This window comes from Heloderma suspectum, chromosome 16 (assembly GCF_057233095.1).
Source record: "Heloderma suspectum isolate Gila_16-S chromosome 16, 16-S_ref, whole genome shotgun sequence".
NCBI classification, from domain to species: Eukaryota; Metazoa; Chordata; class Lepidosauria; order Squamata; family Helodermatidae; genus Heloderma; species Heloderma suspectum.
The window spans coordinates 23,615,917-23,756,674 of record NC_139473.1 but is presented as its reverse complement, the minus strand read 5'-3'; the positions used below and the strand labels follow the sequence as shown (position 1 = coordinate 23,756,674).

The following is a 140,758-nucleotide window of genomic DNA, read 5'->3' as shown; positions in this document are numbered from 1 at the left end:
CAGCCACCCTCTGACGGTGGCAGCACCCAGAGATGCAGCCCCGGGAGCGGGACCAGGACCTGCGGGAGCAGGAATGAGGCTTTGTGCAGGCTTCCTAACCTCCAGGCGTCTTGGACCACAACTACCAGCATGCCTGAACACTGGGCATCCTGGCTGGGGCAAATGGAAGTTGAAGTCCAAAACATCTGGAGGGTGCCAGGTTGGGGGTGTATATCCTGGGCCTTGCCCAATCTGCCCCCGCTCTCTGAGGCTGCTTGAAAAGTCCCTTTGGGTGCTCCGCGAAGTCCCATGGAGGCCGATGAGCCCCGCAGGATGCCAGTGGATTTCAGGTTTCTACCAAAAACAGGTCAGACAAATGCAGCGTAGTAACACGTCAACACACAAATAATAAAACCGTAACAGATCTCGTTCTATAAACCTATATTAGAAAATCAGCCAAATATGTTTTGCCACAAAACTCTTCATCAGTGGAATTTCATCACCTAACATCTGTACAGACTAAAAACAGCACTTCCAAAATAAACACACATTCAAAGAAGCAACAAATGCCAATAGGCTTTTATAGAACTATACCGATTTTACAGAATAGGCCGATTTCGTAATAAAGGGTCCTGTATGCTTTTTGACTGGATAGGGCTTTGTTACGGGGTACTTTGTGCCATTTGTCCTTTCCGGGCTTCTCGCAGTGCCCTCTCCTGCACGGCTGCTTCCCTGGCCTGGGGCAGACGGGGAGCGAGCTCCAGCCTCCGCCATCAGCCAGCGGGCCACAGGGAGGCTGCTGCAGCCCTGCTACCCAGGGTGGGCCCCAAGCCAAGGGGAGGCCCCCCTGCCCCTCACGGGCAGGAGAAGGAGCCGTGGCAGGGAACCTGCTTGCCCTGCCCCCTGGCCAGACAAGACCCTCGGAGTCTCCAGGGGACGGCTGCCCTGCTGGGAGCGCGGAAGGAAGAGGGAAGGGCGCTCAGCCAAAGGAACAAGCGCTGCCGAGGACTCTTCCAGCAAGAACGCCAGCAAGGGAAGGCCAGCCTGGCCCAGAGGGCCTTTTGCAGCCACTTGGAGCTCGCCACCTTGTTCTCTCCGGTTCCTTTCCCCTCCACTCCCCTTCCTTTGCATGCCTTGTCATTTTATTTCTAAGCCTGATGGCTGGGCCTCTCTCTCTCTATTGATGTGAGCTGCTTTGGGAGGCAATAATTGTCTGAAAACTTGGAAAATTGTAGGAAGCAAATAATACAGGATTGCAGCACAAACGTTTTTAAACCGGGGGCAGTTTGAGTCTCCTGCAAAAGATTGCCATGCCTCTTGCTCTCTGCCCTGCCAGGCCACTGCAGGTTGATGAATACTCATTTCCACGCTTGAGGCAGCCGAACCAGTCGGGCAGAAAGACAAGAGCGAGGCGGGTCAGGGCCTCAGCAGTAGCACAGGGACAAGCCGCCCACCCACCCAGTCACTCTCCTCCAGACACTGCCAGTTCTCCGGGGTGAGTCGTGGGGCTTTTCAGGTCATGCACGTTCCCTGGGTGGGGTGGTGCTGGGAGCGCGCCACCTCCCACAAAGGGAATCTGAGCCCACCGCCTCTCTTTGGATCCTGACCTCCCTGCTGAGGCAGGTTCCATTTCCATCTGGCACAGCTTCCGGCTTCCCACCGTGGCCAACTCGATGCCTGCAGGAAGCCCGCCAAGCAGCGCAGGAAGGTAGCGGCAGCCCATGTAGGCTACCCCTGCCTGAACAGGGAGATCCTAGTGTTGGTCTCGTGGCTGATGTATGTTCATGGGCCTATTCCTCCACGAATCTGCATGACAGACATGGAATCCACAATTTACCACACTGGCTCAGTGGCTCACAGCAGGCTGGAAAGTGGTGCTCAAGGAGCGCCTGCCAACGGCTCCTCCTCAAACTGGTGGCCATTTCGAGTGGGCTGCTGCCTGCAGGGCTCTGGCCTGGGCTGGTATTTATTTCTATCTTATTCATTAAGGGTGCAGTTCTATGCATATTTAGATGCGTGGCTGGCTGGGGAATGCTGGGAATTGTAGGCCTTTTCTCTGGCTAAACACGCATAGGATTGTGCCCTTACAGTATATATTTCGTTGTTTATTCATTAGTCACTTCCGACTCTTCGTGACTGCATGGACCAGCCTGCACCAGAGCTTCCTGTCGGCCATCGCCACCCCCAGCTCCCCCAAGGTCGAGCCCGTCACCTCCAGAACATAATCCATCCACCTTGCCCTTGGTCGGCCCCTCTTCCTTTTGCCTTCCACTTTCCCTAGCATCAGCATCTTCTCCAGGGTATCCTGTCTTCTCATTATGTGGCCAAAGTACTTCAGTTTTGCCTTTCAAATTCCCTCAAGTGAGCAGTCTGGCTTTGTTTCCTGGAGTATGGACTGGTTTGATCTTCTTGCGGTCCAAGGCACTCTCAGAATTTTCCTCCAGCACCACAGTTCAAAAGCATCTATCTTCCTTCACTCAGCCTTCCTTATGGTCCAGCTCTCGCAGCCATAGGTTACTATGGGGAATACCATTGCTTGAACTATGCGGACCTTTGTTGTCAGTGTGATGTCTCTGCTCTTAACTATTTTATCAACATTTGTCACTGCTCTCCTCCCAAGAAGTAAGCGTCTTCTGATTTCCTGGCTGCAGTCAGTGTTTGCAGTAATCTTTGAGCCTAGAAAGACAAAGTCTGTCACTGCCTCCACGTTTTCACCCTCTATTTGCCACTTATCAGTCAAGCTGGTTGCCATAATCTTGGTTTTTTTGAGGTTGAACTGCAACCCAGCTTTTGCACTTTCTTCTTTCACCTTCGTCGTAAGGTTCCTCAGCTCGTCCTCGCTTTCAGCCATCAAAGTGGTATCATCTGCATATCGGAGATTGTTAATGTTCCTTCCAGCAATTTTAACTCCAGCCTTGGATTCATCAAGCCCAGCACGTCGCATGATGTGTTCTGTGTACAGGTTGAATAGGTAGGGTGAGAGTGTACAACCCTGCCATACTCCTTTCCCAATCTTAAACCAGTCCGTTGTTCCGTGGTCTGTTCTTACCGTTGCTACTTGGTCATTATACAGATTCCTCAGGAGGCAGACAAGATGACTTGGTATCCCCATCCCACCAAGAACTTGCCACAATTTGTTATGATCCACACAGCCAAACCCCTTCATGGATCACTGCCTTGTTGTGGCGAAGGGGCTTGCGTAACTCAGTGAAGCCATAAGCTATGCCGTGCAGGGCCACCCAAGACGGACAGGTCATGGCAGAGAGTTCTGACAAAATGTGGTCCACTGGAGAAGGAAATGGCAACCCACTCCAGTATTCTTGCCAAGAAAACCCCATGGAACGTATCACAAGGCTAAAAGAGATGACGCCGGAAGATGAGCCCCTCAGGTCGGAAGGTGTCCAATATGCTACTGGGGAAGAGCAGAGGGTATTTCCAAGTAGCGCCAGAAAGAGTGAAGCGGCTGGGCCAAAGCCGAAAGGACACTCAGCTGTGGATGTGTCTGGCGGTGAAAAGAAAATCCGATGCTGTAAAGAACAATATTGTTTAGGAACCTGGAATGTCAGATCAATGAATCAAGGTAAGCTGGAGGTGGTCAAACATGAGATGGCAAGATTGAACATCGACATCTTGGGAATCAGCGAACTAAAATGGACAGGCATGGGCGAATTTAATTCAGGTGACCATCATATCTACTATTGTGGGCAAGAATCCCTTAGAAGAAATGGAGTAGCACTCATAGTCAACAAAAGGGTGGGAAAAGCAGTACTGGGGTACAATCTTAAAAATGATAGAATGATCTCAGTACGAATCCAAGGCAAACCATTCAACATCACAGTAATTCAAGTCTATGCCCCAACCACTGAGGCCGAAGAAGCTGAGGTTGATCGGTTCTATGAAGACCTACAACACCTTCTAGAACTAACACCAAAAAAAGATGTCCTCTTCATCATAGGGGATTGGAATGCTAAAGTAGGAAGTCAAGAAATCACCGGGATAACAGGCAGGCATGGCCTTGGTGTACAAAATGAAGCAGGACAAAAGCTAATAGAGTTTTGCCAAGAGAACCTGCTGATCATAGCAAACACTCTTTTCCAACAGCACAAGAGGTGACTCTACACATGGACGTCACAAGATGGTCAATATCGAAATCAGATTGATTATGTCCTTTGCAGCCAAAGATGGAGAAGCTCCATACAGTCAGTAAAAGCAAGACCTGGAGCTGACTGTGGCTCAGATCATGAGCTGCTTCTTGCAAAATTTCGGCTTAAATTGAAGAACGTCGGGAAAACCACTAAACCGTTCAGGTATGACCTAAATCATATCCCTGATGAATATACAGTGGAGGTGAGGAATAGATTTAAGGGATTAGACCTGATAGACAGAGTGCCTGAGGAACTATGGACAGAGGTCCGTAACATTGTTGAGGAGGCAGCAACTCAATCCATCCCAAAGAAAAAGAAATGCAAGAAAGCCAAGTGGCTGTCTGATGAGGCTTTACAAGTAGCTGAGGAAAGAAGGGAAGCGAAAAGCAAGGGAGAAAGGGGAAGATATACCCAACTGAATGCAGAGTTCCAGAGAATAGCAAGGAGAGACAAGAAGGCCTTCTTAAATGAACAATGCAAAGAAATCGAGGAAAACAACAGAATGGGAAAGACTAGAGATGTCTTCAAGAAAATTGGAGATCTCAAGGGAACGTTTTGTGCAAAGACGGGCATGATAAAGGACAAAGAAGGCAGGGACCTAACAGAAGCAGATGAGATTAAGAAGAGGTGGCAAAAATACACAGAAGAACTATACAGGAAAGATCTGAATGTCCCTGATAGCCATGATAGTGCGGTCACTGAACTTGAGCCAGACATCCTAGAGAGTGAAGTCAAGTGGGCCTTAGGAAGCGTGAGTAACAACAAAGCTAGCGGAGATGACAGTATTCCAGCCAAGCTATTTAAAATCCTAAAAGATGATGCTGTTAAAGTGCTGCATTCAATATGCCAACAAATCTGGAACACTCAACAGTGGCCACAAGACTGGAAAAGGTCAGTTTACATTCCAATTCCAAAGAAGGGCAACGCCAAAGAGTGTTCAAACTACCGCACAATTGCACTCATTTCACATGCCAGCAAGGTGATGCTCAAAATCCTACAAGCTAGGCTTCAGCAGTATGCGAACCGAGAACTACCGGAAGTACAAGCTGGATTTAGAAGAGGCAGAGGAACTAGAGATCAAATCGCCAACATTCGCTGCATCATGGAGAAAGCAAGAGAATTCCAGAAAAACATCTATTTCTGCTTCATTGACTACGCTAAAGCCTTTGATTGTGTGGATCACAACAAACTGTGGCAAATTCTTAAAGTGATGGGAGTACCAGACCACCTTACCTGTCTCCTGAGAAACCTGTACGAGGGTCAAGAAGCAACAGTAAGAACCAGACATGGAACAACCGATTGGTTCCAAATTGGGAAAGGAGTACGACAAGGCTGCATATTGTCACCCTGCTTATTTAACTTATATGCAGAGTACATCATGAGAAATGCCGGGTTGGATGAATCAGAGGTTGGAATTAAGATTGCCGGGAGAATTATCAACAACCTCCGATATGCAGACGATACCACCCTAATGGCAGAAAGCGAAGAGGATCTCAAGAGCCTCTTGTTGAGGGTGAAAGAGGAGAGTGCAAAAGCTGGTTTGAAACTCAACATTAAAAAAACGAAGATCATGTCATCTGGCCCTATCACTTCCTGGCATATAGAAGGGGAAGAAATGGAAGCAGTGACAGATTTTACTTTCTTGGGCTCCAAGATCACCGCAGACGGTGACTGTAGCCATGAAATTAAAAGACGCTTGCTCCTTGGGAGGAAAGCTATGGCCAACCTAGACAGCATCGTAAGAAGCAGAGACATCACCTTGCCAACAAAGGTCCGTCTAATCAAAGCTATGGTTTTCCCAGTAGTAATGTATGGCTGTGAGAGCTGGACTATAAGGAAGGCTGAGCGCCGAAGAATTGATGCTTTCGAACTGTGGTGCTGGAGAAGACTCTTACGAGTCCCCTGGACTGCAAGGAGGTCAAATCAGTCCATCCTAAAGGAAATCAACCCTGACTGCTCATTGGAAGGGCAGATAATGAAGCTGAAGCTCCAATGTTTTGGCCACCTAATGCGAAGAGAAAACTCTCTGGAAAAGACCCTGATGCTGGGAAAGACTGAGGGCAAAAGGAGAAGGGGACGGCAGAGGATGAGATGGCTAGATAGCATCACGGATGCAATGAATATGAACTTGAGCACGCTCCGGGAGAGAGCGCAGGACAGGAAGGCCTGGCGTGCTATGGTCCATGGGGTCACGAAGAGTCGGACACGACTGAACGACTGAACAACAACACAGCCAAAGGCTTTAGAATAGTCAATAAAACAGAAATAGATTTTTTCTGAAACTCCCTGGCTTTCTCCATTATCCAGCAGATATTGGCAATTTGGTCTCTAGTTCCTCTGCCTTTTCTAAGCCCAGCTTGTACATCTGGCAATTCTCATTCCATGAATTGCTGGAGTCTACTTTGCAGGATCTTGAGCATTACCTTACTGGCATGTGAAAGAAGTGCCACTGTTCGATAGTTTGAACATTCTTTAGTGTTTCCCTTTTTTGATATGGGGATATAAGTTGATTTTTTCCAGTCTGGTGGCCATTCTTGTGTTTTCCAAATTTGCTGGCATATGGCATGCATCACCTTGACAGCATCATCTTGCAAGATTTTAAACAGTTCAGCTGGGATACCATCATCTCCTGCTGCCTTGTTATTAGCAATGCTTCTTAAGGCCCATTCAACCTCACTCTTCAGGATGTCTTCCTATACAGATCTTCCGTATATTCTTGCCACCTTTTCTTGGTCTCTTCTGCTTCTGTTAGGTCCTTGCCATCTTTGTTTTTGATCATACCCATTTTTGCCAGGAATTTACCTCCGATGTTTCTAATTTTCTGGAAGAGGTCTCTTGTCCTTCCTATTCTATTATCTTCTTCCGCTTCTGTGCATTGCTTGTTGAAAAATAATTCCTTATCTCTTCTGGCTAACCTCTGGAATTTTGCATTGAATTGGGCATATCTCCCCCTATCACTGTTGCCTTTTGCTTTCCTTCTTTCTTGGGCTGCTTCCAGTGTCTCAGCAGACAGCCATCTTGCCTTCTTGGTTTTCTTTTTCTTTGGGACGTTTTTTGTTGCCGCCTCCTGAACAATGTTGTGAACTTCTGTCCATAGTTCTTCCGGGACCCTATCTACTAAATCTAGTCCCTTAAATCTATTCTTCACCTCCACTGCATATTCATGAGGAATATTAGTGAGCTCATATCTAATTGATCTGTGGGTCTTCCCTGTTCTCTTTAGTCTGATTCTAAATTGTGCAATAAGAAGTTTGTGATCTGAACTACAGTCAGCTCCAGGTCTTGTTTTTACCGACTGTATAGATGTCCGCCACCTTTGGCTACAAAGGATGTAGTCAATCTGATTTCGGTGTCGACCGTCTGGTGAAGTCCATGTATAAAGTCATCTCTTAGGTTGTTGGAAGAGAGTGTTTGTTATGCACAGTGAATTGTCTTGGCAAAATTCTATCAGCCTATGTCCCGCTTCATTTTGTTCTCCCAGACCATGCTTGCCTGTAATTCCAGGTGTAGTTTGACTACCCACCTTAGCATTCCAATCTCCTGTAATGAAAATAACATCTCTTTTTGGCATATTATCCAGTAGGTGCTGCAGATCCTCATAGAACTGATCTACTTCTGCTTCTTCAGCATCTGTGGTTGGGGCGTATATTTGGATCACTGTGATTTTTAATGGCTCGCCCTGAATTCTAATTGAGATCATTCTATTGTTTTTTGGATTGCATCCAAGCACTGCTTTAGCCACTTTATTATTAATTATGAAGGCTACTCCATTTCTTCTGTGGTCCTCTTGTCCACAGTAGTAGATCTGATTGAAGTGGCCCATTCCAGTCCATTTCAGTTCACTGACACCCAAAATGTCTATATTTAATCTTGACATCTCCCGAGTAACCACATCCAATTTGCCTTGGCTCATAGATCTTACATTCCAGGTTCCTATGGTGTGTTGATCTTTAGAACATCGGATTCGTCATTCATCACCAGCATCATCGGCTGCTAGCCGTCCTTTCGGCTTTGAGCTAGCTGCGTCATCACATCTGGGGCTAGTTGAACTTATCCTCTGTTCCTCCCCAGTAGCGTTTTGACCATCTTCCGACCTGGGAGTCCCATCTTCTGATGGTATACCAACATATCTCTGGTTGTACTGATCTATTAAGTTTTCATGGTAAGATACTGGGGTGGTTTGCTGTTACCTTCCCCAGGGATCGTATTTAGTTTGACCTCCCTGCCATGACCTTCCCGTCTTGGGTGTCCCTTCATGGTCATGGTGTCATTGAGGTGCTCAAGCTCCAGCACCACAACAAGGTAACGATCTCCTTTACTGGAGACAGTATTTATAGGCTGCCCTATAACAAAGCTCTCAGAGCAGCTCAAAACCAGAAATAAAACCATTTAAAATGCAGTAACAACAAAAGGATAAATACATAGTCACAGAGAGTAAAAACAACTTAAAGCCAAGGACCCCAGCACCCACTTGGATATACTGCCTCAAATCACAGGCTAGTGTACAAAATGCATTTTATTTTAAAATATAATTCACCAGGCCGGATACTGAAACCAGGGGGAGGGGAGGAGCTCTTAGGGGCCACCGCAGAAAAGGCCCTGCCCTTCGGTGGTGACCAGAACTTGTTCCCTAAACAGTAGTACTCATAAAGTGGTGCCTCTGGCCAGGTGCAGAGTGCCTTCTCTCTTTTTCAGACATCAACCTCCGGATTCGGCAAGAAATGAAGAAGTCACCCTGTAAAGCCAGATCTGCACCAGGCCTCAACAGTCAGAAAGGTGCCTCTGACCATGTGCAGGGGACTGCACGGGAGGGGGCACAGAGAGGGAAGGCAATACATACCGCATGCTGGCATGTACACGTGTGTGTGCGCGCGTGTGAAAGGGCAAGGGGGGAGCAGGGAGGGGTGTCCGGGGCTTGTCCTTACCCATCCACCAAGACCTGGGCTGAGTGGGCATGCTCGGTTCAGCAGAGCATGCTCAAGGAGTGCCTGTGAAGCCACTTCTGCCCTTATTCTGGGCACAAATGCGGAGGCCCTGCCCAAGTTCTGCGCCTTTAAGAGCAGTGAGGCAGGCAGGAGTCTTCCTGGTGCATCGCTGCACCTCCATGGGGGGAAAGCTTGGGTTTTTCACATGCTGTACAGTTGCCAACCCCTTCATGGATCACTGCCTTTTTGTGGCGAAGGGGCTTGCGTAACTCAGTGAAGCCATAAGCTATGCCGTGCAGGGCCACCCAAGACGGACAGGCCATGGCGGAGAGTTCTGACAAAATGTGGCCCACTGGAGAAGGAAATGGCAACCCACTCCAGTATTCTTGCCCAGAAAACCCCATGGAACGTATCACAAGGCTAAAAGAGATGACGCCGGAAGATGAGCCCCTCAGGTCGGAAGGTGTCCAATATACTACTAGGAAAGAGCAGAGGGTATTTCCAAGTAGCGCCAGAAAGAGTGAAGCGGCTGGGCCAAACCCGAAAGGACACTCAGCTGTGGATGTGTCTGGTGGTGAAAAGAAAGTCCGATGCTGTAAAGAACAATATTGTTTAGGAACCTGGAATGTCAGATCAATGAATCTAGGTAAGCTGGAGGTGGTCAAACATGAGATGGCAAGAGTGAACATCGACATCTTGGGAATCAGCAAACTAAAATGGACAGGCATGGGTGAATTTAATTCAGGTGACCATCATATCTACTATTGTGGGCAAGAATCCCTTAGAAGAAATGGAGTAGCACTCATAGTCAACAAAAGGGTGGGAAAAGCAGTACTGGGGTACAATCTTAAAAATGATAGAATGATCTCTGTACGAATCCAAGGCAAACCATTCAACATCACAGTAATTCAAGTCTATGCCCCAACCACTGATGCCGAAGAAGCTGAGGTTGATCGGTTCTATGAAGACCTACAACACCTTCTAGAACTAACACCAAAAAAAGATGTCCTCTTCATCATAGGGGATTGGAATGCTAAAGTAGGAAGTCAAGAAATCACCGGGATAACAGGCAGGCATGACCTTGGTGTACAAAATGAAGCAGGACAAAAGCTAATAGAGTTTTGCCAAGAGAACACACTGATCATAGCAAACACTCTTTTCCAACAGCACAAGAGGCGACTATACACATGGACATCACCAGATGGTCAATATCGAAATCAGATTGATTATGTCCTTTGCAGCCAAAGATGGAGAAGCTCTATACAGTCAGTCAAAACAAGACTGTGGCTCAGATCATGAGCTTCTTGTTGCAAAATTTTGGCTTAAATTGAAGAACGTCGGGAAAACCACTAAACCATTCAGGTATGACCTAAATCATATCCCTTATGAATACACAGTGGAGGTGAGGAATAGATTTAAGGGATTAGACCTGATAGACAGAGTGCCTGAGGAACTATGGACAGAGGTCCGTAACATTGTTCAGGAGGCAGCAACTCAATCCATCCCAAAGAAAAAGAAATGCAAGAAAGCCAAGTGGCTGTCTGATGAGGCTTTACAAGTAGCTGAGGAAAGAAGGGAAGCGAAAAGCAAGGGAGAAAGGGGAAGATATATCCAACTGAACGCAGAGTTCCAGAGAATAGCAAGGAGAGACAAGAAGGCCTTCTTAAATGAACAATGCAAAGAAATCGAGGAAAACAACAGATTGGGAAAGACTAGAGATCTCTTCAAGAAAATTGGAGATCTCAAGGGAACGTTTTGTGCAAAGACGGGCATGATAAAGGACAAAGAAGGCAGGGACCTAACAGAAGCAGATGAGATTAAGAAGAGGTGGCAAGAATACACAGAAGAACTATACAGGAAAGATCTGAATGTTCCTGATAGCCATGATAGTGCGGTCACTGAACTTGAGCCGGACATCCTAGAGAGTGAAGTGGGCCTTAAGAAGCATTAGTAACAACAAAGCTAGCGGAGATGACAGTATTTCAGCTGAGCTATTTAAAATCCTAAAAGATGATGCTGTTAAAGTGCTGCATTCAATAAGCCAACAAATTTGGAACACTCAACAATGGCCGCAAGACTGGAAAAGGTCAGTTTACATTCCAATTCCAAAGAAGGGCAACGCCAAAGAGTGTTCAAACTACCGCACAATTGCGCTCATTTCACATGCCAGCAAGGTGATGCTCAAAATCCTACAAGCTAGGCTTCAGCAGTATGCGAACCGAGAACTACCGGAAGTACAAGCTGGGTTTCGAAGAGGCAGAGGAACTAGAGATCAAATCGCCAACATTCGCTGCATCATGGAGAAAGCAAGAGAATTCCAGAAAAACGTCTGTTTCTGCTACATTGACTACGCTAAAGCCTTTGATTGTGTGGATCACAACAAACTGTGGCAAATTCTTAAAGTGATGGGAGTACCAGACCACCTTACCTGTCTCCTGAGAAACCTGTACGAGGGTCAAGAAGCAACAGTAAGAACCAGACATGGAACAAACGAGTGGTTCAAAATTGGGAAAGGAGTACGACAAGGCTGCGTATTGTCACCCTGCTTATTTAACTTATATGCAGAGTACATCATGAGAAATGCCAGGTTGGATGAATCAGAGGTCGGAATTAAGATTGCTGGGAAAATTATCAACAACCTCCGATATGCAGATGATACCACCCTAATGGCAGAAAGCGAAGAGGATCTCAAGAGCCTCTTGTTGAGGGTGAAAGAGGAGAGTGCAAAAGCTGGTTTGAAACTCAACATTAAAAAAACGAAGATCATGGCATCTGGCCCCATCACTTCCTGGCATATAGAAGGGGAAGAAATGGAAGCAGTGACAGATTTTACTTTCTTGGGCTCCAAGATCACCGCAGACGGTGACTGTAGCCATGAAATTAAAAGACGCTTGCTCCTTGGGAGGAAAGCTGTGGCCAACCTAGACAGCATCGTAAGAAGCAGAGACATCACCTTGCCGACAAAGGTCCGTCTAATCAAAGCTATGGTTTTCCCAGTAGTAATGTATGGCTGTGAGAGCTGGACTATAAGGAAGGCTGAGCGCCGAAGAATTGATGCTTTCGAACTGTGGTGCTGGAGAAGGCTCTTACAAGTCCCCTGAACTGCAAGGAGGTCAAATCAGTCCATCCTAAAGGAAATCAACCCTGCCTGCTCATTGGAAGGACAGATACTGAAGCTGAAGCTCCAATATTTTGGCCACCTAATGCGAAGAGAAAACTCTCTGGAAAAGACCCTGATGCTGGGAAAGACTGAAGGCAAAAGGAGAAGGGGACGGCAGAGGATGAGATGGCTCGATAGCATCACGGATGCAATGAATATGAACTTGAGCACGCTCCGGGAGAGAGCGCAGGACAGGAAGGCCTGGCGTGCTATGGTCCATGGGGTCACGAAGAGTCGGACATGACTGAAAGACTGAACAACAACAACAACAGTTGCCAAAAAGATGTTTTACTTATTTAAAAGATGTATTTACTCCCACCCTCCAGTTTAAATGTTCAGGGCGGTTCGCGAAGTAACGTTGCACTACAATCACTGCTTGATGCCAGGCCCAAGCAATTCAAGAACTGGGCTTTCCTGAGGATGTGCAGAGTGCACTTCCCTCACCTGCTGCATAAAGGGTCCTCCCCCCACTCCCGAACAGCCAGGATTCCTGTGCCTTTAAGGGCTGCATGTCAGCCAGAAATACAACTGGCAAAGCTTCCCTCTGCCTCAAGGAAGCTCCCCAGATGGGAGATTATGTCTGTGACATCTCTGCCTGTTGGGCAGCTATTAGGTCCTGGCTGGCAGTTGGCTCCAGGATGGATTCTGCTGTGCTTTCAAAAATGTAACCATCTCCCTCGTGCCAATCCCTTTTCAGATCTTCTACTTCCCTCGTGATGCAGTAGAGCACCCAGCTCGGGGGCGGGGGGGAGAACGTGGTCGAAATCCTCCCTGAACCACTGAGTCCAGGGGAGACCACCCTTTCCAACTCTTCTTGTCCACGGCGGAACCCTCCCAAAGGATTCCGGGCACTCTTCTAATGGGCGCAGGCTCTTGGCCTACAACACACTCAACTCTTCCTGCATCGAAGGGGGTAGTTTATCCATTTACCATTATTTGTACCCCACTTTTAACACCGCTTACCAAAGCAGCTCCCAAGGGATAAAACCATAAAGGGAAAGCAAGCTCATGCCAAGAGGCCTGCCTGCCCTGGCCAGCTTTCTCTTTTCCATCACAGCCAGGCAGCCGCTCTCCAACCCACCCACAGCACCTCCATTGCCCATCCTCACGCTACTGACACCCCCCACCAAGAAGTCCCCATTCCCCCTGTAGTAAAAACATATTTGAACATAAATGTATCTTATATAATTTCTTGCATTTCTTTCCAGAAAACATTAGACCTTTATTTCTTCTCCAATGCGTCATTTAAAATTGATATCCAGAAGGATGGGGTCTGCCTTCTTCAAAGAGCAGAGGTTTAACAATTCTCATTTCCTCAGCAAAAAGAAGGCAGCAGTTTAAAGAAAGGTCGACAAGGGCTCGAGGAAAAACCATGACTACGCAAGAAGCAAAGTCTAGGCTCCAGGAGGCGTAAATATGGTGATCTTCCAACTTCACATGTCAAAATAGAAAGGGTTGCCACCCTTCCTATAGCAGACTGTGGCTGTGCTGTTCTGAGCAGCTCGATGTAAAGAAAAGTGGCAATAGAGACAACCCTTATGTCATGAAATGTTTCATAGCACAGTAGTAGACCAGACCAGGTTTTTTTTTACCAGACAGTTGGCAATCCAAGGTATATTGCAAGGAGTCTAACAGGGCCGACCTGAGTCTTTCACAGTGAGAGAAACCAACTAGCAGACACTTTGCCATTTTTGTTTTTAAACTGGTCTTGCTTTAGTGGCATTTAAAGGCAAGCAGACAAAGTCCAGAAAAGGGCAACTAGAATGATCAAGGGACTGGAGCCTCTCCCCTATGAGGGAAGGTTGCAACACCTGGGATTGTTTTAGCTTGGAAAAAAGGAGGGTGAGGAGAGACACGATGTTGTTGTTCAGTCGTTCAGTCGTGTCCGACTCTTCGTGACCCCGTGGACCATAGCATGCCAGGACTTCCTGTCCTCCGCTCTTTCCTGGAGTGTGCTCAAGTCCATATTCATTGCATCGGTGATGCTATCTAGCCATCTCATCCTCTGCCGTCCCCTTCTCCTTTTGCCTTCAGTCTTTCCCAGCATCACGGTCTTTTCCAGAGAGTTCTCTCTTTGCATTAGGTGGCCAAAATATTTGAGCTTCAGCTTCAGTATCTGTCCGTCCAATGAGCACTCAGGGTTGATTTCCTTTAGGATTGACTGATTTCACCTCCTTGCAGTTCAGGGGACTCGTAAGAGTCTTCTCCAGCACCACAGTTCGAAAGCATCGATTCTTCGGTGCTCAGCCTTCCTTATAGTCCAGCTCTCACAGCCATACGTTGCTACTGGGAAAACCATAGCTTTGATTATACGGACCTTCGTCGGCAAGGTGATGTCTCTGCTCCTTACTATGCTGTCTAGGTTTGCCATACCTTTCCTCCCAAGGAGCAAGCGTCTTTTAATTTCATGGCTACAGTCACTGTCTGCGGTGATCTTGGAGCCCAAGAAAATAAAGTCTGTCACTGCTTCCATTTCTTCCCCTCCCATATGCCAGGAAGTGATGGGGCCAGATGCCATGATCTTCATTTTTTTAATGTTGAGTTTCAAACCAGCTTTTGCACTCTCCTCTTCCACCCTCAACAAGAGGCTCTTTAGATCCTCTTCGCTTTCTGCCATTAGGGTGGTACCATCTGCATATCGGAGGTTGTTGATAATTCTCCCAGCAATCTTAATTCCGACCTGTGATTCATCCAACCCGGCGTTTCTCATGATGTACTCTGCATATAGGTTAAATCAGCAGGGTGACAATATGCAGCCTTGTCGTATTCCTTTCCCAATTTTGAACCAATCGGTTGTTCCATGTCCAGTTCTTACTGTTGCTTCTTGACCCTCGTACAGGTTTCTCAGGATACGGGTAAGGTGGTCTGGTACTCGCATCTCTTTAAGAATTTGCCACAGTTTGTTGTGATCCACACAATCAAAGGCTTTAGCGTAGTCAATGAAGCAGAAATAGACGTTTTTCTGGAATTCTCTTGCTTTCTCCATGATGCAGCGAATGTTGGCGATTTGATCTCTAGTTCCTCTGCCTCTTCGAAACCCAGTTTGTACTTCTGGTAGTTCTCGGTTCACATACTGCTGAAGCCTAGCCTGTAGGATTTTGAGCATCACTTTGCTGGCATGTGAAATGAGCGCAATTGTACGGTAGTTTGAATGGAGACATGATAGAGGTGGACAAAATCAGACATGGTATGGAGAGAGGGAGACTTTTTTCTCCCTCTCTCATAATATGAGAACCCAAAGGAGTCATCCCATGAAGGTGACTGGTGGGAGATTCTGGTCAGAGAAAAAGAAGTCCTTCACACAACGCACAAACTACGGAATTCGCTGCCACAAGACGTAGTGATGGCCACCAATTTGGATGGCTTTAAAAGGGGTTTAAGACAAATTCCTGGAGGAAAAGGCTATCAATGGCTACTAGTCCTGATGGCTATGTGCTACCTCCAGTAGCAGAGGCAGTGAGCCTATGAACACCAGTTGCTGGGGAACATGGGCAAGAGGGTGCTGTTGTGCTTGTGTCCTGCGTGCGTGTTCCCAGTTGACAGCTGGTTGGCCACTGTGGGAACAGAATGCTGGACTAGATGGACCCTCAGTCTGACTCAGCATGGCTCTTGAGTTACAAGAGTTACAGCTTCCATGAGCAAGTGGGGACTAGAACCCAGATCTTCTGGCTCTCAGCCCAACGCTCTCACCACTACACCACAATGGGAGCCCCCCCCCATCCCACTCCACCTGTACTCCTGCCTTACTCACCCGCTCGCCTGAACCCAGCCATGGCCTCCATCACTACAGCCTTCAGGTCAAAGGCCCCGGCCTGTGCTCCATGCTACAACATGGCAGACTCCCCCGAGATGTGGCAGACGGCCAGTGGGTGGTTAGGATGCTGGAAAACACACACCCCCATGTGCACCTCGGCCAGGCCACCTTCCGCAGTGCTGCTGCTGCTGCGAGGCTGCAGAGGCCAGACGGTGTCCCCGCCCACCCCAGCGCGTGGCACAGCCACGGGGGCCGACCAGCTCCATCCCCGCTCTGGTGGCTCACTTTGCCCTTCACCTGACACAAGGTCAAGGTAGGGCATCCCTGGCTTCACCATCAGCACGTCTGCTCCCTCCCGCACGTCCCGCTCCTGGGGAGGGCGGGAGAGAAAACATACAACAAAAAGAGGGGCAGGCTATTGCAAGAGGAACAGAAGCAAGCGCCCTGCTCACCCGGCCCAGCACTGGTCTCCTCCGCGTGGTTCCTTGGGGTCTCCGCAGAGTGGGGTGGGGGTCTTTCCCATCCCGCTCTGCCATTAACGGCTCCCTGGTCCTTTGAACGGAGACGCTGCCGGGGGCCGAGCCGGGGGCCCTCCGCATGCCAAGCAGGGGCTGCACCTCCCCACCACGGGCCCTGCCCCGGAAGTCCAGCAACAGCACCGGGGCAGGAGGGGGACTTTGCTGGGGCAGCAAGGGGAGCGCCCACCCCGAACGCCCGTGTCCGGCCCCAGGCAGGCGCGTCCCTGGCGGTGCTCCCACAGCAGCTGCTTGGCCCTGCAGACCTGGCTCCCTGCAGCCGCCTGCTGGCTGCTCGAACTCAGGGGAGACTCCGAATTCTTCACCCGCCCTGCTTGGGGCATCAAGGCCTGCCCACAGACAGCGTCTTGGGGGCGCCGAGTTGCACCCAGCAACATTTCCTTGTTACTGGGTAACAGAAAGGGGACCCAGTGAAAGGCTTCCCCATGCCTGGAAAACGCCACAGCACCTCAGAGCCTCACCCAGCCACGGCTGAAGCCCCTGCTCAGTCAGGCACAGCCTCTTTTAAGCATCTCCCTCTCTCGGTGTGATGTGGCAGCCATTCACCTGGTCACCAAGAATCACCTGCGGGTGACCAGGCAGGATCCCTCCCTCCCAGAGGCTTGCAGAGCAGACCAAAGGCAGGCGGTCTGCTGCCCAGCTGCCCTCTGCGGTGGCCAGCCAAGTGCCTCCGGGGAGCCCATCTGCAAGCCATCTCCCCCTGTTGCTGCGCACACCCCCTTGGAGTATCTGGTATTCAGTGGTATCCTGCTCCTGGACCTAGAGGCTCCAAATTGCCATTGTTGATCCAAATGTTTTTATGCCGCCCGGGGCCCAGGCCTATTCCTTTACCATTTAATCCTCATGGACAACTTCCTGTATTGTGTGGACTAAAAATACAACAAAATAAAGGCAGTTCTCAGAGTTGTGAAATTGTGCCACGGGGTGGGGGATTCCCCCCTGGCACCCCAGGCCTTCCCCGCTGGCGGCTTCCACAGCGGCAAGCAGAATGGAAGCGGGAGGGGCACAGCTCTCCCCTCTCGGGCAAATGGGGAGCCGCCTTACAAGTGAACCGGTGCCGGGCAGGACGCGCCACTGCGCGCAGAGCCCGCCCACCGAGGCAAGCGGAAACAGGCGCCACAGCAGCCTCCGCCCCGAGGGTTTCCTGGCTCACCACAGAACGGCTGGCAGGAGAGGGAGCCGCCAGCTGGCCTGGGAATGACGCCACGGCCGGCTGCGGAAGGGCGGCGAGGCCGTTCTCACAGACTCCCCTGCACAGCCGGAGATGTCAGGTGATGAGGGTCTGGCGTGAAGCTCAGGAGCTTGTTCGGTGCCTCAGAAGGCCTCTCCACCCACCTTACTGCACATGTCGCTGGAGACGAGGGCCTCCTTGATCGCACGGACGCGCCCATCCATCATATCTGAGGGGGCCACGATGTGGCAGCCTGGAGGAAGGCAACACCGGAGGAGGGTCGCGTCATGTGGCAGAGGACAGCAGAGGGTGGGCGACCATTTGCTGCCTCAAGGCCGGCAGGCCTTGCTCAAAACCCCACGGAAGCTGCCCAGTCCAACGCACGGGGCCAAGCAACGCGATCCGCCCACTGCTGAGTCCCTGCAGCCCAGCATCCTGCCTCCACTGGTGGCTGGCCACAGGCAGAGCCCCCACACATGGCACGCCACAGGTCTTCAGAGGCGGGCTGCCTCTGCACCTGGCTGAAGGGCCGAAAGGGAAGGAAAGGGAAGGCAAAACACAAGGGCCGTTGACACATTGCCAGCCTCACCCTGCTTGCCCCTCCCGCCGAAGTCCCAAGCCCAGGGCTTCAGTCAGGCCTCTCTGAACCAAATGCAAGGACCCAGCAACCCCTACTGCCCGTGCAGTAACCGGGGCTGCTACTGTGCCACTTCCACGTACTAGAAAAAATAAACACAAGCTTCTAGTCCTTAAGAATGAAAGAACAGCCATACCAAAGCAGAACAAAGGCCTATCCAAGCCCAGGATCCTGTTCACACAGCGGCCAACCAGCTGCCTGAGGGAAGCCCACAAGCAGGACAGGAGCACAGGGGCATCTTCCCGGCCGTGGTTCCCAGGCAGCACTATACAAAAGCTGCCTGCCTCCGATACTGGAGGGGACGCACAGCCATCTGGACCAGCCGGCACTGGCAGCCTCATCAAAAGATGTGCAGGCCACACCCCAGAAGCCAGCTGTGATGCCAGACCAGGACTGCCGGGGGCAGGAGACTGGACAAGCCTTGGGCCCTCCCCAGGCCCAGCAGAAGCTGGTTTCCAAGGAGCCATGGTTGTATCTGCATCGCCCAGCAGACCTGCGGAACCTGGGGGGGGGGCATGCAGAGTCTTTGTGTTCTACGTGCTTCTGCCTGGTCCCGCTCACCAGTGTCTGTGGGAGGTGTACGGGCACAGGGAGACGTCACAGGCGAGCAGCAGATTGGGAAACATGGCGCTGATTCTGCGGATGGCGTGGATCAATGGCGAGTCCTCGGCGGGAGAATCACACTCATCCTGAGGAGTGGGCGGAGGGAGACGCTAGCCGCCGGCCCGCCGCTCAAGTTGATTACCCCATTTCCCATAGAAGCCAAACAGAGGCCCCGGGGAGCCCACGAGAGGACAGGTGGGCAGCACGCCTCCCCTGTTCTTCCCCTCCAGCGCCCGGCACGCGGAGGAGCGCTGCCTCCGAGGTTTCTATTTTGCCATGATTGGCCATGATAGCTCTTCAGAAGTCCACCGAGTCAGCAGATCTGGCCTGCCACGTGCGCCACTGCTGGCTTCCGGGGAGACCCAATCCCGTTTGTTAGGAAGAGAGCCGTAGGAGCATTTCCAGGCCCAGGCAAGCCCGGTGTCCACCGCCAAGGCCCGGCCTCCAAGCAGCCTCCTTTGTGCTCGCTGCACAGCCAGGCGCAGGGAGGGGCTGCCCTAACCACCACCCCACTGGAAGGGCTGAGAAAGGGCCCTGTCACACACCTTATCTCCCAGCTCCACGATGCAGCCCGCAACAGGGCCTTCATCACGGGGACGTCTTGCAGGGAGGACAGCGCCAGCTCCACCCTTGAGGAATCCATTACCTTGCAGGCCCCAGGGGAAAAGCCCTGGGCAGAGCCCAGACAAATGGCACCTGGCAACCTTTGGACATCCCCCCGCCCCCCGGTTCAAGCATTTCATGATGTTCAACACATCTTTGCACCCCACGTGGCTGGGATACTCATGCTCTTAAAAAACAACAGAGCACTAAGAGCGCCCATGGAGGGTGGGATCCAGATCAGGACCGCGGTATGGGGGGAAAGGGGGCTTAATCATTTCCCAGTGAAAAACCCACCTGCTCCCTAGGAGATCAGTTCCATTGTTGTACTGCTGTAACGGCCAGGACGTTTCTCCTGATGTTCAGCCGGAATCTGGCTCCCTGTCCCTTGAGCCCATGATTCTGTGTCCTGCACTCTGGCATGATCGAGAAGAGATCCTGGCCTTCGTCTCTGGGACCACCTTGCAAGGACTTGAAGAGCGTTATCCTAGCTCCCCTCAGTCTTCTCTTCTCAAGGCTAAACCCTCTGTTCTTTCCGTTTGTAGTCTAGAAGGGATTGGGGATTGGGGCGGGGGCGGGGGGGGAGATCCCAGCAGGGGACTGCTCTGTTTTGGCACCAGACTGACATTGCGGAAGGATTAGTGGCTTCTGTCCCGGAGCCTCAGTTCCTCAGCTGCAAAATGGGGCTCATAATAATTCATCAGGTTGCTATAAGGATGAGAGTCGGAGGAGACCATGTCCATGCCGGGGCCCTTTGCTGGGCTCCTCCCCTTCTTTCTCCCCTCTCTCCACCTGGGAAGTCCACCGGCCCACTCACAGTGTCCAGACTGAGTGCTGGCTCTCCCCCGCCCCAGCTCAGAGGAGGAATTGATCAGGAGCCGCTGTCCCTGGCAGTGAAATGGGTATGGCAGCAGCAATCTGTCCCATGGCAGCTCCCCCGTCAAGAGTCTGAATGGCTTAGGCTCCCGCTCTGCGTGTCCAGCAGCCCCTGCCCAGCCCCCTCCCACAATGCACGCAGGGAACCACCCACCCAAACGTAGACACCCCCCTCCTCCTCCAGCAGCAGCTATTTCAGCCCATTCTACCCCACAAGTTAGGAGGGAGGGCGGTGTGAGACAGCACCCTCAGCGTGGGTCAGCATTTCCCTGTGGCGCTGTGAACAGGACACTGCTTGCATCGGAGCTGACTCAGAACCCAGGGAGAAGCATGTCCCTTTTGTAAGGCGTAGGCAGGTGCCCAGGATGCAGAGGGATGATGGGAGCCACGTCGCCTCTGACCCATGCCTGGTCCACAGCCGACTTCTCTCCTGCCAAGGCTTCCTCCCGTCTGTCTGGAAGGACTCTGTTTCCATTGAGTGGACCGAGGGACTCTGCCTCCGCGTTCAGTGACAATGGGCTGGCTCCTTTGCTCCCAGGCCTTGGGAGCTGCATTGGGGCTCCACTTCTGGAGCCCTGAAAAACACCCCTTGGGGACTTCTGGGCAGTGCTTGGCGTACATGGCCATTAAGAAGGCCGCGTGTCTCTTAGCAAGAGTCAAAACACCATCCAGAGGTTCAGCTCTCCTCTCGTCTGACCTTGTGCCTGCAGATGTATCCCCATCCCTGAGAATCCCATGCATCTCTTCTCTCCCTGTCTTCCTCCCCCAGGTTCATTGAAGCCCTGGGCTGGGGCACTGTTAGTCATTGACAGACTGGACTTGATAGACTGGAGCGCTGGGCAGAAAACAACAGAATGACATTGAATAGGGATCAATGCCAAGTTCTGCACCTAGGAAAAAGAAACCAAAGGCACAGCAACAAGATGGGGGATACATGGCTCAGCAACACTACAAGCGAGAAGGATCTTGGAACTGTTGTCGATCACAACCTGAATCTGAGCCAACAATGTGATGTGGCTGCAAATAAGGCAAATGCTCTTTTGGGCTGCATTAATGGAAGCATCGCTTCCAAATCCCGGGAAGTAGTAGATCCCCTCTACTCAGCACTGGTTAGGCCTCATCTGCAGCACTGGGTCCAGTTCTGGGCACCACACTTCATGAAGGATGCAGACAAACTGGAAAGGTTCAGAGGAGGGCAACAAGGATGATCAGGGGACTGGAAACAAAGCCCTATGAAGAGAGACAGAAAGAACTGGGCATGTTTAGCCTTGAGAAGAGAAGACTGAGGGGAGAGGAGATAGCGCTCTTCAAGTACTTGAAAGGTGGTCACAGAGAGGAAGGCCAGCATCCCTTCTCGATCATGCCAGAGTGCAGGACACGGAAGAATGGGCTCAGGTTACAGGAAGCCAGATTCCGGCTGAACATCAGGAGAAATGTCCCGACTGTGAGAGCAATACGACAATGGAACCCATTCCCTTGGGAGGTGGTGGGCTCTCCCACACTGGAAGCGTTCAAGACGAGGCTGGACCGCCCTCCCCGTCTGGGATGCTCTGACGTGGATGCCTGCATTGAGCAGGGGGTTGGGCTCGATGGCCTTGTAGGCCCCTTCCAACCCTCCTATTCTATGCGTCTATGATTCTATGATTGTGAGTGTTAATGTCCCTGCGCAACAGAGAGTTACTGATTTGTTCCCATGTAGCACACTGCTGGCCTTGCCGCCCACCCCCGTGACTTCCTGTGCAGAGAGAATCGCTGGCCCTGGGAGCTCAGCCATGCGCGTGGGGAATGCCGCTAGCTTGCTACCCTTTGGACATCTCTTCTGTCCAGGGCTAGCAAAGCAAAGCCAACTGGCCAGGAATTCCCAGTTTTTGATACATCCAAAGGAGCCACAATTGGGGTCCCAGTGCAGGGGAGTATGGGGCAGCCAAGCAGGGTCAGGCCTTGGGAACAGCCACAGAGTTGCCCTGCCGGGAGGGTCAACAACACTGAAAGCAGGCGGAGTCCTGGCCCCGGCCAGGCAAGGTGCCTCCTCTTCCTTATTCTCTCCCCTGCAGGAGCCGTGCCTACAACCAGCTGCGGTTCCTATCCTGGAGGGTTTTCCACCAACTCCCTCTGCAGGGGCTGTAAGTCACCGCACCAGCCAGGCTCTGGGCGGGGGCACTTTCTGCCTCAGGCGAGGAGTGGGGAGGCAGCCCTTGTGGGGCTCAAGTCTTGTCATAAAGCTTTCGGTTCCTTCGCAGGGCGAAAGCAAATCTCCGCTGATTTGTTCCAAAGGAGCAATTATGGGGGGGGGGGATGCTTAGTCTATGCTGTGTCCCCATTTCCACACCCCCACAACAAAAGGTGTTTATCAAAGTGGAACTTGTCCTCTGAGGCCGCAGACTGCCGTTTCCCTGCATGGGGCAAGAGCAGGGGACATGCATGAGAAGTGACCTGAAAGTGCCAGCAAAGCAGTGTGGCCTGCCACTGCCGTTCCTGGCACAGCTTTGAGGGAACCCTGCAAGCCTCTGCCCAAGAAAGGATAGAAGCAGCTGGACAGGGGTGACCCTTTTCCTTGGCAGGGCTCCCATGATTTGAAATGCCTCATGACAAGTGGGACCAGCAGATGGAGAGAGGCTTTGCCTGTTGCATTTCCACCTGCTGCCTTCATTTTAAAGCCTTCGTTTTAAGGCACCCTGTCCTAGCAGAAAAGAAGCTACACAGAGCTCCAAGGAAGCGCTGGGAGTGTCTCGTGCCGCCAAAGCCAGCCTCCTGCTTCGGCAGAGACAGAGTAAGGGCTGCACCTGTTGGATTCCTGTCATGCAGTCTTTGCAGGACATAGGCTGTTTCCGCCAGGTGATTCCTAGCACCATCTCTGCTATGTGGAACCATTTCTCAGGAACCTTCTGGTGGGTCCTCCGCTCCAGCAGGCCATGGGAAACACACATCCCGTGGGCTGTGCTCCTGGGCGTAAGCCTTGTTGAACTCGGTGGGGCTGTGCTTCCACTTGAAATAGGCATGCTAGGACCGAGCCCCCTTCTTCCTTTCTGGCCAGGCTAGCCCATTTCTTTGTGCCATTCGTTTCCCTCCTCTCTCTTATGGTAAATTCTATCATTTCATTTGGGAGAGCGCAGTTGCCTGACATTCTGCCACTTGGATCATGTGGCAGGAGAGAAACTGAGGCACGCTTCCCATAAGACACAAGAAGAGGCCTGCTGGGTCAGAGCAGAGGCCGATCTTTCCCAGCATCCTGTTCACCCAGTGGCCGACCGGCCGCCTGTGGGAAACCCATGAGTAGCACAGCAGTGCAACGGCACCCTCACACTCGTGTTCCCCAGCAACTGACAGGAAGGGCTTCCAGACAGAAGGCTTCTGGAGTGGCAAAATCATCGCTGTTCCTCCATGAAGTGCAACCGGGACTGCAGAGCAGAGGCTCTGACAGTTTGGGCGCGTGTTCATCTTGCTACGTTCTGCCTGCACAAATGACCAGGGCATCACCTGGTGGGTGGGGAAATGGCCGTTCCTCCACCCCCACCCCCACCCGTTTACTTCCCCAGTTCACAGCATGAGCAGCATGCGATGTGGTTTGGTCCTGCGTACAGAACGTCTTGAACGGCAATGACCGGGGCGGCCCAGCTCCACACTCCCACTGTAGTACAAGTGGGAACCACCCCACCCCCCTCCAAGCACCAAAAGTGAGCTGGGAGGTTGTGCTGCTTTTCCGAACAAGTGAGATTTTCTCCTCTCAGCAACACGTTTTCTGACTGGCTGTAAAGCTCTGCAGAACCTCAAGACCCAGGAGAGGGGAATTCGCCTTGTTTGCACTGAGCTGCTTCTTGCTGCTCTTCTGTCCGGAATGGAACGTCTTGGAACTGCCCACCCCGCTCAGAGCAGTAAGCAAGCAGCCCCAATAAGAAAAAGGACACCGCCCCTAACTCATGCAGCTGTGGTAGAGCAAAATGGCGTTCATCTTCATCAATTGTTTAAGAAGAACAAGCAAAGGGTAGTTGTGTCCTGTCATTGGGTGATTTCAGTGTGGGTACTGAGGTCAGCTTGTTCTGGGGGCTCCAGCAGTTTCACCAGAGCAATGAGTTAAGGTGGCCAGGAGAGCCAAAAGCAAGAGGAGGACCTGAAAGGCCTGTCACGGAACAAGCGAGGACAGCCACAGAGAAGCAAGGGGCGGAGCGGCGGGCCATCCCCCTTCCCCAGGGGCGACAACTCATAGAATCATAGAATAGTGGGGTTGGAAGGGGCCTACAAGGCCATCGAGTCCAACCCCCTGCTCAATGCAGGAATCCAAGTCAGAGCATCCCTGGCAGAGGGCTGTCCAGCCTCGTCTTGAACGCCTCCAGTGTGGGAGAGCTCTCCACCTCCCTAGGGAATGGGTTCCATTGTCGTATCGCTCTCACAGTCAGGACGTTTTTCCTGATGTTCAGGCGGAATCTGGCTTCCTGTAACCTGAGCCCATTATTCCGTGTCCTGCACTCTGGGATGATCGAGAATTGATCCTGGCCTTCCTCCCTCTGACAACCTTTCAAGGACTTGAAAAGCGCTATCCTATCTCCCCTCAGTCTTCTCTTCTCAAGGCTAAACATGGCCAGTTCTTTCCGTCTCTCCTCATAGGGCTTTATTTCCAGTCCTCTGATCATCTTTGTTGCCCTCCTCTGAACCCTCTCCAGCTTGTCTGCATCCTTCTTAAAGTGTGGTGCCCAGAATTGGATACAGTACTCCAGATGAGGCCTAACCAGTGCTGAGTAGAGGGGAACTAGTACTTCCTGGGATTTGGAAGCTATGCTTCTATTAATGCAGCCCAAAAGAGCATTTGCCTTTTTTGCAGCCACATCACATTGTTGGCTCAGATTCAGCTTGTGATCGACAACAATTCCAAGATCCTTCTCGCTTGTCGTGTTGTTGAGCCACGTATCCCCCATCTTGTCACTGTGCATTTGGTCTCTTTTTCCTAGGTGCAGAACTTGGCATTGATCCCTATTAAATGTCATTCTGTTGTTTTCTGCCCAGCGCTCCAGTCTATCCAGATCACTTTGAATTTTGTTTCTGTCTTCCAAAGTATTAGCTATCCCGCCCAATTTTGTGTCATCTGCAAATCTGATCAGCATTCCCTGCACCTCTTCCTCCAAGCCATTAATACAAATGTTGAAGAGCACTGGGCCCAGGACTGAGCCCTGTGGTACCCCTCCCCAGTTTGAGAAGGTCCCATTGATAAGCACTCTTTGAGTCCGATTCTGTAGCCAACTGTGGATCCACCGGATCGTTGTTTCATCTAGCCTACTTTGAGCTAGTTTGCTCATCAGGAGATCATGGGGCACTTTGTCGAAAGCTTTGCTGAAGTAGAGGTATATGATGTCTACAGCATTCCCACGGTCTACAAGGGAGGTTACTTGATCAAAAAATGAGATCAGATTTGTCTGGCAGGACTTGTTTTTGACAAATCCATGTTGGCTTCGAGTCATCACGGCATTGTTTTCAAGGTGCTCACAGATGGATTGCTTTATCGTCTGCTCCAGAATTGTCCCAGAGATTGATGTCAGACTGACTGCTCTGTAGTTCCCAGATTCCTCCTTTTTGCCCTTTTTGAAGAGAGGGACAACATTAGCTCTCCTCCAGTCATCTGGCACTTCCCCCGTCCTCCATGATTTCTCAAAGAGAATAGACAGCGGTTCTGAGAGTTCTTCTGCCAGTTCCTTTATTCCTCTAGGATGCAGTTCATCTGGCCCTGGAGATTTGAACTCATTCAAAGTAATTCGGTGTTCCTTGACCATGCCTATCGATCTCAAGCTGCAATCCTGCCCCTTCAGCCTGCACTTGGCCTTGGCCAGGGAGGTCATAGACCCTCTTTTGGGAGAAGACTGAGCCAAAGTAGGAATTGAGCACCTCTGCCTTTTCTTTGTCATCCGTTATCGTTTTGCCATCCTCATTTAATAGCTGAACCACCATTTCTTTCCTCTGCCTTTTACTCTGCACGTAGCTGAAGAAAGCCTTTTTGTTTTTAGCCTCCCTTGCTAACCTCAGCTCGTTCTCAGCTTTAGCCTTCCTGACGCCATCCCTGCAATTCTGTGCTATCTGCCTGTACTCTTCCTTTGTTACTTGGCCTTCTTTCCACTTTCTATATGTGTCCTTTTTTTGTTTTCAGGTCATCCTTAAGCCACATTGGCTTCTTCTGTTGTCTTCCACCTTTTCTTCTTGTTGGAATTGTTTGTGATTGCGCCTTGAGAATTTCCTTTTTTAAAAAGCTCCCACCCATCTTGGGCTCCTTTTCTCGTTAGCGTCGCTTGCCATGGGACCTTCCTGATCATTGTTCTGAGTTTATGAAAATCAGCTTTCCTCAAATCCAGGGTACGCGTTTTGACTACCCTCGGCTTTTGCTTCCCTTAGAACCAAGAACTCAAGTGCAACATGGTCACTTTCCCCCAGAGTTCCTGTAACTGCTACTTGATCCACTAAGTCATCTCTGTTGGTTAGGATCAAGTCAAGGATAGCTGATCCTCTAGTTCCTTCCTCTACTTTCTGTAGGAGGAAGTTATCCGCCACACAACTCCTCGCACATTTCCAGGCCACACCTGCAGAGACACTGCGCTGCTCTTCCACTCTTTCCCCCGAAGTCGGATTTTCTGGGGGAGACAAACAGTGCGGCCTAGGCAAACACAGGAGGGTGCCGATGTCATATGGACAGCCCACTAGATGTGAGTGAACGAGGCGTGGCTGTTGCACAGAAAAAGCCTCACCTGGAAGCACCCTCAGTGGGACTCGCTTGTGTGCATGGACTGGGGCTGCGGGTCTCTTCTGGCCAGCGCAGGAAGCTCTCCCGCTTGCAAGATTCCCCTCCTCCATTGCCAGTCCTTTCACCAGCAATGGCCAACCCCCTTTTTCTTTTTACTCCAGCCTCCTCCAGGGAGGAAAAAAGACAGTGGGCAGTGGGCACGATCTTTCCAAATCTTGCCCATTTGTATCTGCGTGTCTGCAATGATTTCTATGCCCTCCCACCACTCCCGGCCTGCAAAGAGAAGATTCTGAACAGGACCTGAATTTTTCCCTTGGCTGTTTATTGCTTCATTTTCCTGGGAGATTTTCCTGCGTAGCAACTGCAGCATTCTCTCGCGCTCTCTGTATGTATGCATGCAGGTATGCATAGCAGGCCTGGCTATGGCCAGACATTAGTGTGTCTGGAGGCTTGAGGCTCAGCTTGATCTTAAGGTCATGTTAATTGGCCAGACCCACCTGGGCCATTTAAGCATAATACATGCTAAGATCACCACCACTTGAGTGATGGGGGGGGGGGCAAATCATCCTGAGCAAGAGGAGCTTGGGTGGGTCAGGTGAGTGGCGCTTGGAGTGGTGATGGATCTTAGAGCACCCCACTGTATCCTTTTTGTGGGCACCAGCTACACACACACACACACACACTACACAGAATTTCTCTGTTCCCCAACACATAATATTATTAAAAGATAGACTGACTTTGCTGAAGCTGGAAAAGATGCCTTCGAGTACACAGTACTCTCACACTACTTCATTTACCCCGAGTTAGGCCTGAATGAACACTGTAAATTCCTCATAATTCCTGATTAAATGCAACCTGAGAGTTACTGGGGCACCAGCTAAGCAGGGCCAAATGTGTGACGCCCCTCCCTCCCTATGTCTGCTGGGGCCCTCAGCAATCCAGCTGCCGCTTCTCTCCTGCCCACAGGGTTCTTGTGGGGAACCCGCTCCAGTGCTCTTGTGGGCTCCGGTGGCTGCAGCTGGGCAGGAGAGCAGGCAAGCCGAGTTGTCTGGCAACCAGTCCGTGCGCTGTGTCTGTGTGGCAAAAGGCGATACCTGTGGCGGACATGAGTGCTGAGGGCTGTGGTAAGTGGCCATTGTACGCTCAGGGGCTGCCCCACTTCAAGTCCCCAGGCCCGTGGCCAGTGTTTGATGCAGGTCCTCACTGAATGCTCACTGTCCAAGTGCTTTGTCCCACCCCAAATGCTCTGAGGCTCCCTCGGGTCCCCCACATGGCTCCTTTGAGGAGGACGAGTGACCCTTCCTGGCCCGATGCCCAGCCGTCTCTGTCCCTTCCCATCTCTTTGGCAGACTTCCCAACGGTCTTGATTGAGTACAACCCTGCCCAGGTGGGTGAGGGCGAGAACATCAGCCTTGACGTGCCACGTCACAGGAGAGCTGCGACCAGATGTGCGGTGGCATGTGCCTGACGTGTGGTGTGAAGGATCACACCATCACTCCAGCAAACACGGGCGGGGTCAGTCACCTCTGACCCCGCCCAGGAAGCATCTGCAAGGGGGAAAGGAGTGGGCACTATCTCTTATCCCCACCCTGAGCCTTTAACGCTTTATCCCCACCCTGAGCGAGAGAGAAATACAAAGAGATGTGATTCGGGAGAAGTGCTCCTACTCTGCAGGGGATGGGCAGAGTAGTCGTTCGCCTTCCCACTTCCGCCATCGTAGTCCCATGTGTATGAAGCGGCTGATGGGCTTCGGAGCGGGCCGCAAAGCCCGGGGCGGGTGGTGGGCGACGGGGTTGGCCCAGCCACGGGCGTGCTGGAGCCGCTGGTGCTCTCTGCCTGAGCAGAAGCCGGAGCCAGAAATCACGCTGCAGATCCTGCACCTGGCTTCAGCCTCCGAAGCCTCACACGCCAAGCAGAGGATGAGGCGGGGCTCCGCGAGGCGTGGCCCAGCCGAACGGGGCTTGTCAGAGCGAAGGAGAGCGCCGTGGAAGGTCTCTGGCCCTGGCTGGGCTGGCTGCCCTTCCTGGCGGCCATCTGCGGCTGGGCGCGGGGAAAGGGGGTGCTTCTGCTCCCCTTTCCCGCGCTGTTCGGTGGGAAAGGCAGCCCTGGAGCGGGGCTCGGGCAGGGCCTCTCTCGCGCCCTTGTCGAGGAGCACACCAGCGAGACCCCGCGCTCGCCACCACACGCGGGGGGCCGCTTGCTTCCCTCCTCGCAAGACTGCCGAGGCTCGGGCCCGGGCGACTCCCCGGCACAGCTTTTGATCAGAGCTCTCAAGCTGACCTCACCATTAGGGGATGCTGCCTCAACTAAGACGTCCAGCCACTGCCGCCAAAGCAAGCCCTCGACGCCCGGCAGCAGCCCAGCGGGCCGGCCGCCGCGGCCGAGGCGCAGGGTCGCCGCCGCCGCTCCATTCGGCCCGCGGCCTGCCGTCCCCCCCGGCGAGGCGCCCACGGCGGCTCGCCGGGCCCCTCCTCGGGCGCCCGGCAGGCCGACGCTCCCCGGGCGGCCGCCCCGCTGCCGCTTCCTCCGGGGCCGCGCGCCTCCCTCCGCGCGGCCGCTCCCGCCACGGGCGCCGCTCCCCGCCGGAAGCGGCCTCCTCCGCCGCGCCCGCCCCGCCCCGCCCCGCCCCGCCGGGCGATCCCCAGGCGGGCCCGGGCGCAGTTGCGGGGCCCCGGGGAGGCTCGCCGCGCGGGGGGCCTCGGCTGCGCTGGAGGCGGCGGCGGCGGACGCTCGCGCCGAGGCGGCGCTCCCGGGCAAGAGGGGCCCCTCCGCCGCCCGCGGGCCCGCGCCGCGTGCTCCCTCCCCGAGGCGCGCCGCCGCGAGCTTGACCGCGCGGTGGCTGGCGTGGAAAGACGCGGCGGGGGTGCCGCGGGGGAGCGGGCCCCCCACCGCTCGGCGTGTTTCGATGAGGCTGGCGCTATCCATTGCTCCCAGAGCAGCACTTGCAACAGCTGGGCCCATTTTTCTGTGGGAAGTCCGAAGCTTCTTGCCCGTCTGAAATAATGCTCAACACAGCAGTAAAACAAACAATAAGCAGTAAATAACACTCAAGGCAGCAGTGAAAGCAAACATTAAAACTAGCATCTGGCGGGAGGGGGAGATCCGGGATCCCCCCCCCGTACTAAAAAAGGATCCATTATTGAAGATAAAATTAGCAAGCGTATAGAACAAGTCCTGCTGAGAAAGAATCACTGTGACTTCCACAAAGGTAAATCCTGTCTCGCTAACCTTTTAGAGTTCTTTGTGGGTGTCAATAAACATGTAGACGGGGGTGATCTGGTAGACATCGTTTACTTGGGACTTTCAAAGGGCATTTGACAAAGACCCTTGACAAAGACTCCTGAGCAAACTTAGCAGTCATGGAATAAGATGACAGGTCCTCTTATGAATCAGTAAGTGGTTAAAGAACAGAAAGCAAAGGGGAGGAATGGCAAATTCTCCCAATGGAGGGAAGTAAATAGTGGGGTCTCGGGCATCTGTATTGGAACCAATGCTTTTCACCCTGTTCATAGATGATCTGGAATTAGGAGTGAGCAGTGAAGTGGCCAGGTTTGCCAATGACACCAAATTATTTCAGGTGGTTAAAAAGGGATTATGAAGAGCTCCAAAAGGATCTCTCCAAACTGGGAGGATGGGCATCTAAATGGAAAATGCAGTTCAATTTACACAAGTGTAAAGTGATGCACGTTGGGGCAAAAAATCCCAACTTCGCGTATAGCCTGATGGGATCTGAGCTAGCAGTGACCAACCAGGAAAGAGATCTTGGAGTTGTGGTGGACAGCTCAATAAAGATGTCAACCCAGTGTGCGGCGGCTGTAAAAAAGGCAAACTCCATGATAGGTATAGTTAGAAAAGGAATCGAGAATAAAACTGCCAATATCATGCTGCCTTTAAAGTCTATGGTGTGACCATACTTAAGAGTACTGTGTACAGTTCTGGTCAACATACCTAAAAATATTGGAGAACTGGAAAAAGGGCAACTAAAATGATCTGGGGGCTGGAGCATCTCCCCTATGAGAGGTTACAACAGCTGAGGCTGTTTAACTTGGGAAAAAAGGAGGGTAAGGGGAGACATGAGGGTACAAAATTATGCATGGTGTAGAGAATGTGGATAGGGAGACATTTTTCTTCTTCTTTCAAAATATTAGAACATGGGGTCATCCCATGAAGCTGATTGGAGAGAGATTCAGGACAGATAAAAAGAAGTTCTTCACACAGCCACCAATTTGGATGGCTTTAAAAGGAGGTTGGACACATTCCTGGAGGAAAAGGCTTATCAATGGCTACTAGTCCTGATGGCTATGTGCTGCCTCCAGTACCAGAGGCCGTGAGCCTATGTGCAGCAGTTGCTGGGGAACATGGGTGGGAGGTGCTGTTGAGCTCATGCCCTGCTTGTGGGTTCCTGGTCAACAGCTGGTTGGCCACTGTGTGAACAGAATGCTGGGCTAGATGGACCCTTGGTCTGATCCAGCAGGGCTCTTCTTATGTTCTTAGTACAATGCAGTGGGCTAAAATCCTGCTGAAATAAAGCTTAACAGATGTTTAAAAACAAGAAGGGGGGAGTCTTCAAAATGATGGCATTCCAAAGTCTTGTTACCACTGCAGACATTTTCCTGCTTTATATATTTGTTATATTACCTTTTCTACAAAAAAAACAAGGCCGCATACTTACCTCCTCCTCATTTTATCCTCACAACAACCCTGTGGGGTAAGTTAGGCTCAGGGTCAGTGACTGGCCAAAGTCACTCATGGAGCTTCATGGCCCAGGTGGAACAAGAACCTGGATCTGAGTCCCAGTACACCACACTGACTTTCAGTGTCATTCCACCCCCCAATCTGATTTCATGCAGACCAGGCTGGGAATCAAAGCCTCTGAGGCAAATCTTAAGTTTGTGCAGCCTGCAAGGTGAAATACAGCAATCTTTTTCATCTGGGAAGTATCACTTTTGTTTACTCTCATATGAAAAAATAGCAAGCGCAGAGGGGACCATACTGGAGACCCTCAGACATGTCTGTTGATTGGGAAGACCCTCTTTCTTGCAGCTGAAGACCAACTGTACTGGCTTATTATTCATAAAAAACATCTTGAGAGCAAGCAGCTAGAGAAGCAACCCCTTCGTTATCCTTTGGTGGTGGTGGTGGCACCAGCAGCAGAGTTGTGAACAAGAGGGTGGTGGAGTTTCAGGAGCCTGGTTGCATCTCAAGAGGGTGGTAAGTGTCTGTCCCCCTTTTGTGCCTCTGAGACCTGATTTGTTAGCTGGGGAAATGTGATAGCAGGCTTCAAAGGAGCACACATGAATTGAACAACATGGGGGGGCTCTTGAGACACATCCATCTCCTGCAATTGTATCAGAAAGGTCTGCTTATCAGTGTCACTGAATAGAAGGTGGTGTTTGGGGCAATTAGAATCATAGGTAGGGTTGGAAGGGGTCTACAAGGCCATCGAGTCCAACCCCCTGCTCATTGCAGGAATCCAGGTCAGAGCATCCCTGGCAGATGGCTGTCCAGCCTCGTCTTGAAGGCCTCCAGTGTGGGAGAGCCCACCACCTCCTTAGGGAATTGGTTTCATTGTCGTATTGCTCTAACAGTCAGGACGTTTTTCCTGGTGTTCAGCCGGAATCTGGCTTCCTGTCACTTGAGCCTATGATTCCGTGTCCTGCATTCTGGGATGATCGAGGAGAGATCCTGGCCTTTCTCTCTGTGGCCACCTTTCAAGGACTTGAAGAGCGCTATCCTATCTCCCCTCAGTCTTCTCTTCTCAAGGGTAAACATGCCCAGTTCTTTCAGTCTCTCTGCATAGGGCTTTGTTTCCAATCCCCTGATCATCTTCGTTGCCCTCCTCTGAACCCTCTCCAGCTTGTCTGCATCCTTCTTAAAGTGTGGTGCCCAGAACTGGACACAGTACTCCAGATGAGGCCTAACCAGTGCTGAGTAGAGGGGAACTAGTACTTCCCGGGATTTGAAAGCTATGCTGCTATTTGTTGTTGTTCAGTCGTTCAGTCGTGTCCGACTCTTCGTGACCCCATGGACCAGAGCACGCCAGGCCTTCCTGTCCTGCGCTCTCTCCCGGAGCGTGCTCAAGTTCATATTCATTGCATCGGTGATGCTATCTAGCCATCTCATCCTCTGCCGTCCCCTTCTCCTTTTGCCTTCAGTCTTTCCCAGCATCAGGGTCTTTTCCAGGGAGTTTTCTCTTCGCATGCTGCTATTAATGCAGCCCAAAATAGCATTGGCCCTTTTTGTAGCCACATCCCATTGTTGGCTCATATTCAACTTGTGATTGACAACAATTCCAAGATCCTTCTCGCTTGTAGTGTGGTTGAGCCACGTATCCCCCATCTTGTCACTGTGCATTTGGTCTCTTTTTCCTAGGTGCAGAACTTGGCATTGATCCCTATTAAATGTCATTCTGTTGTTTTCTGCCCAGCGCTCCATTCTATCCAGATCACTTTGAATGTTGCTTCTGTCTTCCAAAGCATTAGCTATCCCGCCCAATTTTGTGTCATCTGCAAATTACCCAAACGATGCTGGGTAATTTAGCAACAGATGAACTAGTGGTGAGGGGAGAGTGGGATCTTGTGCTCCTCAAAATAGATGATTGAAACAAAGCTAGTTAACATGCTCTTACATGTGAATTTATCTCTTATTTCAGGTTTGTGCCAGGTGACAGCAGTAATACAATGCAACCTACACCCTGCTAGAAGCCCTCCCAAGTGGCACATCTCTCATGCAAAACAAATATCCAGCAACCCTTGTCTGCCTTTTTTTGGAAGTGGACCAAGTGTTGTGGTTGACCCCTGTTTTTCCCTTATGTGCACCATCACAAGGGAAGGAGGATACTCACTCCGTGTATGCACACACACACACAGCTGGCAGTGAAAACATGACTGTGTTCTAGGAACAGCAAGTGGACGGTTCTGACTACTGCCCAGTTTCCATAACTGAAAGGTAAAGAATGGTCACCTGTTCTGAAATTCATGCCAGTTTATATAGGCAATAGTGGATGTTCCACGGTTGGCACGTAGCCAAATGTCTGTACTAACTGTGAGAGGTTAAGGGCACAACCCTACTTGTTTAGACAGAAAAAAGTCCTACGACTCCCACTGTTAAACTTTTTCCTGTCTAAACATGCATAGGATTGTTGCACCCTTAAGTAAATTAAAACTTAGTTCCTTGTAACTGTGTGACTCATTAGCCCACAAAAGCTCATGCCTTAGTAATAAAACGCTGTTAGTCTTCAAGATGCCACAGACACTTCATTGTAGGGAAATTGTGGAATTTCAGCTGCTGTCACCAAAGGCCTCCTCCGTACGTTTGCTAAAATCACATATCGTATAATACTCTTGATGCAGTGGTCATTTGGATACCAGGATATGTTCAGTGATGAAATGTAGTTAGAGGGCAAGACAGGCAGCTGAGGGCGTGGAGAACTCCTAGGCTTTTACTCTCCAATGAGCTCTGCCGCTAGTCCGCCACCTCTTCCTGTGGCTGAAGTCCCATTAAGCACTCATCTTTCCACAGTGGCTTCTCTGCACCTGCTTTTCCAGTGCTGAGATCATTGTTCCCTGCGTATTCTATGCTGGCGTCTTTCCCCTTCCATGCAAATAGGCATAGGCCTGTCATCTGCTCTGTGCAACCCCCTGGTCCTGTTAAATGTTGAGCGAGGTGTGAGGTGTTGCCTTAGTAATGTTCCAAATGTAAAACACAAGGTAGAAGAAATGGAGCCACATTACCTGTGCCCCCCAACTGTGCAAAGAACTGGGATTGCATCCCTTGAGTTCGTAAATTGCTGATGAGTTTATTGGTTCATGCTCCAATTCTTCTGTAACGTATTCAGATTCAAAGAAGAACCACTAGTGGCAATTCACTGCTGTGTTCATTCTCTCATGAAAGCACTGTGTAGGTACTGGAAGGGAAGAATGCTAGAAAGACACACACACCCCTTTCATTTAGTAGTCACCTTCCTGTTGGTAGCTAGAAAAGCAGTGAGAGTAGATCATGAGGCACACGGAAGACATTTAATTGCTGGAGTGAAGACGCTCCCGTGGTGCTGCCCAGTATATTGGGGTCCTTCTGCACATCATACCTGGCATCACCTTTCTTGTCTGGGGGGAAGGAGGCCCTTTGAAAAGATGGGGAATTCCTGGAAATAACATGTCCAGTTCTTTGCAGAAAATAAATCTGGGGGGGACGACGTCTGCAATGCTTCTCAACTCTGAAAAACCTATTTTACTGCTTTAACATAAAATGCATCATTGTTTTCAGTTACTATTTCGCATATTTATAGTCAGGGCCAGAAATGATGATGATGGCCTCCTTCACGCACATGGACACCTCTTTGGACCTCGTGTTGGGGGTTCCAGTAAACAGCTACCAAATGCAAATGTAACACTCAGAACCACCTCCAGGCCTTTCATCTGCTTGCTTGGTCAGGGGGTACCCAGGAAACAGGCCACACCTGGCCATGCAACTGCTTGTCAGCCATTCGTTCCATTACTTATGAGCCACGAACGATGGGGGTGTGAGTATGCCACTGGCTGTCCTTCCTGAATGGTTAGTGCCCCACTTTTGTCACAACCCTTGAATTACAGCTGAAAGTCCTGACTTCGCCCCCACCTGGGTGTGTTTCCTTTCAACTTCAATGTGGTGGTGTACAGAGGCCAACTGCCCAGTTATCCTTGTTCCAATATTTCTGGCCCTGACTGTATAATGTATAGAGCATTCTTATGCCTGTTTCAGTGTTGCCTTGGCAGGTGGCAGGGAGAGCTCTCTTCCTAAATGTCTACATCCCCCAGTTTAAAAGTATGTTTGGGGTGGGTCCTGCATTCCATTCTAAGTTCTTTCCTAATTTAAACACTGATCCACACAACAGTCTCCCCGCATTACACCAAAGCAGCCCTCACAAACTTCCCACGCCATTGGGCCTTTTCAAGGAAGAGAGGGCTGCTGGGCAAGCGAACGCACAGGAAGACATTTCCTTTAAGAAACATTTTGAAGCCACCTCCTAGAACTTCAGATACAGAATCAGGCCTGTTGTGAAGCTTGTACCACTGTAGCTGCAGCCACCCCGCTGATTTCGTGGGGCGAGACTTTAGTTCCATCTACAGGTTTGTAGAAGCATTGGCAAAGTGAGAATCCTTCCACATAACGACTTGCCAGAGATCTGCCCGCAGTGGCACCCTGTCGCATGGATACATTTCTACCTCCCTTGACTGCACTGGGTGTTAAGCAGTGCTCCGCGAGCCAGGCATGCGCCCCTCCTGCTTCTACATGAGCCAGGCTTCCTGACGAAAAAGGCATTTTTCTTGCTCTGCGCAGGCATGCCCCAAAATGTCACAGCTGCTGGCAGAACCAGGCTTGGCCCGCTTTCCGTGATCAGAAGAGCCACTGCCCTCCCACTGCCGATGCGCTTCTGTGGTCACCACTGCACCCCACCCCACCCCGCATGATGAGGCTCAGCAAAGCTCCTCAATGTGCTGCAGCTGGTTCAGAGGTGGGGGGGAGCGGGCGAGGCCACTGTGAGCCTTCTCACAGTGCAGCCCTCTTCCAAAGGGTCAGGCACTGCAGCGCCATTCTCCTTGGGCGCAGCAGCTTGAGGGGGCAACCAGTGTTTTTGCTGGCAGGCAGCAGCAGCATGGCAACGCCAGGTCCTGCCTCTACTGCCCTTCAAGGGGGCCGGTTGTCAGGCTTCGTCGGTGGGCCTGCCTGGTGCTTTGCAGGTCCATTTCCGAGCAAGTCCCTGTTGCTGGCAAATGGAGGTTGGAGCAGCATCTCAGGCACGCTTCGTCCCCTGCCCCCAAGCAGCTCATCCTCGCCCTCCTCAAGTATAAACTGGTCCTCTTGGGCAATTTTGAAAAGGAACTTGCGAGACTCTTGTACTCTGTGTTATTGCTGCTCCAGAGTGTGTTCTCGTGCGGCTGCCTGACAGTCTGCGAATCTGGTATCTGGACAAGAACAGAGCAGGCCGAGAAGCTGTGCTTTTGAGAGGTGCTGCTGTGCAGTGTCGATGCTTTCAGAGAGAAGGCCAGAGAGAGAGATTGCGGAGAGAAGGTGAGCCACACAAGGGTGAGATCTCAGAAGCTAGAATGAATTGGAGCAGAACCGCCGTCTGAGCACACAAAGCTGCTCTGCCCCAAGTCGCAGTCCTGGTCTGTCCAGCTGGCAGCAGCTCCCTTCAGGCAGAGGGACAGACAGAGGCCTTCCCCAGCCCTCCTGCTGCCACCACCTCCATGGCTCCTTTTGACTGGGCCCTTCTGGAACGGAGCAGTGGGCCCACCAGCAGGATTCAGACTGCAGCCTCCCACACAGCCCCTCGTCTCTCTCCAAGCCCCACGTTCATTTGTTCTTGTTACATCCTTGATGCAGGCATGGCCTCTAAACTCTTAGCACAGCCTGCTTGGCTGTCATTCTCCCAGCACAACTCAAAAGCAGAATATTCGCCCATATCTCTTGCAGTACCACAGGCAATTATTCTGCTCCATGAGACAAGGTTTAGCCTCCCTCCCCTAGCACCACTGCTAAATCCGACTGCAGAGAAGTAAGATATTTTATTGTTAGGCTTGCAAATCCAGCTACATGCAAACTATGACAAAATTTTGATTCCTACAAGGGCAAACTGGCGCCTCCTGAAAGGATGCACAGGTACTGAAGATGGCCACAGCAGCTGATGGAAAATGTGTGTTGCATTTATGCCATGGGAGGAAGCTCATCTGAGATTCCAGGCTGAGGGGGTGGAGCTCTTTAGCCTGGAGTGGAGGATGCTGGTGTAGAAAGCTGAAGGAACCTGGAAGCAGATTTGTTCTTTCTATGAAGAGACTGCGCTCTCTACAGCAGACTCATGCCCAACACTTGAAGGGCAGAAGAATCCACCTGTTTCAAAATGGTTGTCACTTCCATCGGCTGCTCTAAGGTTTTTTTTTTGGGGGGGAGCATTATCAGTAAGCAAAACTACAGCCCTGAATGCACATGGAGAATTGATAGAGGCTGCTGACTTAATCCTTGCAGGAGGCTCTCTACTTCCATAGGGGGACAAGCCAATATTTGTCCCATGAGGATCAAAGCACAGCAAGGCCCAGTCGGCAGTGGCTCCCTTCTGTTTCTAGGAAGCAAGTACACGAGGTCAGGGAGACCTGAGACTACAGAGCTGAGTTTCACACACAAACTCCTCTCCAGCCTCTCCTCTGTCACAGTGATGGAAAATTCAAAGTAACTGAATGCAGCAGCTATATAGATTCATCACAGAAAGGCTGTGTGATAAAGTACAGCTATTTCACACAATTAATTGCAACAGGAATACACGAAACTGCCACCATCAGCTTCATTCCCACAACCTTGAGCAAGAGTCCTTTAAATGGACCGAGCACGCTGTTCAGCCCCCACTGGCTCACTCTGCCACTGAAGCAAAAGGGCGCTTGAAGGGCTTCACTTTGCCTGGACGCGTTCAATGCAAACCAACCCAGAATTGGAAACTACTGCAGCATCCCCCAAGTTCAGCACCCTGCTCATGCATGTCCTGTGTTATAATGAAGGTCTCAACATGTTAAATTGTGAGATGGGGTCCACTTACGTTACACATATCTGCGGCCAGCTCAGTGTGTGTGTTCCCCTGCATTTCATTCTGGTGGCTGTGGAGTTCAGAGGGGGATCATTTCACAGTCCTCCCTGGTCACACTGGTTTTGCCCAATTATATCTGAAAACCAGTATTTCACTCAATTCTGTGGGATAGTTCTGCTCTCTGCAACCCTCCCTCTTTTACCCAAAAATGGAAATCCTTTCCTGAAACTTCTACTCAAAACAATTATTTACCTGGGAAGTTAATTTTTTTGGTTTGTTTGATCTGTAACCACTCTATAATGAGAAAGGAGGATGAGCTCTATAGCCCCAAATGGAAATCCTGATGCCTTTTCCTTTTGCCTCTATTTTCTGGAACCAAAGAGGCAACCTCTGTACTAGCTACAACTTCTTGGGAGTTAAAAGTCAATTCGGTCTACAACCTGCTCCCCCTTTTTGGTCCTCCATGAAATGAAACTGGCTGGTATTCATCATCACAAGAGGAATTCCATCAGCATCCACGGAGCCTGGCCAAGATCCTTCGCCACTGCTGGGGAATCTTGTCGGAGCCCACAAGAGGCAGCCACACTTCATGTCTGAAGCAGTCCAGGGGCCGCCTCCTCTTGAACTGCGGATTCACTTGACAACAGCCTAACCTCAATCATTTCACCTGTCCGTACCTGTCTGTACCCGGCATCATCCACACCACTGTCACCCCTGTTCTCATCCCCTGAAGGAAAGCCCTCCTGGCTCTCCAAGTCGCTCACCTGGCCCTCACCGAACTCAAGGATGGTTGGGAGGTTCCCTTGTGTGGGGCACCGCTTCTTAAGGCTGAGTAGAAACGGCTGTGGCAGAGAGAAGATGTCCACATTGTTGCCCAGGTCAATCCAGGTCATGCTGGGGAAGTTCCGGGAGTCCTTCAGGGCTTCCGTCAGGTCCCGCAGGATGGCCCTCGTGAGCCTGTTGCCATTGAGGGAGAGCGTGCTGAGGCGAGGCAGGGCACTGAGGACGGGCAGAAGCTGGAGGAACATCTCATCCGTCAGCTCTGTAAAGCAGAGCTCCACATTCTCAATGTACTCCGAGCTGTGCTGGAGGTAGGAAATGACTCGGTTCAATTCCTTCAGCGTCAGAGAGATGCCAGACAGGTCCACCATGTTGTCTTGAGGACTCCCCACCAGGATCGCTTTCAGACTGCAAGAGAACAAGGGAGGGCAGGGTGAGCCATCTCCAGACATCCTTCCTTCACAGGCCAGCAGCCCTCAGAACAGTCTACCCAGACTGTAAGGAAGAGGCTCCAAGAACAGAGCGCTTTAGTGAACAATATGAAGGGGAGAAAGTGAAACAAAAAACATGTAAACATTTCAGTGATATTTGTCAAAGATGCTCAGTCAATTTCGATCATGTGTAAGATTAATTAATGGCAATATTCAGCATTTAGCTAGTGCTTTCCCAAATGTCCAGAACAATTCACATATGTTAGCTCAGCAAGCTCACTAATCTGTCCTGCAGGTTGGCATACACTGCTGAGGATGAAGATGGAGGCATAAGCAGGAGTGGGAGGGATGAAACTAAGAGAGAGAAAGAACAGGTAGTACTGCAGAGTAAAGACTTCATCAGGGGCTCTTAACCGTATATACACAGGGTAGCAATATGAAAATATATCTGAATAAAAGGCATACGGAAGGACATTTTTCAGATAGAGAATGCAATCCTGCCAGCTGGCCACAATGAAAGACAGGGATCCTGTTAGCAAGTCTTCTCTGCCGAGAACAGGGAAACATCCAGGAGAGCCTCTCAAGGCGCAACAGGCAACATGATGCACAACCAGGTGTGGGGGAGGATGGTCAGAATCCCAGGCACAGATCTGTCCTCTCAGAAAGGGCATCCAGTCGACGGGGGTGCGATGTCTGCAGAGATCGCGTGTGCAGGACACTTCTGATGTAGGTTTGCCTCTGACAAGCTCCCTCCTTCCCTTCCGCCATGTTAGCATCATCTTACACTGTTGCGCCATGAAAGCTGAAGCCGCAGCCCCTCCAAGCAGTCCCAGCCCACCAGCGCTGGGATCGGCTGCCAGGACTGCTCTCCTCGCCCGCCCCCACCCCACCCGGACTTGGAGACTCACACGAACGGGAGCCAAGCCACCGCCTTGCAGCAAGGCCAGGACTGCAGAGCTATTCTGCGTGCAACAGCAGCAGGTACAGGCGGCAGAGGGCCAAAGCCAGCCTATTGACTGCTTGTAGCTGAAGCAGAAGGCAGCCCGCAGAGGCATTCAGAGAACATGGCATGGAACGCTTGCCGGAGGCTTCGATGGGGCATCTTCAATCCAGGAAATGAGGATTGCGGGGGACCAGGAAATGTTCAGTGGTCTGAATCAAAGTGTATTTCCACATAGTTTTGCTGACCACTTCCATGGGTACCATCTGGATGATCTCTAGTGGATACGCTTAGGGCTTGGCTTAGAAAATGTGAAGAAAGACTCAGTTTACCTGTCACTGCACTGCCCTCCAACTCTCATTCATCCATCCCCATTATTTATTTATTGAGCTTTATACCCCATTCCTCAGAAACATGACCAGGTGGCCTAAAATAAACATTTAAAATTGTAAAATAACAAATATATTAAACTAAGATAAAAACAGCAAATCAATAAAAACAGCATAAACATAGTCCATGTTAAAACAACAGAGAAAATAAAAAAGTCTTCACCTGGTGCCAGAAAGATGTCAAATGTAGGGCTACTTTAGGTTCAATTTCCTTCTATATATATGTTTATCTTTTCCAACTAGTTTAATTTTTTGTAATTTTGCATGGTTACTATTAGAGAGAGAAATTATTTATTTGCAACATTAAATTATGGCTGTGACCCATTAAGCACTTTGGGAAACATTCCTGGTGCATTTGCGACTTGGATTATAATTACAGAGTGGGGGGAGGCATAAAGGCCGATGAAAAAGAACCATTGAATTCTTTTTAGAAATCAATGTTTCCTTGTTGAAAACTAGAAAATAAATGCCGAAAGCAACCAATCTTGCTCATGTCCCTCCAAGACTGGTTGGTTCCCCCTACCCCCGGCCCCATGGAAACTTCAAAGTTAAGCCAAACAGAAATTAATCTCCAATTAATCTGAGCAAAGATGAGGAGGGTGATAGGTTGTGGAAATCATTCGGGGGGGGGGGATGCAAACCCTCATCATCCCTGGAGGACATAGCCCCAGCATCTTATCTTTCACCCGGCAACACAGCATCATCATTGCTTAAGAGGAACAGTGACAGGGAGGCAGGGAGGCAGATACATACACACTCCAGCCTGCAAACTCATTCTCCACAGCTCCTAGACAGCATGTACTTCATTTCACATTTCTAATCTTCCTTTGCAAGCAGCAAGAGCTGTCAGAAGGGAGCCTTAGCTTATAAGGGATGGACAGTCATAGAATGATAGACCATCAAGTCCAACCCCCTGCTCAATGCAAGAATCTAAGTCAAAGCATCCCTGACAGATGACTGTCCAGCGTCATCTTGAACGTTTCCAGTGTCGGAGAGCCATCCACCTCCCTAGGGAATGGGTTCCATTGTCGTATTGCTCTAACAGTCAGGAGGTTTCTCCTGATGTTCAGCCGGAATCTGGCTTCCTGTCACTTGAGCCCATTATTCTGTGACCTGCACTCTGGGATGATCAAGGAGAGATCCTGGCCTTCCTCCCTCTGACAACCTTTCAAGGACTTGAAAAGCGCTATCCTATCTCCCCTCAGTCTTCTCTTCTCAAGGCTAAACATGCCCAGTTCTTTCCGTCTCTCCTCATAGGGCTTTGTTTCCAGTCCCCTGATCCTCTTCGTTGCCCTCCTCTGAACCCTCTCCAGTTGGTCTGCATCCTTCTTCAAGTGTGGTGCCCAGAACCAGACACAGTACTCCAGATGAGGCCTAACCAGTGCTGAGTAGAGGGGAAATAGTACTTCACGTGATTTGGAAGCTATTTCTATTAAGGCAGCCCAAAATAGCATTGGCTTTTTTGCAGCCACATCACATTGTTGGCTCATCTTCAGCTTGTGATCGACAACAATTCCAAGATCCTTCTCGCTTGTAGTGTTGTTGAGCCACATAACTGTGCATTTGGTTTCTTATTCCTAGGTCCGGAACTTGGCATTTATCCCTATTACATTTCATTCTGTTGTTTTCTGCCCAGCACTCCAGCCTATCAAGATCACTTTGAATTTTGTTTCTGTCTTCCAGGGTATTAGCTATCCCGCCCAATTTTGTGTCATCTGCAAATTTGATCAGCATTCCCTGCACCTCTTCCTCCAAGTCATTAATAAAAATGTTGGAGAGCACCGGGCCCAGGACTGAGCTCTACGGTACCCCACTCGTTACCTCTCCCCAGTTGGAGAAGATACCATTAATAACTTGAGATCTTTCAGTCTGATTCTGTAGCCAACGGTGGATCCACCTGATAGTTGCTTCATATAGCCCACTTTGAACTAGTTTGCTAATCAGCATATCATGCGGCACTTTGTCGAAAGCTTTGTTGAAGTCGAGGTATATTATGTCCACAGCATTCCCACAGTCCACAAGGGAGGTGACCTGGCCAAAAAATGAGTAATAACTGCATTGTTTACAAGGTGCTTTCAGATGGATTGCTTTATCATCTGCTCCAGAATTTTCCCAGGGATTGATGTCAGAATGACTGGTCTGTAGTTCCCAGGTTCCTCCTTTTTGCCCTTTTTGAAGATAGGCACAATGTTAGCCTATCCAGTCATCTGGCACTTCACCCGTCCTCCATGATTGCTCAAAGATAATAGACAGTGGTTCTGAGAGTTCTTCTGCCAGTTCCTTTATTACTCTAGGATGCAGTTCATCTGGCCCTGGTGATTTGAACTCATTCAAAGTAAGTTTCCCTGCTTCCCGCCTCCCAGCTGAGCAGAGCAGAGCAAGCTGCTCCAGCTGGTCTAGGGACTATAGAAGCAAGCAAGCTCCCAGACAGCGAGCGATCAGAACACTTCTGCCTTTTCTTTGTCATCTGTTATCATTTTGCCATCCTTATTTAGTAGTTGAACCACCATTTTTTTCCTCTGCCTTTTATTATGCACGTATCTGAAGAAAGTCTTTTTGTTGCTTTTAGGATCCCCCACTAACCTCAGCTCGTTCTCAGCTTTAGCCTTCCTGATGCCATCCCTGCAATTCTGTGCTACCTGCCTGTACTCTTCCTCTGTAGCCTGGCCTTCCTTCCACTTCCTCTATGTGGCCTTTCAAGGATAGCCAATCCTCTAGTTCCTTCCTCTACTTTCTGTAGGAGGAAGTTATCAGCAATATAAGTCAGGAATTTCTTGTAGGGGCCATGTTCTGGCAGAATTTGGATGTTTTCCCAACAAATTTTGGGGAAACTGAAGTCCCCCGTTACTACCACATCATGCTTCCTTGAAACAATTTGGCAATTTGCTTTTCAAAAGTTTCATCCTTGTCTTCTTGATTGGGTGGCCGGTAGTAGACTCTGACCACCATGTTCCCTTTATTCTTTGCTCCATTTATTTTAAGCCAGATGCTCTCAATGGGCTACCAAGCTCATCCTCCATCCTTTCTATGCAGAGATGAGTATTTTTCACATATAGTGCAACTCCATCTCCCTTTCTGTTCCTCCTGTTCTTTTTGAACAAGTTATATCCTTCAGTTGCTCTATTCCAGTCATGGGAGTCATCCCACCAAGTCTCAGTTACACCTATCAAGTCATAATTTCCCTCCCATATTAAGAGCTCAAGTTTGTTCTGTGCATGTGTAGGCCATGTTGATCTCAGGCAAGAAAACAAACATGGCACAGACCTTGCAGGTCACCACCACTGGAGAGTCTTGTCCTTCCATAGCCTCTTTTCCCTTTATATTTCTAGCTTTCTGACTGTAGTGGAATAGCCTGTGCTTTGTCCTCTATTCACTGGAGGTTAACAACAGAGTCCCACTGGTATAGAAGTGTGTGTTACAAAAAAAAAGGACTTAAAAAAAAATTGTTAGGGACCTCCCCTGCCAAACTCCCTGTTTGCTCTCCCTGTTTGCTCGCTCTCTAGGAGCCTGCTTGCTTGTACAGCCCCTAGACCAGCTGGAGCAGCTTCCTCTGCTCTGCTCTGCTCAGCTAGGAAGCTTGAATGCCTCCAGTGTGGGAGAGCTCACCACTTCCCTAGGGAATTGCTTCCATTGTCACATTGCTCTAACGGTCAGGAAGTTTTTCCTAGCGTCCAGCCGGAATCTGGCTTCCTGTGACTTGAGCCCATTCTTCCGTGTCCTGCACTCTGGGATCATAGAATCATAGAATGTTAGGGTTGGAAGGAGCCTACAAGGCCATCGAGTCCAACCCCCTGCTCAATGCAGGAATCCAAGTCACAGCATCCCTGGCAGATGGCTGTCCAGCCTCGTCTTGAATGCCTCCAGTGTGGGAGAGCCCACTACTTCCCTAGGATGATCGAGAAGAGATCCTGGCCTTCCTCTCTGTGGCATGACACCCAAGGTTAAAAGCATGTGCTGCAACACACACACAACCAGAGTTTGGACACAGGAAGTGAGCCATTTCAACACACAAAAGCAACAGACCAGCCACATTTGCCTCTACAGACTGGCATGGAAGCCTTAATTTTGCAGCGCAACATTGGAGAGTAACAAGAACTGAGGTGCTTACAAAACTGAATGAAAAGTCAACCTTGCCTGGGTAAAAGGAGTCCTTGGTGCCTCTGTTTCCTTATCTGTCCAGGGACCACTGACTCCCTCCATTCAAGAGGCACCATAGGCAACAACAGCATTCCTGTGACATCCATCCATCCATCCTCCTCTCACACACAGGCATAGCCCAGCTGATCTGCATAAGCCCAGCAGGCCCAGAGAGACTTCTCTGACTGCAATTTGGCTGGAGCATGGAAGAAGAACAGAAGCTGTGAGGAAGGGCAAGGGCTGCCTTTATAAATCTCTTTTTAAAAATCAGTGACTAAACTAAATATCCCCATTGGGTCAAAGTCCTTTATTTTGCTTGGCAAATGGAGGCTCAGCATGACAAAATTTCAGACTGCCTGGTCTAGCCTTTGTTGCCTGCTTGACCAAAGTTCACCGTCTTTGGTGCGCAATACAGTCAAACTAGATGTGACCCGAAGCGCATTTTTAAATAGTGTGCTTTAAACAGTGTGTTCTTTTCAAAAACAGCTATGGGGACCCCAGTCTGGACAATGGTGAAGCAGAAAAGAGGATTAATCCCACTCCATTTCTCTGTTGAAAATTGCATACACACACCCATCTTAGCTCCCATTTGCCTTGATTTTTAAAAAGTACATACTTTAAAAGTAGAGCAAACAGTGGGGGAGGTATGAACCCCTTCCCAATCCAGATTGAGGCCCCCACAGCTGGTTTTTGAAACAAAAGAGACTATTTTAAAAGGCTGTTAATGTCACATCCAGTGTGACCCAGAGCTATGGACTCAAAACCAGTCACTCATCCAGCTGCAATGGGGGGCCCTGAGCTGCTTCTACCTCCAAATCTGGACAGAACCATGCCCCACAAAAAAGGTGTGGGGAGCATGTTCCCCACTCACCTGCCCAAGAGTGCAGCAAGGAGGCGGTGATTTGGGGGGAACAAGTGAGGTTCTGCTGGGTGTTGTCCTGGGCCTAGTGTAGTTCACCATCTTAATAATTGACTTGGATGAAAGAATAAGGGGGTGCTCATCAAATTTGCAGCAGACACCAAACTGGGAGGATAGCTAATGCCTCAGAAGACAGAAACAGGATTCAAAATTATCTTGACAGGATGGAGAACTGGCCCAAACTAAAAAAAATGAGAGATCAACGTTATAGATGTAGGCAGAAAAAATCAGATGTACAATTACAAAATAGGTGACTCCTGGCTTGAGAGCAGCACATGTCAAAGGGGTCTGGAACAGCCTTCCTAAACGTGATGCCCTCCAGATGTTTTGGACTACAACTCCCAACAACCCTGACCCATGCCATGCTAGCTGGGGCTGATGGGAGTTGTAGAGCATGTGGCTGGGAAAGGCTGGTCTCAGGGTCTTAGTAGACCAGAAGCTAACATGAGTCCGCACTGTGATGCAGCAGCTAAAAAGGCTGATGCAATTCTAGGTCACATCAACAGAAGTACGGAGCCCCAGTGGCAAGAAGGAATGGTTCTGTTCTGATCAGACTCCCTCATCCGGAGTCCTGTGTTCAGTTCTGGGCACTGCAGCTTAAGAAGTGTATTGATGAACTGGAAGATTTCCATGGGGGAGTGATGAAGATGGCAAGAGGGTCCTGGAGACCAAGTCCTAGGAGGAAAGGTGGGAGGAGTTGTGCCTGTTGAGCCTGGTGGTAGAGTGAGGAAAGGCTGCCACACACTGCATGGAGCAGGTTGCTTCTGCTTCTTCATAGGGTAGAACCAAAACCGATGGGAAGAATGTGAAAACGCAACCCCAAAAAGTGAAGGAAGGGCACTAATGATTTATTACATACATATTTCAGCCTATTCTACATTATTACATTACATATTTCAGCCTATTCTATCCATTTTTACTCATAAGTAAATCCAACTGATGTCAGTAGGACTCACTCGTAGGTAAGCATGCCTAGGATTGCTGCTTGTGTGGGGTAGGGACAAGTTGTCACCGAACACGAGGCAGCCAGAAGCCACTCCACGCTCCAGCTAAGATGGAGGGAGCCAGGCAGGTGGAGACGGCTAGGAGGCCCGTCCAAGGCCGCCTTGTCTGGCAAGGGCTGTTCCAGTGATGCCTCAGCAGCACTGGGGAGGGAGGGGAGCCTCCCGGTTGTACAGCTGATCATCCACATCAGGGGAAAGAAGAGGGCCTGCAGGAAGAGTTGTTAGCCAGCTGGGGCATGGGGGCATATCCAAGCCGCCTCACCTTGAGCAGCGAGAGCTCCTCATGGCCACGCACCGCAGCAGAGGACACCTTCCTGGCAGAAGGGAAGCATGAAAGGGACCCAAGCAGGGGAGCACAGCCCGGCTGTTTGCTCCACCTCCACTTGGCATCCGTGGCCCAGCCCTTTGAAGGATCCCTCTGTCTGCCAACAGAGTAGCTGCTCCGTTTCCCAACGGCAGCCCTGTCGAGGCCTAAGCATTCACCAGAACACACACGCTCTGCCTAACAGGAAGGGATGTGAAACTAAACACCCCGCAGCGCTCCCCTTGTACGTTCACTAATCCACCTCTGCACAGAGTCTGGATACTGCACAGCCAGCGCTCCCCTGCCTCACGTTTGCAAGGGCTCCAACACACCGCTGAGGCCCCGGCCGAGAAGGCTGCCAGCCCCCCGGCCCCCGCTCTCACTTACCACGCCTGTGGCTCCCTCTTCACGATGCCCCGGCGCCGCCACTGCGAGTGGGGGCTCAGGTGGTAGGTCAGCTGCCTGCAGAGCTTCTCCATGGCCCCCAGTGAGTCCCCCTCCTGCAAGGGAAGGAAGGCAGGCAGGTGCGTGGGTCATTCACACAGACAGAAGCCGGGACACGGCAGCCTGGAGGAGCATGCCGCTGCTGCCCTCGAGAAGCCACCTTGGCACGCGGAGGCAGGAGAGAGGGCGAGACCGCGCAGCCTCTGCAGCGGGCCCCGGCGGCGGCCTCCCAAGCAGGCCTCGCCCGGTGCAAGCCAGCACCCAGTTCTCAGCTGACTGACAGCAGAGGGGGGATGAAGCTGGAAAGGCCCCCCCCCCCCCCCGCCAAGCATCACAAGAAGCCTCGCTCTCTCGTAGGCTGGTCAGAAATGCGACACACCAGCGCCCCATTTCTGCCTGAAATACTCACAAACCCATTGCAAGGGTCACCTCAGCCGATGTGGCAGGTCCATCCTCCCCCCACCAATGCCAGTGCCGCCCCACCCGCAATCTACCCAGAGTGTGGAACATGGTCTTTGATCTTCTCAGCCCCAGCAGGATGTGCCCAGCGTAGAACTGGCAGGCAGCACTGGGGATCAGGCAGCACGTTGCGGTCTTAAAACATGAAACCACTATGTTCAGAGGGACCGGCAGACAAATCCTCCTGTGGCAACAGCCCCTCAGAACTGGTCTGCCCACCTAGCTCTTCGCCACCCCTGCGCAGAGCGTCACATGGGAGAAGGGGGCGGCCTTGTGCTCCTCCGGCTCCATTCCACCTCCCGCAATGCAAACAGAGGAATGGGGGTGAGGAGGAGGGATACGCTCAGCCCAGCTCTGCTCTGCGGGAGGCCTCGTGGAAGATTCCCAGCTGAGCCCTGCGGTCCGCTCCGGAGCCTTCTCAGGCCACCCCTGGCCTGTCCCACTCCACTCCGGCGTCAACTCACAGCCCCCTGCAGCCAAATTAGCTTGCATGATGTGCTGCGGCTGGGGACGTTCTCTGGCCCACAGCCTTAGCAGTGAACCAGGAGGCACAAAGTTTGGCCTGGCTGTTTCTCACACCTGACGTCTTTTCACAAGTCACAGCTCAAGCTAGCCACTCCCAAGAAATTAAGTCTGGGTGGAGGGAACAGGCACAAAGCGCCAGCCTGCAGAACAAAACAATTTGGGAAAGACTTGTGTTGCAGGGCAGAGCAGGCCTGCTGAAGGAGGTGGCAGCCCATGCTGCTTCTTGGCACTGGGCTGGTTTCTGCCCAAGGGAATTAAATGCCTGCCCACCCCAGGCTGCCATCAGCCCTCACCATCCTCTGCTGCTCAGACTCTGATGCCGCTGTTGCCGTGTCTCATCGGTCCCCTCAGACCCCCTTCTGCTTAATGCCCAGAGTCTGCGGTGCGTGCCTGGGCATCCCCTGCCCCATTTCAGACGCCGGCACAAGAGTCCACTGCCTGTCAAAAGCAAACGGTGAACACCACACACCGTGGCCTGCCAAATGCTAATCCTGCTTCTCCAGCCATCTCAACTAGGGCCATCACTTGGCTTTCAGCATCGGCAAGCACACACACACTGTGCCAATCCGCCAGAATCCCGTTCCTTTCACATCATACCCTGCCTCCGTCTTGCTCAGTGAAACTTAATTCAAGACAGGACCTGCTGTGCAAGATATGCAACTCACACAGCCAAGATAGAGGGGCACTCTGGATAAGACCCAGCGCCAGTGCCCCCCACCCCACTCATTTCATTTATTGTATTTCTATACAGCACCATAGACAAAGCTCTCTGGGCGGCTCACAAAAATTAAAAATCATTAAAATACATTATATAAAGTATAAAAAACCATTCACTTAAGGACATAAATCAGATAGCACACAGCATGACAACATATATCTAAAGCAATTTAAAGCTAGACACAATCCAGGGCCTGATTTTTAAAATAACTTGTTATACCCTGCCAAATGCCTTTTAACCTGGTGCTGAAAAGATGATAATGTTGGTGCCAGGTGGGTCTCGTCAGAGAGATCATTCCACAAATGGGGGGCCGCCGCTGAGAAGGCCCTCTCCCTTGTTGCCACCTCCGAACCTCTCAGAGGAAGCACCCGGAGGAGGGCCTTGGATGCAGAGCATAGTGTATGGGTTGATTCATGCTGGAAGAGGTGTTCGATCAGGTACAGTGGTCCCAACCCGTGGGCTCGGAAACATACAGGCAGCCAGTGCAAGCAGGTCAGAACTGTTATATGGTTGGACCATCTTGTCCCCGTTATCAGTCTTGCCGCCACATTTTGCACAAGCTGCAGCTTCTGAACCATCTTCAAAGGCAGCCCTACGTAGTGTGCGTTGCAGTAATCTTAACTTGGAGGTTACCAGAGCATAGACAACTGAAGCCAGGTTATCCTCTCCAGATAGAGGCGTAGCTGGGCAACCAGCTAAAGTTGGGAGAAGGCACTCCGTGCCAGTGAGGCTACTTGACCCTCAAGTGACGGAGGGCTCCAGGACCCCCAAGCTATGGACCTGCTCCTTCAGGGGGAGTGTAACCCCATCCAGAACAGGTTGAGTGCCCTCCATCCAGTCAGGAGAACCACCCACTAACAGCATCTCAGTCTTCTCTGGACTGAGTTTCAGTTTATTAGCCCTCATCCAGTCCATCGTCGCAGTAGGGCACCAATTTAGTACATCCACAGCCTCACCTAAAGAAGATGAAAAGAGGAAATGGAGCTGAGTGTCATCAGCATACTGACGACAGTACGCTCCAGAACTCCAGATGACCGCACTCAACAGTTTCATGCAGATGTTGAATAACATGGAGGACAAAACCGACCCCGCCCCCGGAACTCCATACTGAAGAATCCACAGTGCCGAGCAATATCCCCCAAGCACCACCTTCTGCAGCCGACCCTCCAAGGAGGAGCAAAACCACCGCTATGCAGCGCCTCCCGCTCCCAGCTCAGACATCCGTCCCAGAAGGATGCCACGGTCGATGGCATCGAAACCCGCCAAGGGATCAAGGAGAGTCAACAAGGTCACACGCCCCGTCTCCCTCCTGACACAGGTCATCATGCAGGGTGACTGTTTCCATGCCAAACCCCGGCTTGAACCCCAACTGAAACAGATCTAGATAATTAGTCTCATCCAGGAGTGTCTGGAGCTGGTTGGCAACAACCCGCTCAAGGACCTTGACCAGGGAAGGAACACTGGCACAGGCATAAAATTATTAAGGTTTTCCAAGCCCAGGTAAAATCATAGAATCGTAGGAGGGTTGGAAGGGGCCTACAAGGCCATGGAATCCAACCCCCTGCTCAATGCAGGAATCCAAGTCAGAGCATCCCTGGCAGATGGCTGTCCAGCCTCATCTTGAACGCCTCCAGTGTGGGAGAGCCCACCACCACCCTAGGTCATTGGTTCCATTGTCGTATTGCTCTAACAGGAAGTTTTTCCTGATGTTCAGCCGGAATCTGGCTTCCTGTCACTTGAGCCCATGATTCCATGCCCTGCACTCTGGGATGATCGAGAAGAGATGCTGGCCTTCCTCTCTGGGACAACCTTTCAAGTACTTGAAGAGTGCTATCATATCTCCCCTCAGTCTTCTCTTCTCAAGGCTAAACATGCCCAGTTCTTTCCATCTCTCCTCACAGGGCTTTGTTTCCAGTCCCCTGATCATCTTTGTTGCCCTCCTCTGAACCCTCTCCAGCTTGTCTGCATACTTCTTAAAGTGTGGTGCCCAGAACTGGACACAGTGCTCCAGATGAGGCCTACCAGTGCTGAGTAGAGGGGAACTAGTACTTCCCGGGATTTGGAAGCTATGCTTCTATGAATGCAGCCCAAAAGAGCATTTGCCTTTTTTGCAGCCACATCACATGGTTGGCTCATCTTCAGCTTGTGATCGACAACAATTCCAACATCCTTCTCACTTGTAGTGTGGTTGAGCCACGTATCCCCCATCTTGTAACTGCATTTGGTTTCTTTTTCCGAGGTGCAGAACTTGGCATTTATCCCTATTAAATGTCATTCTGTTGTTTTCTGCCCAGCGCTCCAGTCTATCCAGATCACTCTGAATTTTGTTTCTGTCTTCAAAGTATTAGCTATCCCGCCCAACTTTGTGTCATCTGCAAATCTGATCAGCATTCCCTGCACCTCCTCCTCCAAGTCATTCATAAATATGTTGAAGAGCACTGGGCCCAGGACTGAGCCCTGCAGTACCCCACTCATTACCTCTCCCCAGTTTCAGAAGGTCCAATTGATAAGCAGTTCATCTGGCCCTGCAGATTTGAACTCATTCAAAGTCATTAGGTGTTCCTTAACCATGTGCCTATCGATCTCAAGCTGCAATCCTGCCCCTTCAGCCTGCACTTCGCCTTTGCCAGGGGGGTCATAGACCCTCTTTTGGGAGAAGACTGAGCCAAAGGATGAATTGAGCACCTCTGCCTTTTCAAGGGGACCACTTCAGGAGTGGTGCCACCGCTACCTCTTCAGGGCAGCCCTGAACCACCACCTCTCGCAAGGAGGCATTAATCGCCTCCCTGGCCCAGCCAGCTGTTCTTTCCCTGCCAGTGTTTATAAGCCAAGAGTGTCAAGGGCCCAATATGGAAGTGGTTGCACGAAGCTGTCCAAGCACCTTGTCAACATCCCAACCAACTGAAACTCATCCAAGGAAACTGGACAGGGCTGTGCTCTGGATACCTCACCAAATTCATCTGCTGTAACACTGGAGTCTAAGTCCTGGTGGATGTAAGAAATTTTATTCTGGACGCGCCTAGCAAATGAGTTACAGTGGGCCATGGATGGGTCCACAGTGTCCTTAGAGCCAGCATGTAATAGGCCACCTTGAAAGCTCCACTGGGCGGCATATGGAAGATTGAGCAGAGGCAGCAAAATGTTGCTTCTTTGCTGCCCTCACTGCCCCTGAATATACCTTGCCAAAGGCACACACCAGTGTTCAATTGCACCAGCTAGTTCTTCTCCATCTGCACTCAAGCTGTCTCCTGTTTTGTTTCATCGCTCTCAGCTCTGGGGTATACCATGGAGCAGTACGAGCTCTACTCAGGAGAGGGCGCTCAGGAGCAATCACGTCAACCGCGTGGGCCATTTCTGCATTCCACAGATCAACCAGGGTTTTGACATGAGAGCCAGCCCAATCAGCTGGAAACCTCCCCAGAGCCCTCTTAGAACCATTTGGATCCATTAGCCTCTGGGGGCAGAGCATTTTGATAGATCCCCCACCCTTGCAGAGGGGGAAAGCTGCCGTAAGTCTAAACCTCAGCAGGCAATGATTGACAGTGACAAAAGGACCGAAACAAAGTCCCCCACCTTCAGATCACTATCTCCATGACCTGTTGAGAAAACCAGCTCAGGAGAGTGTCCCGCTACCTGCATTGGGCAGATTAAAGTTGGAACAATCCCATGGCTGTCATGGAGACCATGAAATCCTGGGCCGCCCCAGACAAGGTGCCCTCCACATGAATGCTGACATCCCCCAGAACCAACAGTCTGGAGGATCTCAACAGCACAACCGAGACCACCTCCATCAACTCAGATAGGGAGTTTGTTGAGCAGTAGGGTGGGCGGTACACCAAGAGAATCCCCAATCTGTCCCGCTGACCCAACACAAAGCGTAAACACTCCAGACCAGAAGTCAGATGGACATGGAGCCTGCACAGGGAGATCAAATTCCTATAGAGCACAGCAACCCCCTCCCCAACCCTCAAGCCTTCCCTAATGCTGAACCAAGTACCCCGGTGGGCAGAGCTGAGAGAGACCAACTCCTCCCTGCTCACTCACCCAGGTCTCGGTTATGCAAGCCAGATCTATTAAATCATGGATAAGGGAGGTCTCATTTTGGACCCATCTGGCACTGAGGCCCGAGGGCAAGCTGACAGGGCAACCACCATGCCTGAGGGTGGGCTCATATACCCACCTTGCCTCACATCTTTGTCTCAGTGTTTCCCTCTGGAAGTACAACTGCAGACGGCAGCTGGCATGGCAGGACCTCCGTGTTGAAGAGCCACAGCCCATCACACCCCAGGCATCCATCCAGTCTGGCTGCCTGGCCTATTCAGGGCTGGGAAGGACGGTCGCCCACCCAGACTCTGCCCTTTGCCACTGGCCTGGCGGTTTGTCTCTTCCTGCAGCGCGCTCACTCTGCCCGCGGGCCGCTGATGGCTGGGTGGAGTGCAGAAGCTGTGCTGGGTGGGCGGAGATGCTCACGTTTGGTCTCTGCTGGGTGACCTTCCCCTGTGCCCAACAGCAGGCAGAAAACGGCGTGGGGCACCGAGCTGCCCGAGGGCCTCAAGAGCCACAGCGCTTCTCTTGGCCCACTCGGGGCTGGGAAGTAGTCTCTGGAGCGCCTCTGCCAGTCGGCCTCCCATGGGCATGCGTCCCCTGGGCCCAGGAACATCACTTCCATAAGCCAGCCCTCTAGAATCCCCAGGACAGCCAGCCCTTCTGAGCTGCCCCTCAGAGTGTATGGCTGTGGCTTCCCAGGAATCAGAAAAGCACTCTGCTCATGCCCAGAAGCACACTCTTTATTATGTCCTATATCCCAGAAACACATGCTCTGTGGCCAGAATGAATTTCCAGGTTCGCAGGGCCGATGGCTGCCTTGGACTGGGGAATCCGTTGCTTGCCAGTGCGTACTGAGCTTCCTGGACTCCACTCAGAAGCAGTGCCTGACATCGGCGGCAGCGTCTCAGCCCAACAGAGGAGCTGCAGAGATGCACCAGGGGCGGGGGCTCTGCTAGGCTCCCTGTGCCCACCTCCCATCCCCAGGAAAACAGCTAATTACTCTATTCAGGTCGGCCCCCCACTGAATTCCGGCATGAATTCTTTATGAGGTTGTATGAAATATTTATGATGACCTATTTTACACAAAAATATATGGACCAGATGCAGGTAGCACTGTGGATCATGTCTGTGAGGCCAGATCCTGATCAGGAAGAGTTAAGGCTTTGGAGAAAAGGACTGGAGCTTTTGAAGGCCTCAGGGCAGAACCAAAGAATTCCTCAGGGGGCCTTTGGCCACGGCCACTCTTGCTACAGGAGGCTCAGCAGTGACAGCACCGCCCACACAGGCACACACGCGAGCACAGAGGCCTGCGTGGGCCACCGTTTCCCACCTGGTCCACGAACTGCCTGAGGGCACCTGCATGCAGCCCTTTGACCCATGTCCAGAGAGAGGCTGGTTCATTAAAATTTGTCTTATACCCATTTTATGAGGGGGACGTTTGCAGCAATCAAGACAGAACTCGGGGGGGGACGGGGACTGGCACAGCTGCCCACCTTAACCCTGCCCAGTCAGATTCTGCCTCTTTCCTGCCCTTTCCCACACTGCATGCCGGGGTGGGGTGAGGAGAGACAAGCATAATGCCAGGGGATGTTTGTGCACCCAAATTTATTCCCTGCTCAGCTTTGAGGCAGCTAAGCCACTTCTCCCTCAGCCTAAATCTACCTTGCACAGCTGCTGGGAGACTGAACTGCCACTCAAAGCTCCTTGGATGAAGCATGCGGAAAAATTCAGTAAGTAATGCATTGCAGGCAGTGCTGTGGAGAGCTAGAAAGGCCACTTTTACCTGCAGTGCAACCCCACCTCTCAGCCAAGAGAAGCTGCCACGCTGGTCGGGCGGAAGGGAGCTCATGAGCTGCTCGTTACGGGCGGAGAGATCCCTCCAAAACACATTCCCAGATGTTGCTTTATTTACCAAAACATTTCTATCCCGCCCGTCTAGTGCAAAAGTACCACTCAGGGTGGCTTACAACATTTACAAATGACAGTTTCATAGAACGCCAATATAAAATCAACCAACCAAGGAGGCAGGGTTAACAGCTGAAACAGGAACATAGTCCGTCACGTGAAGCAAAAGCCAGCTGGAATAAAATGGCCTTCAGCAACCGGAGCAAAGCAGGGAAGGGAGGGAGGGTCCCCCGCACCTCATGGGGCGAGACTATGTTCCACACTTTGGATGCAGCCGGGGGCCCCCGCCCCGCCCCGGGCTCTCGCGCGCGCCCCTCGCAGGCTCCAGGAAGTGTCACTCAGGAGCTCTCCGAGCCTAGCTCTGAATAATCCCGCTATCCAAGTTCCGCCCTTTGCACTGTCCTCACGCTGTGAACCTGTTCTTGAGAGCTTCTAAAGTCTCACTCGGCCTGCCAGCAAGTGACCGTGTTCAGGGCAGTTGCATTAACACAGAAATCCAACAGTTGAAATAAAAATGTCTGTGGTTTGTGTCGTGTGCATTTAGCCTCCAGTCGCCATCTGAACGAGCAAACGGCGAGTTCTGTATGACGTAAACAACGTACAACGTGCCATTTTCCGAACAACTAAAAACAGGGTTAAAATTAAGAAATTCTATTTGTTTTGTATCCAGCTGTAAACATGTGCATTTTAAATTATCAAGCAAGCAATTAGGAAGCATTTCTGCTTTGGAAATAGCTGGGATTCATCAGCAACGTAGCTGCATCGCTTGCTGTGGCTCGGCGTGCCCCCCACTTCCTGGAGGACATGCACTCGCTGCCGTGCGCCCCAGCCCCACACCCGGGCCGCCTCTCCTCCTCCGCGGCAGAGATCCCAAGTGCATCTCCTTTATTAAGGAATTAATCTCGCCCACATTCAATTTGCTCTTGAGTGGTTTATGTGCTTGCCCACCAGGTTCGCAGGCTCTGGAAGGCTCCAGCCCTCCCTGTCGTCTGCATACACTGCAGTCAGGAAAAGGGAAGGGTCCTTTTGCCATTACTCAAGTGTAGAAAAACAAAATTTGCCCAAAAGGGGAAAAAATCAATACACTTCCTATCTATGCAGTTAATCTCATCCCTCCGTTACATTATTAAATGAAGTGAACTCAAATGGCAATTACTCTCGCAATACATCAATAAAACATTGCAGTGCTGCATGTCACAAGGGGAGCCGATTGCTTGGTCCATGAAACAGCAGCTGCCTCATTTTCACCTCTTTGTGTTGACACCACAGATAGAAACCACATAACAGCATCTCCTGTGAAGCAGGAAGCATCCATAGGATCTAGACCCCCAAAACATATTTTTTTTGGGGGGGAGGTCCTGTTGGCCATATTGGCTGGACTGGGAGGCAACTGTCCCTCGACAGCATGTGCCTGCTTAAAGATGAGGGGCAGGAGAAACCGCACAGCCCCCGCTCCCCCGACTGCAATCCCATGCTGGGCACACAGCCTGCCCCGGAATGCACAACCAACATGGAAGCTTGTGTGACTGCAGACGCGTCCAAGGGAGGCAGCAGCTACTTGAGGAAGGATCTGCCCCAATCTGCCCCATCCCTCGCTCCTCTCAGCTGGAGGCAGAGGCTGTCAATCAACCAGCCACCTGCGCTTGGAAACCCAGGCGCCCCAAGAGCAGGTAACTCTGGAAAATACCCTGGAAACTGTATGCAAGAGATACGTGAAACTGTTTTGAAAACAAAACAGGTATGTAATAGGGGGACTTTTTATGGTCCTTGCATCCCAGTTCAACATTGCCTACCTGCAAGCTGGCCTTTTCAGTCTGTGTTCTCTCACTGTTCCAGACGTTCTGCTAATGCACAGGGCTCAAATCAACCCAGGCTCAGCTCTAGACATTATTTGTGATCACAGCCTTCATTTCAACCACATGATTCACTGCTTGAGAAATATTTGGAATGCTGCTTTATACTGGCCAAAAAAACACCCCTGAGCACATGCAGAGTGTTTTCCCCACAGCACTGAGTGACCACAGCAATGGGGGTGGGCAATACATCCAAGCAGAGGCTGTGACTTGTAGGAAAAGCATCTGGAAGGGGCAATCCAAGAATGAGCAAGCCCCAAAGGGGGCACTGAGCAGCTGCAGCACCACAAAGGGGACCACAGCCTTCCTAAGCGTCCCTCTCCCACATTAGAAAAGCAAAACAGCTACTACAAAAGATGACACACACACCCTCCATCACAGAGCAACCCAGAAACCTGACAGGGCTATCCGAATTTCCTTTGGAGGCAGCATCAACTGAATCCTGTGAAAATCTGTATTTAAGTCCGCTACAGGACGCAAACAGGGGCTGTCCAGAGAGAGGAATCCCATACGAAGCACAGGGCATGAGCACATCACAGGGTCACAGTGGCAGGTAATACTTGGCTCCTGACAAAAAATTTAAAACCTCTGCTCTGCTCAAGAATGGGGTGGCCGGGGGCTGAAGGTCACATCACACTCCAGCTCCTCGATCTGATTCCCACATGGACAGTCTCTCCTGGATGTTTTGGCTGTTTAACGATTCTGTAAAAGCATACAGGAATTACTACAAAGTTGGCGCAAATGGAAGGAGGGTGAGCCTAGGCTTCTTTGTCTGTGGCACGAGCCAGAAAAATGCCCGAGAGAGGCAAATGGTTGCCAGGCATTCCCCACATCTGCCTTTGAGAGCAGGGAGGCATCATTCCGAGCCATCGTGGCTAGTAGCCTTTCCTCCCTTGTGCTAATCACTCTGTCCTATAGGAACGTGGGCTTTGCCTTTTTCACCACCACTGACCTTTCCCAGCAAGGTTGCTCTGCCCCAGCCAGTCACAGCCACTGCAGACCTCAGCAGCACAGACATGACATACTCAGCCCTTCTGCCCCGCCTCCCTCACCGCGGGTACCTGAGCCTGGCCAGATGTCCTGTAACTCAGAGCCCAGAGCCAGTCCCTGGGTTTCCGGCAGCAGGCAGTGCACAGGGCAGGGCCAGCTGCGGGCAGCTCTCTGGGGAGGCACCCACAAAAGGCATCTGAGAAGGGGCCAGCAGCTACCCCCCCGCCCCCACAGTCACACTTTCCCTTCAAGCAGCCCACCGTGAATCCAATCATGCCGCAAGGGAGCGCTTACCGGTTTGGGGCAGTGGATGTATCTGGCAAGGCTGATGATCAGGTCATGGGTGATGGGATCGACGAGGTTCCTGAAGCTGGCGTAGCGATACAGGACATCGTCCAGCGAGGTGGACTCCATCCCCAGATCCTGCAGAGGAGAGGGCAAAGGAGACAAGCTGAACAGGCAGGCACCTCAGAGGCGTCTACCTCAGTCATGGCTGGCTGGCGCTGGCTGGCACAGCCCTGCAAACACACCCACAGCCCCCACCCCAGCCTTGGGGCTCTTCAGGGTTTGAGACTCCCCCAACACGGAAAGTCACACAAGGAAGAGCCGCTGGCTAGGGGCTCACTCAACCCACCCATCCGTTGGGGCTGGCAGTATTGCAAAGGTGGAACTGAAACCAGATGGGCCAGGGGACTACTTGACTCAAGGAGGGTCTCAGCTGGAAGGCCCCCTTTCTAGCAGCCATACCACTCGACCAGACGGGAGGACATGTAAACGAATGGACAACCAGAGGCTCGTGGCCCAAACAGGCAGTCCCAGGACTGCCTCTTCTCCTCCCCTTGCCAGTCCAGACACCCCAGGACAGACTTTGGCCCCTCTGCTGCAGGTCCCCATGTGACAGACGGGTGAACAGGCATTAAGGGAGCGCTGAGCAGCAGGCAGCGTCAGCCACACACAGCTCAGGGCCAAACCCATCAACCTTTGCAAATGGGGGTGGGGCGAGAGGCGTGATTTATTATGCATGACTTTGTTTAGAGATTTCTGTCCCGCCTATTTGTTTAGAGATTTCAGGGCAGCTTGCAACGATTTAAAATCACAGTATCATAAAATACAAATAAAAATACAACAAAGGTTGATAACACAAATAAAATGTAACCTTTACATAAAACAACAGATACTTAGCAGGCAAAAGCCTGCCAGAACAAAGAATATGACTTTGCCCACCAACAAAAGACATTCAGAGATGAAGCCACCTGAACTTCATGGGACAAGGTGTACCACAACATTGCAGCAGCCACTGGTAAGGCCCTGTGTCTTGCTGCCATCAACTGAGGCTCCACCTGGGTGGGACACACAGAAGGACTCTCTCCTCCTGACCTTAGGGAGCACCTGAATGGCACGGGAGGAGGCGATCCCTCAGCTATCCTGGACCCAAGCCATTTGTGGTTTTAAAGGCAATAACACACTGAATTGTGCCCAGAAGCAATTTTTTAACCAACACAGACATTATAGCACAGATGGAGCATGACGGCCCCATGGACGTACGCCCATCAGTATCCTTGCCGCTGCATTCTGGAGCAACTGCAGCTTCTGAAGACTCTTCAAAGGTAACTCCGTGGAGATCGCATTACAGCAATCTGATCTTGTCGTGACTAAGGCACGTGCTACCATAGCCCGGTCTGACTGCTTCAGGAATGGGCACGACTGGGACACCAGCCTAAGCTGGACAAAGGCACTCCTGGCGACTGGTCATCCAGGTGGGAAGCTGAATCCGGGACCCCCATCCCCACCCAGCCTGCAACCCTGCTTCTTCAAGGGGGTACAACTCCATCCCTACTCCAGAATCTGTCTCCCTCCTGACCAGGAGTGCATTTGTCTTGTCTGGAATGCAATCCAGATCGAGACTGTGTAATGGGGGCTGGGGGTTCGCCCTTTCCCCCTCACAGACATTTCCCAATGAAAATCACTCCTGCTGCAAGGCTGCTATTTGCCCCAGCAGGAGAACACAGATGCCCACCTCGTCATGCCTAGTTTGGCCCCCAATTTCGAAGACGGCCACACGTCGCTCACCCCAGCCCTGAAGCATTCCCTAAGCTTGGGCTGGTGTCACTTCTTTGAACCCTAACCGTGAAGGTCGCGAGAACAGTCCAAAGTGAAAGAACTGCAGTGCCGTTCGGCATCCCCCTTTAGGAACGAGGAGGTTCAGGAACAAGAGGACGTGCCTGCGCTTGGTTCCTGTCAGCAGAAGGAAAGAAGCCAGCCTCCCTTGATCTGTCCGTGATGCAAGGGGCAGAGGCCAGGCCAGGCTCTGGGGACACGAAGGGAGACTGCAGTCCTTTCCTAGGCCACAGCTCCCCAGGTGTTTTTCTCCAAAAGGAGGAAAGAGCACAACTGTCCCGCAGGTGAGGCTTCAATGGCCCCGGAGACACATTCTGAGCGTGGCACATCTCAGCCAAAGGGTCCACTACCTACTTTGATAAAACCCTACGAAGAGAAGCTGGGGGGGCACAAGAGCAGTGACCTGAACTGTGGAGGGCACTGGACACTGCCAAAGGGAGAGCCTACTCCCTGAGGGAATCCCATCCACAGGCAACAGAGCTGGCTTCAGTGGTCATAAGAGCCACTGCGATGGCTAACAAAAGGTTAGGCTTAGGGAGGACTACTCCCCCTTAGAATCCCCGAGAATGGAAATTCATGGTAAGTTCACATTTTCCTTTCCCAGTGGTTCAAGGGTGGGGCAGTCTATATCTTTGGGATGTAGAAAAGCCATTCATCCCCAGCCTGAGCTAGACACTGCCTTTCAGAGGCTACATCAACCAAAAGCTGCCATGCTTTTCTGTGGGAAATGACCATGGGACTGATGCCAGAGTAATGCAATCTCCTATCCAATTGGCCACAATGGAAGTTGAAACCCCACGACCCAATGAAGGTTGTCCAGCAGCTATGAACAAAATCCCAAATGTGCCCACTGACCCAAAAAGGTTGGGGACCCTTGCACTGTGATGATCTGCTGGTGTTAGAGGACAGAAACCCAATTTTAGGAAGTGCAACAAAACTGCCTTTGGTGCTTGGAAACAGCAAGGGTTCTGCACCCACCGATCAACTACTGACTGACCACTGATCATTTTGAGGTCCTGCACAGAATGCTGAAGAGTCCTCATTTTGAGGTCAAGAATCATTGCACCAAGTATCTGAGTGATTTCAAAACCTCCTCCTATTTCTTTTCTTCTCAGAAGATGAGGAAAAATATACTAATATGTGGGTAGGACACCACATCAGCTTCCTTGAATTGGGAAATGTCTTCTCTCCTTAAGTTTTTAGAAGGACCTTTAGCAAAAAGACCTGGCAAAAAGAGAATTGAATCAGAGAGATCCAAGAAAACATCATATGGCTAAAGCCTTTAAAGGAAATATCCAGCGTTACGGTATTTTTGAAAGACTTTACCCCATGAGGACACCATGTCATTATCAAATATATCCTCTGAAACATCAATTTTAAGAACAAAAATATAATTATTTTGAAGATGATGTTATTTAACTTATCTGTGTCCTTGCGATTCAGAGGTTAATTAGATTGGGGAAAAAATAATTTCCCCCAAACCAACCAGAACACCCCAGGGGCAAGCAGGCATCACTACCCAGATCTCTCCAGTAAAAATGCAGCGCATTGCCAAACTACACTTGCGCTCTGCAGGGCGGCAGCAGCGAGTTGGAGCTGCCACCAGGGAGGAGGGTGGGGGTCTGCCACCTTATTTGGGGGGTGGCTGGGGGGGGAGCTGGAAATGACACTGGCTTCTGTAATTCAAGTGCGAAGGTCTCATTCACTTTACCTCCAACCCGATCAAATATTGTTTCCTCTGGAACATCTTCCTCAGGTTTGAGAGCATGCCATTCCCTAGTTCTCTGAGGAGAAATGTGCAGAAAGCTTCTCTGCTTTGCTCTGCAGAGGACAGTTGTCCTTTTTGAGTAGGAGGCAGGGGTGGGTGGGTCAGTCGTATATTCGGTCTAAAGTTCAGGAATTCTCTAAGCTCCTGAATTGCTCCAGCAGCTGCCATGATGGGCTGCTGCTGCTTCCCACTCTCCACTGGGAGGAGGTAGACGGAGACCCCGCCCCAAATACCAGCCCCCGGCTCACCGGCAGAACCGTTTCACCACACTTACTGCTAGGCCTCAGCTCCTCTGCGAAGCCCTTTCCACACGGGGCACAGACAAGTGGCATCTGGCGTAGGATGAGGTGTTGTGAACAAGCGGCTGCGTTGTCTCGCTCCCAAGCACACCAGGATGTGGGGGAGGGGCAGTCACTGTGCTGCTTCCCCACTCCGCATGGGGGGCAATCCATGCCGGGGGGCGCCTCTCCTCAGGTCCACTCCCCCCACCTCCTCAGTGGCCCTCTTTTCCTCAGGCTTCGGGGTGAGGAGGCAGCCAGGCATGGCCCAAGTCCCTGGCTAGGAGGGAGGCTCTTGCCTGCCCACTGAAAGGCTTGTTGTTCAGTCGTGTCCGACTCTTCGTGACCCCGTGGACCAGAGCACGCCAGGCCTTCCTGTCCTGCGCTTTCTCCCGGAGCGTGCTCAAGTCCATATTCGTTGCATCAGTGATGCTATCCAGCCATCTCATCCTCTGCCGTCCCCTTCTCCTTTTGCCTTCAGTCTTTCCCAGCATCAGGGTCTTTTCCAGGGAGTTTTCTCTTCGCATTAGGTGGCCAAAATATTGGAGCTTCAGCTTCATTATCTGTCCTTCCAATGAGCACTCAGGGTTGATTTCCTTTAGGATGGACTGATTTGACCTCCTTGCAGTTCAGGGGACTCGTAAGAGTCTTCTCCAGCACCACAGTTCGAAAGCATCGATTCTCCGGCGCTCAGCCTTCCTTATAGTCCAGCTCTCACAGCCATACATTACTACTGGGAAAACCACAGCTTTGATTAGACGGACCTTTGTCGGCAAGGTGATGTCTCTGCTCCTTACTATGCTGTCTAGGTTTGCCATAGCTTTCCTCCCAAGGAGCAAGCGTCTTTTAATTTCATGGCTACAGTCACTGTCTGCGGTGATCTTGGAGCCCAAGAAAATAAAATCTGTCACTGCTTCCATTTCTTCCCCTTCCATATGCCAGGAAGTGATGGGGCCAGATGCCATGATCTTAGTTTTTTTAATGTTGAGTTTCAAACCAGCTTTTGCACTCTCCACTTTCACCCTCAACAAGAGGCTCTTTAGATCCTCTTCGCTTTCTGCCTTTAGGGTGGTATCATCTGCGTATCTGAGGTTGTTGATAATTCTCCCGGCACTCTTAATTCCGACCTCTGATTCATCCAACCCGGCATTTCTCATGATGTACTCTGCATATAAGTTAAATAAGCAGGGCGACAATATGCAGCCTTGTCGTACTCCTTTCCCAATTTTGAACCAATCAGTTGTTCCATGTCCGGTTCTTACTGTTGCTTCTTGACCCTCGTACAGGTTTCTCAGGAGACAGGTAAGGTGGTCTGGTACTCCCATCACTTTAAGAATTTGCCAGAGTTCGTTGTGATCCACACAAGCAAAGGCTTTAGCGTAGTCAATGAAGCAGAAATAGACGTTTTTCTGGAATTCTCTTGCTTTCTCCATGACCCAGCGAATGTTGGCGACTGGATCTCTAGTTCCTCTGCCTCTTCGAAACCCAGCTTGTACTTCCGGTAGTTCTCGGTTCACATATTGCTGAAGCCTGGCTTGTAGGATTTTGAGCATCACCTTGCTGGCATGTGAAATGAGCGCAATTGTACGGTAGTTTGAACACTCTTTGGCATTGCCCTTCTTTGGCATTGGAATGTAAACTGACCTTTTCCAGTCTTGTGGCCATTGTTGAGTGTTCCAAATTTGTTGGCATATTGAATGCAGCGCTTTAACAGCATCATCTTTTAGGATTTTAAATAGCTCAGCTGGAATACTGTCATCTCCGCTAGCTTTGTTGTTACTAATGCTTCCTAAGGCCCACTTAACTTCACTCTCTAGGATGTCCGGCTCAAGTTCAGTGAGCGCACTATCATGGCTATCAGGGACATTCAGATCTTTCCTGTATAGTTCTTCTGCGTATTCTTTCCACCTCTTCTTAATCTCATCTGCTTCTGTTAGGTCCCTGCCTTCTTTGTCCTTTATCATGCCCATCTTTGCACAAAACGTTCCCTTGAGATCTCCGATTTTCTTGAAGAGATCTCTCGTCTTCCCCATTCTGTTGTTTTCCTCGATTTCTTTGCATTGTTCATTTAAGGCCTTCTTGTCTCTCCTTGCTATTCTCTGGAAATCTGCATTCAGTTGGGTATATCTTCCCCTTTCTTCCTTGCTTTTCGCTTCCCTTCTTTCCTCAGCAACTTGCAAAGCCTCATCAGACAGCCACTTGGCTTTCTTGCATTTCTTTTTCTTTGGGATGGATTGAGTTGCTGCCTCCTCAACAATGTTACGGACCTCCGTCCATAGTTCCTCAGGCACTCTGTCTATCAGGTCTAATGCCTTAAATCTATTTGTCACCTCCACTGTATATTCATAAGGGATATGATTTAGGTCATACCTGAATGGTTTAGTGGTTTTCCCTATGTTCTTCAATTTAAGCCAAACTTTTGCGACAAGCAGCTCATGATCTGAGCCACAGTCAGCTCCAGGTCTTGTTTTTACTGACTGTATGGAGCTTCTCCATCTTTGGCTGCAAAGGACATAATCAATCTGATTTCGATATTGACCATCTGGTGACGTCCATGTGTAAAGTCGCCTCTTGTGCTGTTGCAAAAGAGTGTTTGCTATGATCAGCGTGTTCTCTTGGCAAAACCCTATTAGCCTTTGTCCTGCTTCATTTTGAACACCAAGGCCATGCTTGCCTGTTATCCCGGTGATTTCTTCACTTCCTGCTTTAGCATTCCAATCCCCTATGATGAAGAGGACATCTTTTTTTGGTGTTAGTTCTAGAAGGTGTTGTAGGTCTTCATAGAACCGATCAACCTCAGCTTCTTCGGCCTCCGTGGTTGGGGCATAGACTTGAATTACTGTGATGTTGAATGGTTTGCCTTGGATTTGTACTGAGATCATTCTATCGTTTTTGAGATTGTACCCCAGTACTGCTTTTCCCACCCTTTCGTTGACTATGAGTGCTACTCCATTTCTTCTAAGAGATTCTTGCCCACAGTAGTAGATATAATGGTCACCTGAATTAAATTCGCCCATGCTTGTCCATTTTAGTGCGCTGATTCCCAAGATGTCGATGTTCAATCTTGCCATCTCATGTTTGATCACCTCCAGCTTACCTTGATTCATTGATCTGACATTCCAGGTTCCTAAACAATATTGTTCTTTACAGCATCAGACTTTCCTTTCACCACCAGACACATCCACAGCTGAGTGTCCTTTCGGCTTTGGCCCAGCCGCTTCAATCTTTCTGGCGCTACTTGGAAATTCCCTCTGCTCTTCCCCAGTAGTATACTGGACACCTTCCGACCTGAGGGGCTCATCTTCCAGCGTCATCTCTTTTAGCCTTGTGATACGTTCCATGGGGTTTTCTTGGCAAGAATACTGGAGTGGGTTGCCATTTCCTTCTCCAGTGGACCACATTTTGTCAGAACTCTCTGCCATGACCTGTCCATCTTGGGTGGCCCTGCACAGCATAGCTTATGGCTTCACTGAGTTACGCAAGCCCCTTCGCCACAACAAGGCAGTGATCCATGAAGGGGATCACTCTTCAAGTCCTTGAAAGGTTGTCACAGAGAGGAAGGCCAGCATCTCTTCTCCATCATCCCAGAATGCAGGACACAGAATAATGGGCTCAAGTGACAGGAAGCCAGATTCCGGCTGAACATCAGGAAAAACTTCCTGACTGTTAGAGCAATACGACAGTGGAACCCATGACCTAGGGAGGTGGGGGGTCTCCCACACTGGAGGCGTTCAAGACGAGGCTGGATGGCCATCTGTCAGGGATGCTCTGACCTGGATTCCTGCACTGAGCAGGGGGGTTGGACTCGATGGCTGCTGAAGTACCGTTGCAAGGGTGCCACAAAGGCAGAGCCACAAGTGATGCCAGATGCCTACCAGCAAGGCAGAGCTGGTCTAGGGTAGCTTCCCTCCAAACGTCTGTCCATCTGAGGCCCTCCTTTGGGTGCCCCTGTGGGGAGATCACTGAGGAAGGAGCGCTTCCTCACAGATGGCACTCCTGCCCTTGACGCCTTTCAGTGCTAGGCAAAGGCCTTTTTATTTCTCCAGGCCTTTTAATGAGCTCAAAGTCTTTGCCATAGAATCACAGAATCTTAGAATAGTAGGGCTGGAAGGGGCCTACAAGGCCATCGAGTCCAACCCCCTGCTCAAAGAATCCCTTTGTCTGCGTCTGGACTTGGCTACTGGATTAGACTGAGAGAGCCCTCCAAGGAGCCCTTGACAGTAGAGGGGAAATAATACTTCAGGTAATTTGCAAGCATTGGCCTTTTTTGAAGCCACATCCCATTGTTGGCTCATCTTCAGCTTGTGATCGACAATAATTCCAAGATCCTCCTCGACTGTAGAGCCAAGTATGCCCCATCTTGTAACTGTGCATTTGGTTTCTTTTTCCTAGGTGCAGAAATTGGCATTTATCCCTATTAAATATCATTCTGTTGTTTTCTGCCCAGCGCTCCAGCCTCTCAAGATCACTTTGAATTTTGTTTCTGTCTTCCAGGGTGTTAGCTATCCCGCCCAATTTTGTGTCATCTGCAAATCTGACCAGCATTCCGTGCACCTCCTCCTCCAAGTCCTTAATAAAAATGTTGAAGAGCACTGGGCCCAGGACTGAGCCCTGCGGTACCCCGCTCGTTACCTCTCCCCAGTTTGAGAAGATCCCATTGATAATTTGAGATCTTTGAGTCTGATTCTGTAGCCACCGGTAGATCCACCTGATAGTTGTTTCATATACGTAGCCCATTTTGAGCTAGTTTGCTCATCAGGATATCATGGGGCACTTTGTCGAAAGCTTTGCTGAAGTCGAGGTATATGATATCCACAGCATTCCCACAGTCCACAAGGGAGGTGACCTGATCAGAAAATGAGATCAAATTCGTCTGGCAGGATTTGTTCTTGACAAATCCATGTTGGCTTCAAGTCATCACTGCATTGTTTTCAAGGTGCTCACAGATGGATTGCTTTATCATCTGCTCCAGAATTTTCCCAGGGACTGATGTCAGACTGACTGGTCTATAGTTCCCAGGTTCCTCCTTTTTGCCCTTTTTGGAGATAGGGACAACGTTAGCCCTCCTCCAGTCATCTGGCACTTCCCCCGTCCTCCATGATTTCTCAAAGAGAATAGACAGCGGTTCTGAGAGTTCTTCTGCCAGTTCCTTTATTCCTCTAGGATGCAGTTCATCTGGCCCTGCAGATTTGAACTCATTCAAAGTCATTAGGTTTGACCATATGCCTATCGATCTCAAGCTGCAATCCTGCCCCTTCAACCTGTACTTCGCCTTTGCCAGGGGGGTCATAGACCCTCTTTTGGGAGAAGACTGAGCCAAAGTAGGAATTGAGCACTTCTGCCTTTTCCTTGTCATCTGTTGTCATTTTGCCATCCTTGTTTAGAAGCTGAACACCATTTCTTTCCTCTGTCTTTTACTATGCATGTACCTGAAGAAAGCCTTTTTGTTGCTTTTAGCATCCCTCGCTAACCTCAGCTGGTTCTCAGCTTTAGCCTTCCTGATGCCATCCCTGCAATTCTGTGCTGCCTGCCTGTAGTCTTCCTTTGTAGCTTGGCCTTCCTTCCACTTCCTGTATGTGTCCTTTTTTGTTTTCAGGTCATCTCTAAGCTTGTCGTGAAGCCACATTGGCTTCTTCTGTTGTCTTCCGCCTTTTTTTCTTGTTGGAATTGTTTGTAATTGTGCCTTGAGAATTTCCTTTTTTTTTTTTTTTTTTAACTCCCACCAATCTTGGACTCCTTTTCTCATTAGAGCCGCTTGCCATGGGACCTTACTGATCATTGTTCTGAGTTTATTAAAATTGGCTTTCCTAAGATCCAGGGTACGGGTTTGGTTATACTCGACTTTTGCTTCCTTTAGAACCATGAACTCAAGTATAACATGGTCACTTTCCCCCAGAGTTCCCATAACTGCTACTTGATCCACTAAGTCATCTCTGTTGGTTAGGATCAAGTCAAGGATAGCTGATCCTCTAGCTCCTTCCTCCACTTTCTGTGGGAGGAAGTTATCAGCTACACAAGTCAGGAATTTCTTGGAGGGCCAGGTTTTACAGAATTTGTCTCCCAACAAATATTGGGGAAACTGAAGTCCCCCATTACTACTATATCATGCTTCCTTGAAACATTGCCTATTTGCTTTTCAAAAGTTTCATCCTCATCTTCTCCTTGATTGGGTAGCCGGTAGTAGACTCCGACCACCAGGCTCCTTTTATTCTTTGCTGCATTTATTTTAACCCAGATGCTCTTGATGGGGCTACCAAGCGCATCCTCCTGTATTTCTGTGCTGAGATATGTACTTTTCACATATAGTGCAACCCCACCTCCCTTTCTGTTCCTCCTGTTCTTTTGGAACAAGTTATATCCTTCAATTGCTGTATTCCAGTCATGGGAGTCATCCCACCAAGTCTCAGTTACATCTATCCAGTCATAATTTCCCTCTTGTATTAAGAGTTCAAGTTCGTTCTGTTTGTTTCCCATACTCTGGGCATTAGTATATAGACATCGAAGACCATGTGCTTCATAGTCTGGCTTTCTTCCTATGTTTCTGAAGACTATTATTGGGCACTATTAGAGCTGTTCTCTCCGTTGTGGTGCATGAGCCTTTGTCAGTTGTTACCCCCAACTTTACGTCTCCCTTCCCCGTAGGATTCAATTTAAAGCCCTCCTGATAAAGGAGTATCCTCTACTTCATTTTTCCTTGCCTCAGCATTTTCTTCTTCTGCCTCAGCTTCCTGCTGCTCTTCTGGCTTCTGTACTTCGCTTTGCTGCTATAGTTCCACCGTTCTGTCCAATAACTCTTCGCGTTCTCTTATTCCCTGGAAGGTCGCCACTCGCCACTCCAGTCCTCTTACTTTTTCTTCCAGCAGCATGATCAACTTGCACTTGTTGCAGGTGTAGGCCGTGTTGATCTCAGGCAAGAAAACAAACACGGCAGAGACCTTGCAGGTCACCACCACTGGAGAGTCTTGTCCTTCCATAGTCTCTATTCCCTTTATGTTTCTAACTTTCTGATTGTACTGGAATAGCCTGTGCTTTGTCCTCTATTCACTGGAGGTTAACAACAGAGTCCCACTGTACGGAAGTGTGTATTACCAGAAAAAGAATTTTTTTTAAAAAGGTTAAAAAAATGTCAGGGGCCTCCCCCTTGACCTCCCCTCCCCATCCACAGGCTCTTGGCAATCACTTAGGGTCAAGCAGAGGCTGGGGGGCGGGGGGAGGGAATGCACTGTTGCATTAAGTCTTTGCAAACACTTCTGGATCTTGTCATGCTTCTGCAAAAATCCAAAGCCCCTATTTCTATCTGGGTATTGATATGAGCATTGAGCATCACTCCCCCAACCCAAATTGCTCTAGTACACTGATGCCCCCCACCCCTCACTCCTCAGTGGGAACAGTATAAAGCTAGGCAAGGCTGAACTGAAAACCAGCTACCAGCCAAGCAATGGGCTCAGCAGCACACCCATTTTAGCCATCACTGGCAAATTCTCTCTCTCCAGCACTGGAGAGAAATACAAAGTGTGTCTGACCTGAGTGGGCAATTTACCTTTCAGCTGCGAACCCCAAGTAGAGCTGCTAAGTTCTCAAATAAATGTTAGGGGAGGTCATTGCGGCAGATTTGGACTATTTTCCCTCCTTGCTTTACGTGTGCAAATGTGTTATTGTTTCTGTTTGGAAGATTTTAAAATGAAAAGTTCCTTTCTTAAAAGGAAGTAAGATCCATCCTTTTTGTGCAGAATCTGCTAGGATCCTCAGGGGCACCATTTCACACTGGGGGGGAGGACATGGAGAGATTCTTGCTAGGGTTCAAAAATCATCCTTCTTGCATTAAAAAAGTAACACTTGTAGTTTTTTACCTCGTTAACAATAGCACGGTTATTAACGGAGCTCACCTCCACCACCTTTCTCTTTTGAAGCAAAGGGATTTTGCTTCAAGCCCCTCTAGTTATTTGTAGAAACACTCGTCATGTGAACAAGAGAAATTTGGAGTGCTCCTGGGGAACAACATGTGGCGTGAAGCACAGGGCCTCTCTCTTCACCCCCCCCCCACCATAAATGGCCCCTCCGAAGAATGTCAGCCAGTGAACGTGCTGCTGTGGGGCAGCAATGGAGTGTTTGCTGCTGCTGCTTTTGCTCTTAAGGAAATGTCTTGCTTTTAAGTGATTAGTCAATTAACTATTTCATATAGCAGAAGACAGAGGTGATAATTTCACCTAATTAGGGCAAGTTGTTTTTTGGTTAGCCTTAACTCAAGAGATGCATGAAAGTAGTTTACATCCTCCTCCTTCCTGAACCCCCTTCATGGTTCAGGAAGGAGCTACTGAATTTTTTGCTAAAATAGGCCTAGGTGCCTAGGAAGGCAGAATCTCTGCCTTCAATTTTACACCATGTGTCTGAGCTGGTGCAAGGAGGCCACAAAGCTATTTGAAGTCACGTTTATCATTTACAGCATGGGTGGGCAAGTTGTGGGCCTCCAGATGTTTTGGGCTACAACTCCCATCAGTCCTACCCAGCATAGCTATTGGTGAGGGGTGAGGGGAGTTGTAGACAAAAACATCTGGAGGGCTACAAGCTGCTCAACCCTGATTTAAAGTCACAATATGAATGAAGAAGAATGAAGGCTCTATGTTACAAAATGCTCAAAGCGCAGAGCCATTTCACCATAAAAATGGAAGAAGCAGAAGGCATCTGCCAGCGAGTTTAAAGTAATACACTTAAATCAGGTGATAACTAGCACACAAGGAATGGCAATTGTCAATTTAAGTCAAATCTGGTATGCTGCCACAGCAGATACATAATCTCTGCCAATGACAAAGTTTATGCTGCCCTGATAACAGGAAGCAAATCTTTAAATAATGTGAAAACTCAAAACAGATTCAGGGTTCCAACAACTTTGAAAGAAATCGAAGCCAAGAGTTGTAATAAAGTACAAGGACATGTACCCTCCTCCGGCCAGTTACGAACATGCTGCACAAAGGAAGATCGTCTGACAGTCTGCCATTAAGAAGGGCAGACAGCACGGTCTGAATGCACAGCCTTGCCAAAGTCACCCTCAAAGACGGAAGAAGCGATCCGCCTTAGGGTCTGGGTCACAGCTGTGTCTTTTCTGCCGTCTTTGGCTAGAAAGACACAGGATTCAGGACCAGTTTTCTGCCACTTCTAGAAGAACTGAGAACACAAAAGGGGCCTGCCTCGGTCTGTTTGCAGGCAGCCACAAATAATCAAAAGACTAGATCACAGGCACGCTCAATCCACTACAGTCACAACAACACTGACCCAACAAGAGTTCCAGATAATTTCCCCAAATCACCCTTAAACAGCTTCTTCTGTGCTGTCACATCAAGTGTCCCAAAAGCTCCCAGAGAGAGATCATTATGAGGGAAAACAGTTCCACATTTATTACCCCAGCTACGTAGTGCTGGTTGCTCAAACAAAGTAGTTTAGGCAAGCTGGATGTAGGCATATGACCCAGGGTGCTTCCAGACAAAACTTTTATGGTGCAGTTGCCCTGCCTTGTTCACAGAATTTACCGGGGGTCCAGACAACATCTTCCATTTGTAGCCCTGCTGTGTTTTCCCACTGCTTCTTTGGTGTCTTTTCTTACCAGAAGAAAATCTCTTAAGGAGGGAAAAACATAATAGTTACACGATATCATTTGATTGGTAGCACTAGGAGATCTCCATCAGGAAGCCCCCCAGCCTCAAATAGTGCATTAGGAGCACTTTTCATCTATGAGCCTTAATAGATGGGAGGACATTGTGAATTGCAGCAGGGGTCCCTGAGGCATTATTACACAAAGGCATTATTAAGAAATGATTCTGATTCTAAATGACATCCTAAGAGGTCAACTCAGCTACACCCAGATTCTGGCACATACAAGGCACAGGCAACTACTTTCCTCACAAAAGTCTTAATGGCTGGGATAACCAAACGGCCACCCTCCTTCATGAAAAAAATATGTCAGGGCTGTAGATGACATTTCCACCAGGCTCCCTAAAATGTGAAGTTCAGCATGACTGTACAAAGACTGCTTGTGTCAGGTAGGCTGTCCACCAAATACAGCCTTTTTCATCTGATGGGGAGGTGGAACCAAGAAGAATGGCCAAGCCACACACCGTGTGGCATCAGCCATGTGGAAGCAGGCCAGGGCCAGCTGTTTCCGGCTGAACATCAACCTCCCAGAAGCAGGTCACATGCTGCTGAGCAGCAGGGAGGTGGGATGGCTTTGGGAAAGAGCATCCCGGCCTGCTTGCTGTGCAGCGGCAAAGGGCCCAAAAGGAGCCAGCGAGTTGTATTTGCCACAAGAGCAGCTTTCAGTTTGGCACAGGTGAGGCCATCAGCCAGCAGGCTAGAGCCAGGCTCAGAGCCAAGGCAGAGCTTGAGCTGGGTCTGCCAGAGGCAGCAGATTTATAGGCTGCACTGGTGGGTAGGAGGGGAGAAGCCACTGGCAAAAGGCGCATCACCCACCCCAGCATCAGGGGAGTGGGAAGGGCATAGGGAAGGCTCTGCCCTATATCACATTCAGCATATGTGCTGATTGAAGGAAGTGAGCCAGGTCTTTGCCTGCATCTACCCCTACACGCACACGCACACACTCCTAAAACTAGGAGCAACTGGACAAGAGGAATGGCTGCACGTTAACACCAAAGACCCTGCAGCAAAACACATACACACCTCAAATAGAGATCGCCCATTCTCAAGAGATGTGGAAGTGGGGGGGGGAATACTCCTTGCACAATTGGAAGCTTTAGCAAAATCTAAAAAGGGTCCAAAAGTCCCTGTGAAGGAGAAGATGGAAAAACATAAGGAAGCAGCTAGGGTGCCGGGGGGGGCGGGGGGAGATAAACCAGGCATGCAAACGTGAAGGAAATGCAAACCCACATGGCTGCTCTGAGCAGAAGCCTCCCACAGCCACCCTCCCAGTCTGACATTGCAAACATTCTTTTCCCAGCAGCATGAGTGAAGGCAACGCGGCCCATTCGCTGAGCTTCCTTGAAGCGCTATGGCCTCCCGTTCCGCAGGTGCTGCAGCCTCCGAACCATCTTTCACACAGGCTAAGATTATTCCCTGGAAGCCCAGTTATTGCGTACAGGTTCCCAGGCCCTCTGTCTTGACCTGAAGCAGAACATCTGGAGCTCCTTAATGGCTGACGCGATCCAGCTGCTGCCCTCCGCTGCATGTCCCACAGCAGCCACCCTGCCCTCCTCTGGCTTGGCGTGCGCTCAGTGCAGGGCTGGGAGGGCTCCCCCCTTGCCCAACACCGGAAAAGCCCCTCAAGCCCCAGGCGGTACCAGTTTTGCTATGACACACTATCAGTGAGCAGAAGACCCCACGGACCGCAATTTTACCACAACATTTGTGGTAAACAAAAGTAAGTCTCCTTTAGATAGAAACAGTCGCCTGTCTGTTGTCAGGTCGCAGTTACCACAGCTGGTCTGTCACAATGGTCCCTCCTCTGTGGCTTTCTTTGCCCTTGACCAAGATAGCAGGTTATGTTAATGTCAACTTAAAATGAGGCACTACTCAAAGCTCCACACCTTAGTTGATCCCAGCCATTGAAAGACATCCCAAGGCAGCCTCACCAGACTCTGGAAAACCTTCCAGAGCAGTGAACTACAGGATTCTATAAGACTGCTGGGGGGCTGCACGTTTAATCAGTCTCCTTGTGAGACCTCTTCCATGCCCCAGAGCCAAAACAGCTCTCCAAGGAGCGGTTGCTCCCAAAACAGCTCTCTCAGGTTCACCTGCACCCACAAAGGCCCCTGGAGCTGCGTCCTATTCCTTCAGCACCCGGCCCAGCACCCTCAAGTCTGAATTTGAAGCATGCTCCAGAGAGCTGGAACACATGTGACAAAGAGAGCATCTGAGTATGAGCAGAGTGCCATTTCCTGACCACCAAATACACACAGCCCACCCTACACATCTGCTGTTTTTCAGATGCTTGCTGCAGGCTGCTTTGAGTGCAGCAGAGCATGCAGCTTATAAATGCCTGACATGAATAACTAATCTGGGATTAAAAGAAAGAGCTTCTTAGACAAAGCCTGTACCATGTTGGAGGGATGCAGCCCCAGCTGACATCTGTCATTTACAACTAAGCAGGAGCACCTTGTGTGAAGAAACCAGATGTTCCATTTTTTTCTGCAAGGATAAGTGCCACGTTCCCACAGATACCTTGCCAAGAGAAGGTCCTTACATACAAAACCATGCAGGGGCTCATCTTTCATTGGGTGGTTTCAGGAACATGGGGGAGGGAACAGCTGAAAAAGCAGCCTCGGACACATCAGACTGCCTGCCCCACCCACCCAGGGCATTTCTGCTCAGCCAGACAAGGCTGCTTTGTAACTGGAAGGTGTCTGTACAGGTAGAAATCAGCAGACTCTTTGTCAACATGGAGCTAACACTCGCCATTTGGAATACGCACAATGCTGGTTGCGTTGTGTGCCAATGAGCTCTGGAAACTGCAGTGCCAATGCACAGTTTCTACCAGGAGCCCCCCCCCCCCCCCCGCCCTGGACTCAACAAGGGAAGTCACTCTACACGTGGTCCAAGGCCCCCTTAGAATCTTGCAGTCCAAACCACAGTTTAGCTGTAGCCTTTTGATGTCGTTATATTTGTTCTGCATGTTACTGTGAGCCACTCTGGCATTCAAAAAGTGCTTGGCCAGCCCAGAGGCCAGCGCCATATGGCTGTTGCTTCCGCCTGTGCAGGTGCTGTGCAGCGGGGAGCCATGGCCTCTGCTGAATCTTCCCCGCAATCCCAGCCTGAGTACACGGCCCCTGGCCCTCCCTCAGCGGCGGCCTTTGCTGCTCAGCCTCACTGCTGAAACCCTCTTTTTCTCCCACCAGCAGACTCCCTGGGCCAGGAGCAGGCCCCTGCTATCTGCATCACCTCAGAATCCCCACTCCTGTCATTTATTGAGGCTTTCACAGTTCTGCCTTTGGCTTTCTCCCTTCCCTCACTGCCTCTGAAGGGCTCCCAAATGGTGCCAATTTCACATCAGTTCAGCCAAGATGGATTGGGGAGGACTGGAATGAGTCCGCCCAGCAACAGGCAAGCCAGAGGAACCCTCCGTTCCTTTCCCCCCTCCCTCGGCTCACGGATGTATAAAGCGAAATGACATTGCCAGCATCCGCAGACAAGCATCACGAGAGATGTTGGGCCCACCTGCCTCTTCTTTCACTGTGTCCCTGGAGAACACTAAATGGGAAAGAGCCAATAAGATGCCCTTCCCCACTTCTTTATTGTTTATTTTTTGACACTGTCTGTGATCAATAAACTCATCTTATTACCAAATTGCTTTTCATTTCTTGGCAAAGAGGAGGAAGAGAGATTGTAAAGTGGCAGGCAGAGCTTTCAAATGCAACCGGACCCACCCAACACACCAGCGTTGTGCTGGGCCTTTTTAACCCTTGCCTGCCAGCATGAGAGCAAAATCCAAAAAGAGCTACCATGCCCAGACACACCTAGAGAAGGGGGAGGGGGTCCTTCCCACTGCTCTCAAGAGAACACTGCCCGTTCCACTATAGCATCCCCAGACACCAGTCTCCCCTTAGACCAGGAGGCACCGGTGGAGAAGCTCAATCCAACTAGTGCCACACTGGAACCTAGAATTCCTGCCAGTGCCAGAAGATGTGGGAGATATTGCTAACCCTGCTTACAAGGCTTCAGGGCCTCCTCCAAATCAGACTGATGGGAAAATGCTACTCTGGAACACACACACCTCAGAGAGTTGCCAAACCCCGAGCCAGCAGGAACCTGTCTGTATCACCAACAACGGCATTATGAGACTTTTTAGGGCCAAGTTATGTTGAACTCATATTTGTAACATGATGCTGGGAAACAGCCCCAACTAATACGCTGTAATCAGTAATGATATAATGCAATCGCAGCAAGTATGAAACAGCCTGCAGTAAATGACAGACCCTCGCCAACCGTGGGTGTCAAGCAGCCAGCAAAGGCCAGCAAATTCAGAAACCAGCCACAGCGGCTCCATGGCCAGCCCCAGAAGGGGATCGGGGAAGAGCTTTCTAGCCTCTTGTCCCAGCAATAGGTGGGGGGCATGTTGGTCATGGGAGAGGCAACTGTGAGTGGAGTTAGCCTGCTGCTGAGTACTTGGAGACCGAAAGGACGTCTGAAAGGTGGGTTCCCTCCCCGCCCCCCAAGAAAGTTGTTTCTAAACAACTTAAGAAGTACTCAAGCATTAGTCCCAACACTAGATTTTGCATGCCCAGGATGGCGCTTGGAAAACAGGGGAAATGTTTCTGCAGAATCCAGCACCTGAGGAGCAATTTCCTGTCACAGGCTTAGACTAGTAACACTAAGAGATCTGCAGCAGATTCCAAGAAGTGGGAACATCACAGGAGTAGCATCAGTACATGAACTATAAGTTCACAAGTTCTGCTCCAAACAGAATTAACAACGGAAGTCACTCTTGAGCTCAAAAGGAGAAACAGCCACATTCCTCATGCTGGGATGTGACCTCTCCCCAGATCAGTATACTGGACAGTGGAAAGCCCAACCCCAGTCTTCAAAGGGGGGCTCTTGAGGAAACTACAGGCTGGATTGGGAAATGTGTTCTTATTCATAGATAAATACAACAAAACTAGCCATAGACTAAAAGAGTTAAGGCAATGAATGCTTGGACAAGGACAATCCAATCCACGTCTTGGTCAGTAGCCTGAAAAGCCTTGGCCAGCACACACACCCTCCCACCGCCATCACAGGTGCTTGTGGGAGAAGGTCCTACACAGGTTGGGACCAGTGCACCTCAGGGAATGCCAGGCTGCCCAGGCCTGCAATCGTTAGCAGTCCATCAGAAGGGAGGTGGAGAGCAACTGGGGGAAAGGGTCTTCATGGTGGCGGCACCCTGTCTTTGAGACACTCCCCCCTCCAAAACTGGTGCTTTCTCTGATGTCCCTTTGGCACCAGGAGGCCTTTTAATTTGCCCAGGCGTTTAAACATCTACTGAGTTTTTAATCCTACTCTTTCAGTGTTTCATTGTTTTTGTGATGTTCTTGGTGTGTTTGTGTGTGTTTTGGAGACTGCCCTGGGAGGATGGAATAGAAACCCATACAAAACAAAACAAGTGAGAAATAAGGCACAAGGTCCTCCCAAGGAGCCTGATACTGTCCGCTATTGGAGGTTCCCACCAGTCCAGAGCACATCCTTTCAATAGCACTCCCTGCACAGCCAGGGCCCAGCTGCTCACCTCAAGGCATAAGGACATGACAGAAGCGAGGAACTGAGTGAGGAGCAATTCCCTCTCTCCGGGGAAGCTGGGAACCATAGTTTAGTGGGAGGTCAAACCAAGATTTCTCAGTACCCTCCATTCCCAGAATCCTGGGGGGGCGGGGAGCCTCAGGGGTTTAGCTGGCAACGTAAAACATGCTGTGTTCCTGTGCAGCTCCTTGCACTGTGTGTACAAAGCTGGAGGTGCTCCTGCCTTTCTTCCTCCAGGAAGGAAGGCTGCCAAGTTCTCCACAGGGTTCACTAGGCCAATCCAGACTCCCTTGCTTCCTTTAATTAATTCTTAGCCAATGTAAGTCAATTACTATAGAGAGCCATCATGCACCACGCTAAGATGCGTTTGCTGGCCTTCACACCACTGCAAAACACACACGCACGCACGCACGCACGCACGCACAGGCAGGCAGGCGCCTGAGCAAGCACAGCAGAAGATTCTGTCCACCTGCCACCCCCCACCCCCGGGCCAGGCCACAGTTGTATCCGACGTTGGTCCTACTTGGAGTAGACTTCATTCATACAGTGACTGGGCAATCCCAGCAACTGAGCACAATTTGTGTACTAGGATTCAACACATCCAGAACGGGAGAGAAGAAAAGCCTGAACACATTCCATGGTGAGACTGATCCCGCCCCCCACAACTGCCCTGCCAGCTACAGAATGAAGTTAATTATATCCAGCACGGTCCTTGTTGCTCTTTTCATGTAACAAAGATTGGAGAAGTCAAATAAAGGCCAAAAAAATAAAAGTTTAGTGGCAGAACTGGCTCAGAGTCCCACTGAGTTATTTAGGCCAAACTATTCCTTTAGAATCATTCCTACAACCAACAGAAGTCTTTTGGCACCTTAAAGAGTAACAGATTTATCACTCCATGTTGGAATATAGCCCTCCATCCAGAGCGGCTGCCCTCAAGCCCCCTTCCCACTCAAACCCCTCTCGGGTTGTTGTTATGGATCCGCAGACTGGAAACTCACTTATGAGAACTGCAGGCACCTCGCCCAGCCTCTGTGAGTAGAGCAGCAAGGAGGAAGGGCCCAAGAGATTCTACATCAGGATAGGGTTGGTGAGGCACATGACTGCAGGACCTGACCGACCCAATCCTTCAGTCCAACAAGAGCTGCATCCTGCACCAGTGGCTCCAACTGCCTTCTGCCTACCAACATTTCATGTCCTGGCTTTAAGCAAACTGCCCATTTGATGAGGGGCTTCATTCATCATTTTTCCTCTAGTAGCAGAAAGGAAAAATCTCCCAGACAACTCCCTCTGGGGCCCCCAAGCCCAGCAATGGAGAGGAGATGGGGGCTTGTTAGAGAATCTCCTCTTCAGCATCCAACGTGGCTGAGGCAGACTTTGAGCCCATATGAAGTACAGGATGGCATCTCCCACAGCAGAAACACCTGGCTGTAAAGCAGTGATGGAGGACCCGAGTTCCTGGCACACAGCCTTGTGCGCCTCTTTGAAGGGCCTTGCAACCAGACGCTCTTGCCTACTGGCTTGAGGCTGCATTTAACCCCCTTTGGAATCGCGCAGGCTTTTTATAATGTCTCTCGGCTGTTTAATTCTTCAAAGCAGGCAGCAAACACGAACGAGAACAGCCTTCCCCAATCTGGCACCCTCCAGATAGGTTGGACTACAAACCCCATGTTGGCCAGAAATGATGAGGACTGAGGTCAAGCATCCCCCGTCCGCTCGGCAGGGCCTGTCCCTCACCTGCAGGAAAGGCCGGGCAGAGGTCGCTCCAGCCAGGCTTCCAGGGCCACCGTCCAAGGCAGGTCTAAGACCAGGCGGTGGGCTGCTCCAGGGGCCCCTTGGCAGGGTGGGGGCTAAGGCTGCCCAAGAAGAAGAGTTGGGGGGCGGAGGCTGGCGTCTGTGGCTAAGCCCGCCAAGGACTGAGGGTGGGCTGGGGGGCCCATGGGCTTGGTAACCCTCCCCCCGCCCAGAGCTGGGTTTCCCAGGGGCCGTCCGACGAGGGCCGGCGTTGCCCCGCTCGACAGAAGCAGCAAGTTGCCGGCCACGAGAAGCCACAGCGGCCGAGTCTCCGGGACGTGGGCCAACCGCCCTGCCCGCACAAGGCGTCCCGGAGCCTCCGTGGCCCGAGCCGCAGGCGAGTGTCGGCTGCGGGCTTCGGCAGCTCGCCCGTGCGCGGGGGACCTGGGAGAAGCCCCTGGCCGGCGGGCGGGCGGGCAGCCGAGCAGCCGGCCGGCCCGCGGGTCGCAGCAGCCCAGGCGAGGAGAGGGAGGCGCTGCCGCTGCTGCCGCCCCTGCCCCGGAGAGGCCCGAGGAGCCGCTGCTCCGCGGCTCCCCGCAGCTGCCGCCCAGCGGGCAGCCCCGGCGGCCTCCCTCGCCGCAGGCCGGCGCGGACGACGCTCGGGCTCGCCGTGGGCCGGCGCCGCCCTCGCCGCCCCGCCCGCCGCCGCGCTCACCTGGCGCAGGTGCTTCAGCAAGGCGGTCGCCTCCTCCTGCCTGCCTTGCCTGGCCATGCCCAGCATGTCCTGGATCAGGCCGATCCGGCGGTGGTACGGGGGGAGGCTGCCGCCGCCTCTGCCGAACTTTTCGCTCGAGCGCGCCACGAGGGACGCCAGGAAGTCTCCGCGCTCCCGGGAAGGCGGCGTCCTCCGGCGCGGGGCGGCCAAGGGGCCGCGGGGGCTGTTGCCGCCGCCGCCGCCGGAGCCGGGCAGCGGGCAGCCCTTGGTCTGCTTGGCGCCCATGGCGGAGCAGGCAGCCGGCCGCCGCCGCCCTTCAGACGCGCGCCCCCGGCTGCGGGCCACGCGGAGGGGGCGCCGCCGCCGCCCGGGGCAGCCGCCGGCCACGGAGCAGACGCTGCGGCGCCCAGCCGGCGGCGGCGGCGGCTCCCGCGCGCATCTCCCGCCCGGCGCGCCGCGGCGGCCCGGCCCGGCCCGGCCTCCCGCCGTTCGCCCGGCGGCCTCCCGGGAGCGGCGGGCACAACTTCAGGGAAACTGTTGCACGTCCCGGCGCGGCGGCGGCGCGGCAGGGGCGGGCCCGAGGAGAGCGGGGGCCGGGCGCGCCGGCTCCCTCCTCCGCCGCCGCGCTCCGCCTCGGGCGCTGGCTGGGCGGGGCCGCCCGGCCCTGGCCCTCCTCCTCTCGCTCCGCCTGCCGAGGGGGCGGGCCGGCCAGCCGGCCCCCCCGCCCGCCCGGGCGCACGTGACGAGCGCCTCCCTGAGCACGTGCAGAGCGCGCGCCCGCCCGGGCGCGAAACGAGCGAGGGGAGGGCGCCCGGCCGGAGCCTCCTCCGCCGGCCCGCGCAGCTCGGGGCTGCCTCCGGAGCTGGCGGGGGCCAGCGGGAGGCTCCCCGCCGGGCAGTCGGACGAGTGCGGCGGCTGCGAGCACAGCCCCGCCGGCCGGGCTGGCTGCGCGGGGAGGGCGCTGCGAGAGCCCCGGCGGCGCCCTGCGCGGGGTGCCTCGAGCCGCGCTCCCCTGGCCCGGCGCGCGCCGCCCTCCCGCCCCAGCGGAGGCCGCCGCCGCGCGCAGCAGCCTTCTCGAAGCTCCTCGGGGGCGAAAGGGGCATCCTTTGCCTAAGGAGAACGTGGCAGCCGAGCCACCGCGACGGCCCCGGCGCTCCTCCGGTGGTTGCAAGGGCTCCAGCTGTGAAGGCTTGCTGGTTTCACCCGAACGACCCTGCAAGGAGGGACAGGCCTCCCTTGGCCACATTCCCCCACAGTAACCCAGCAGCTCCCACCCAGGCCAGTAGGCACTGTATTCAGCACTGAAGTTATTCGGGTAGACCACACCAACTAAAGGCTTGGTAAAAGTTTATTTTAAAAAGGGAAAGGGCAAAGAGGAAAGAATAAGGGAGAGGTGGTAGGTTGTACAGGAAATTACAAGCAAGTCAAATAGGTACAAACCTCTAAGCAAAGCCAGAAACGCCAAACCTCAAGGCGCACACTCCCAAGAGCAAAACAATGCAGCTCGCTCGCTCGTCTACCTATGCATACCAAAGGGTGGGCCCCCCAGGATAGCCATCGACCAGCAGCACACCCTCGTACTGCCAGGGCCAGGGCGGGCCCCCGCCCCCTCCTGGGCGCTCTGTTGTCTGGCCCTAGCAACTCCAGGCAGATTTGGAGCACCCGATCCAGGCCAGGCCCCCCACTGCACCCTCCCAAGGAGGTCGCATCTTCCCACCAGGCATGGCTGTTAGGCGAAGCAGCCCCTGGCCTTGAGCTGCCAGGCTGAAAAGTGGCCCGAACCCGTCAACCTCACTGCTCCAATGGCCAGCAATATTCTTACTCTGTTAACCCATTCTTGACACTAGCCACTTGGCTCTCCCACAAAAAGGGCGCTGGCGTTTTTACTTTTCCTTCGGGTCAGCTAGTTGCTCATTCTTCACAAGGAGACAGCCGAGGCCTGCAGTAGGCCAACCAGGGACAAGGGAGGGAGGAGGCCCAACTCTCACCCAGCAATCCCAAAACCCGGCATGGAGTGGGTGCTCTGGCTCTCTATCATCCCCAGCTGACCATACATCTACTTCTGAAAAGCTGTACATTTACACGCATGCACACACTCCACCGGGCCACTGTCAGGTGACCCCTCTTGAGGAAAATTTAAGGGGAAGCTGTACTTCTCAATGCCTGCTAACTTCAAAGGGTTCAATGCAGAGTCTCTCTGCTCATTTCACTTTTAGTCTGGCTTTATAAAACAACTGATAAAACAGGCCCAAGGCTACCAACGCTCCAGCCACAAAACATGCATTAGCATTTAATGCTAATTAAATTAAAACTCTGCTCTTTTGCTACATAGGATATTCTTCTGTAACTCAGCTCTTATGTCTGTTCCATGATCAAAAAACCTTCCAGTTTAAGACTGGAATTAAGGCTATTGCATGCTGGCTCCAGCTCTGCACAAGCAAGAAATTGGACTTGAAGAAGGCTGACACCCTAACAGATGCACCCAGCAATCAGTCATGGTGCTGTGCAGTGTTACAGACGGCTCTCACTTAAAACCTGTCCTCCACGTGCCCACACTGGTCTTTCAGGCCCAAATCTAGATGGGGAGGATGGAGTGCTTGTGTCCAGCAAAGGTGCCTTGGGCACCTTGGAAGCATCTTTAAAGCCCTTAACTGGAGGCGAGATGGAGACACACACGCCAGCAACCCCCCCGCCACCCCACGTGGACAGGGATGGTCTGAAGAGAAACAGCAACTGTTTTTGGCCAGATGTGGTTCCAGTGCTGCATGCAATCAGGGAAGCCTGTCAAATGCAGCTCCAGTTCTTTAGGCCTTCCCATCAACATGTGGAGGTTAAGGGGGAGGGAGGATGGCTGGTGTGCATGTCCCCAGCTCCACACCATGCTTAAGATGTTCAAATGTCCGAGTAGGGCTAGATTCTCACAACCATCTGAATGTGGTAGTTCAGTGTAATGTGAGAACTCCCCTACTGTGAGGCTTAGTCCCTGCACATACTTTCCCACACACACAGAAAGGAAAAGCAGGGATCAGGGCCAAAGCAGCACAAGAGTCCCAGTCTCCACAGTTCCTTTCCCCACCAGGCAAAAGAGCAGGAATTGGGGCCCTTGTGTTGCTCTTCTGGTTTCAGAAAAGTGGTGTGAGGCCCTGATCCTTCTACTTCCATGCCCCCACCCAATCCCGAAGGAGAAACATGGGCTGGGTTTGCATGATCAATTTGAGAACTCTCAGAACCGCTGTCTATTCTCTTTGAGAAATCATGGAGGACGGGGGGAAGTGCCAGATGACTGGAGGAGTGCTAATGTTGTCCTGATCTCCAAAAAGGAGGAACCTGGGAACTACAGACCAGTCAGTCTGACATCAATCCCAGGGACAATTCTGGAGCAGATGATAAAGCAATCCATCTGTGAGCACCTTGAAAACAATGCAGTGATTACTCGAAGCCAGCATGGATTTGTCAAGAACAGGTCCTGCCAGACAAATCTGATCTCATTTTTTGATCAAGTCACCTCCCTTGTGGACCATGGGAATGCTGTGGACATCATATACCTCGACTTCAGCAAAGCTTTCGACAAAGTGCCCCATGATATCCTGATGAGCAAACTAGCTCAAAGTGGGCTAGATGAAACAACGATCCGGTGGACCCACAGTTGGCTACAGAATCGGACTCAAAGAGTGCTTATCAATGGGACCTTCTCAAACTGGGGAGAGGTAACGAGTGGGGCACCGCAGGGCTCAGTCCTGGGCCCAGTGCTCTTCAACATTTTTATTAAGGACTTGGAGGAGGAGGTGCAGGGAATGCTGATCAGATTTGCAGATGACACAAAATTGGCCGGGATAGCCAATACTTTGGAAGTGAGAAACAAAATTCAAAGTGATCTTGAGAGGCTGGAGCGCTGGGCAGAAAACAACAGAATGATATTTAATAGGGATAAATGCCAATTTCTGCACCTAGGACAAAGAAACCAAATGCAGTTACAAGATGGGGCATTCGTGGCTCAACAACACAACAAGCAAGAAGGATCTTGGAATTGTCGATCACAAGCTGAAGATGAGCCAACCATGTGATGTGGCTGCAAAAAAGGCAAATGCTCTTTTGGGCTGCATTCATAGAAGCATAGCTTCCAAATCCTGGGAGATACTACTTCCCCTCAACTCAGCACTGGTTAGGCCTCATCTGGACTACTGTGTCCAGTTCTGGGCACCACACTTTAAAAAAGATGCAGACAAACTGGAGAGGGTTCAGAGGAGGGCAACAAAGATGATCAAGGGACTGGAAACAAAGCCCTATGAGCAGAGACGGAAAGAACTGGGCATGTTTAGCCTTGAGAAGACCGAGGGGAGATATGATGGTGCTCTTCAAGTCTTTGAAAGGTTGTTACAGAGAGGAAGGATCTCTTCTCGATCATCCCAGAATGCAGGACACGAAAGAATGGGCTCAAGTGACAGGAAGCCAGTTTCCGGCTGAACATCAGGAGAAACTTCCTGACTGTCAGAGCAATACGACAATGGAACCAATTACCTGGGGAGGTGGTGGGCTCTCCCACACTGGAGGCCTTCAAGACGAGGCTGGACGGCCATCTGTCAGGGATGCTCTAACTTGGATTCCTGCATTGAGCAGGGGGTTGGACTCGATGGCCTTGTAGGCCCCTTCCAACCCTAACATTCTATGATTCTATGAGCCACAGTGGCTTGAGCACGTGGGAGGCGCCCATACCATATGTAACGTGACCCCCACTCATAGGTTCTCATGTCATCCAGACCCAGCGAGAGTGGGCTGTTGGCATGGTTAACCAACCACCCACAATCCTATAGCAGCCCATGGGTTCTGGCTTATTTAAGCCACGGTGACTGAAATTGATCATGCAAACTCCATTGATGTTACTTTAAAGATGTAGCTCAGCCTTCCCCACCCTGGCACCCTCCAGATGTGTTAGACTACAGCTCTCATAATTCCCAGCTAGCATAGCCATTGGCCAGGCTACCTGGGAATTATGGAAGTTGTACTCCAACACATCCAGAGGGCACCAAGTTGGGGAAGGCCAACTGTAGCTATGTTTTATGTAGCTAAAATTTCAAAGGTACGTGTAGGGATCAGGATCCTTTTTGGATCAGGACCCTTGTGTGTGTATGTGTGGCGAGGGCCTTTAACCCTTTGTCCCCTGCTGTGGTCCTTATCCAGATCAGGGCCCCCGCACCTGCGAGTGCCATGACAACCTGATCACTTTTTGACAATGTACATTGCAGGCATGGGAGGGCCAATTTGGACTGGGACCATTTTGGGGTGGGGAGCCAGGGGGAAGGGTTAAAGTCCCCTCCCTCGTTCCAGGGTCCCAATCTGTGTAGTAAAGCATAGTTTGACCTTTACAGATCACCATAGACAGAGAGCCAGTGTGGTGTAGTGGCGAGAGTGTTGGACTGGGAGCCGGGAGATCCGGGTTCTAGTCCCCACTCGGCCATGGAAGCTCACTGGGTGACTTTGGGCCAGTCACACACTCTCAGCCCAACCTACCTCACAGGGTTGTTGTTGTGAGGATAAAATGGAGAGGAGGAGGATAATGTAAGCCGCCTTGGGTTCCTTGCAAGAGGAAAAAAGGCGGGATATAAATGCAATAAATAAATAAATAAATAGACACTGCACATAAAATCCACTAGATTCCTTCTGCAAACTTTGCGTACTGGCAGCAATCTCATTTCAGAATGAAACTGAGCATACTCTGCATAAACTTTGACAACTGTTGCTGCCATAGGTTTTAATGGGGCAGGAAAGTTTAAGATTTAAACCACTGCTCATAAATTCACCAAGCCAAGGAAGGATTGTCTTCTTCAACCAGCCTGAATAAAGTACATCAGTAATTTTCACCAAAATTTGCCATAAATACATGATATACCTATCCAAACACCAGAGTAAAAAGGGTAACTGCATCACGTTTCAGCACTTTTTAGCTGTACCTGAGGCACTTTTTATCAGATCAGTTGGAACCCTGGCACATTTGTAAATCACATCAAGTAGATCACAGATGCCAAGTGTCACGTTTTTAGCTCAACAGGTGTCATATTTATAAGCAATAAAATGCTTATAATGGCAGAACCTGTTTCTACTGCTCACCTTAACTAATTTCTCCTTACAAAACATAAAATTGTAAAAATGTATATAAGTTGTCCTGGGGGGAAGGCAGGATATAAAGCTAAAGGATGAATTTACAACTCCAGCAAAACAGCTCCCTCAAAGTACTGCTTTGTGTTTTGTGTTTCATTGTTTAATCTTCTTGTGAACTGCCTTGTACCACTGTGTGGCAGAAAGTTGGCATTAGAATAATTTAAGTAAGTTCCCTCTGAGTATTCTCAGAAAAGATGCTCAGTAAAGTCTTCTATGTGGCAGCTTAGCGCCCTATTTCATGAGTGTCACAGGAGCTGGGGGGGGCAGCTATTACAGGCTACCCAGAATAATGGGGAGCAGCACATACGCAGGCACACGCACGCTCTCAGTGTCTCTCCTTGGTGCAGGGTTACTCCAACTTTCACATATATCTAAGCATTAATGCAACTATTAGTCTGTTCCTTGCATTTCATTTCCCTCTGATCTCATGGCTAACCAACATTCTATTTATTTATTTGCAATATTTACATACCGCTCCAAATCAAAGATTGGACAAGGTGCTTTCATCTGTACGGCCGACCACCTGCTTACTTGATCCTTGCCCACCTTGGCTGCAGAGAGAGACTGGGTGAAGGGATCAAGGCGGTGGTGAACGCCTCCCTTGAGGAGGGAGTGATGCCATCAGCCCTCAAGGAGGCAGTGATAAGACTGCTTTTAAAGAAGCCCTCCTTGGATCCTCAAGTTCAGAACAACTTTCGCCCAGTCTCAAATCTGCCATTTTTGGGCAAGGTGATTGAGCGGGTGGTGGTGGTGCAGTTGAAGGCACACTTGGAAGAAACTGATTATCTAGACCCATTTCAGTCGGGCTTCAGGTCTGGACATGGGACAGAAACGGCCTTGGTCGCCTTGGTAGATGATATGAGGAGGGCTCTGGATAGGGGTGAATGCTCCTTCCTTGTTCTCCTCGACCTCTCAGCGGCTTTTGATACCGTTGACCACAGTATCCTCCTGGACCGCCTGGAGGGGTGGGCATTGGGGACACCGTATTGCAGTGGTTCCAGTCCTTCCTCTCCAGCAGGTACCAGAGGGTAGCACTGGGAGAGGAGGTTTCGGACCCGTGGCCACTCACTTGTGGGGTGCCACAGGGTTCCATCCTCTCCCCGATGCTATTTAACATCTATGTGAAGCCGCTGGGGGCTATCATCAGGAGGTTTGGGGTGCAGTGTCATCAATACGCGGATGACACGCAGCTCTACCTCTCGTTCAAATCTTCACCAAGGTTGGCCGTAGAATCCCTGTCCAAATGTCTGGAGATGGTGAGTGGCTGGATGGGGAGGAATAAGCTGAAGCTGAACCCTGACAAGACCGAGGTACTTTTGGTGGGAGACAAGAGGAGGCTGGGGGATGTTGACCTGGTGTTGAATGGGGTACGGCTACCCTTGAAAGACCAGGTCCGCAGCCTGGGGGTCATTTTGGACTCCCAGCTGTCCATGGAGGCTCAGGTGTCAGCTGTGAGCCGGACAGCGCTGTATCAACTCCATCTGATACGGCGGCTGCGCCCCTTCCTTCCCGACCATCTGCTCCCATCGGTAGTACATGCCCTGGTCTCCTCTCGTTTAGACTACTGTAATGCGCTCTACGTGGGGTTACCCTTGAAGACGGTTCGGAAACTGCAGCTGGTACAGAACACGGCGGCTCGCCTGATTAAAGGCAGCCGCCGGCGAGATCACATCACTCCAGTGCTGAAGGATTGCACTGGTTACCAGTTGTTTTCCGGGCCAAATTCAAGGTGTTGGTTTTGACCTTTAAAACCCTATATGGTTCCGGCCCAGCCTGTCTTAAGGAGCGCCTCCAGTAGCACCAGACAGGCCGCTTAACAAGATCAGCCTCGGATGGCCTTCTCTCTGTCCCATCAGCCAGGGCAGCTAGACTGGTGGGGACGAGGGAGAGGGCCTTTTCTGTGATGGCCCCCACTCTGTGGAACTCCCTCCCTAGGGAACTCCGTCATGCCCCCTCTTTAATGAGCTTCCATCGTGCATTAAAAACGTGGTTGTTCAGGCAAGCATTTGGGGTAGGTTAGGGTATTTTAGGAAATGTTTTTATTGTAGGATTTTATTGTTTTAAACTGTTTTATTGTATGTTGTACATCGCCCAGAGTGGCTGGGTGACCAGCCAGATGGGCGATTAATAAATTTAATAATAAATAAATAAAATTTTGGAGCGGTGAACAAGATAAAATAAAACCCCACAATTAAAACATTTAAAAAACAGATTCTGAACTTAATAAACATGCATACATACTGCTATCCCAGGATAATACTCCACGCATCTGATGATCTCTAGCCCACAGATGCTTGTTCCGTAATAAATGTATTAGTTTTCAGGTGCCACAAGACACTCTGTTGCTTTTGTCACTATCTAGTGACAACTTTGTTGATGTGCAAATATGCAACAGCAAACGGGGCCCAGGGTCAGTTCACAGAAACCGGTATTTGGGGTCTCTGGGCATCACTACAGCTGATGAAGGCAGAGGTGGACGACGTCTGGTTGCTCTGCCGCAGGAGTCAGCATGACCTTGAAAAAAGAAAAGCAAGGCCATGTCCAAGGCAACAGATGGGGAGGGGAGCAGAAGCCCCCAAGGTAGCCAAATGCAACAATCAGGAGCCCCCTTCATAATCATCAGCTTGGTCCACTGGGTTCACCCATGGGACTTGTTGGCTTTTTTAAAAGGGGATTGCACAAATCCACCAAGAGAGCTGAAAATAGAGCTTCCATGTGTAGAGGCAGTCTAGCCTGCAGGTACCTGATGCTGGAGAGAACTGAATAGGGAGGCCACACAGGCACTGCCACACGCTGCTTGTCAGCTTCTGAGGCAACTCTTGCCATGGCAGAAAGACATGAAGGACTCAAAGGCCATTAGTCCAGTAGAATGGATTCCAGTCAGGCAGAAATGGTGTTTTTGACTCTCAGCAATTCATCCTTCCTGATACAAAGGAGGCAGCAGGGCAGGCTGTGGGAGGCAAGAGGAAGGCAAGTCTGCCAAGACTGTATGGGGTAAGTGTTATGTCTCTCCGGTGAGGATCGAAGCTGCCTGAAAACCTCAGCAGCCAGGCACTGGGGCTGACGGCAAAGATAACGCCACACCATTACCATCATGGCTGAATGCTGAACTGGGAGTTGGGTTCAAGTCCCTCACTTTCCCACCTATTACCTGGGAATGCATAACCTCTCTCACAGGCTTTCTCCGAACGGTTCCAGTTTACTCCTCCCAACCAGGAAGGGAGTTGGCATGAGGAGACCCAGCCGAAATTCTCAGGAGCCTCCTTGCAAACGCAGCTGATCCACCTGCCCTCCCATAGAAGGGGGCTCCATTGATGAAGACACAACCTGAAAAATCACTCCCAGCCATGAAGAAAGCACCAAGGCACCAGCAGGTAGGCCAAGGCTCCCAGTTCTGAACAGAACATTTCCAGTGTAACATTCTCAAGAGGATTGATAGTAATAAACTTTATTTAGCAAAGCAATATCCACAAAAACAAACACAAAAAATTAACCTAGGAGAGAAATGCCATTAACCAATCAATTACTTTCCATCAGGACCAGAGGCAAGTGAAACGCCATCTTAACTCTACATCTCCCGCAGAGGAAATCACAGGCGGGGGCTGGTAGTGGAATAAGGTCATGAACCTTCATATACTGCCGGAGAACAACTCAACAGGAATGGCAGAGTTCTAACGAGAAAACACAAACAGAATCAAAACTGATTCAAGTCATGCTGAACTTGAAAAAAAAGAAAAAGAGGCAAGATCAATATGATCCGAGCAACCACGGCAATATTCCATTGTACCCTCCTGCCTAGACACGTTTTGGCTTCTGCATGATACCCCCCAACCCTCTCCAGCAACATCCACCCCCTCCTCCCCAGGTCGGTTCTGCACCACCAGTAGTTAATGTCTAGAACAGGCCACAGAAGCAAAAGGCAAGGAGACCACAACACTCTTCTTTCAAAGCCACTGAATTTAAAACTAGTTTGTTGGAATTTTTCCTCAAAGGGGCTGCTGCTTCTTTCACCCACCACTAGGACCAGGAGATAATCTCCATCTTGGAGACACGATAAGACACCAAGCAAGCAAAGGATCTAATAAAGGAACTCTTTTCAATGAAAGGAAGCCGCACGTTGTGTTACTTTGTGCAAACACTAAAAAAGCCCTCTCAAACTCTTGTGGGGGTCACTCTAGGAGAAAGAGCAGAGGACTTGGCTGAGTAAGACCGAGAGATGCTGCTGCTTTCGAGGGGGCGGGCATGGAGGGAGGAGGCCATGAAGACAACAAGCAACGACTCCGAAGCAGTGACAAAAAGGTGTCCTGGAATTCCCTACGTTCCTCTTAAGAGTGAGACTGAAGGACTAGTTCAAACTAGGCAGGAGAGGAGAAGCTGCGTGAACTGAAAAGCACTCCAAGGAGCAAAAGGCCGTAAGGAGTCTGGAGGCGGACAAAGTGGCTTCCCTCCCACGCAGGACCAGATGGGTCCCCTCCCTCCACAGACAACAGGTCTGAGAAACACCCGAGTGTAACCAGGGGACAATTTGCACAAACCGTGTTGTGACACTGGCTGCCTTTTCCTTTAATTAGGATCCCCAAAGCCCAACGGAAGTTCTTCTGGTTTTGGAGAGCAAAAGCCAACCTATACTTGAAGACCTTTCCAGAATGCTCCCCCACACTAAAAACAAACAAACCTACCTGTACATCAAAAGCAAGCATATCAGAGAAAGCTGGCCTTGGACCCACTCCGCAAAACGCAGGTTTCCATGGACTGGAAGCTTTCATGTAGGAGGAAGATGCAACCCTTCAATACACAGACTCCCCCACCCCCACCCCCGTATGAAACAGTGCAGCCCCAGGACCTCCACCGCACAGCCACGATCTGCATATGCAGACTGGCATCCTGGGCTGTCCTGCAGCAATGGTCCCAAGATGGAGCGAGCGGGAAGTCATCCTGCCAAGAGCACACCCAAAGGAAGCGGAGAGTGAAGGGGAGCATTGCCTTGCTTGCTTCTCTTAATCTAAAATTACAAGCACGTCATCTTTCCTAGCTATGGCCAGCATTAACACATGAATACATGGGGTGGCTTTTAAAAATGAACCTGGGAAGGTAGGTCATCTTTCTGCGAGCAGGGAACAAATGGGGAGGAAGAAGGTGGCCCCCGACCACCTCACCCACCCACCCACCCCCCTGCATCCGTGGAGCACATCTGTGTCTCTGGAGCTGCTGTGTCGCCGCAGAGGGGTGCGCTGCCTTGGAGCCACTGGGCTGGCCACGGGGAAAATAAGGTGCTTTTTCAGAGACACTTGTAAAAGGCACCTGAACTGTCCCAATGGAGCAAGACAGGCCTTCCCAGCCCCATAGAAAAAGAAAAACCTCTCTGGCGCAGAATCACACTGTCACAAAACCGTCGAACACGAACAGGGAAAAGGGTTCCAAACAGTCCAGGTTGCCTTGGCTTAACCTGTTGCGAGTACACTCCTTATATAAATAACCATTACAGGCACTTAAAATGTCTTTGGTTGGAATAACCCAACATCACAAGATAATGAATTCATAGCGAATCAGGGCCCTGTTCTGGGTTCAGCAGGCAATGATTGCAGAATTGGTTGCTTTCAGAGGAAGGAAGCAACAGATCACGGTTCTGAGAAAGCAACCTGAAAAGAAACCAAAGCAAGGAGACAACATGTTTAGGTCTGAGCGTCCAAGTCTAGGAGCTGCGAGAGGTCATACTTGTATGGTTTGAGGTAGGAAGACCTGACCTCTCATGTGAGGCAGGGGCACCCAGGGGGATCATGTCAGACCACTGCCCTATCTAGCTCTGGTATTGTCTGCACTGACTGGCAATGGCTCTCCATGGCTGCAGCCCTACCTGGAGATGCCAGGTAGGAGCTGTGAGACTCCTGGACTGAGCCAGGAAACTTGGGTTCAAATCATGCAGCTCAGTGAGGATTCTTAGGCAAGCCCCACTCAATCAGCCTCATCTGGATCACAAGGATGCCCAGTTTGCATGCCACCTTGAGCTCCCCAGGCAAGATGCGAGTGTGATAAATACAGACAAAACAAGAGGAGCCAAGGTGTGTTCATCAGGAGATGTGGAAGACTGAAGGCTGAGGAGGAGACCCCAAGGAGCTGCCAGCTGGATGGAAGGCAAAGAGGGTGGTGGGCCTGCTGCACTCTTGCCTCTGCCACAAGCCAGGACAGCAGCCACACCCCAAATACTACAACGGCTGTGGCATTTGGAGCCAATGGTGGGAGGGTGCAGGAGCGCCATTTTGTGGCAATGTGAGAGCACAACTTGTGTACTCAGTGCTGCTCAGGGCCTATGAATGCTTCACTGCCAGAGCAACAGCCGCCGCCATCCTTCCCAAAACCAGCTCCAGGATCTGTTCCCGCACCTACCTTTTCAGGACAGAACTCCGAGTTGCTTTGCCGCAATTTGATTGGTCTGCCTTTGATAACTGCATAGCAGAACATGGTGATGACCATCACAAAGAGGAAGTAACTGGTGTGCATCAAATGTAGGTTGATGAGGGAGCGGTCGTCCTGCACAGGGGAAGAAAGTGATGGTGTCTCGGCCTGCAGGAATGGCGCGGGCAGCTGTCTCCAGGGGGTGGAGGGGGCAGCACATCCCCAAAGCAGAATTTGCTAGCACAATGACTTCCCCCTCATCAACACATACAGTTGCAGGATCTGACCGCTGATAAAGAGGGGTAAGCCACTTCCAAAGAGAACTGAAAATGGGGGCAATGTCGCTACCTCTGGTTCACTGTAAGTCAGTCACAGTTCACAACAAAGACATAAAGTGTAAGGAGAGCACTTACGTCTGGAACAATAACAGTTAGTTTGGGATTTAATGTATGATAGACTTTGCCAACAGCTCCTTTGTAACACCAGAAAGGGTTGTAGTCTTGGGCATATTTTGTGTTGGAATCCCTTGCAGTAGTGAAGATCTTGTACCAGAAGGTTGCGTTAATGTAGGTTTCCGGGACACAGTGTGGTGGCTGACTACAAGAGCAACACAAAACTGTGAGTTGTGCATCATCTGTGACCTTTTCTACTGCATCAACCAGAGTCGACCAAAGTGCAGCATGCGCCCCAAGCCAGCCAGAGCCCTCGCACTGGTGTTGCCACCATCTCATGGCAATTGAGGCTTCACCCGCAACCCTGGGGCCACCGTGGGTTCCCACAAAACCCCCCTCACAGCCTGCCTGCTTTCCTGGGTTCATCTGTAATCTGCCTGGCTGTGAATGCCATTTGGGAACAGAAGGCGCACATGTTCACAAACCTCCAACCCCACGCACACTTCTCCCGCCAGCCTGTCTCAAAAACTCTGAACTGCGCCCCCACTGCTCACAGCCCGGCTCCGCCTCAGAGCGCCGCCCGCCCCTACCCGCCCCCTGCAAACCACCAGCACCAGCAGCCTGCTTGCCAGGCAAGGGTGGAGGAGATGCTTGCATGCAGCGAGGGCTCTTCACGGAAGGAAGCCTCCAATGATGGGCAGGTGAAGACAAAAGAGGTTGCAGGTTGTTTAGAAAGACTGCCCCCCGCTTCCCCTCCCCCTCCTCCAAGCCCACCCACTCGCTGTTGTCCTCTGTTTAGCTCAATCCCACTTATTCATTTTGGGGAGGTGTTCCATGGATAAACAAGAACCTTTATTTGCCGTTTCCAGGAAGACGTCAAAAACCTATTTTAGAACTTTAAACAGCATTTTTCATGAACATGTGGATGATTTGGAAAACAACCCTCATGGGCTGTATCAGGGCTTTGACGCAAACCTGAAGGCGTTAAAAGCAGCGGCAAGCAGCTCCCCTGGAAGGAGGCAGCACCGGGAGACCCTTACATGGTGACAGGAAAGACCACGGAGGCTGCGGTGACCGTCATGCAGGTTGTGAAGACAACTTGGTCACAGTGGCCATGCAGCAGACAGTCATCTGAATTCCAGGCAGTGGGCAGGGTGAAGGTGATGTTGATCTCCTCGTGAGCGTCTCTGCCTTGGGGGGGGGGGGGGGTGCAGGAGGAGAGAAAGCATTCTGTTGGCAGGAATGACGTTTCATGTTAAAAGTAGAAACAGGCTCTGCTCGATAAGCAAAAGCCAAGGGAAAACCTGCAGCTACAAACAGCTTTTGAGACCTGTTAATTCTGTGAGAACCTCAGGTACCAATGTAAGGAGGAGAGGAGCGAGTAGAAAACCCTAGAGGGGCATCTGCTCTGCTTGTAAGGCGCCGCACAGCCAGAGAAGAAGCCCCACAGTTCAGCTGATTGCCAGCAACTGTCTGAGCCCCTGCTCACAACTGCTGCAGGCCTGCCTGCTGGGCATGACAGGGCAGCATGGCCTCGAAGTTTAGGGGAAGGCGCACGAGCACTCTCTCTGCTCTTAGCATTTTACAAGTGAGACGCAGCAAGAGCACGCCCTGTTCCTTGTCCAAAAGATGGTTTCTGGACAACGTACAGCCCTTGACACGGTGAGAAAAGACTCTTCTCACTTGGCCCTCTGCTGACTACCATGGGCTGTGGTGATGCCACTAGGGCAGTCTCCCATAGGCCTCAGTGCCTCTGAAGACAAAGGCTGGAATTACCCATACCTGAGAGTCCAATTTGGTGTCCGAAAATGGTGGAACACAAGTGCGTGACATTCCGAGAAAAGCCGCCAAAGGGCTTGAGGGGGTCCAGCGTCAGAGTGATGGCAACCGAGGTGTTGATGGGGCCAGAGTCCTCGAGCGTCTGTGGCGATGGTGTGGAAGGCCGTGTGTGGCTGCTGTGGCTGCTGCTGCTCATGGCACTTTCTGGAGTCGTGGTGTCGTTTATGAGGTGCTTTAATGTTTCATTCTCCGAAATACAGAAGTCCAGGTCATTAAACCGCAGAAGAAAAGTGTTCCAGTCCTTAAAGGCAAACAGATCTTCAGTGCCTGAGTAATACCAGCCCTCACAAATGCCAGTGTGCATTCCAAGACCATACAGCAAGATCAGCTCCGGGGTTACATTTGGCCTAAGCCAGGACAAAATCCTGCACTTCTGATTAAACAAAATTGTTCACAAATTAATCATTATGAGACAAATTTTCTTAGCAGGCAAGAAGAGAGATTCAACCTCTCCTATTCTGCCACAAAGACAGACAATGAAACAAGATTGGACTCGATGGTCATATAGGCCCCTTCCCACCCTACTATTCTATGATTCCAAGCTGGACCCATCTGAGCAACTTCAGAGGTGTGCCTCCACTCTTGTCAGGTTAAACCTGAATTACCAAGGCCTGTTTGCTAATAACAACTCCAGAAGGGCAGCAGTGGAAAAGAAGTGCTGGGTTGTCTTATCAAAAGGAGCAGCTCTGCCAGCATAAACACTGGCGTGCACCACTGCCTCCTTCCACGTGGTCATACTTCTCTCTGAAGCAAGGGACTAAGCTTGGGGCGGTTCATTAAGCAAACACACCCTCCTATAAATGAGCAGCAAGCAAGGGCCCCCACTCCCTGGATGTGCAAATACGGGCCCAGATTCGTACTTTACCTCTGTCATTTCAGGTGACTTGATCTCTTTGATCTTAAAGAAATAGCCCAGGGTCAGGAAGGCAATGGCCACTGTGCTCACGCTGATCATGAACACCACAAGCGGTGGGCGGCTGCTGATGTAAACCTTGAGGTTCTCCAGAGGGTGGATGCTGAACATTATCCTGACTAGGCCCACCTGGAAAACACACCACAGTTACCAACAGACAGACATTGACTTTTATGTTCTGCAAGGAACTTGCCTCATTGCTCTGAGTGTGTGGCCAGAACATGCCCATAACCAGCCCTCCAAATAATCAGAGACAAAAGCATTTGACTGACCCAGGGCCAGAAAGACCTCAGGATAAATGCAGAATGAGCATGACTCTTTCAGTCTCCTCTACAGAGGGGTTTTTCCAGCCCTCCTTCGGGGAGGGAGGGCTTCTAGAAACCAGCATTCTGTGCTCAGATTGTTGGAAACCAGAGCAGAAGAGGAGCCCCACCTGCCTCCAGTGATCCTGGAAGGCCAGTAAGGCAACAGTACTTCTGGCCAAGATCCAGCCTGCCAAGTACCAACGGAAAGGAGCAACAGCACCTGCGTCTCCTTGCCCTCACCCCATTCCCGCCCCCCGAGCCAGAAGGGAAGGGCAGCTCCTCATCCCCCCATATCCCAAGGCACGGGCCATCTTTATTCCAAATGTTCCTTGGGATGAAGAGTCCCAAGGAGATCCTGCCAGACACCCTCGTCCAAGGGCCATCGCGATTGGCACTGGGCAGCCAAGCACCACACGACCCATGCCCACTCCAAGCACTGCTGCTCCACGACACGCATTCCGTGGAGCTGGAAGCTCTCGGGATCCCTCGCAAGGCCCACGTTCTGGGGTCCCCCGAGGCTCCAGCCAGGCAGGAGCACACTTGCCTGCAGCACACAGGCAGACCAAGGCTTTGTTCCAACCCAATAGGCAAACACAGAATGTCAGTTTTTATTATGTGGGATCTGGATCCTGCCCCCTTCCTCCAAGCAGCTCAGTGTCGCAACGTCACCTCAACACGCCCCTCTGGCTCAGCTGAGAGAGTCCGAGTGGCTCAGGGCCTCCCGGGGAGCTCCATGGCTGAGCAAGGGCCTAGGCCAAGTCCAGCACGCCAGCCACCGCCACACACTGCCTCTCGTGGCGCTGAAGAGTGGTGTTAGGACTGGTGGAGGGCACTGTGCTACGGAAGAGGCAATGCACGCCGCCGCCTCGTCTCTGGCTGTGCCCTGAACACTCGTCCCTGAGCTCAGCGAAGGGAGGCAGAGGAGGTCCTCCTCCTTGGGTTCTGTTACCAGGCCAGCAGTTCACGGTGACAGATGAGAAAGCCAAAGAAGGAACCAGGGCAGACGTTTCCCCTTGTTTGATGGGTAGCTGAATTCATACACAAAGAAGAAAAAGCAGCAGACCAAAAAGGATTCCCACTCTTACGAGGTACTCCAGGCATTGCGAACATCCTTCTAAACAAGGGGTGGGCAACGTGTCACCCTCCAGATGTTTTGGCGTACAACTCCCAGTATAGCAACTGGCTACACTAACTAGGGCTGATGAGAGTTGTAAGCCAAAAGGTCTGGAGGGGCACAAGTTGCCCAGCCCTAGAAGCTTGGAGTTGAAATCTGTTCCTGCATGCAAGACTGGTTCACAAAGCTTCTTTTACAACAAAATCAGAGATTGTTCCTGACCTATGTGCTTGAGGAACTGAGGTGTAACAACGGCAGCAAGCCACACTTTCAGTTTCAGATAAGCTCCACTGCTAGTAAACTGCGATGTGACCCCTGGCAACAGGCCTACGTAGTCTGAGTATAAACTACGCAAAACTGCACCCAGTCCAAGCTTAAACTAAAACATTTGTTATTAAAAAACACACACACCCCTCAATTGAACTGGCATTCCACAAAAAATCCACAGCAAAAATTAGTCTCCAGATCGTGGGGAAAGACCCGCGGGGAGGCGACACAGCACATCTCCCTGGTCAGGGAGCGCCAGAGCTGCCGCTGAAGAGGCTCTCTCCCTTCTTCCCCCAGTCAGCAATGGGAATGCAGAGGAGAGCCTGCTGGTATCTTAATCCATGGGACAGACGCATCCTGGAAAAGGGAGTCCTCTTCAGGGCTTTGTCCTTCTCCACGTCCATCCCGACAACTGGTTCTGCCTAACAATAGTCTCAACTGAGCAGCACTTCCAATTTGCTTGTGCAGCTCATTTCAGGCAAGCCAGCCCAAGATGAGCAGGCCAAAAAGGCGGCATGGCAGCAACCAAAGGATTCCGTGGACCCATCCGCCCTTTCTAGAGGCTCTGCAAGAGGCTATTCACAAACTAAGCCAGGAGAGACCTTTTGTGGAAAATTTACATTTTCAGAGCACCAATGTTGCTTTTGCTCTGCATGCTGAACAGGGCTGCTCCAACCGGGCTCACTGTCTTGTACGCAACAAACTGTCTCGAGAAAAATGCACACACACACCCCGAACACATCAGCTGTCCATGGAGGCAACAGGTATAACAGTTCAGCAGGAACCCTCACCTTTGGGGCAACTCTGCTGAATACCAAAGTAAAAATGCTTCAAAAATATCACTCTTTGAAAAGAGCATCCACCCCAGGAACATGGGAGACGCTCCAAACGGATTCAGTCACAGCTCTAGAGCTCAAAGGACTCCTCTGCGGCCCAATAGAGCTCATGCCACTGTTAAGAACCAATTGGATGACAATTTTTTTTTGCGACTGCTTGCTTTGTATCCCAAAGCACATTAACTTATGGAAAACCAAGCAACCTGGCACTCATTGTCCAGGCCAGCATCTGATCAGGTGAACAAACCACCACTTCTTCAGTTCTCCTGAAGGGATTTGTTCAGGGATGAGGCAGACAAAGAGGAAGGAGACAAATGCAGCCATGTTTCTTGCTCCTACCGGGATGCTACAAGTCAGCGAGGGGGAGGCTTTGTCTCTCGAGCAGCCTTCCCCAGCCCAGTGCCCTCCAGCGGGGTTGGACTGCAACGCCCAACATCCTCAGCCACCATGGCCATGCTGGCAGGGAATGATGAGAGTTGTAGTCCATCCCATCTGAAGGGCCACAGGCTGAGAGAGAGGCTGGCATCACTGAAAGGGAAAGGGAAGAACAGAAGAAAGGAAAAGCGAAACCCTCTTGAGCAGCTACAGCAACAATGAATCTCAGCTGCCCCTCCTCGGTTTTGCCCATCATAAGGCGAGGGGGATGCGCCTCGCCGCCGCCTCCAGAGCCTTGAGCTGCTGCTGCTGAGGGTGCGACCTCCTCCTCGGGAGCAGGGCAAGATGGGCAGAAGCAGAACGGCTTGTACGGATTGGCAGTGCAGGGAGAGGCCGAACAGAGAGACGTCGCCTCCCCGTTCCAGGGGCTTGGTGGCATTCCTCTGCACCCCCCATCCTCGGGACTTCAGGCACATCCAGGGACCCCAGGCTCTCACCCTCCCTGCCTGCGGGGTGCAAGAGGACCCGAAGCCACCCAGCCGGAGGACGGTCCCGGGCATGGCCGGCCGAACTGGCGCTGCCCCCCCAGGCTTGTGCCAGCCCCCTCTCAGCAGGCCAGGCAGGGGTCAAAGCGGCGAGCCGGCCATGGCTCCAGAGGCCCCTCTCTCCCGACCCGGGTCCAAAACCAGCAGCACTTATCGGGAGGCTCGTGCAGAAGTCACGGGGGGCCTCGGGAGGCTCGTGTCGCCCCTCCCCACGCGCCGGCAGGGGGGCGAAGGGGGAGCCGCGGGGGGAGCCCCCACTCCACCCCTCTCCCCAGCCCCCGGAGGCCCTGCGAGCAGCGAGTCGCGAAGCACGCGGGCCGCGCGGCTCCCAGCCGGGGCTCCGGAGGCAGAGGAAGCGGCCCGCCGCCCCCACTTCCCACGCGCCCGCCGCGGGGAGCGGCGCGGGGGGCTGCGGGCCCTGGCGGGCGCGGGGAGGCCGCCTGCGCCGAGGCCGGAGCGGGGCGGCCCGCCTCCCGCGCAGGGGCGCGCGCGCGCGCCCGGCCCGGCCCACGGGGCGGCGCCGGGGGCCGCGGCGGGCGCGCTCCGCAGGGCCGGGGCGGCGGCCCCTCCTCACCGCGGCAGGCTCAGCGCCGGGGCTGCAGCATCCTCCTCCGGCGCGCCCTTCGCCGGCCAGGGAGGGGCCGCGCGCCCGCCGAGGCCGCCTCGCTGCCCCGCCCGCCGGGAGGAGCCGACGGCGGCGGCGCGGGGACACACTTCTTCCGCGGGCGGGAGCGCGCCCGGGGCGCCGGCGCGAGTCCCGCGGAGAGCGGCGGCCTCCCCGCGAGGCGCCCGGGAGCCCGGCCGGGCCGCCCCTTCCGGGGGCGATGCGCCGGGCCGCCCCGCGCGACGCTCGGGCGACGGCCGCCGCGGGCCCGCCCCGCCCCGCCCCGCCCGCGGGCCTCCCTCTGCGGCGGGCGCGCTCCCACCCGCGAAGGCAGAGCCGAGCTCGGCTCCGCGGGCTTCGTCCGCGAGCGAGCAGCGAGGCGCGTCCCGCCCCCGTCGGGCTTCTGCGCTGCCTGCCCCGCGCTGCTCGGGGCTGCCGCTCCCGCGCCCCGGACGGTTCAGGGCGGGGGGCCTTTTCCAGCCCTGACGGAGGCCGCGCAGCAGGGCACAGCTTTGGCTGAACTCGCTGCCAGGCGCTCGTCGCTTCTTTTCAGCGCGGGGTTTGTTTTTTCAGTAAAGCCTACTCCTTACGGGCCGCCAGCCGGGCTAATCATTTTACCAGGGCCATGGGCTTTCTGAAGTAGGCTATGCATTCAGTCCTTGCTGATGGTACCAACCACCCCATTTTCAGAGCCATGGACTATTCCTGAAGACCTGTTAATGGTTTATACAGGTCCATTTGTATTTCTCCAGTACAGTATAATTCCCCAGCTAATAAAGCCAAAAGCTAGTGTTTCCAGTAGACACCAGCCACTACAGCATGCATTAGGCCTACCAGAGGATTGGGGAATTTAACCATTAGTCCCTCACGCCTGGCAGGGCTTGCTGAAGGGGTCCAACCTCGCTCTCCCTCATCCTGTCCCTGCTCTTCACTCTGATGGGCAGTGCAGCAGCAGCTGCTGCTAGCAAGAAACAGTTTTTATCCTTTCCCACTCCACGAGGGATTGGGATTCTCTGCCCACCCCATAAACCCTCCTCACTGGCACAGGACTGAGACAGCTCAGTTCCAGGCAGCGCAGCAGCCCTCCAGCACCACATGTCTGTCATGCAAACTGGTGGGAAAGGCATTCTGCACATACTGAAAAGCACAGTCACCACCTCTTCATACATTCTGAGGGGCTATCAGCAGAAACATGTTGAGAACTCAGGGCTGCCCCCAAACTTTCAGCCATGTGGAACAAAGTCAGGCTGTTGCAGCCTCTTTGCTCATTGCTGCCATCTAGTAGGAACAGCAGCCCAGCTGGTGCAAAGGCCCATGACACAGGAGCTTCGCTGAAGACCTGAGTTTGGCCCCAGGAGACTGCATGGGAACTAGACCTACCCTGCCTTGATGAGCTTCAGAGAGAGGAAAAGCAGCCTAGAAATGTACTAATGTATGCAGCATTGCCGCCAGCCTCTGCCTCCCCCACCCTCCACTTGCAGCCTACGTTAAGAAAACACGCAGTGGGTTGGGCTGTAAAGGAAAGCCACGCCAAGTCCATGGGAATCACTTCCAACTGACGACACAAAGCAGTGCAGCTTGAGAGATACCCTGTAACTACAGGAGCCAGTCGTTGACAAGAGGATCTTGTGAGGCACGTGGAGGACCAGAGGGAGAGACAGCTGCAGCTATAACACATCTCACTCTTCCAGAAGCATTCCAAAATATTAATAGTAACAACAGCAGAAAATTCATTAGGTTTATACATTAAAGCGACAAAAAAGCTGGCCCCATCTGGACACCACTAGCCAACAAGTGTCTGCCATTTGTTCTGTTTAGTACACACAATAAAATGTACAATTGAAAAACTCAAAGCAAGAATTCCAAGGTACGGCTGAACTATTGCCACCAACAGCCAACCCAGCCAGAGAGGCCTTCCACTACTTTTGCAAAATGGGGAGGAGGAGCAAACTTATCAGCCTGCAGTTCTCCCACAGGAAACGGGAGTGCTTGTTCCAACCACTATGGCAACCTCCTTTCTGCCTGTGCCATTCATTCATGTGTTTCTGAAATCTACTGTCTATGATCACACAGAATAAGCCAGGATTCCTGGCTTACTGTGAGCAAACAGCACGCTGCTGCCCACAGCCTGTTTGTTTGCACGAGCTTATTGTGATGGCTGAACACAAGACGCCCATTTGTTACCCCAACTACTCTCTGGGTAGTTACGAACCCTGGCTTGTTTAGGAGCGACAAACCAAGATCCTTTAAAGCCATATTTAAATAGATGAGGGTCACTACAAAGCAGGAAAGCTGCTGAAACCAAATGCTGTTAGGCTGACCACCCGCTCTTTGCCAGATTTGGTCATGTAGAAGCTTGCTAGGCTCTAGGCTGTCAAAAAAGCTCAAAGCAGATGATCCCTTGCTTATTGAAAGCCTCAAAGTATTTGTGGATAAAAATGGAAGGACAGGCTCCTGCTCGTTCAAAGAGAAAAGAAGGAAGACCCAAGGAATGTGCTGACGTGGAGCCACGAGGAGGCAAGGGGACTGAAAACACACTGCATGGACAGGCTCTGCAAAATTCTGGCAGGGCAAGAACATTTCACTACACATTTTACTGGCCCGAGCTTTTAAGAGTGTCACAATATCCCACAGGTGAGAAAAGCCTCGCCTCTCTGCCAAGGAAGAAAGCAGAAGAAACCACCCTGCATTTGGGGGACATGAGGGAAAATCCACCACAGACATCCATATCATGACAATGAGAAACAGTGATGGAAGGAAGGCAAACTTCCTGTAAAAGGGCCACGATGCATCAGGAACTGCTCCTTGCCCAACCCCCATTCGTTTTGGAAGGACTTGCGCAGAAGTTCCCAGCAGATGCTACACACTGAGATTCCATTCTATCCTATATGTGCGTGCGTACACACACACACACACACACACACCCCTCTCATATTTTTTATATATATAATTTGAACTGCACATTTGAAACCACCACGGTAGCTTTCACTGTACCCAACAGCAAAAAAGTCTATCTATCTATCTATCTATATATATATATATATATATAAAAAAAAAAATAATAATAATAATAATAATAATAAAAGTTAGTATTTCCACTGCTGGATTCCTTTGAACATTATACAGATGGAAATTATTTTAAGGTTACTTTCAATAATGGACAAAAAGCACCTTCCAGGATTGTATGCATCCTTTCAAAGGCTACCAACTGTTCAATCTTCATTTTAGGTAGGAAAGTTTCCTGAAACATAGAAAGTCAAGTAGGGTTATATCCAGAACTGCTGTCATGGATGGCAGAGGAGATGCCTGGCGTTGCCTTTGCCTGGATTTACATTCTTGGTCATTCTGCAGGAGACGGGGGTAGCGGCAGTGGCGGCTGGAGCTGACTCACAGAGCCAGCCCTCGCTGGCTGCCCAGAGAAGGACCAGAAAGGCAAATGTGATCGACAAGTAAAGTTCCATATCCTTTGAGGAACAGCTGGAAACTTCCCCTCCCCCTAAAAGCAGTCTGTGGGAAATCTTAGGAACATACAACTTTTCTACAAAGCCCCAGACAGCACTCTAGGGGAACACAGACACACACACTCACTCTGCCAAGGTCACCTCTGCCCCACAGGACCACCATGTGCTGTAGATTCCTCAGAGCAGGAGGCTGGAGGGTGTTTGGCACAGCCAGGCTCCTAAGGCCAGGCCAGTTACACGGGGGAGGCCAAGGGCCAGGTCTCCAGACAGCGTCCCAAAGGCTGTCAGGATTCTGTGTCTGAGCCGGAGGTGCTCTCCCGGCTGATTTCAATCTGTAGGGAGGGCAAGTCGTCAAGCCGGCTCTTCTTCTGGCGGGACTGTTCCTTCTCCTTGATGAGGGCTCCCCATGCCCGCTGGAGCTCAGAGTCCTCTTCTTCAGGTGACGCCGTGGGCCTTTCAGCTCTCTCAGGGACCTTCTCCTGCACCTTGGATGCTGATCCTAAACGTGTCCATAGGTTTGCTGATAATATACAAAGAGAAAGGTTCGAAGAGAAATTGTACACAGGAATAAAGCATCCTCTCCAACAAGCACCCAACCACCCCCAGCACTCTGAACATGGGAGGGTGAATGATCAAACACGGCTCTGCTTTATCAAAGTGTCACTCCCTTTCATGTATTTCAAGTATTTTTGCCCCCAAAGGCTTCCAGATCCAGCGCTTCCTAAGCAAAGGTCCTGCCTAGCTCGGTAAGGGCCTGCCCTTTGGTCTGGCTCGAACCGCTGCAGGGCCACGGCCTGCCCTTCCAACCATGCATTCCATGCAAAATTAAAACAAAAGCCAGCTCCTACAGCATTCATAGGCAAGCAAAGTAGTGCTGAAACAAGGGGAGCAGCTGGACATCAGCACCACAGGGAGGTTTCTCAGAAGAGCCAAAATTGGTATGTGAAGGATTTTGGACTGAATCCCGTCAACAGCTCCACCGGGCAGCATTTAGCAATGCCAGGCTATTGGCACACGTCTGACATGAACATCCATGTTCGCCCTCCTCACATGCCCAGCCAGGGGCCCAGTCGCACTGGGGCAGAAAATAGAGCCATGGGAGGGGTCTGGCACTTATTCGCCTTCCACAAGACCTGCTTTAAGTCCAAGCAGTGAATGGGCCCCCTGGAATCCACACATGTCTACCAGACCTCCCTGAGTGGATGGACTGTTCTGATGCACACAGTGAGAGACATGAGCCAGAACATTTTCACAACGGTCCTCCTGAAAGCAGAGCTGGCCCTAATTCAACAGGAGCAGCATTTATCTCACTCCAGCCCATCTTCCAAGGAGCTGAAAGCGGCATTTTAGCCTAAGGGAGGGGATGTTCCCACCAAGGGAGTGGGAGGGGATAGTTCCCACCCACCAAGGGAGGGGATGTTCCCACCCACCAAGCCCCTACGCCATAAGAGCTCGCAAGTTATGCACTGCAGTTGTGTGACAGTTTCCATTTTTAAAAGTCAACTGCCGTCTCAACGGCCATGAACTGAAATCCCCACTTAACCCTTTGGGCCATCAACAGCAAGGTTGCCTGGCACCACATAGCACTGACCAGATTTCTTCTCTCTGGTATCAGAGTACAGGCCTTTCCCATCCTGCTTGGGGATCCCGAGCCGGCTGTGCACATCGGACACAGGCTCACGGTGAGATGGGGAGGGGCCGCTGGGCTGCTGGGCTTCAGGGGAGTGCGGCCTCTTGCCAAGCCTCTGCCGGACATCTGGAAACAACACCCCAACCATCAGTCATGTACTGTTACCCAACATCCCCATGGACTATCAGAAGAAACGCACTCACTCAGCTGCGTGTAGGGCCAGCACCCCTCGACCTGAGCATCCAATAGAAGGGACACAGGTGGCAGGGAGGGGAAACGGACTGGATAGAAAGCCCTGTGCGGAGACAGGCAAGGAAAGGTGACCCAGGACTGGTTCACTAGGCCTCCTCTTCCAAAATGTATCCTGGACACATTCCAAGAGCAGCGATGAGCCTTGTAGGCATTTCAGCTTCTAGGTAACAGGTGGACAACTTGTGGCCCTCCAAATGTTGTTGGACTGCAACTCACATCAGCCCCAACCAGCATAGCCACTAGTGAGGGGAGCTGTAGACCAGAGACACCTCAAAGGCCACTTTGGAGATAGGTGCACACGTTCTCTCCCCCCCGCCCTCCAATAATCAGCATGAAGAATCAGTGGGTGATCAGAAGAAAAAGCCCTGAAGACAAGTGTCAGCTGCTTCAGCAGGTCTTCCGTTCAAAACCGTGCAAAACGGGAGGCAGCAACTCAGAGGCACCTGGCATTTCTCCACATCTCGCTGGCCCTCCTGCTTGAGTGAATACCTCTGTTACTGAGAATGGAGGCTGAACAGAGACTTGAGAGGGAGGCTGTTCGGAGTGCTCCACATACATCGTATCAAGAATGCAACCCTGCTTACAAAACCAGATTCCCCAAACCAAGGGCAACCTAGGACACCCAGCAGCAGAGACCCCACCACCCCACACACACACACACACACACACACACACACACACACCTGATTTCACAGAGCTGAGAGGAGGGGACTGGCCAGGATTCCCATGCCGTTTTTCTTCCAGCAGGAGTCGCACATCAGCAACTTTCTCTGGCACTCCTTTGCTTCCAATCCGATTCTTGACATTGCTGGATGCTACACTGTCTGCTCTCATCGAGTTCCTACATGGATTTAAAAAACAAAACAGGCACTCAAGACATGTACATCTGTGCGCATGCATGCGTGATAATACTGTGCACCAGAAGAGAACGTTTGGGAGGTTTTACTCTCTGTCAGTGTGCTCCTTGTTGGGAAAGATTGTTGAGAAAGCAGCGCACACAGAGCTTCCAAGCAAGTTCAGCCTCACAGCAAAATAAAATTCCATTTGTCCTATAGCCAGAAGGCATTCTCACTTTGGCCCCCACTGAGCTGCCCCCAGGACAGGAAGGATGCATCCCTCCCACATCAACTTAAGGCCTTAACACAGAGAAGGCCTCTGCAGGGTATTGGCTCGGGCGGGGATTCCCCAGCCCTGGTTGTCAGTGCAAGGGCAGTGGGGCACAGGCCCAAGTTCGCACTTCCGCTCCTTGGTCCCAGCAAGACGATCAGGTCTCCCTGGCAACTGCCTAACCTGGCAACTGCCTAACCAGGTCTCTTGGAGAATTGGGGCTTAGAGGTTTCCGAAAGGATTCACAGGACAGATGGAAGCCAGGCATCACCGAGGAGGGAAGAGTGCCATACCGAATGCTCTTCAGCTGAGACTCCACCTCATCTGCATACATGGTCATCTTCATGCTCTTCTTCGGGGAGGGAGTTGAGATCATCTTCAGCTCAAGGTCATAGTCCATCTCGTCCGAGTCAGACTCGCTGGCGCTGGACCGCCGAGAAGCACTCCGCTCACGGGACTGCTTGAAAGCCTGCAGCTCATCTCGGTACTCCACAACGACACGGTCATCTTCATCCATGTCCTGATCGTCATCATCTTCCTCCTCCTCCTCCTCCTCAATGGGTTCCTCAGGAACATTGACTAAACCTGCAGGTCATTTTGAGAGACAGGAAATAACAAAAATCTCAAGGTCCCATTGCATGTGCCAAAATGAACAGAACACTGCCAGAAACCAAAGCCCTGCGCTAGGTGGCCCCTACACGACTGCAAGGCAAGCCCAGGCTGACCCCAGCGGCCCCGCCACAGCAAACCAAGGGAGCAGGCGCTCCACAAGCATTCCCCTCCCCTCTCCTCAATAGTCTATACTAGACTGCAGGCACGCTGGGGAGCCACTTTTGCTTATTACTCTACAAAGCCCCGAGCACATTGATGAGACAATGATAACAATAGCCTCCCAGCATCCCAGCAGTGTGTGCGGCAAGCCCATACTGGGACAGACCACCTGCTGATCTGGAAGGGTGAGGCAGCAGGGTGTGCAGGTAAAACAAGGGGCACACCAGACACAGGAAAATATAGTTGGCAAAAGCCATGTCAATAAGCCAAGCTGAGGACAAAAGTAATGAAGTTCCACCACCACCTTTTCTGCTTTGTGCAGCGTCTAGGCAGCCTTGCAAGGAATAATAAATCTAATAACCAATTGTATTCATTAAGAGAAACCATACCAACTGGATTTTAACAAACACTTCTTTTTTTGGCATCCCAAAACTGAGTTAAGTGTCATTAGTGTACTCAGTAATCCCAACTCAGCCCCCAAACTCAGAGGCGTGTGATCATCCCATGCAGGGCAGGAGGAGCAGCGGAGGAGATCCCCACCTTCCCACCCTGCATTCTTCGCTAGATGGGTTTTTTTACCCATCCAGCCAGGGCACTTCAGAGGGGGAGGGAAGGAGGCTGGGGAGGCCTCAGGAGAGCTTATATCCCAGCCTCCTCCCCTCCCTGCCCACTGAAACGCCCCCTTGGAGGGCAGCCAGTGCAGTTCTTTCTTCACTGGTGGGGCCCCATGAGGACACACAGATCTCAGACTCCCCCTTCCGAGGCCGGAGCACTGTTGCTGACCTCAGAGGTGAGACTCCGAACAACCCTACGGCCCCTCAGACGCTGTCTCAGGGCCACCGGATTGCTCCCTAAGTCAATCGCAGGATTTCTAGCATATTTTTATAGAGTTATTATGTTTGTATTCAAGTTATCCGCACAGAGGATGAATGCTTCCCCTGTGGTAATCTTGTGATTATTTGTGGATGTCATTTGCATATGTGCTTTTGGGTTTCCCCAAGGAAGAATTTTTGAAAGTTCAAAGTGGAAATTTGCTTCGCTCAGCATAGCAAGATTTGTTTTTGTTCCTATGGCATTATTCCTTACTCACAATAGTGATATCCTGCCTTCAGCCTATTGGTCTTCAGGCTGCTTTACAGTGGTCCGAGATTTCGTACGTTCCATACGTTGTCCTGGATTTCCTACAGCAGGTGGCATGACAGCTCTAGCAACCACCCTGGCTCCCTCTTCCACAGCTGGGCTTGGACCACTGAGCCCTTCCCCAGCCTGTAGGTTGCACACAGCACTGCCATGATACAACAGCCTATTTTACCAGAGGCACTATGTGACTGTAAAACCAAGCAGCAGCAGGTGGCTTTACTTTGGCAGAGGAGTAAAATACTAGAAGAAGACTTTCTGTCCTCCACTTCTGCAATGCCCTCAGGCCAACTGCAACACACACTTGGGGCATCTCAAGAGCAGCCATCACTCACCCGAATGACGATGCTTGTACGGGGGTGTCAGGCCAACATCATCCCCAATGAGAGTTCTTTTCTTGATTACATCACGGTGGAGTCGGCGTGAGTGGTACCTCCGTTTCCTGGAAGGCCACAAGAATAAGGGGGAAAAAGCCATCACATACACCATCAGCAAGGACAAGGAAGTGCCCTGCCTGCACCCTTCAGTAGGAGACTGGGCCAAACTCTACAGAGATTCAGATGTGAAGGGTGACTGCTCGCAGGGGGCAGGATGCATATCTCCGTCTCTTCACAGTGGACCCAGAAGACTGAGTCCCTCGCACAGCCACGCCATGGACTAAGAACCCCACCCAGACCTCTGTCCTGTTCCAGGCTGGCAGAGATGCAGGCATCCCTTGCTATAACCACTCAAAGGAACATGTCCAAGGAACACAGTAATTTCCAGGTTCTTTCCCCGCCACGCTAGCAGACTACATCCAAGAGCCAGTGCTCCTGCAGCTGTGGATGGCAGAGAATTCCGCCGCGGACTCAAATGAGGCTGGATTTCAAAGAACAATAATCAATTCTCCAGGATTCCAAAGAATCCTGGAGAATTGATTATTGGCCACCCAATCAAGGAGAAGACAAGGATGAAACTTTTGAAAAGCAAATAGCCAACGTTTTAAGGAAGCATGATGTAGTAGTAATGGGGGACTTCAATTTCCCCGATACTTGTTGGGAGACAAATTCTGCAAAACATGGCCCCTCCAGGAAATTCCTGACTTGTGTGGCGGATAACTTCCTCCTACAGAAAGTAGAGGAAGGAACTAGAGGATCGGCTATCCTTGACTTGATCCTAACCAACAGAGATGACTTAGTGGATAAAGTAGCAGTTACAGGAACTCTGGGGGAAAGCGACCATGTTGTACTTCAGTTCTTGGTTCTCAGGGAAGCAAAAGCCGAGTGTAGTCAAATGCGTACCCTGGATTTTAGGAAAGCTGATTTTCATAAACTCAGAACAATTATCAGGAAGGTCCCATGGCAAGCGATGCTAGCGAGAAAAGGAGTCCAAGATGGGTGGGAGCTTTTAAAAAAGGAAATTCTCAAGGCACAATCACAAGCAATTCCAACAAGAAGAAAAGGTGGAAGACTACAGAAGAAGCCAATGTGGCTTCACAAAAAGCTTAGGGATGACCTGAAAACAAAAAAGGACACATATAGGAAGTGGAAAGAAGGCCAAGTAACAAAGGAAGAGTACAGGCAGATAGCACAGAATTGCAGGGATGGCGTCAGGAAGGCTAAAGCTGAGAATGAGCTGAGGTTAGCGAGGGATGCTAAAAACAACAAAAAAGCTTTCTTCAGCTACGTGCATAGTAAAAGGCAGAGGAAAGAAATGGTGGTTCAGCTATTAAATAAGGATGGCAAAATGATAAAAGATGACAAAGAAAAGGCAGAGGTGCTCAATTCCTACTTTGGCTCAGTCTTCTCCCAAAAGAGGGTCTATGACCCCCCTGGCAAAGGCGAAGTACAGGCTGAAGGGGCAGGATTGCAGCTTGAGATCGATAGGCATATGGTCAAGGAACACCTCATTACTTTCAGTGAGTTCAAATCTCCAGAGCCAGATAAACTGCATCCTAGAGTCATAAAGGAACTGGCAGAAGAACTCTCAAAACCGCTGTCTATTCTCTTTGAGAAATCATGGAGGACGGGGGAAGTGCCAGATGACTGGAGGAGGGGTTATGTTGTCCCTATCTTCAAAAAGGGTAAAAAGGAGGAACCTGGGAACTACAGACCAGTCAGTCTGACATCAATCCCTGGGAAAATTCTGGAGCAGATCATAAAGCAATCCATCTGGAAGCACCTTGACAACAATGCCGTGATTACTCGAAGCCAACATGGATTTGTCGAAAACAAGTCCTGCCAGACAAATCTGATCTCATTTTTTGATCAAGTAACCTCCCTTGTAGACCGTGGGAATGTTGTAGACATCATATACCTCGACTTCAGCAAAGCTTTCAACAAACTGCCCCATGGTATCCTGATGAGCAAACTAGCTCAAAGTGGGCTAGATGAAACAACAATCCGGTGGATCCACAGTGGGCTACAGAATCGGACTCAAAGAGTGCTTATCAATGGGACCTTCTCAAACTGGGGAGAGGTAATGAGTGGGGTACTGCAGGGCTCAGTCCTGGGCCCAGTGCTCTTCAACATTTTTATTAAGGACTTGGAGGAGGAGGTGCAGGGAATGCTGATCAAATTTGCAGATGACACAAAATTGGGCGGGATAGCTAATACTTTGGAAGACAGAAACAAAATTCAAAGTGATCTGGATAGACTGGAGCGCTGGGCAGAGAACAACAGAATGACATTTAATAGGGATAAATGCCAAGTTCTGCACCTAGGAAAAAGAAACCAAATGCACAGTTACAAGATGGGGGATACGTGGCTCAACCACACTACAAGCGAGAAGGATCTTGGAACTGTTGTCGATCACAAGCTGAATATAAGCCAACCATGTGATGTGGCTGCAAAAAAGGCAAATGCTATTTTGGGCTGCATTCATAGAAGCATCGCTTCCAAATCCCGGGAAGTACTAGTTCCCCTCTACTCAGCACTGGTTAGGTCTCATCTGGAGTACTGGGTCCAGTTCTGGGCACCACACTTTCTGAAGGATGCAGACAAACTGGAGAGGGTTCAGAGGAGGGCAACAAAGATGATCAGGGGACTGGAAACAAAGCCCTATGAAGAGAGACTGAAAGAACTGGGCATGTTGAGCCTTGAGAAGAGAAGACTGAGGGGAGATATGACAGCACTCTTCAAGTACTTGAAAGGTTGTCCCAGAGAAGAAGGCCAGGATCTCTTCTTGATCATCCCGGAGTGCAGGACACGGAATAATGGGCTCAAGTTCCATGAAGCCAGATTCCGGCTGAACATCAGAAAAACTTCCTGGCTGTTAGAGCAATACGACAGTGGAACCAATGACCTAGGGAGGTGGTGGGCTCTCCCACACTGGAGGCCTTCACGACGAGGCTGGACAGCCACCTGTCAGGGATGCTCCGACTTGGATTCCTGCATTGAGCAGGGGTTGGACTCGATGGCCTTGTAGGTCCCTTCCAGCCCTCCTATTCTATGATTCTATGAATCCAGCCTCTGGAATCTGCAGCAGACTGGCACCACTGACCTCCGCCTCCCGAGGACCAGCACTCCTGCTCCGGATCCTCAGCCAATGCAGCAATGGCAGCCGCCATCACCATTTTGCTTGGAGAAAGACAGCCGCAAATGACATAGTGGACACCACTTGCAGCCGTAAAGCCCTGAGTTTTACGTAAATAGAGCTGTAAACAGCTGTGATTAGGTAAAACTCAGGGCTTTACGGCCGCAAGTGGCGTCCACTATGTCATTTGCAGCTGTCTTTCTCCAAGCAAAACAGCAATGGCGGCTGTTGCCATATTGCCATATTGGCTGAGGATCCGGAGCAGGAGTGCCGGTCCACAGAATCTAGCAGACGCGGAGCCGCTCTGGAGGATTCCAGGGGGGGGGGAGCGGATCGCCCCCCCCGGAACAAAAGGTAGGGGTTCCATACATCCCTACCCGCAGCCCCCCCAGGTCCTCCTAAGCGTCTGCCCCGTCCCAGCTGATGTGTCTCCCCATAACAGCCCATCCACAGAATCCACACCCCAGGAAAATCCTGGGGCTGAGGGCAGCCCCCAAGAAGCCACACAAGCCCACTGAGTGATGCTGCCAAACAGAGCAAGAGGCCTCCAGGGAGGGGCCTTGGCATGTTGGGACATGACAGAAGCGAGAAGAGGAAGAGATCCTGGAAAAAAGGAGCAGTCAGGCCAACAGGCAAAACCACACTGAGCTCCTGACAATGAAATTTCCGCCCGCCCCCACTCACCACGAGTTGCTCAAGATGCCTTTCATGCCTCCATAATTGGGATTCCCATATTTCATGTAATACTGGCTCCTCCTGGCAGCCCCAAGCTCCTTTTTGTCATCTGCAGGAGGAGAAGAAAAGCTCACAGACGGCAATTGGTTGGTGGATGGGTGTTCCTCTCACCTCCCTGCCCATCAAGAGCCCCCGTATAAGACCATAAAACCAGGTTGAAATCACTAAGCAACAAGGCAGCAGAAAATACAAGAGGGGCCCAACAGCCACCAGGATCAAGGGCAGTAGATGCCGCTGCCAAGAAGACCACATACCCTCTGAAAAAACAGCATTTTCACCAAGAGTCTAAAAACAACACAAGATGAGGGAGCAGGACAGAAGGGACTCCCAGAGCCCAGGCCCACCACCCTTGTGGGACCACCAGCCAGACTTCAGAAAGCAAGGACACAACAAGCAGGGCTGACCATGACCCAAGAGAGCGGGTGGGCTCCTGCGGAAGGAGTCAGTCCTTAAGTCCACAGTGTGTTTGGGCTGTAAAGCCAACCACTGGCGCTGAGCTCATAAACAAATGGAAAGCCACCAAGTGCTTTGGCTTCCATCACTGGGCTGTCAGAGCAGGAAAACTCTTGTAGCGAGTTTGACACCAGAAGAACTGGCAAGGAGTCAGGAGTTGAACTGACACAGTGTCCTATATGCTGTTTGTACAGAGACCTGAATAGCCTAACATAGTGGGCAGTTATTAGTAACTAAGTAGACCTCTATAATGGGCAGCCTTCGGTAGGCTTCTTATATGGGGAGATTGGTATCAAGCAGACACCAATCCACACATTAACAATAGCTGATTGATGCTGATAAGGGTGCAATCCTCATGTCAACAGTTACGCAGCTGTCTAATTTCCATCTGTTTGTTTCACCTGCCTGCGATGCTTTGAGCATGCTCTAGAATATCAGAGAAGGTTATAAAAGACTGGGCTAAGGCCTGACCAATTTGGTCTCACTCCATGGGGGTATACGTGTTTATACCAGCCTGGAGAATTGATTATTGTTCCTGGGGGCGACGTCTCATATATCTTGGGAATCCAGATATACACTCAACTGTGGCAATGGTGTCAGTTTCAACCAGCCGAAGGGATCTGTGAGGTTTCTTTTGTTTACTAGTCTTTCTGCACCCATTTATCATCTTTGTGTAATCAATAAAGTGTTAAACTGATCCATTTGTGACTTTGTTTTACTTTGGCAATCCTCAAATATGGCTTGGCTGGGACCTGACAGAATCAGAGCCCCTAAATTCTTACAGCTCTGGAGGAAAGCTCTCCATTTCCTGGGAGGTTTGCTGCGGGGCTGCTGTATGAGAAGAGGGGTTGTGGGGAGTGGGAGCTGTGGTTTGCATGAGGCGCTCTCTCACTCCTTCTGCTTTGGCTGCTGAGTTACTTTGACAAGGAGGGCTGGTGGCACACGTCCAGCCACCCCCGTGAAAGACAGGTGCTTGTCTTTGTACCAGAGAAATTTAATCAGAGCCCCTATCCTAGCAAGTCACCCGAATGAACCCACTAGGAAAAGGTGGCCCACACAGGGCCAGAGCCAGAAGAGAAGCCAGGAAGCAACATGCAAGTCCCACTTACTAACAAGGCCAAAGACAAAGCTCAAGCCCTTCCTTCCTGCTGAACAGCCCCTGGGCTTTCCTGCATTTGGGAAAGCAGGCTCTGAAAGAGCATCCCTGGTCACGAGGGGCCAATGCTGGCCAGAAGCACTTTCTGGCAAGGTGGCAACTTCTGCTGACCACGAATGCCACCTTGTTACGTGGAAAGTTCTGCAAAGAAGCCCCTTTTTATGACAACCATCTCTGGGGATAGGCAAGTGGCCCATCAGATGGGCCAACCATCACTTACTGAGGTCACACGGCTGGCTTAACGTGGTGCTTGGACTCTTTACCTCTGGTAGCAAACCGCATGAAGACCTTGTTGCCTTTGGCCAGCTTGCTGGCCAGGCGAAGGTCGTTCCGCAGGAGGGAATCTTCTTCCACTTGGGAGAGAGTGTCCAGCTGTGGAAAGAACATCATCTGTCAGGCTCCATATTTCCGCAGGACTGAAACCACCGCAAGGAAAAGGTGTGTCTGTTCCAGCCCAGACTGAAGAGGCAACATGGACACAAACAGGCCAGTGCTGCTCCCCTCTGCCCCTTCAAAGGCCATGGCTACCCCACTGAGGTCGGGAGGGCCAGGGGCTTCCCTCCTTGGCCTCTGAGAGAAGAGAGATGGGCCCCCTGGTCTGCTCCAGCAGGGCTCAGCTGGACTTCTCATGATATGCTTGCCTGGGTGTTAAAGGAGTTTTATTCACGGGGGCATTAGGACTCTGATTTCCCATCTGCCACATTAAGTGCTGCAGTCTAGCAACAGGTCTCTCAGACAAGCCTGGCAACTGTGCAGCTCAGTGCTCTCTTATCTGGGGCTTCTGCTTATGGCCCTCACATAAACAGATGTAGCCCTGACCAAAGCGTCCTCCACTGACCTCTGTATCGCTCGGATGGTCGTCCTCTACCTCACCCTCCTCTGCCTCGTCATCTGAGCTGTCCTCCTGTTTCTCTAAAAAGGAGCACAAAGAGATCTGTTGCCATTACATTTTCACACGCCAGTGGATGACAGCCTGGTTCACTACCTAGAACTGCCCTGTGTCGTGCTTCCGGAGACGCCACGCCATGGAACGGGATCTTGCCACAGGAGCAGTGGAGCAGGGCCAGCACCCTGCACGCTAACCACCCTCGCAGCGCAGGGCTGGACAGGAGAGGCAGCAGCCCCTCAGAGGGACACCAACGGAGCACCATCCCAAGGCAGAGCTGTGCTCTCCCACAGAGTGTGGAAGGGAGACAGCTCTGCAACAGGCATGTAGCTCGGGGGCAGCAGAACTGCGGCACGCACAGGTGCGCCCACATTCAGCCCCCAGCATGCCCCGGTCCAGAGGACTCCGGTGGGGAGGGCTGGGAAAGGCCCTTCTGTGCTGGAAGCATCATTGCCGCAGCTAGGCTAGGACCGTCTGCCCTGCTCAGCTGCGGCTCCCCGGGGTCTTGGGCCAGGGCCTTCTCAGCCCGGCCCAGAGATGCTGCAGTGGATTGGACCTGGGACTGCTGCATACCAAGAAGGAGCTCTGCCACTGAGCTACATCCCTGCCCATGGCACAGGCAATGCTGGGTCAGGTGAATCACCAACCTGCTTCGGTGCAAAGCACCTTCCCGGGAGATGCATGGGCCTGGACTACAGGAGAGCACCCGAGGCCCAAGGAGAGCCACCCAGTTGCCAGAGGGAGGAGCTGCTGCAGGAGCCAGCAGCCAAGCCATGCTGCCCAAGGCTGCAGCGGCAGAGCAAGGCAGGAGTGCTGCAGTCCCAATAGCCCTTGGGCCTGCAGGGGAGCCGCTCCTGCTGAGTCTGCCTGCTGCCTGGGCCACTCGTGCATTCTCCTTTGGTGTGGCCACCCTGAAGGCCCTGCATGGAAAAGCAGCTCAGAAAAAGGATCGTGGACGTAATCCTAGGATCACAGATAGCTGCCCAATGTGGAGTCAGACGAAGGGTCTGCCTAGTCCACTGCAGTCTAACCTGACTCTCCGAGGTCCTTCCCAGCCCAGGCAGCCAAGAGCCTTTTCTCAATGGCGATGAAGTGGGATGACCTTCAGTGACGGACAAAGCACACACTCTGCCAATGAGCTGAAGGCGCCTCAGGGAGCACACCCGTGTTTTCACGCTGGAGTCTTTCAAAAGTTTGGAGAGGGAGACTGGGCTGAGGAATGGGGAGTTTCCTGGGTGTATGAGGGTCTGAACAGGCACTTTCCACAGTCAAAGCCAAAGCCGCCCTGGCTGGTTCTGAGGGTGGAGGAGTTGCACACTCACGTCAAGCAGCTCCCACCTTGTGCCCAGGAGTGCTGCACTTCCAAGCCCAGGGCTCTCTGGCCTGGGAAGGACGGAAGGATGAACTGCTTTACCTTTCTTGTTAGAGTCCACCACTTTCTTGCTGTTTTCTTGGGGCTTCATCTTCTCCTCCTCAGGCATGGAGCTCATGTTGATGAGTGCTCGTGTGGCCGTCACTTCATCAAGCCAGACAACATTACCTTAAAAGAAAACAGAGATTCAACTGGTGACACAGCCAGATAAAACATTAAGGACACAACACCCTTCTGCTCAGGGCAAGCACAGAGATTCATCCTAGTTTGTCTGGTGCATGAGAGAAATATCATAGTAAGAGAGAAGATGCCAACACACACTCAAACACATCTGGTCACCAAGTCACCCCAACTCTGCCCACGGTTTGCCACCCTCAGCTACTTACATGATGTGTCATCCAGCCACTCGATGTGAGCTGGAGGATACTCCTTGAAATAGGCAAAGATATCCTGCGTGCTCATTTCATCGACACCATATACATAGATGGTGTCCAGTCGCAATTTCGGGATGGCTGCAAAGAAATCCAGAATCTAGTTTACGTCTCAGCAACAGGCAGAAGTAAACATACATTGGGAAGGGAAGGAAAGGAAAGCAAAAAAAAAGTCGTCACAAGACCATGGCAAAGCAGCTGACATTTCCCCAGCAGGTAACTGAAGGCCCAAATAAAAATAAGGGAAACAGGGGAACCAGGCCTTCCCCCACTGAGATATTTCCCCCCACTTTTAAAGTGGAAAAAATAAAAACGGGGGGGGGGGATTGGAAAAAACCCTCTTAGGAACTATTTCCTTTTAGAATGAATGGAATGCTTTTTCAGTGCAGGATTTTAAAAAATGGTGTTACTTCCACTTCAATCCCTTAAAATAATTGCTATTAACAATGCAATTGTTAGGTAAGGCAATCTAAAGCATTACAGAACGGCAGCCGCTGTAACTGGAGAGGCAGTTGGGGAGGGGAGGGGGGGGAAGGAGGGAAGGGGTGGGTGGGGGAGAAAGAGTGGGGACCTTTGGCCCCGCCCATCTTTGACATTGCAGTCAACAGCTTTTGCCTGATGGGGGGTAGACCAGGGGAGAGAAGGTCCCCGTCCATGGTGTATACCAGCCTTCTCCAACCTTGTGGCCTCCATATATTTGAGCAACAACTCCCAGCATTCCTAACCATTGGCTATGTGGGTTGGGGCTGATGGGAACTGAAGTCTGAAACAGCTGGAGGGGGTCAGGCTGGGCAAGGCAGGTGTACACAGTCATCCCACTATTGCCACATGGAGTCACCGGGGAGTGTATGTTTGTTCTGTTTCCTGATAATGCTGACTCTTTCCAAGGCCAAATAATTAAACACTTCCTTTATTTCAAAGTTGATGTTTCTGTGTTAAATGTTTTAAATGTTGATGTTTCTGTTTTTCCTCACTTTCCCCCCCAAACCAAAGATACATTTGCTTCCCTAGAGCACTGCAGTTTACTGTTCCATCTCTAACACTCACATTTGTAATGACTGTTTGAATAAAACTAAGGCATGTATACTTTTACACTGAATAAATATGGCAAATGGTACAATATTATGTACTAAGTTGTACATAAAGCACTTTATGTTCTTATAGTAGTAAAGTTGTTGTAGGACTGGGAAGAACGGAAGCAGTGCATACATTTCCATTTTCCCCAAAAATTCTATTTCTGAACTCCCAGAAAAAACTTTCATCCCCCCACCAAGCCAGAAGATGTTGATCTCTATCAATCCACACCTTTCACACCTTCTGTCACACACAACCTAGCATAAAGGTCCTAACTGAAAGAGCTCAGGGAGAATGCATCACACATTTATGCCACAAGTCATGTCTTGAAGGCTTATTAAAAATTAAACATTTTCCATTAATGGCCCATTTTCACAACTAAAACAATCTCTATTGCTTCACCAAACAGGAAAGCCCAGAGAGGAAAAATACACTCTTACATAAAGGCCAAAGTAAACCATCTTCTAGTACAGAAGGGGGATCGAAGTGCTGGTGGTTCTGCACAGCCAAGAAGAATCTGTGGACAGTCCACTTGCCATCTAAACCCCCCAATAGCAACATGCGGCGCTCAGTACCTTTCTTCATCATATCCCGGTCCAATGCCACATTTCTTTGGGCGAGATTCACCTCTGCACGAAAATGAAAGCGTTTCGCTCTTTGCTCCTTCTTCTCTATCGCTTCCTACAAAAAGCAAAGGGACCCAAAGGAGAAACAGCTTACAGCTAGCTCTCCAAGCAAACTGGAAGTCATGACAGCTGCCACCCGGCTGGTTTGCAAGACGAAGAGAAAGCTGTCCTAAAACCCTAGAGCCGAATCCATCTTTTGCTAACATTTCTTTTACAGTGTGATGAAATACTGCAACATTGCCTGGCGCAAAACAGCAACAGAAATTATGGCCTGGTGCTTCATGCCATGGAACAGGAATGACTGCCTGCTCCTTCCCCCACGTCCCCAGGGAGCTTGGAAACTTCTGGCTCTCCCTGATGGAATGGGGTAATGAAATCCAAAGCCAGCATTGAGCAAGCACTGGGGCAAATTAAAATCTAGAGCTACTTTAAGATTGTAGCAAGAAGACGCGGAGCTTAAGGCAGGAAAGGATGCACTGCAGAGAAAATGCAGGCTGCGTTTCAGAGACTCACACTGAAGTCTCAGCAGCAGGCCTTGGCTGCATGGGGCTCCTGCCAAACTAAGTGTTCAAAAAGGAAAACAGGGACCACTTTCCTCCGCCACCTGGTAAACTGGGGAGAAGGGGAACAGAGCAACCAGGGCACTGCAGAAGAGAAAGAGGTTGATAGAGCATGGGGGTGGGGGGAGCCCTTTGCCCAGGGCTCACTCAAACCTGGCACAGCTGCTGGCTGTACTGCAGGGTTTGGAAGAGCTTTAACTCTTCCCCAGTCGCACAAGGGCCCCATCACAGGGGAGCTCATTTTCTTTCTGAAACAAAACTCATCTTGCAGGAGAAGGTGTTTGAGGTGCTATGCAGTCTTAGTGCCACAACATACAGTCTTAGAAGTCTGCAAGAAAAACTCTCCTGACCAGAAGGCTGACACTGCAGGCACAAAGAACCATGGGCAGAAGCCCCGCTTGCTGCACAACTGTCAACTCCATGGGCAGCCTGGGAAAAACCTCTCAGCCTCTGCTCACTGCATGCGAAGTGGGAACTGGATTAATAGGGTGAAGAGCCTCCTGCCCTTCACCTGCCAACTGCCACTGCCGATGCTGTCCGACAGCAGCAGCAAGCAGGCAGCTGGCACCAGGCCTGCATACAGCTCTGCCACGAGCACCCCCTCTCCAGCCACCAACTGCCATCACAGTGGCCAACAGAGGGAAACAGCAGCTCTTCCATTGTCCTTAAAGCTGGCTCTGTGACCTGCTGAATTACTACCTGCTTATTCATCTAGTGCCTGAGATTTTTCCTCCTCCCTCCCTTTTCCTTTTATGTCATGTCTTTCAGATGGTAATGCCTGGGTCTCATTTCTGAGCTTTGTAAGCTGCTTTGGGAGTGTGTGCAATTAACATATACATTGTAAAGAAGCGTATCAATGAACCGGGCCATTTTCTGTATTTCCAAGTTGGGCAGAAAAGGTATGATTGTCCACGGCAAACCTTCGAAGTGACATCTATCCCGGTGATGAAGCTCCCAGCTTTGTTTTCGTATCTTCTGCTGGTGTCCTGAAAGGGAAGCAAATGTGTAAACGAAGTGGCGTGCTTCCGGGCTCCTTCCTCCCGCGGCTGGGTAGGGAAGGGCACTCTGCACGTGCCCAGGGGGCAGCGCTCGCTCTCCCTCCCTCCCTCCCTCCCTCCCTCCGCAGGCGCGCAGGCGGCCCCTTTCACCCGCCCCGGGGGGAGCAAGCGGACCGACCGAGCCACCCGCCGCCGCCGCCGCCGCGCGTCCCCGGCTCCGTTACCGGCAGCAGCTCCCTCAGGGAGCACCTCCCCGGCCCGGCCAGCGCCGCCTCCTCGGCCTCCTCGGCCTCCTGCTGCGGCGGCTGCGCGGCGGGCGGCGCGGCGGCCGGGCCGGGGGGCGCGGCGGCCTGCAGGAGCAGCTCGCCCTCCTCCACCTCGCCCCCCTCCACCTCCATGGGCTCCGGCTCGGCCGCCTTCGCCGAGATGCGGAGGCCCCGCGCGGCAGCCATCCCCGCCACCGCTGCGCGGAGAGCCGCCGCCGCGCAGGCCGCTCGCCAGGGAGGGGGCCGGAAGCCGGAAGCCGGAAGCGGCGGCGGGGCGCGGGCGGCGCCCGGAAGCCCAGCGCGGCGCCCGGGGCGGGGCGCCGGCGCGCGCGGCCTCTCCGGGCCCCTCTCCGGGCCCCGCCCCGGGCGCCGCGCGCGCTCGAGGCCGGCGGGCGCCGCGAGGCCTTCGCCCGGCGCGCTGGCGCGGGGGCAGAGCGCCCCTGCCGGAGCCTGGCCGCGCAGCCCCGGCCTCCTCCCCTGCACCGCCAGGCTCCCAGCGGCCTGCGGGGACCCCGACCGCAAGCGGGCCGAGAGCAAGGGCGAGGCCCCCGGAGGCAGGGAGCAGCGGGGCGCTGGGGGCGCGCCCGCTCCGCCACCGAAGCCCTCCTTGGCTGCCCTACAGTGCTCCAGAGCCGGTCGCCCTCCCTGGACAGATCAGCCACCCGCCGGCAGGGCCCCCTGTGCCTCCTTAGGGTGCATCGGTCCTGATCCAGCCCCTGTCCCGGGAAACAGATGGGTGCTGTCTGTTCTGCAAGCTGAGAAGAGGGCAGGCTGGTAGAGCGCGCCCTGGTTGTGGATGGGGTGCATCAACGTTAATTTGGCAACTCGTTGTGCAAAGCCACCATAGGCACTGGGCTCCAGTCCAGGTTCGCCACCTCGGTGTCTGGCATGTGCCTGGGGGGAGAGCCATAAATGAGTCTTTAGATCTGGGTCAGGAATTGAGGTGGACAGCTGTTCTTTTCCAACAGGCACAGCCTGCATGTGTGTTTGATTCTGCATCCTTGGACTATTCACTCAGCTGGCATCGTTTGCTCAATGGGGGATTCATAAAAGGAAGGACCCCGAGGTCGTTCATCAACAGCTCTTGTGTCCGCCTAGAGAGAAGGGACACGGGTCGTGCCACAGAGTTCTGACCCGGGCCAAGCAATCCTTAACATCTTGACAGGACGGACAAAATGAATTTCAGCAGAGATAAAGTGTAAAGTTCTGCACTTAGGTTGGCAAATATCAGACACATAAATGCAGATGGGTGCCACCTGGTTTGCGAGCGGGACCTGGGAAAAGAATCTAGGGCTTTAGTAGCTCACAAAGTACTGAATACACATGATTCAGCAGTGTGATGCAACACCTACGAAGGCAAATGCAGTTCTTGGCTGCATCAACTGTAGTGTTCAGATCAGGAGATGTAACGGTACATTCTCCTTTGCTTCAGACCTCACATGGAGTCCTGTGTCCAAGTAAGAACATAAGATGAGCCTTCCTGGATCAGACCAAGAGCCCATCTAGTCCATATTTCTGTTCACACAGTGCCCAACCAGCTGCCGACCAGGGACCCACAAGCAAAGCATGAGCACAACAGCACCCTCCCACCCAGCGGCTGGTGTACCTAGGCTCGCTGCCTCTGGTACTGGAGGCAGTACATAGCTACCAAGACCAGTAGCCATTGATAGCCTTTTCCTCCAGGAATGTGTCCAACCCCCTTTTAAAGCCATCCAAATGGGTGGCCATCACTACATACGGTGGTAGCGAATTCTATAGTTTATGCGCTGTGTGAAGTACTCCCTTTTATCTGGCCTGAATTTCCCTCCAATCAGCTTCATAGGATGACCCCGGGATCTAGTATTTTGACAGAGAAAATGTCTCTGTATCCACATTCTCCACACTATGCGTAATTTTGTACACCTCTATCATGTCTCCCTTTACCCTCCTTTTTTCCAAGCTAAACAATCCACGCTGTTGTAACCTTCTCTCATAGGGGAGATGCTCCAGCCCCTTGATTATTTTAGTTCCCCTTTTCGGCACTTTTTCCAGCTTTTCAATATCCTGTTTTAAGGTGTGGTGACCAGAACTGTACACAGTATTCCAAGTGTAGTTGCACCACAGATTTGTATAGGGCAGTATGATATTGGCAGTGTTATTCTCACTTCCTTGTCTAATTATGCCTAACATGGAGTTTGCCTTTTTTACAGTAGCCGCACACTGGGCTGACATCTTCATTGAGCTGTCCACCATGTGGACACTGTCTCATCACCACTGTCTACATGTTTATTGACGCTCTCAAAGAACTCTAAAATGTTAGTGAGACAGGAGACCTTCGTGGAAACCATGTTGACTCTTTTTCAGCAGGGCTTATCCTTCTATATGCTTACTAATTTTATCTTTAATAATACCTTCAACCAATTTACCCAGAACAGAAGTAAAGCTAACCAGCCTGTAATTTCTGGAACCTCCGTGGATCCCTTTTTGAAAATTGGTGTTACATTAGCCATCTTCCAGTCCTCTGGTATCTTAGGGACATGTTCATATTTTGGTTAGAAGATTGGCAATTTCATATTTGGGTTCTTTGACAACTCTAAGATGGATACCATCTGGGCTCAGAGATTTATTTGCTTTCACTTTATCAATAAGGTTGAGAACTTCATCTTTCATCACCACTATTTGCCTCAGTTCCTCAGACCACCTTCCTGAAAAAATCAGTTCAGGCATAGGTATCTGTTCTGTATCTTCTGCAGTTAAGACAGATGAAAATAATTCATTCAGCTTCTCTGCAGTCTCCTTATCCTCCTTCAGTAGTCCTTTAACTCCATTCTCATCCAATGGTCCAACTGCCCCCCTAGAAAGGATGTTGACAAGTGAACTTATAGAATAGAATCATAGAATAGTAGGGTTGGAAGGGGCCTACCCCTTCATGGATCACTGCCTTGTTGTGGCGAAGGGGCTTGCGTAACTCAGTGAAGCCATAAGCTATGCCGTGCAGGGCCACCCAAGATGGACAGGTCGTGGCAGAGAGTTCTGACAAAATGTGGTCCACTGGAGAAGGAAATGGCAACCCACTCCAGTATTCTTGCCAAGAAAACCCCATGGAACGTATCACAAGGCTAAAAGATATGACGCCAGAAGATGAGCCCCTCAGGTCGGAAGGTGTCCAATATGCTACTGGGGAAGAGCAGAGGGTATTTCCAAGTAGTGCCAGAAAGAGTGAAGCGGCTGGGCCAAACCCGAAAGGACACTCAGCTGTGGATGTGTCTGGCGGTGAAAAGAAAATCTGATGCTGTAAAGAACAATATTGTTTAGGAACCTGGAATGTCAGATCAATGAATCAAGGTAAGCTGGAGGTGGTCAAACATGAGATGGCAAGATTGAACATCGACATCTTGGGAATCAGCGAACTAAAATGGACAGGCATGGGCGAATTTAATTCAGGTGACCATCATATCTACTATTGTGGGCAAGAATCCCTTAGAAGAAATGGAGTAGCACTCATAGTCAACAAAAGGGTGGGAAAAGCAGTACTGGGGTACAATCTTAAAAATGATAGAATGATCTCAGTACGAATCCAAGGCAAACCATTCAACATCACAGTAATTCAAGTCTATGCCCCAACCACTGAGGCCGAAGAAGCTGAGGTTGATCGGTTCTATGAAGACCTACAACACCTTCTAGAACTAACACCAAAAAAAGATGTCCTCTTCATCATAGGGGATTGGAATGCTAAAGTAGGAAGTCAAGAAATCACCGGGATAACAGGCAGGCATGGCCTTGGTGTACAAAATGAAGCAGGACAAAAGCTAATAGAGTTTTGCCAAGAGAACATGCTGATCATAGCAAACACTCTTTTCCAACAGCACAAGAGGCGACTCTACACATGGACTTCACCAGATGGTCAGTATCGAAATCAGATTGATTATGTCCTTTGCAGCCAAAGATGGAGAAGCTCCATACAGTCAGTAAAAACAAGACCTGGAGCTGACTGTGGCTCAGATCATGAGCTGCTTCTTGCAAAATTTCGGCTTAAATTGAAGAATGTCGGGAAAACCACTAAACCGTTCAGGTATGACCTAAATCATATCCCTGATGAATATACAGTGGAGGTGAGGAATAGATTTCAGGGATTAGACCTGATAGACAGAGTGCCTGAGGAACTATGGACGGAGGTCCGTAACATTGTTCAGGAGGCAGCAATGAAATCCGTCCCAAAGAAAAAGAAATGCAAGAAAGCCAAGTGGCTGTCTGATGAGGCTTTACAAGTAGCTGAGGAAAGAAGGGAAGCGAAAAGCAAGGGAGAAAGGGGAAGATATACCCAACTGAATGCAGAGTTCCAGAGAATAGCAAGGAGAGACAAGAAGGCCTTCTTAAATGAACAATGCAAAGAAATCGAGGAAAACAACAGAATGGGAAAGACTAGAGATCTCTTCAAGAAAATTGGAGATCTCAAGGGAACGTTTTGTGCAAAGATGGGCATGATAAAGGACAAAGAAGGCAGGGACCTAACAGAAGCAGATGGGATTAAGAAGAGGTGGCAAGAATACACAGAAGAACTATACAGGAAAGATCTGAATGTCCCTGATAGCCATGATAGTGCGCTCACTGAACTTGAGCCGGACATCCTAGAGAGTGAAGTCAAGTGGGCCTTAGGAAGCATTAGTAACAACAAAGCTAGCGGAGATGACAGTATTCCAGCTGAGCTATTTAAAATCCTAAAAGATGATGCTGTTAAAGTGCTGCATTCAATATGCCAACAAATCTGGAACACTCAACAGTGGCCACAAGACTGGAAAAGGTCAGTTTACATTCCAATTCCAAAGAAGGGCAACGCCAAAGAGTGTTCAAACTACCGCACAATTGCACTCATTTCACATGCCAGCAAGGTGATGCTCAAAATCCTACAAGCTAGGCTTCAGCAGTATGCGAACCGAGAACTACCAGAAGTACAAGCTGGGTTTAGAAGAGGCACAGGAACTAGAGATCAAATCGCCAACATTCGCTGCATCATGGAGAAAGCAAGAGAATTCCAGAAAAACGTCTATTTCTGCTTCATTGACTACGCTAAAGCCTTTGATTGTGTGGATCACAACAAACTGTGGCAAATTCTTAAAGAGATGGGAGTACCAGACCACCTTACCTGTCTCCTGAGAAACCTGTACGAGGGTCAAGAAGCAACAGTAAGAACCAGAGATGGAACAACCGATTGGTTCAAAATTGGGAAAGGAGTACGACAAGGCTGCATATTGTCACCCTGCTTATTTAACTTATATGCAGAGTACATCATGAGAAATGCCGGGTTGGATGAATCACAGGTCGGAATTAAGATTGCCGGGAGAATTATCAACAACCTCCGATATGCAGACGATACCACCCTAATGGCAGAAAGCGAAGAGGATCTCAAGAGCCTCTTGTTGAGGGTGAAAGAGGAGAGTGCAAAAGCTGGTTTGAAACTCAACATTAAAAAAACTAAGATCATGTCATCTGGCCCTATCACCTCCTGGCATATAGAAGGGGAAGAAATGGAAGCAGTGACAGATTTTACTTTCTTGGGCTCCAAGATCACCGCAGACGGTGACTGTAGCCATGAAATTAAAAGACGCTTGCTCCTTGGGAGGAAAGCTATGGCCAACCTAGACAGCATAGTAAGAAGCAGAGACATCACCTTGCCGACAAAGGTCCGTCTAATCAAAGCTATGGTTTTCCCAGTAGTAATGTATGGCTGTGAGAGCTGGACTATAAGGATGGCTGAGCGCCGAAGAATTGATGCTTTCCAACTGTGGTGCTGGAGTCCCCTGGACTGCAAGGAGGTCAAATCAGTCCATCCTAAAGGAAATCAACCCTGAGTGCTCATTGGAAGGACAGATAATGAAGCTGAAGCTCCAAAATTTTGGCCACCTAATGCGAAGAGAAAACTCCCTGGAAAAGACCCTGATGCTGGGAAAGACTGAAGGCAAAAGGAGAAGGGGACAGCAGAGGATGAGATGGCTAGATAGCATCACGGATGCAATGAATATGAACTTGAGCACGCTCCGGGAGAGAGCGCAGGACAGGAAGGCCTGGCGTGCTATGGTCCATGGGGTCACGAAGAGTCGGACACGACTGAACGACTGAACAACAACAACAACAACAAGGGGCCTACAAGGCCATCGAGTCCAACTTGTGCAGTGGTGAGTGACAAAATGGAGAAGGGGCTGGAGACTCAAGAAAGTCTGAAGGGGTTGGGTGTGTTTAGCCTGGAGGAGAGACCATTATGAGATTAATCGATTGCCTAGTTGAAGGGCTGCCACAGATGTGATGGAGCAAATGTGTTGCTTGAGAGCAGGAGAAAGCAACCTGGTGCCCTCCAGATGTTTTGGAGCACAACTCCAATATTCCCTGGCCATTGGGCATGCTGGCTGAGGCTGATGGGAGTTATGATCCAAAACATCTAGAGGGCACCAGGTTGCCTCCCCTTTTCCAGAGGATAGGAACCAAACAAAGGGTTCAAATTGCTACCCAATAAAAGGGTTTCGATTAACCATTAGGAAAAACTTCTGGAGACATTGACAGGCTGACAGTCGACCAGGGTCTGCCTCACAAAGCAGTGGACTTTCTTGTTGGAGGTTCTTGAGCAGAGATTGGGCAGCCACTTCGCAGGGATGCTGTAATGGTGGACTTCCCGCATTAGCAGAGGGTTAGCGAGAGGATCTTGGAGGCCCTCGCCAACTCTTGTGCTTTTAAGTCTCCAGCACTCTGTCCTCCAAATGAAGCACCCCTTGCAAGAGCCGCCCTGGACTTTTCACCCCACCACTCGGAAAGGGGGCAGGCCAAGCAGGGGCTCTTTCCTCAGGGCAGGGTAGGGGGTGGTGCTTCTACTTGTTGAAGCACTTTTGGCTGGTGTCCTTGGCTCCCTGCCAGGTTTCTGAGCTCTGGGCTGGGAAATGTCCATCCCCCATTCTCACTCCCCTCCCCACCTAAATGTTCTCAGCGTGATATTTTGAGAGCATGATGGGGATGCCGGCCAGGCCACCACAGCTCTTGCGCTTGCTCCAAGGAAATGTCACCTCTTCGTTTTACTCCTTTCTCGGGGGGGGGGGGGGCGGGCTTTCGAGCTGTAAAGCGGCTATGTTTGTGGATGAGCTGCTAGGGATGATGTTTGTTCGCCTGAGTCCAAACCCAGCCTGGCCAGGAGAAAGCCCTGCAAAGGGTCCAGCCACCAGCTCTGATGCACAGGCAGGTCCGACATTCCTCGCCCTCTACCTGCCACAGAGACCTCTGCTACCCAACCCCTCTTCGCTCCCACTCCCCACAAACTCTCCCACTCGCATCTCCCAGCTCTGCCTTCCTCCCATTCAGGCTGCCTTTCCTCCCTTTGCCTGGAAGAGACTCCAAGACTGTCTGTGTTGTTGCCCCCTTCTCTGGACGGCCTCCTTCCTCAACCACCACCCCTCCCAATATTCAGCAGAACCTGAATGCTGGGGAACCCATGAGCCTTCCACTTTGCAAGCAGCCTCCCATCCACCATGGCCAAAATGCCTTTCTCAACATCCCAGGGGTCATTCCATCCCTTGCCAACGTGCCCCTGGCTGGGGGAGTCTTGCCCTGTCTCTTGCACACGCAGCTGGTGAATCAGCCGTGCAGGGAAGCACAGGGAGTGGTGGAGGCATCATTGTCCTTTACAGTTGGACTCCGCAGCATGCAACAAAGTTAAAGGAATAAAAATGCTCATCAGCAATATCGTCATAAAACTGTAAAGGCAATTATAAATAGTTGATCAAAACACTCATGTTAAAGATGCTACATATTGGGAGAGGGGTGCTTGCACTCCCTCTTCCATGCACTGCAGGGGCTGGGGGGAATAGAGAATACCAGAGCTGACTTGGCAGTGGTCGTTCTCTGTGACCTGTCCAGGGATTTCTTCAGTTCCGTGCTGTACACCCAAGGGCCCTGCCTGGGTCAGGTTTCTGACTGTTCTGCTCCGGCTGCCCCCCAAGTTTCCACAAATATCCCTTTGCCTTCAAGAAACGCCTGCCATCTCAAGGTGGGGGGCCTTTTGCCTTCAGCCATGGTGGGGAAATGGCTGTGCTGTAGAAGTTAGGAAAGGGTGAGGCAAAGGGCTGAATTTGGCTCCTGGAGACAGGAGGCCACGCTAGCCAGGTGAGGACTTGAATAGGATGTGTGTGGGGGGGGGGGGACTCCTTCAGATTCAAGGTGAGAGAGCTGGAGGGGTTGCAGGAGGGGGGGACCTTTAGGGGCCTGCTTTTCCCTACTTTTTGGCATTGCCAGGATATTTCGCCTGTGCTGAATTCAGCTCTTGCGGGTGTTGAAGACATAGGAGCCCTGCCAGGAAAGAAGCGGGCATCCCTCCTGGGCTTGGAAAACAGGCTGAAGTAGACAGGTCTGACACCCCTGCAGACCAGGGGCCCTGAGCCCTCTTCTTTTGATGTTGAAGCTGGACTGCCGTAGCAGGGACACCTAAGGCAAGCTGCCATGGTCTCTGTGCAGGACTCCTCCCTCCTGGGCAGGACTCCCTGCCCCAGGCCCCCGGGCTGCCACTTCTCTTCCAGCACTCCTCCAAGAGCTGGCAAAGGGATCTGCGGGTAGAGACAGCGGAGCGGCGGGGAGAGGCTTTGGGGGGGCAGGGCAGGCTTGGCAGAGGGGGAGGCGAAGGGATCCTCCAGGGCCTCCTCTGCATGCCAAGCCTCTGCTATCAGCTCCCAGGAATGTGCAGGGGGATTGGCCAGGCCTCCTTGAGGCATGTGGCTATCAGCATGTTATCATCAGGCAAGGAAGGAGCTCCCCTGGGTGGACCAGGCAGGCATTCCAAGAGCCCCTGTCATGTCCTCTGAGGGCAGCTCGAGTGCTCTGTGGAGGGCTGGAGGTGCCAGGGGGTGGAGGAGGGACCCACTGGCCAGGGATGCTGCAAGAGAGGAGTGGAGGTTGACAGCAGGGCCCCCAGTTCAGCTCAAGGCAGTTGCAGCCACTTCGGCCCGCTGCTCCAGTGGGACTCCGCGTCCTCCATCAGCATGGAGGACGCTCAGCTGCAGCAGCATGGGGCCACCTCCTCCTCATCACTGTCCTGTGGGGGAGGGGCGCATGTGTGGATAGCACGAGTCTGCAGGCCAGGCTGCTTTTCACCGGGCCTTCTTCCTCACAGAACATGCAGCCTGGGCTTGTGGAGCGGCCCCGCACTGCTGTGGCTTCCACTGCTGGGCATGCGTCTGAAGTGCATTGAAGGCACTTCTGATGCCTGCCAGATCAGACCCAGCGCACCCGACAATCCAGTGTTTTGACCGTCTCAAGCGTTCCACACATGCAAAGGATTTCTTCCACCTTCCCATTCAATGATGGAAGGAAATCAGCCACCAATAACAGCTGATGCCTTCCTTAAGGTTGCAGCTGCAAGATTCCTGTGCCTGGATGAGAATCTCGGGGGGGGGGGGGGGCTCTAGGAATAGCAGGAAGCGCAAGAAAAGGAATCCTCTTGCCAAGGAAGTTTGAGGGGGATGACAGCCCCTGGGTTCCATATGCAAGGACACCCCTTTTACGCCCTTAAACTGCATTGAGCCATCTGTAAAAATCTACAGTTATTTCAGTCACACATACCTGGGCTTACTTGGGGGGGATGGGGGGGGCGGGATAGGCAATTGTGCCAAAGGCTTTTGAGGAAGGATTAGGGGTGGGGCACAAAGGCTGCCCCAGGCCTTACCAGGGCAACGGAGTCATTCTAGGGAGCAGCTTGTCTCTTCTGCACACTGTATTCAGCTCCTGCCAGCCAGGGGGCAGACAAGGAGTTCTGATGTGCAGAGATGCCCCCTGGCTCAGCCCTTGCTGCTTCTGAGGTCTCCCTGGCCAGCTGCCCATCTGGATGCAGGCTCATCATGGGGGCTAGCAACTTCCCTTTTCAAGTAAGAGCTGAGATGCTCGGGTGGGTGGGTGAAATCCAGCTCCTTTTCCTCAGTGGTCCTGCTTGTACACTTGCTGTCAGCAGAGTTGGACGGGGCCATCATGGCTGGTGGCGTGTTTGCACACACTTGCAAAATTTAGTTGACTAGAGACACCAATGGAACAAAAGTTATGCACAGTCCACTCCCACAGGACATGCTTCCCTTCACCCCTGTCCAGCTTTGTCCCTCTCCAGACAGAGTTGCCTCCTTTCGGATCTCTTCTCTCTGGGGCACAGCCATTCTCTGGCCCTCTGCACCTTCCAGGGTCTCCGCCTTAGAAGAGCATCTGGTGTCCACCCATGGCTGGGTTATTATGGGAAGAACCAAGTTGCCCCAGGGCAGGCAGGCACAGAAGCTGCCTTTGGACTCCTCCTCCTCTTCTCCCTTCCCACTAAGCGTGGCAGAGACGTGTGTTCCGGATCCCAGTGGTGTTTACTGCTTTGATATTGTATTTCTCATCATGGAAAGAAGCCGTTATCTCAGAAAAGTCAGAGATACTTTTGGAAAAGAAGCTTGCTAAAAAAAGTACAGTCAGGAGAAATGGGGGGGCGTCAGCCCAAGAATATAAAGAGGGCCCCACTGGATTAGATCTGTGGACAATCTAGTTTTGCATCCTGTTTCCCACAGAAGCCAGCCAGAAATAGCTCCCTGCTGCTGCTGCTGTTCCCCAGCAACTGGAACTGAGAGACATGCTACTTCTGATCCTGGAAGTTCTCTGCAGCCTTCAGGATTAGTAGCCATTGAATGCATTCTCCTCCTCCATGCATCAGCCTAATCCCCTTTTAAAGCCATCCCAGTTGGTGGCCATCACTACATCTTGTGGTAGTGGGTCCCCAAGTTTAACTGTGCCTTGCATGAAGAAGTCCTTCCTTTGACCTGTCCCAAATCTCCCACCATTCTACTTCATTTCTAGTGTTATAAGAGGTGAAAAACATCTCCCTATCCACTTTCTCCACACTGTGCAACATTTTGTACACCTCAATTCCCCCCCCCGCCCTGTGCCTTTGCCTTTTTTTCCGAAATGAAAAAGCCATCCTCAGTTGGCTCTGTCCTCCCACCCTGTTCCAACAAAGCATTACTCCAAAGTCCCAGCCGTCTCCACCTGGTCTTCATCCCAGGCATTTTAAGAACTGCTTCAGTGATTTTAGTCCACTGCACTTTTATTGCTGCTGGTTTCACCTTGGCTTTCTGTGCTGGAGTGTTGTTAGTCTTTGCTGCTGGTTTTATCTTGGCTTTCTTATGTGCTGTTTTTATTCATTGTTTTATTGTTTGTATTTTATGTTTTAATGTATTGTACGCTGCCCAGAAAACTTGGGTAACTGGGTAGTTTAAAAGTATAATAAATAAAATACATACATTGGTCAGAGAAAAAAGAACACAGCAATGTATGTCCTCTGAAAACTGTCAAAAGGGAAGAGACCAGATCAATTTTCTGAAAATGTCATGATAACAGAGCCAGTTTCTGCCCATTTACTCTAGGCGGGGGTTTCACAGGTGCTCTAGTCCTGTTTCTGGGCGACACTGCACACACGTCTGGGCATGCATGCGCGGCCTCCCCAGGGAGCTCAGCACCGCAGCCAGGGCACTGGCTTCCGCTGCAAGCAGCCGGGGCAGGGGAGGGGTGGTGACCTCCAGCTTGCAGGACGTAGCAGCTCCAGCCCCACCAGCCTTCCTTGGCTGGTTTCCTTGTTCAGGGCCATCCTTTTACAAGTGGCACACAAGGCAGAGTAGAAATCCTAAGCGTTGGTTTTTCATATTTTCTGCCAGTGGAAGTGAGAAGATGAGGCATAGGCAGTGATTTCTTCCCAGACTCCGCAGAGGGTCCCTCTCCTAGTCAGATGTGTCGACAGAGACCCAAAGGGGGCTCACTCACTGGCGCAGGCCCTCTGCTCCGCGGCAACGGGGTTGCTGGAGCCATCCCAGCCTAGGGCCTCAGGAGAGCCCGGTGAGAAAGCAGCGCTGAGGAGCCGCCCTGCCCAGGGCGGTGGAGCGGGAGGCCTGGGCGCGGGAGCGCCCGCGCGGCGCCCCCTTTCCAGCGAGGAAGCCCCGAGGACGGGCAGCTCCCCCCCGGCCCCAAGCCAGCTGGCCCGGCCTTCCGCCTGCCGGCTTCGGCCGGGGTGTCGCGTTGCCTTCCGCGCTGCACCCAGCTAGAAAGTTGATCTGGAAGGAATGGGAGCCACCCGGGGAATGCTGGCTGTGCGTGGCCTGCTCGGAGGGGCGGCTGGGGCCGGCGGCCCTGGCCCGGCTCGTCAACACCAGGGAAACAGCCTTTGCAGCCATGGCAGCGGCCGGGCCGGGGCCGGGGCTCCGGTTTCCCCAGGTGGGTGGGTGGGTGGGCGGGCGGAGGGAGGGGGCCAGGGAGGCCTGCTTTGCCGCCCCCCGGGGGAAAGAGAGCCCGGAGCTGACAGGCTGGGCGGGCAGCACAGCAACGGGGCCCCGGCAAAGGGAGAGGCCAGGGCGCGGCCGGGAAGACGCCCGAAACCTTGGCTGGCGGCGGGGGTGGGCTGCTTAGAACCCCCCGGCTGCCCTCGACGTGGAGCAATGAGCTGAGGGGCGAGGGCGGCCTGGGGGCCTTGACCCAGGCGGACGACCTCGCCGTGCGCTCTGCCTGAGGAGGAGGCGCCCAGCGCCTCTCCTGCGGGGAAACGGCTTCCCCCCGCCCCGGGAACATGCCCCCCGCCCCGGCAGCAACAAGGAGGACGGTGAACTCCGCGGCCTCCGAGCCAGGCTGGGTTTGGAGGGGGGAGCTGCGGGGAGCCGTCGGGACGAGGGGGATCGCTCGCGGCAGCGCCAGCCTTCTGCCCCCCCGGTCTGGCTTGTGCCCCCCCGAGATTGCGCTCTCTCCGGCGTGGGGATGCGCCTCTCCCGCAAAACGGGGAGCAAGAGCAGGCTGCCCCCCTTCCGTTCCGGTGCAATGCCGGGGCTGGGACCGGCACCAGCTCAGCACCTGCAACTGCCCTTTCGCGGAACGCAAGAGGCGGCCTTGCGCCCCACGCGCAGCCGCCCCTGGAGCGGAGCGGGCCGGGCCAGCCGCCCTTGCTTCCGCCCCTGCCTCGCCCGCCCTCGTCTCTCCGCCCCGACGGCCCAGACGGGGCCTGAGCAACTCGGAGCGGAGGCTTGGCCCCCGCCCGCCCCTTCGGTGAGGCACCTTCGAGAGCGGGGAGCCGGGCCGCGGGGAGCCCCTCGGCGCGGGGGCGCTTCGGAGGGGGGCGGGTGAAGCCCGCCGGGGCCCGCGCCCCTGGAGCCGCTCCCCGCCCGCGGTTCCCCGCCGAGGTGTCTCGGGCGCGCAGCTCTCGAGCCAGCGCCTGCTGCTCCTCCGCCAAGGAGGCGCCTCTCCGCGGCCGATGAGCCAGGCAGAGGCCGGGCGGCCGCTCAGCGGCGCGGTGCCTTGTTCCGCTGTCTCGTGGCCTCCCGCTGGCGCTCCCCGGCCCAGGCCCTCCCCGGCGGCCCTGGGCCCGCCGGCCGGCCGGCGGGCGCGCCTGTCTGGGCCTGGCGGGAGCCTCGCCCTGGACGCCCTTGCTAAGGGAGCCCGGAGGACGCGCCTGATTCCCGCCAGCTGAGCTCCGCAGTCGACCGGCCGGGCCCAGGGAGGCCGGCCTGCTCCAGGGGAGGGCTGGAAGCCCTTGCCCGGAGCCCCCACCCCGCGGGCTCGGGCGCCGCGTGTAATCACCTCCTTGACCTGGTGGCCGGGTTGACGGAGCCACGCGCCCGCCGGGTCTGGATGACCACCCCGTGCCCTGCCAAGCCGGGCAGCCCACCCCCGGCGTGAGCGTCAGCTGGCATTGTGGGGGGCCTGCGGGGATGCCGTCCGCCTTGGCTCCGGCGGGGAGGGGAGGGGGGAGTGCTGCAGTCCCCCGCGCCGGACGGCGGCGCGAGGAAGAGCAGGAGGAGGAGCGAGAGGCCCAGAGCGTAGGAAACAGACCGACCGAACTTGAACTCAACACAGGCGGGAAATGATGCCTTGAAAGGTGTAACTGAGGCTTGGTGGGATGACCCCATGACTGGAGTACAGCAACTGAAGGACATCACTTGTTCGAAAAGAACAGGAGGAACAGAAAGGAAACAGAAACTGTATGAAAACAGAAACTGTATGAACAGAAAGGAAACAGAAACTGTATGAAAAATACATCTCTCTGCACAGAAATGCAGGAGGAGGAGCTTGGTGGCCCCATCGAGAGCATCTGGGTCGAAATAAATGGAGCAAAGGATGAAAGGAACCTGGTGGTCAGAGTCAACTCCCAACCACCCAGTCAAGGAGAAGACAAGGATGAAACTTTTGAAAAGCAAACTGCCAGTGTTTCAAGGAATCATGATGTAGCAGTAATGGGGGACTTCAATTTCCTTGGTATTTGTTGGGAGACAATTTCTGCAAAACATGGCCCCTCCAGGAAATTCCTGACTTGTGTGGCGGATAACTTCCTCCTACAGAAAGTAGAGGAAGGAACTAGAGGATCGGCTATCCTTGACTTGATCCTAACCAACAGAGATGACTTAGTGGATAAAGTAGCAGTTACAGGAACTCTGGGGGAAAGCGACCATGTTGCACTTGAGTTCTTGGTTCTAAGGGAAGCAAAAGCCAAGTGTAGTCAAACGTGTACCCTGGATTTTAGGAAAGCTGATTTTAATCAGCTCGGAACAATGATCAGGAAGGTCCCATGGCAAGCGACGCTGACAGAAAAGGAGTCCGAGCTGGGTGAGAGCTTTTAAAAAAGGAAATTCTCAAGGCACAATTACAAACAATTCCAACAAGAAGAAAAGGTGGAAGACAACAGAAGAAGCCAATGTGGCTTCACGAAAAGCTCAGAGGTGACCTGAAAACAAAAAAGGACACATACTGGAAGCGAAAGGAAGGCCAAACAATTGCAGGGATGGCATCAGGAAGGCTAAAGCTGAGAACGAGCTGAGGTTAGCGAGGGATGCTAAAAGTAAACAAACAAACAAAAAAAGCTTTCTTCAGCTACGTACATAGTAAAAGAGGAAAGAAGTGGTGGTTCAGCTATTAAATAAGGATGGCAAAATGATAACAGATGACAAAGGAAAGGCAGAAGTTCTCAATTCCTACTTTGGCTCAGTCTTCTCCCAAAAGAGGGTCTATGACCCCGCCCCCCCAGCAAAGGCGAAGTACAGGCTGAAGGGGCAGGATTGCAGCTTGAGATCGACAGGCATATGGTCAAGGAACACCTCATTACTTTGAATGAGTTCAAATGTCCAGGGCCAGATGAACTGCATCCTAGAGGAATAAAGGAACTGGCATGAGAACTCTCAAAACCACTGTCTATTCTCTTTGAGAAATCATGGAGGACGGGGGAAGTGCCAGATGACTGGAGGAGGGCTAATATTGTCCCTATCTCCAAAAAGGATAAAAAGGAGGAACCTGGGAACTACAGACCAGTCAGTCTGACATCAGTCCCTGGGAAAATTTTGGAGCAGATGATAAAGCAATCCATCTGGAAGCACCTTGAAAAAAATGCCGTGATGACTCGAAGCCAACATGGATTTGTCAAAAACAAGTCCTGCCAGACAAATCTGATCTCATTTTTTGATCAAGTCACCTCCCTTGTGGACCGTGGGAATGCTGTGGACATCATATACCTCGACTTCAGCAAAGCTTTCAACAAAATGCCCCATGATATCCTGATGAGCAAACTAGCGCAAAGTGGGCTAGATGAAACCACGATCTGGTGGATCCACTGTTGGCTACAGAATCGGACTCAAAGGTGCTTATCAATGGGACCTTCTCAAGCTGGGGAGAGGTAACGAGTGGGGTACCGCAGGGCTCAGTCCTGGGCCCAGTGCTCTTCAACATTTTTATTAAGGACTTGGAGGAGGAGGTGCAGGGAATGCCGATCAAATTTGCAGATGACACAAAATTGGGTGGGATAGCTAATACTTTGGAAGACAGAAACAAAATTCAAATTGATCTGGATAGACTGAAGCGCTGGGCAGAAAACAACAGAATGACATTTAATAGGGATCAATGCCAAGTTCTGCACCTAGGACAAAGAAACCAAATGCACAGTTACAAGATGGGGGATACGTGGCTCAACCACACTACAAGCGAGGAGGATCTTGGAATGGTTGTGGATCACATTCTGAAGATGAGCCAACAATGAGATGTGGCTGCAAAAAAGGCAAATGCTCATTTGGGCTGCATTAATAGAGCACACTCCAGGAGAGAGCGCAGGACAGGAAGGCCATGGGGTCACGAAGAGTCGGACACGACTGAACAACAACAAGCTTTGGGAAGTACTCTACTCAGCACTGGTTAGGCCTCAACTGGACTACTGTGGCACCACACTTTAAGAAGGATGCTTATGAGGAGAGACTGAAAGAATTGGGCATGTTTAGCCTGGAGAAGACTGAGGGGAGATAGGATAGCGTTCTTCAAGTCCTTGAAAGGCTGTCACAGAGAGGAAGGCCAGGATCTCTCCTCAATTATCCCAGAGTGCAGGACACGGAATAATGGGCTCAAGTGACAGGAAGCCAGATTCCAGCTGAACATCAGGAAAAACTTCCTGGCTGTTAGAGCAATACGACAATGGAACCAATTCCCTCGGGAGGCGGTGGGCTCTCCCACACTGGAGGCGTTCAAGACAAGGCTGGACAGCCATCTGTCAGAGATGCTGTGACTTGGATTCCTGCATTGAGCAGGGGGTTGGACTCGATGGCCATGTAGGCCCCTTCCAACCCTACTATTCTATGATTCTGTGATCTAGGCTGCCAGGGGGGCTAAGCCAGCCTGCGGCACTGCAGCAGAAAGTGCATTGGGGCGCCTCCTCCGGTGAGAGGAGGGCTCACGGTGAACTCAGGGGCGGTGGCAACAAGCAGAACCATGCCTTGGAGCTTCTGTGGATTCAGTGGCTGAAAGGTGATTCCAGCCCAAAGGACAAGCTGCACCTTCGTCCATAGAGAGGTGGCATGAGGGAGGCTTCTTGGGATGAGCCATGGGGAGATATCACCGGAGACACCTGCCGAAGTGGCTCCATGTTAGCCTGGGTTAGAGCCAATAGTGAAGGGCCACTTTGCTGGCCCGGGCGGTGGCGCAGATCTGCCCCCTGAGTACGCCAGAGGATGCTTGGGAGAACAGGGTGGGGGGGAGACCACCACCCCAGGCCCTGGATGGGCTGATCCGCCATGGCAGCTCTCTGGTCTGATAGTGACCCTGCCCACTATGCCTGTCCACATGCCAGGCCTCTTGGTTGCCCCTTTTCCTGAGATGCCTTCCTTGGCCATGGAGGGTAAAGCTATCGATGGCTACTAGTCCTGATGGCTGCAGTGGGGAGAAAAAGTTTGTGAACCCCTTAAGATTGTCACATATTTCCAGCCTAAATTGTTATTAGATCTTACTCTAAGGGCGGGGGGAGCGGAAGCGGTCCGGTGTATTGCACTGAATGCCACACATATGACTAAGCTGCCTGCTGGACGGAAGTCATGGGTGGCGCTCGGTGTAATGAGCTCCTGGCTCTCAGGGGACAAGTGCGTTCCCTTGAGGCCCAGGGTGCTGACCTGGAGGAACTAAGAGAGGCAGAGGGGCGGTTGGATGAGACCTTCAGGGACCTGTTAGCTGCGTCCCACTCCCAGGTTGACAGCCCCTCTGCTGTCACAGAGAATGCAGGGAAGGAGGGCATCATTCTGAGGAAGAGAGAAATGACCCATTAGAGGGACCCATTCCGTGGCAGATGAACAAATATCTTCTCGCACCAAGGATGTGCCTCCAGGGGGATGGGGGCTTGTAGTTGTGGGAGATTCCATCATTAGACACGTGGACAGCTGGGTTTGTGATGGGCGTGTAGACCACATGGTGAATTGCCTGCCTGGTGCGAAGGTTGAGGATATCATGCACCTGCATGCAACCAGTCAGTGGTTGTGGTCCATGTTGGTACCAACGATGTGGAGAAATGTAGTCGTGAGGTCCTGGAAGCCAAATTTAGGTTGCTAGGTAGGAGGTTGAAATCCAGGACCACCAAGGTGGCTTCCTCTGAAATGCTACCTGTTCCATGCGCAGGGCCAGCTAGACAGGCGAAGCTGAGGAGTCTTAATGTGTGGATGAGACAGTGGTGCAGGGAGGAGGGGTTCAGATTTGTTCACAGGAACATGTGGGGACAAGCTGGGCCTATACAAGAGGGATGGACTCCACTAGAACCAAAATGGAGCCAGACTGCTGGCACGAAACATAAAAAGGGTGGCAGAGCAGCTATTAATCTAAACCCTGGAGGAAAGCAGACAGGAGCTGGGAAGCATCCGGTTTGGGTTAAATCATCCCAAAGGGATGAAGATGAGAATGTTTGTGATTTCCCAAATATAGGAGGAAATAAGCCAGGAGTACATGGTACAACATAATAGCCAATCAAAGGGGCCAACGTCCCAAAGCAAAAGATGCACACGCCGGAGGCATCTGGGGAGGGACACCTATAGGTGTTCCTGTGCAAATGCTAGAAGCCTCTGAGCCAAAATGGGAGTGTTGGAGTGCTTGATTTTAAAGGAAAACCTGGATATAGGTGGCATTACAGAAACCTGGTGGAGCAGAGAGAACCAGTGGGATATGGTCATCTCTGGTTATAAACTCTATAGGAAGGACAGAGAAGGGCGTACTGGGGGCAGTGTTGCCCTGTACGTCAAAGAGGGCATAGTGTCGAGCACTACTAGAACACCACTGTGGGTGACAAAGCAGGCTCCAAAACTAATTTAGTTCCAGGAACATGCTATTGTCCCCCAGACCAGAACGCTCAGTGACCTTGAGATGGAAAACGAAATCAGGGAGGCCTCCAGACAAGGAAGTGTTGCAATAATGGGCAACTTCAGTTACCCCCACATTGGTCGGAAAAATGCCTGTTCCAGCCCCGACAAAGAGGATAAATTTTTTGATGCCCTAAACTCTTGTGCCCTGGAGACAAATTCTGCAAAACAGGGCCCCTCCAAGAGACTCTTCACTTGTGTGGCGGATAACTTCCTCCTATAGAAAGTAGAGGAAGGAACTAGAGGATCGGCTACCCCTGACTTGATCCTAACCAACAGGGATGACTTGGTGGATCAAGTAGCAGTTACAGGAACTCTGGGGGAAAGCGACCATGTTGCACTTGAGTTCTTGGTTCTAAGGGAAACAAAAGCCGAGTGTAGTCAAACCCGTACCCTGGATTTGAGGAAAGCTGATTTTAATCAACTCAGAACAATGATCAGGAAGGTCCCATGGCAAGCGACGCTAACGAGAAAAGGAGTCCGAGCTGGGTGGGAGTTTTTTTTAAAAAAGGAAATACTCAAGGCACAATTACAAACAATTCCAACAAGAAAAGGTGGAAGACAACAAAAGAAGCCAATTGTCAGGAGCACCCTAGCAGCCTCTTACAGTAGACTCCAATAGCCAACTCAAGACACAGAGAAAGGATTCTTTTCAAGGCTTTAATCCTTTTACAACTTAATGACTCTTTCAGATGCTAATCACCAGCGACTAAGCAAGGAAACAGCAGAGTGGCCTTTGCGCCGAGTAGGCAGTTGATCCCCGTTTGAAGGAGAGTCACTTGAAAACCCAGAACTTGTGGGCTAGGGAGAGATCCTCCCTCTTTCCCTTGGGTCCACAGGAGGCAGCCGTTGCTTGCGTGCCAAACGGGTGCTACACCTCCTTTCTGCGCCCTCCATCGCTCGTCGCTCCCTACGTTGAGCATCTAGCAAGCCTCGTTCCCGCACTTTCTCACTGCTAGGATCACTGTCTATCTCAGGAATGCCAGCAGGAGGAATCTCTGCCAGCTGCTGTGCCTGTGAGGGATGAGCTAGCTCCTCTCCCACGGATTGCTGGTCCTCCTCAGAATCAGAACTGCTCTGGGGTTCTTTTGGCTCAGTTTCCACCCTGACATCAATGTGGCTTCACAAAAAGCTTTGAGATGACCTGAAAACCAAAAAGGACACATACAGGAAGTGGGGGGAAGGCCAAGTAACAAAGGGAGAGTACAGAATTGCAGGGATGGCGTCAGGAATGCTAAAGCTGAGAACGAGCTGAGGTTAGTGAGGGATGCTAAAAACAGCAAAAAGGCTTTCTTCAAATAGTAAAAGGCAGAGGAAAGAAATGGTGGTTCATCTAAATAAGGATGGCAAAATGATAACAGATGACAAAGAAAAGGCAGAGGTGCTCAGTTCCTAATTTGGCTCAGTCTTCTCCCAAAAGAGGGTCTATGACCCCCCCTGGCAAAGGTGAAGTACAGGCTGAAGGGGCAGGATTGCAGCTTGAGATCAATAGGCATATTGTCAAGGAACACCTCATTACTTTGAATGAGTTCAAATCTCCAGGGCCAGATGAACTGCATCCTAGAGTAATAAAGGAACTGGCAGAAGAACTCTCAGAACCACTGTCTATTCTCTTTGA

General features: G+C 51.6%; 3 protein-coding genes across 5 annotated transcripts; all 3 read right to left on the bottom strand.

The window, feature by feature from the left end:
- Positions 1–37,633: 37,633 nt before the first annotated feature.
- Positions 37,634–80,832, bottom strand: LRRC75A (leucine rich repeat containing 75A). Its single transcript, XM_084822893.1, has 4 exons — positions 80,327–80,832; positions 58,798–58,926; positions 47,950–48,062; positions 37,634–39,846 (listed from the first exon to the last, which is right to left on the bottom strand). Exons 1-4 carry the CDS (start codon positions 80,609–80,611, stop codon positions 39,246–39,248), a joined length of 1,128 nt encoding a protein of 375 aa, XP_084679019.1. The 5' UTR covers positions 80,612–80,832; the 3' UTR covers positions 37,634–39,245.
- Positions 80,833–88,510: 7,678 nt separating this feature from the next.
- TMEM248 (transmembrane protein 248) lies at positions 88,511–100,089 on the bottom strand. 2 transcript variants are annotated; one of them, XM_084822890.1, is made up of 8 exons: positions 100,036–100,089; positions 95,972–96,148; positions 95,050–95,347; positions 94,308–94,458; positions 93,289–93,472; positions 92,867–93,010; positions 89,226–92,121; positions 88,511–88,996 (listed from the first exon to the last, which is right to left on the bottom strand). In XM_084822890.1, the coding sequence occupies exons 2-7, from the start codon at positions 96,128–96,130 to the stop codon at positions 92,101–92,103; spliced, it is 957 nt and encodes a 318-aa protein (XP_084679016.1). In that variant the 5' UTR covers positions 96,131–96,148; positions 100,036–100,089; the 3' UTR covers positions 88,511–88,996; positions 89,226–92,100. The 2 variants fall into 2 exon arrangements, with proteins under 2 accessions (XP_084679016.1, XP_084679018.1); XM_084822892.1 differs by lacking the exon at positions 100,036–100,089 and adding an exon at positions 97,850–98,476.
- A 3,047-nt stretch (positions 100,090–103,136) lies between these two features.
- On the bottom strand, positions 103,137–120,824 carry NCBP3 (nuclear cap binding subunit 3). 2 transcript variants are annotated; one of them, XM_084822888.1, is made up of 13 exons: positions 120,452–120,824; positions 120,150–120,215; positions 118,619–118,724; positions 116,925–117,050; positions 116,581–116,706; positions 115,119–115,192; positions 114,544–114,652; positions 112,621–112,720; positions 108,759–108,865; positions 106,809–107,100; positions 106,092–106,249; positions 105,118–105,282; positions 103,137–104,046 (listed from the first exon to the last, which is right to left on the bottom strand). In XM_084822888.1, the coding sequence occupies exons 1-13, from the start codon at positions 120,677–120,679 to the stop codon at positions 103,811–103,813; spliced, it is 1,893 nt and encodes a 630-aa protein (XP_084679014.1). In that variant the 5' UTR covers positions 120,680–120,824; the 3' UTR covers positions 103,137–103,810. The 2 variants fall into 2 exon arrangements, with proteins under 2 accessions (XP_084679014.1, XP_084679015.1); XM_084822889.1 differs by having other exon boundaries at positions 120,620–120,772.
- Positions 120,825–140,758: the final 19,934 nt, after the last annotated feature.

What these genes read in the sequence shown, in the direction of transcription:
- NCBP3 (XM_084822888.1), bottom strand. Translation starts at nt 120,679, where the DNA reads ATGGCTGCCGCGCGGGGCCTCCGCATCTCGGCGAAGGCGGCCGAGCCG. An exon ending in GGATAGATGTCACTTCGAAG is followed by an intron (nt 118,725 to 120,149) that starts GTTTGCCGTGGA and finishes TGCTTTTTGTAG; the next exon opens with GAAGCGATAGAGAAGAAGGA. An exon ending in GGTGGACTCTAACAAGAAAG is followed by an intron (nt 115,193 to 116,580) that starts GTAAAGCAGTTC and finishes GCTCCTTTTTAG; the next exon opens with AGAAACAGGAGGACAGCTCA.
- LRRC75A (XM_084822893.1), bottom strand. Translation starts at nt 80,611, where the DNA reads ATGGGCGCCAAGCAGACCAAGGGCTGCCCGCTGCCCGGCTCCGGCGGC. An exon ending in TGCTGAAGCACCTGCGCCAG is followed by an intron (nt 58,927 to 80,326) that starts GTGAGCGCGGCG and finishes TCTCCTCTGCAG; the next exon opens with GATCTGGGGATGGAGTCCAC. An exon ending in ACATCCACTGCCCCAAACCG is followed by an intron (nt 48,063 to 58,797) that starts GTAAGCGCTCCC and finishes CTTCCCTTGCAG; the next exon opens with GAGGGGGACTCACTGGGGGC.
- TMEM248 (XM_084822890.1), bottom strand. Translation starts at nt 96,130, where the DNA reads ATGTTCAGCATCCACCCTCTGGAGAACCTCAAGGTTTACATCAGCAGC. An exon ending in GTGGTCTTTCCTGTCACCAT is followed by an intron (nt 93,473 to 94,307) that starts GTAAGGGTCTCC and finishes TTGCTCTTGTAG; the next exon opens with TCAGCCACCACACTGTGTCC. An exon ending in TAACTGTTATTGTTCCAGAC is followed by an intron (nt 93,011 to 93,288) that starts GTAAGTGCTCTC and finishes TCCCCTGTGCAG; the next exon opens with GACGACCGCTCCCTCATCAA.